The sequence below is a fragment of the Dreissena polymorpha genome, chromosome 1, assembly GCF_020536995.1.
Source record: "Dreissena polymorpha isolate Duluth1 chromosome 1, UMN_Dpol_1.0, whole genome shotgun sequence".
Classification (NCBI taxonomy): domain Eukaryota; kingdom Metazoa; phylum Mollusca; class Bivalvia; order Myida; family Dreissenidae; genus Dreissena; species Dreissena polymorpha.
In genome coordinates, this window is record NC_068355.1 from 159,718,592 (window position 1) to 159,862,770 (window position 144,179).

General features: G+C 36.2%; 4 protein-coding genes, 1 long non-coding RNA gene and 2 other non-coding genes across 9 annotated transcripts; 1 reads left to right on the forward strand and 6 right to left on the reverse strand.

The window, feature by feature from the left end:
* Positions 1-245: 245 nt before the first annotated feature.
* LOC127861838 (uncharacterized) lies at positions 246-2,422 on the reverse strand. The gene is made up of 4 exons (XM_052400564.1): positions 2,119-2,422; positions 1,824-2,027; positions 1,187-1,591; positions 246-1,144 (listed from the first exon to the last, which is right to left on the reverse strand). The coding sequence occupies exons 1-4, from the start codon at positions 2,420-2,422 to the stop codon at positions 246-248; spliced, it is 1,812 nt and encodes a 603-aa protein (XP_052256524.1).
* Positions 2,423-16,863: 14,441 nt separating this feature from the next.
* On the reverse strand, positions 16,864-16,945 carry Trnas-aga (transfer RNA serine (anticodon AGA)). The gene has a single exon. It is a non-coding gene; the product is annotated as a tRNA-Ser (tRNA).
* Positions 16,946-19,199: 2,254 nt separating this feature from the next.
* On the reverse strand, positions 19,200-39,815 carry LOC127858172 (RNA polymerase II-associated protein 3-like). Its single transcript, XM_052395145.1, has 10 exons — positions 39,499-39,815; positions 34,774-34,902; positions 32,598-32,717; positions 32,004-32,131; positions 29,745-29,937; positions 24,565-24,672; positions 23,087-23,638; positions 21,653-21,750; positions 20,503-20,597; positions 19,200-20,091 (listed from the first exon to the last, which is right to left on the reverse strand). Exons 1-10 carry the CDS (start codon positions 39,661-39,663, stop codon positions 20,000-20,002), a joined length of 1,680 nt encoding a protein of 559 aa, XP_052251105.1. The 5' UTR covers positions 39,664-39,815; the 3' UTR covers positions 19,200-19,999.
* A 2,144-nt stretch (positions 39,816-41,959) lies between these two features.
* On the reverse strand, positions 41,960-43,753 carry LOC127858204 (3-beta-hydroxysteroid-Delta(8),Delta(7)-isomerase-like). Its single transcript, XM_052395180.1, has 3 exons — positions 43,382-43,753; positions 43,000-43,036; positions 41,960-42,579 (listed from the first exon to the last, which is right to left on the reverse strand). The coding sequence occupies exons 1-3, from the start codon at positions 43,665-43,667 to the stop codon at positions 42,204-42,206; spliced, it is 699 nt and encodes a 232-aa protein (XP_052251140.1). The 5' UTR covers positions 43,668-43,753; the 3' UTR covers positions 41,960-42,203.
* Positions 43,754-46,144: 2,391 nt separating this feature from the next.
* Positions 46,145-101,696, reverse strand: LOC127858140 (uncharacterized). 3 transcript variants are annotated; one of them, XM_052395107.1, is made up of 8 exons: positions 101,580-101,696; positions 81,143-81,295; positions 73,025-73,202; positions 55,344-55,413; positions 53,036-53,168; positions 52,359-52,441; positions 50,776-50,852; positions 46,145-49,923 (listed from the first exon to the last, which is right to left on the reverse strand). In XM_052395107.1, exons 2-8 carry the CDS (start codon positions 81,250-81,252, stop codon positions 48,451-48,453), a joined length of 2,124 nt encoding a protein of 707 aa, XP_052251067.1. In that variant the 5' UTR covers positions 81,253-81,295; positions 101,580-101,696; the 3' UTR covers positions 46,145-48,450. The 3 variants fall into 3 exon arrangements, with proteins under 3 accessions (XP_052251067.1, XP_052251071.1, XP_052251081.1); XM_052395111.1 differs by lacking the exon at positions 101,580-101,696 and adding an exon at positions 89,012-89,165; XM_052395121.1 differs by lacking the exons at positions 73,025-73,202; positions 81,143-81,295; positions 101,580-101,696 and adding an exon at positions 63,190-63,275.
* A 13,532-nt stretch (positions 101,697-115,228) lies between these two features.
* Positions 115,229-116,784, reverse strand: LOC127858233 (uncharacterized). The gene is made up of 2 exons (XR_008038823.1): positions 116,489-116,784; positions 115,229-115,374 (listed from the first exon to the last, which is right to left on the reverse strand). It is a non-coding gene; the product is annotated as an uncharacterized LOC127858233 (long non-coding RNA).
* Positions 116,785-120,884: 4,100 nt separating this feature from the next.
* Trnaf-aaa (transfer RNA phenylalanine (anticodon AAA)) lies at positions 120,885-120,974 on the forward strand. The gene is given in 2 exon segments: positions 120,885-120,921; positions 120,939-120,974. It is a non-coding gene; the product is annotated as a tRNA-Phe (tRNA).
* The last annotated feature ends 23,205 nt before the right edge of the window (positions 120,975-144,179 follow it).

Below are 144,179 nucleotides of genomic sequence, written 5' to 3' on the forward strand. Positions count from 1 at the left end.
GTGCTTGGTTGTAGGCTGCTCCTCTACCAACATCATTAGCATGGATGCCGCCGTCTTATAATGTTTCGGCCCTTTTAATTCCATGAACATTCTGATAGCGGTGGGCCCACAGTGATGATCAGTCACTGTGTGTTGGTTGATTGCCTCCAGCTCTTCTCCTCTCGCCTCAGCCACAGCCAGCTTGATGCCCGCTCAGCTGCTTGGCTCAGTCTCTGGATAGCCACTTCTCTCTCCCTGCCAGTAGTTCATACTGCTGTCATCAGCCTGTGCACGGACTGGGAACAGAACCCTCTAACGCCAACTTCCACGGGAAATATCCAAGTACGCCAGCCTTGTTGCTTGCACAGATCCATGAGTTCTGTGTACTTTGCCTTCTTCCGCTCGTAGGCCTCTTCACATCTTGCCTCCCATGGTACTGTCAGCTCTATGGTGAAGAGCTTCTTTCCTGTCTCTGACCACAGTACAATATCTGGTCGAAGGGTCGTCTGAACCACGTTTGGGAAAACAAGCCTTCTACCAAGGTCAACTTCCATCTTCCAGTCTCTCGTGCCATCAGGAATTGATGCTTTTGTTGGTTTATTTGTCTTCATGGCCTCACCAGATTTGACGAAAGCGATGTGCCCATGGCGGGGGTAATTACCACGTTCCTTCTTCCGTTCCTTCTCTAGCCAGTCAGCCAACTCTCTGAGGACCAAATCATGCCTACATCTATATCTTCCCTGTGTCAGTGCTGTAGTAAAAGATGACAGAACATGCTCTAGGGTGCCTACTCTGTCACACAGGCTGCATTTTGGATCTTCTGTGAGTCCCCATCGGCACAAGTTCGCTGGGGATGGAAGTAGGTCATAGATAGACCTGAGAAGAAAGGAAAACCGAAAAGGCTCATACTTCCAGATGTCTCCCCAGGTCAACTTCCCGTCTGCGGTTTCCCACGTGGTACATGCTCCCTGCGCTCCCATTTCTACAGCCCTTGCTTGTCTGGCTCTCCTGACCTCAGACTGAATCATTGCACGCCTCTCTTTCTGGTCTGATCGGCTCCACAGTACCACCTTTCTCGCACCAATTCCATCACGTCCAACAGCAGTCACTCCAACAATGTCTTTGTGCTTGAGCTCGTTCTCTGCCTGGCTCACAGACTCTGTCGCTGACCATTTCCTGCTCGTTCAGGTGTGGATCCCTGCCTCACGGATGAGCTCATCCGGAGAGTCCCTCAAGGTCAACACAAGTCTTGCTTTTGCTGTCTTGAACTCTTCTACCAGCGAAGATAGCAGGAGCTGTAACTTGTTGCTCTTCCCGTAGAGTCCAATACTGGTAAAGCTGGGTGGAACTCCTAGCCACTTCCTGAGGTGTCGACTAGTGCTTCTCTCCAGGGCTTCCACTGTTGTGATGGGTACCTCGTAAAGCACCAACGGCCAGATAAGTCTTGGGAGCAGTGCGTGCTGGTATAGCCAAGCTTTGAACTTGCCGTGTAGTCCGCAGCGGTCTATCTTCTTGAGACCCTCCTCTACCTGTTCCTCTAACTTCTTGACATTGTCGCGATCTTGTAGGCTTGCATCAAACAACTTGCCCAGGCATTTTATTGGCCTCGTCACTATGGAAGGAATCTCTTACGTAGAGTTTGAACCTCTATGTTGCCTGTCCTTTCTTTATGACGAGAGATCTGGATTTTGCTGCTTTGAACTTCATTCTTCCCCATGAATCGACATCCGTCAGGGCTGTCAACATCCATCTAGCTTGGACGTGTGTTGTTGTCGTCAATGTGAGGTCATCCATGAAGCCTCTGCTAGATGGGAGATAGATTCCCGACTCTGTATTTGGTCCACGTGTCTCTCGTTGGGCAGCATTTATCAGCAGGTTCATCCCCATGATGAGAAGCACCACGGAAACTGTGCAGCCAGTAACGATTCCTTTCTTCAACCTCTGCCATCTGGTTAGCTGGTCACCAACAGTAAACCGGAGCCTGATCCCATCCAGGTAACTGGTGATGATTTTCTGTATGTGGCCGTCCACATGGTAGTGTCGGAAGGCTGTATAGATGAGCTGGCGTGGAACGGACCCGTATGCGTTGGCCAAGTCAAGTCAAACTCCAGTGAGATCTTTCCTCCATTTATGCGTTGCCTGTCAGGAAAGATGTAAGTCTTCTTGCAAGGATGGCGAAGAATATTTTCCCCTGGACGTTGAGCAACGAGATCGTTCGGAACTGGTTGACCGTCTTGGAATTGCGTTCCTTTGGTGTAAATATCCCCTCTGCCTCCTTCCAAGCCTCTGGTACATACCCTTTCCTCCATACTACTTCAAGAAGCCTCCATAGACGCCTGAGAAGTAGTGGGCACATCTTGTACACTTTGTACGGGATGGCATTGGGTCCTGGCGCTGAAGCAGCTCTGGTCTTTTTCACAGCTTCTTTCACCTCTCCTAGCATTGGTTCCGTCGCATTCAGCTGTTTTTCATGTTCCTTCGCTGGATCTATTCGGTCACAGTCTCCTAGCACGTCCTCTCGATTGGGGTCAGAATGGGTCACACTTTTAGAGTCTTAGGAGCTCTAAAAGGGGTCCTCATCCTCCTCAAGATTTTGGAAGGCATCCTGTGGGGTCTCCTGGACGGAGAGTTCTTCAGTACTGTGGGTTGAATCCAGACTGGAGTACTCCTGCGTCTCACTAGCCAAGATGGCTATGCGCTGTCCTTGTGACCTCACACGTTGACAACCAGATTTCCCTTGGTGGATGCGTAGACCGCGTTGGTTCTTGCACACGTTTCCGCACTTACAAGTGACCGATTCATCTCTATTCGTAGTCGGTTGGGCCGCTTGTATAAGTCTCACGATTGGAATAACTTCACTGTCAGCTACGAAAAAGATATCAAAACGTCTTCTGTTTGAAACAAATCCATTTCATTAACTACTTCTGCGTGCTTCTTGGGTTGCATATATTATTTGGGGTAACCAGGATTCCCATGCATACGTTGTAAAAAGAAACTGACTCTCACTCCTTGTAACATGCGTGATCCCTACAGGAAAGTATACCCGTGTCCATTCGGTTGAGATCCAGAACGCACTATCCCTCTTTATTGTACATGGACTGACAGTCCTTTGTGACTTTCATCGGACAATATCATACTATCATTTTATCTAGATCTACAGAAAGAAAATAAATTAATTTTATATTGTATGTTACTAAAACTATTCGGCAAGTGTTATACTGTTCGTCTTCACAATATCCTATGCCAAGGCATGCACTATCTATGTCTTTTCTAAAGACACTAATTACTGTTTTTACTCAAGAAACGGACTTGTCTATACAGATTACACATTCGTTATGATTCTGCGACCACCGGAACGTGTGTATAAGTTTGAATTTATTTAACAAACATATTTAGTAAGGTAATGTACGCGTCAACTGTGTTTAATTAATCTACATGTACACTCTTTAACGCATTCTTGAACGCTTAAGCTTTTGGTTTATGATATGACTTGAATTGTTTAATAGAAAGAAACCAAGATATGCTGATATTAATTATTAGAACAGAACGCTGTGTCTTTCATTGTATAGACTTTTGAAAGTTACGACTTGTCCGTGTTTCGCCTTCAAGTTACTTTGCCATGTTTGTTATTTTACTACGATCGCTATTGTTTTTTAGCGCTGTGTATACACATAGAAACACAAGTAGTTAACTGTCGTTCATAGTTTATTCGCATTATAGATATAGAGGATAAAAGGTTACTGCCTGATCTTTTTGTAATATATCAGGCAAGGCTTAGAATATTATAGCGTCGAGGCTTGCCGAGCAGTTATTTTATTCGTGCCGAGCCTGATATATTCCAAATATATCAGGCAGTAACCTGTTTTACTGTTTATCATACATCTACGTCCTCGATTTTAAAGAAATAATGAAAAAAATTGCCGCTAAGTATTAGTAAAAAATGTTTTTTGCTGATTGAGGTCATTTTGTGTTCAAAATATATTACATCTTGTAAACAAATTGTTTTGTTGAATCTGATTCGATTTTACTAAAAATGATTACTTTAAAGTTGATTCCGAGTATTATGATCATCCTCCACACATGATATAAGAACTTCCTGTTGACTATGATATAAAAAAATATCAGGCAACGTTATATCAGGCAGACATCAATGTGGTGGTATGATAAATGCATGTACTATTCATTCACAACGCCAGTATTAAGACGTTAGGACGCAGGCGGTCCCTGTTGAGAAGAGCAATAAGACATATACGCAGTTTACTCGGGGTGAAGATGCAGAGGCAGTTTATATTGGCAAACAGTTCCGGTAATTAACGTTGTTGAATCAATCATGTAGCGTCTGATGAACATGGTGTGCCGTTAGTAATTGCATCAAACCAATCAATTGCGAAGGACACACGCATCCTCTTATCACATTGTTTCTACGTTAATAAATGTTTTAATAACGTCTTTCCGCTGGAAATCATGACCAGAAATCATTCATACTTTCTGTATGTGGCGATAGCCAATTAAAATGTATGAGTAGAAGTTTGTATTACCACGCATGGAATGAAGCGTCGTCTGATCGATTCTCAAGATAATGTGTCCCACATGTCCCACATGTCCCACATCTCCGTCATCGGAGATGGCGGCGTAAAGAAGAATGTGCCTAATCAGGTCAATGCTCCGCAAAACAGATTTCGTGTTGAATTAGGACTTCCCAGCGGCAATATTCGTAATATAAGGCTTAGTTATATTTGGTTCCCTGTTTGCAATCAACAGTTATTGTCCGTTAAAGAGCTTGATAGGGGTTACATTAGAGTCAATCTGCAAAAGGTTGACAAATTTCTTTAAATTGTTTGTGGAGCGAACTTTAAGTTATGCACTTGAAACTTCAAGTATGTCATTACAATGAAATGTAGAGGTTCATCACACATCCACAAATTCCTTTTGCGACAAAACTTTTGTTGTTTATAGTTTACTGTGACGTTTCTTTCATGTTTTAAGTACCCTTGCATGTTTATCGATAATAAGGAACGGAACCAATAATTACCAAGAACAAATATGCATTGGCAATAATGTGATCGCTAGTGCTGAGCACGTGCATCTTACAATACAGCCGTATGTGCCCCTCAACACGTGCATCTTACAATACAGCCGTATGTGCCCCTCAACACGTGCATCTTACAATACAGCCGTATGTGCCCCTCAACACGTGCATCTTACAATACAGCCGTATGTGCCCCTCAACACGTGCATCTTAATACAGCCGTATGTGCCCCTCAACACGTGCATCTTACAATACAGCCGTATGTGCCCCTCAACACGCGAGCGATTAACTCTGCAAGTTAAATAAAGTAAGTAATTGACATTTGCAAGCTATGTTGAATGACAAAAATGTAACCGGTAAAACGACGAAATGCTGAAACCAAATGGCAAATAATTCATGTACAGTTAATGACGGGACTGGCTATTCTACATGCTGCCTGATGGTCAATCAGGAATTCTTTCGTTTATCAATGTGGCCACTTTGACACTATTACCTAAAGGCTACGACTGTCATACCTCTCGATGTATTTTTATGTTTCGGCTTAAAAACAACGATTCTGTGTTCTGCTGCGTGGAAATTGAAACATAAGGGCGTGTGTCCGATGTGATTATTTATCATGCTTAAGAACGATGATTTATTAGCTGATAAGAAAACACAATTATTTCGATTGTATTATTTCGATTGTAACGTGATACTAAAAAAAAGATTTCTAAGAATACGCATATGTTATCTGAACGAAAAGTATTTCAATAACGAGAGCGGGTGATCGTAGCGTTAACTCTGTACTCTAACTCTGTAACGATCCGAATTTGATTAAAGTGCATATGCACTTTTTGCATATGCACTTTTCCTTTAGAGTCAGATCTTTCCACTCCGTAGATTTCATCGGGCGTCCATTATCCTAATCTCATAACACTTCATATCATTCAATCATTTTTATTAGAATGTTCCTTATATGATGATATTAGGAAATTGTATATAAATAAATATTATTGGAAAAGACCAAACATGTTAAAATTTATGGAATTAATGCAATCAGATAATAAAAAATTAAGTACCAACATGAACTTAGCTATGTATGTACATAAAGCATTTAATCAAAGAAACCTTTATAAATATTATTATGATTAAGTGTATATAATTCATTACTCAAACTTGCCTTCTCGCTCTCTTGTTGATTCGTCTTTGTTGTTTTTGATGTTATCGTTAAAGCATGTTAGCTTGTTAAGTTGATTCTAAATGCTGTATTCCAACAACATTTATCCTAGACCTTTTCATGTATTGATACTATTTTAACAACCTATGTAATGTAATACTGATCACATGTCATGCTTTTATATATGGTACTAAGTTTTGATCGTGTGTATTCATGGACTATATGTCTATTGTATATATTGAATATATTAAACTAAACCTTCATATGCAGCATCCCTTTCGGGTTGACATATTTATATGCTATGACTATTATTGCAGGTAGTTTTTATCCTTGGATCACATTACATTCCCAATGAATTTTACATTTCTGTATCATATCACAGGAACAAAGGATCCGTATTTGATTAAACTGTATAAGCATACATGATCAACCGTCTCTGTTTCACAACAAGGATAGTAGTACAGCACGAACTATGCCATGTGGTTCTGTACTCTACGTTTACCAGTAAATATACGTGTCGAGGTTTCGACGTGAAAGTGTAGCATCTGTCATATTTTTTTTTTATCAGATACGTCCTTTATATGCAATTAAAAAAAAACATATAATAAAAATAATAAAAATAATCAATTATGATAATGATTTCATTTTCGAAATCAATAGTTGCGCAAACTTTTAATTTCTCTACAGCTGTTGCCATAGAATGGTAAAGATGCATTAAATATACACAATATGCCATCGAGTCTGTGCATAAAATACCAAACAACGCTATGTGCAAATAATATATGTAAGAAGATATTAATGCATTACGCTACCTAGATGATGTAAAACATACATCTGAAATGAAACATATATTAATGGCATTTTATCCTGTACAACATCGAGCCTTTTAACCTCAAGTACTCGAGAACAATAAACAGTTCCGTGCAATCTTATGTTTTCTTCTTTTATCGCATTTTTAGGTTCAACCCACTTACACCTTTCACCTTACGATTTCCTCTGAGGAATAATAAACGTCAGACCTTTGTACCAAAGCAAATTACTTCAACGCTTTATTGCGACGGTGCATCTTATTTCGTGTTCTTGGTTTTCGTTCAATATGACTTCGCATACTTCTGATTGATTAAGGTTATCTTTGTGTTGCACAGGAATAAATTGCTTCTGGAATGTCACTTCACTCCCTGTTTGCAATCAATATTGTTTAGCTAGCTTAACATATTAAAGATGGTGAAACGTAATAACACATTAAGTATATTTCTTGCACAGCATGTTAATTGCAGACAATTGCAAAGTATTTTAGGCATCGGTTAGCTGTGCAACGCTTCTGTGATAGTATTCCAATCATCTATGACAAATAATAATATAATAATGATAATAATAATATAATTGAACATCAAAAACTACAAGGCATCTCCGTTGACTCTTATGAATAATTCAAATATAATATATGGCATCTAAAAGGAAGATAACGTATGCCTTTCATGCTTCGTCTGATCAACATTTATTTTGATCATCTCTCTAGGACAAGCGGGTTCAATGTATTGTCGCGGGTTCAATGTATTGGCGCGGGTTCAATGTATTTGCGCGGGTTCAATGTATTGGCGCAAAGTGTCTTACCAGATAAGCCTGGCTTATTAGGGACAACAATTTCCTTCTTAACTGGATTTTCGCTAAAAACAGACTGACTTTAATCAATACGTCAGCGAAGTAGAAGAGTAACATGTGCATGATATATCTACAATCTGGAACAAGGTGTTGCAAAAGCGTTTTTATAAGTATAATCGATGTCAGTATTTCGCTGTATTTCTAATATATGCACAGAAATGACTCTATGTCGACTTGTAAACAATGATCGGCCGAAAGAACAATCTTGTTTATTTTGCTTTATTGACTCCTCTGGTTCACTGACACATGTACCGTGTATAGCTTCTCAATAACTTATATATAGTGGAAAGGTTGTAAATCAGTTAAAATGATAAACCCTTCGAGAGGTTTTTCCGCGAGGAGCAAACACTTAAACATGTATATTTTTAAGTGTAGTTTGCTGATCATTTTTAATGAAGTTTTAAAACTTTCCGTAGATTGATATAGTGTAAGTTATTCTGCAAACGAAACAGTTCAACATGGTCTTTTAATTGTCATTAAACATTAAGATTCTGCCATTTGCGTTAAATTACGCGCAATGGAAACCAATGATGATTATTTATCATACTTATCTTGCATTCAGTTTATACAACCTCATGTATTATTGTAAATGCGCAGAACAGTACTCAGAGCGCGACGTTCTAGAATGTCACAGAACTGGTCACAGTCGCGTGCGAGATCACGAGGACGTGTTGATGATCATTATACGTGCGGTTTGTAAACTTTTAATTAAAATAAATTATTATTAACGTGGCCATGTAAATTACATTGAGGCAGAGCGCGAATTGCAATTTGTTGAACTTGCGCCGCTTTCAATAGCTAACAGGAAATGATTTTACGTGCAGCCTTAAGATAAGCCGTTTGTAAGTAAAAAAATTGATTAAGATGACGGTCATCAACAATTAATTCATCTTAAAACATTCCCTTTTAACAAATCCGTCATAAAAACTAATTCTGTATGCTTCTTGATGTAGGGTTTAAAGGGGCCTTTTCACAGATTTTGGCATTTTTTTAACTTATTCATTAAATGCTTTATATTGATAAATGTAAACATTGGATCGTAAAAGCTCAAGTAAAAAATCAAGAAAAAAAATTAAAAAAGGAAAAGAACATTGCCCGGAGCAGGTTTCGAACCAGTGACCCCTGGAGTCCTGCCAGAGTCCTGAAGTAAAAACGCTATAGCCTACTGAGCTATTCCGCCGAGTACACATTCTTGACGTATTTTATACCTTATATAAGCAATCTTCGTAGTTTCACAAAATTTAACGACAAAAACAGAACTCTCCAAATTATTCAATCGTTTCGCGTTGCAACGCTTTATAATTTTTAGGTTTTAAAATCGTCAAAAAATGCATATAATGGCTATATTAGAGCATGGTTAATGTTCAGTATTACTGTTTCCTCACAAATATCATAACTAAAACGAAAACTTACGAATCTGAAACAACTTTTTTCAATTTTGTCAATTTACCAAAGCGTGAAAAGATCCCTTTAATGAATTGGGGTAACCGGGAATCGCACACGTTCTTGAAAGAAACATCATTCACACTTTTTGTCAAATAACCATAACCTCTCTTGGTATGTATTGTCCAACCCGTTTTAAACCTGTTTTCAATCTTCTCTTAAGACACTAAATGATTGTGTACACATGAAACGGGGATGAGTGTGTCCTTAAAGCAAAGGTGTGTATACGTTAGTATTTTATTTTACAAACATGTTTAGAAAGATAAGACATGTGTGAACCGTATGCTTTAAGCCTACTCTGTTTAAACGCACTATTTAGCGAGTCGGCCTTTTGTTTATGAATAGGTTTTAATTGTTAACTTGATGGGAACGAAGATGTTATGACGTTAGTTATTGGAACAGATTGTTTTCCGTCATTGTATACATTACAACAGGGCAATGATTTTTTTAAGTTACTTATCCGCGGTTCGCCCCCAAGTAACCCTGCAACGTTTGTTATTTTACTACGAAGGCTATAGTTTGCTAGCGCTGTGTGTACAAATAGAAACACTCATAGCTCATTAAAATGTATGAGTCGAAGTTTGCATTACCACGCATGGAATGAAGCGTCGTCAGATCGATTCTCAAGATGTCCCACATGTCACATGTCCTTGGAGATTGCGGCGTTATAAAGCTTGCGCCTAATCAGATCTATGTACCACAAAACATATATCGTGTTGAACTATGACTTTCCTGTGGCAACTTTCGTAATATTAGGGCCTGTTATATTTGGTTGCCTGTTTTAAATATTTAGTCCGCAAAACAGCTTGACAGGGAGTACATGGGAGTCACTTTGTCGGAAGGTTGACCATTCTGCTTAAAAAGTTTGTTGAGCGAACTATAAGTTATGCACTTGAAACTTCAAATATGTCATTACAATGAAATGTTGTTGATCACAAGATCCGTCCACACATTCCTTTTGCGACAAAGCTGTTGTGGTTTATTGTTTTACTGTGACGTTTTCTTTCATGTTTTTAAGTAGCCTTGCATGTTAATCGATAATAAGGAACATGATGAATAATCGCTGAGAATGACGTGATAGCAAGTTCTCGTTTCGTTTCGTTTATTTCAAAATGCACATTCTGAGCACGTGCATCTTACAATACAGCCGTTTGTGTCCCTCCGATGTCAGTGCATTTCCACGCGCTTGTATTAACTCGCGAGCCTCTTCAATATAAATAATGTAAGGAATTGGCAATGGCAGGCTTTGTTGAAAGTCAAATAATGCAGCCGGTATTACGAGGAAATGCAGAAACGAAATGGCTAATGAGCCAAGTACGGTTTACCGGTATGTAGAGATTAGCTATAATACATGCTGCCTGATGGTGAATCAGGATTGTTATTAGTTCCTTTTGATTATCAATGTGGACACGTTGACACTATACCAAAAAGGCTAAGAATAACATAACTTTCGATTTGTTGTTATGTTTCGGCTTAAAAACAACGATTCTGTGTTCTGATGTGTGCAAATTAAAGCATTAGGGTTTGTGTCCGAGTTGATTAATAATCACGCATAAGAACGACAAGGTTTATTTATTGGCCGATAAGAAAACACAATTATTTTGATTGAAACGTGATAATAAGATTGCGATTTTCTAATAACAAAACGTATGTTCTCTGAATAAAAAGTGTTTCCATAAGGATAGCGGGTAATCGTACCGATCACTCTGTATACATCCCACATTGAAGATCGACGGCAAGGTGCAGAGCATCCACGCGGAGTCCCCTGGGGGGGGGGATCGTTAAAGTGGCGGCGGAAGTGGGTGCCTCCCTTGTCGTCGTCGGCACGCGCGGCATGGGTAAGCTGAGACGCACGTTCATGGGGAGCGTCAGCGACTACGTTTTGCACCACTCGCCGGTTCCGGTGCTCGTCTGCCGAAACAATGAAGACGAGAAAAAGTAACCAGGTTGTATGGTGGATGTGCTAATGGTTAATGTGCGTACACAATACATGAGTCGGATCTTTTAGGGAACTGTATACAAGCGAATTTCACATCAAATACGTGAGTGGGATCTTGAAGGCAATTAGGACACTGTAAACTAGTGACTTTTATACTGCATGGGTGTAATCTTTACGCAAACTATAAAACGGATCAAAAGTGAATGTATTTGGAAATAAAGCAAGAAAATGGGAAAGTTGATATTTAATTAACTTCTAAAAATCTGCAGTTGCAGTTAAGGGGATTGAAAACCCTACACTGTGAACAATCGAATACATCCCATGATCGTGTCTATGTTTATGTAGTAGATTATGGCTTAACATTTACAAAAACATTGTGTTCAAAGCCGCCAAACTATATCTTTCATTAAATTTAACAAATGCTAAAAACAAAAATAAAATAAAAATCCAAGAGTAAAACTGTAATTGGAGGTTTGATCTAGCTTTAAATGTGTACAATTATTTCGAGTGTTGTTGTCTCCAATAGACCACCCGCTGTGATACACGTGAATATGAGTCGCACTCGGGGAAAAAAGTTTATGCAAGTGCATTAAGTGTCGTCCCAGACCAGCAATTGAAATAGCACCTGCTAATAAGGATAAACACTTTCCGCTTTTATGGATTTTTTCATTGAAAGGAACTCTTTCTAAACGAAAACCGGTCTAGGCGGAAAGAGTGTTCCCATATTTTCTAGTGTTGACTGTACATGCTAATTTGAAACAATTCTTGAAATAAAGTTGTGGATATTAAAACTTTAAAGGTAAATGATGTTTTTGAAAGCCACATACGTTTCATTTATCGCTCGAGTCAATCGATTTGGAAAACTTGACGTATACGTAACTTTATCTAATACTAAAACTTGATATTAAATGTTAATGAGACAATTTGTCACCACATCTAATATTGATAACGAAAATAAGACGCACAGTTTATTGATGATAAATCGATCATGTTAGCTTTCATGAAACAAAATGTTTGCACTTGTATAGCTAATACCATAAATTATATTTGTTCAGTGTGCTTTTATTTGAAATATTGCTCTTTGACCGACACTTTGATCGATGCGCAACACAAAAAGCGTATTTACATCAACTTGCTTTCATGTACTCGCGTAAACAATGTACGTGTATATTATCTATACATACACGAACACTTTATAGCGTTGTTTGGAATTCAGTTACAGAACTTGCCTATACTTCGTGATAAAATAATGTCGTAGTCTGGTTACCGGATCCAGAAATTGCAATTATGACTGGCAACCCGACCACGCAGAATGACAACACACACGTTTTCATTCTTGAGTATCTAAAGTTATGTTGACACGTTTTCAACATTTCGGAAAGTGTAAGTTCTATTATTCAACTTAATGCGAACAATAGACTTTAAAAGAAAATATACGCTAGATTACCTTATCCATAGTGTCAAAATAGACATTTACGAATAGATTACATGTAAAGTAAAGCACTACAAGGGTATCTGTATTGAATTGCTACTTGTGTTGTTGTTGTTTTTAAAATTAAAAAACACGTCTCATACAGTGATTGTTCATACACACGAATATAACTCTTAGTCAAACATGTGTATCTGATGTTTACTTTGAAGGGACCGTCAACCAGATTGACGAAAAAAGAAAAGTTTTAAAATACCGTTTTTTTACAATTATTAGTTTATATTGATTAATGTATCACGACTGGTATATTACATTACTTGAAAAAAGTTCATATTTTCAGTGTAATCGGTAATAAAATTTCGCGATGTAAAATCGAAAGTACATCGCGAAAATAGGTGACATAACGATATTCACACTATAAATAACGCAAGTAGATTGATAATTATATATATATATAATATATATAATTCACTACGCATGCACAATTTGCATTCCTGTGTTTACCACGTGACGACGATGATCAATCTACTTGCGTTATTTATAGTTAACTGGTAGTTAACTGGTACACATACCCAGTAAAATTTTATTACCGAATATACTGAAAATATGAACACTTAACAACTTGTTCAATTAACGTAATAAACCAGTCGTGATATGTAAATCAATATAAACTAAAAATTGTAAAAAATACGGTATTTTAGAACTTTTCCTTTTTTCGTCAATCTGGTTGACGGTCCCTTTAAAATACAAACATACATTCTTTCAGCGTTGATGTTTCAAATGTTCAAGTGTTTTGTCAGATTTACCCAAAACTATGAAGCCAGTGTTTTAATTTTAGTGCTATTAAATAATATACAAGTATGCAAATGATGTTTTTATCATAGAACATTGAATAGTGTAAACTTGTTAAAAATGGGAAAACAAAAGCATTTAAATTATATGGCAGTGAAAAACAATGCTAATTTATCAGCGAGGTTTATGAGCGAGGTTGTATTTACACAAGTAGAGGCATTGTCACGTACACCATAATGTAGTCAAATGTTCCACTATTGTCCAATTAACGTGATTGTTTGCAAAAATAATTCATTAAAGCTAAGTCATGCATACAAGTAGTACCGGGTATATTATTTGAAATATAACTAGTTTAAAGGGGCCTTTTTCACAGATTGTGGCATGTTTCGAAGGTTGTCATTAAATGCTTTATATTGATAAATGTAAACATTGGATCTAAAAAGCTCCAGTAAAAATTAAAGAATAAAATTTAAAAAAAAAGAAAAAAAGTAACCCTCAGCAGGGCTCGAACCACTGACCCCTGGAGTCCTGGAGTAAAAACGACTTAGACCTCACGGCCATTCTTCCTGCTACAATATCAAATGTATTTTATACTTTGTATAAGCAATCCTCGTAGTTTCACAAAATATAACGACAACAACAGAACTCTCCAAATTATTAATTCGTTTTGCGTTGCAACGTTTTTATAATTTTCAGGTTTTTAAATCGTCAAAAGATGCATATAATGGCTATTTTAGAGCATGATAAATGTTCAGTATTACTATTTCCTCACAAATATCATAACTAAAACGAAAATTTGCGAATCTGAAACAACTTTTTTCAATTTTGTCAATTTACCCTAACGTGAAAAGGCCCCTTTAAATGATCTAAACGAAAATATTTTGTTAGATTTATATACCCGATTGTAATCCTCTCGGTATTGATTTTGGAAAATGGTCCGTTTCTATGCCAAAAACGAAATCAACGAAATAAAAACAACTCTCTTCATGTTATACAAAATGAATCCATGTACGCACAGAAGCTGTACTCAAACCCCGCTGGTCTTTCCGGCTGTTTACAAACGTAATTAGTTGAAGTCCATGACAATATCTCTGTCGAGATTTATGTCGGCTGTCAACAGTGCCTGAAACGCCGTATTTTAAAGTCATTTCTGCCGCTTATATGGGAGATATTGTTGTACTAATTTTGAGAAAATATGTCCTTTGAGATGCCCTTTAAAACATGATAAATGTTCAGTATTACTATTTCCTCACAAATATCATAACTAAAACGAAAATTTGCGAATCTGAAACAACTTTTTTCAATTTTGTCAATTTACCCTAACGTGAAAAGGCCCCTTTAAATGATCTAAACGAAAATATTTTGTTAGATTTATATACCCGATTGTAATCCTCTCGGTATTGATTTTGGAAAATGGTCCGTTTCTATGCCAAAAACGAAATCAACGAAATAAAAACAACTCTCTTCATGTTATACAAAATGAATCCATGTACGCACAGAAGCTGTACTCAAACCCCGCTGGTCTTTCCGGCTGTTTACAAACGTAATTAGTTGAAGTCCATGACAATATCTCTGTCGAGATTTATGTCGGCTGTCTACAGTGCCTGAAACGCCGTATTTTAAAGTCATTTCTGCCGCTTATATGGGAGATATTGTTGTACTAATTTTGAGAAAATATGTCCTTTGAGATGCCCTTTAAAACGGGAAGATGGGTTTTCAGATCCGACAGTTGCACGTGAAACACATTATGAAAGAAATGCCATGTGCGGAGTGATATATAGATGAGATTGGCAAATACATGTATGCAAGAGTAGTTTTGTTGGTTATAACACTAAACGGACGATGCTGTTTTAGACGTGAGAATGTGGTGGAAGTGAAAGTGTAAACACACATGGAACATTATCCATATTTATATAATTGGCTGCAGTAGTTTATTTTGAAGTTGATTCGATCTTTTTAAGGTGGAAGAGAACTCTGTAAAAAAAACTGCAAATACTAGTTTTTCCGATTACTTTATCTTATTTTACATTATGTAATAACTCTGAACTCGTTGGTGGGTAACTCACAACTTGTAATGTAACGGGTTATAATGGGTATATTATTTTATTATTTTGAGTTTATTTTATGAAAAGATAATAGGTATATTTCAGTAATATGTAACGAACAGAAAAATATAAGAATCGTGACTCGCAAAATGCATATAAACAATTAGTAGGTACATTAAGCAGGAAGAAGCGACGTTCCGATAGGTATATTTCAGTAATATGTAACGAACAGAAAATTATAAGAATCGTGACTCGCAAAATGCATATAAACAATTAGTAGGTACATTAAGCGGGAAGAAGCGACAGTCCGATGCGTTTTCCAGGTGTGAATACAAATTGTAGATGTCATATTGAATGGAGACCCGCGAGTACAGAGGCGTAAAAGTCCGGTATGCACGCGTTTGACGCCCATTACTTGATGACAGGCGTGGGTCACGAATTAGGCGAGTACGTAACGAAATTGGTATAAAAGCGGAGTTATTTTAACGGATAGGAGCTAGTTTGACAATCGAGTAGAGTAGTCACGCTTTCTTGACGTGGCGGCCAATAGGCCGCCGCGCTGTACAATTGTACTTCATGAAAATTAGAAGCGTTGTGTTAGAAATTATTTAACAGAAATAAACCTCGATGAAAACACAAATGAACTTTGGTTGTTACTGTGTATTATCAAGGAACAATGTGTAATTACGCTACAAACTGACTTTATTCATATATTCACACAGATATAAACCTCAATACAAATAACTCATGACTGCATGCTTTAACAAGACAATACGAGTTGTGTCCCTTACATGACAATACATGACACATTATACCAATACAGTGCACGCATCTTCAATAAAATTGCGAACAATTGTCCGTTTTTTCCGGTTTGTTGCACGAATTTCATTTTGTCATTTGCAGTTGTTATGTTATATTTGAAATTAGTCGTCGTTTTATATGTACAAACGTACATTTTACACAACTGTACTTACCGCATGAAAATAAGGAGACGGCTAATATAATTGATATAAATCCGTTACATTTTTAAAATGTCAATCTTAGTTTCAAGCTTTTTATTTATCATGTAATGAAAAAACACATGTTTACAACTGCTTTGGTAAGGGTTTGGAACATGACACTGCTGTGGACTATCTATCCACTCGCTTATAACAAAACACACGAGAGAAAATGTATCTGGGATTGATAGTCCCCGATCAGTGCGATATAAGTAGCCCGCTTGCACTCTGCGTTGAATGAAGCCACGGCGCATTGGCGTATTTCCCATACAGTTTTAATACCCATTTATACTCATTGGCAAGCATTTAATTATTTTTTTTTGCTCATATAAAATGTAATGGACCAACTGATTCCTAGATTCATATCAACCATTATCCCCACAAAACCATGCGTTGTCGGCAGGATTCGAACCTGCGCGGGAAGATCCCAATAGATTTCTAGTCTATCGCCTTAACCACTCGGCCACGACAACTGTGTAAATAGTGTCACTCGACGAGGATATCTTCCAGACATGTAAATTATTTCTTCCGCATCTAATTGTCCTTGTTAACAAACATTAACATATATCATTATGGCTTATGTGGTTTCTTAGTGTACCTCAACGATTAGTTGGCCCCTTTTACACATAACGAAGTTACAGATCGTTCACATATATAATCATTATATGTGGATTTGACCGTAAGTCTGCCATCCAACTCCCAAATCCAATTTGGCAAAATCCGAACGTGTACGTGTGTCTGTTCACAGGCACTCGGAATTAGCTACTACCCCCCCCCCCCCCCCCAGCTGCTACCCACCCCCTCCCAAACGCTCAAAATTGTCCTTTAGTAATACAAAAAATAATATATAAGTAAAAAAAAAATTTTTTCGACGAACTTTGTTTGTTATGTTATTTTTTATTACTAATAGACAATTTTGAGAGTTTGGGGCGGGAAGCAGCTGGGGGGGGGGGGGTTAGTAGCTAATGCTGAGTGCCTGTGTGTCTGTTTGGACTAATGAGGGTCTGATCGAGACGCTTCTGCAACCATCGAAGCCTGATAAGAACGTCGCAGCGGGGTTGGGTTGTGTTCCCCGATTTCGGCAGCATATGGAACGTTCCAGAACCCATTGGAAAGCATTCTGACAAGAGATTACACGTGTATTATCTATCCCGAGCAAATTCTGCAACATGCGCGATGACAGTAGAAGGCTCAAAGGTGTCTAGTGTAAAAGTTGTGTATAAACTTTATTCACTAGATTGTCGATTGTCATCTTCCTACCGAATCCCGCCGAGACATAAGCGAAGTGTTACAGGACTTCTATCCCGCAACCATCAATTTTAAAGCGGTGGTGTAGTGGATGAGGTGTCCGTCCGCCTAGCGAGTTCGGGGTTCACTCCCTACTCGGGGAGCGTTCTCATTATCTCCTCCATAGACACCAAGTACTGGTTCTTCCCAGAAACACTCGATAATGTCCCTCTGCCTATAATGCTCTAAGGGCGCTTGGCAGTATATATAGATAGATTGCATTCGGCGTCCAAATTTTGAACCATAAAAAATGGATTCTCCCGCGTTTGCTTTTTACGTTTTCATATACAATCATATAAGAATTAATCGGAAAATTAAAATGTGTGTGTGGGGGGGGGATCCGAGGAGGGGGTAAGGACAATTATAAGTCTTTAGGCTTTATGTGTGTAAGTATTGTTTAACATTTAATGTAAATTGTTATGGGCGAAAAGTGCTGCAATATTGGATCTATCTCAGCATCAAGTACCGATGAGCAATGCCCCAGATAATTATTTGGGAAATAGGGTTTTCACCCATCGATTTAAAAAAATAGGGTGATTTCATTCTTGAAATAGGGTGAAATCATTTTTAAAAATGCATACCTTATTGCTGCTTTACTTTTGTTGAATCTGCACACTTGTATTGAATCAATAAAACTTTACACTATCATAATAAACTTTAATAAACTGAAGTTTCATAACATCTTTAATTGTTGAAAATGTCCTAAATATAAACTTTAAACTTGAAAAAAAATCGATAACACAAATTATTCTGCACTTTTTGGCTCTTGCTTTCTTGGTTAGAAAAAGTTTGCAATCGACTGATATTTTGGCGCAACACTCGCGGACGTCTTTCAACCTCTCTTAAACATTTTGATTTCGCATCCTTATAGAAACTGAAAGTACAGACGCTTTACATATACATGCACAATGAGCGACGAATTATGTAAGATTGAAAATGCATGTATGTCTTCGTCAATTATTTGGTCATAATTTTGACTGCCCCGTTATCCGTGCGCTTGCTGAATGAAAGCGTCGCCGTGTTATGATAATTATTCCAAAGTTAAGAGAAAATTCCGAAATCGAGCAAAGCATTTTCGATCGAAGCTTTTGCATCGTACGCATCAAATTTGACGAATTTGCGTAAAAGTCAAATTGATTGCGTTTTCAATACGCATGATATTGTTTATCATTGCGTTTTAAAATATTTTAATAGGGTGAAAGACGCAGATAAGCAGCTTATCTGGGGCACTGGATGAGGCCACCATTCTTCATGTACACAAACAGGTTAATAACACAACGAATGCTGGTAGCCCGAGTCTCTGCAAACACCGCATTAGTTTTCCATGTGGCCAAGTCTCTTATTTATGCAGCCTTAGCTTGGGTAAGCTAATACTGAATAGGCCCCAGACTATGTATTACTCAAAATTATGCAGTACCAGCAAAACATTGATAAATATGCTAATGTGAAGAATATTTTATTCCACAAACATTATGACACACAAATACAACCCCAAAAAGCGTGTGAGCACGTTATTCATGTACTGTACATGCCAGAATTCAGACAGACATCATATGTACATGAAAGTAAATGTTCTGCTGATCACAACAGAAGTAGAATATTAGATGTATCACTGTAATGGACTCTTTCCACCAACTGACTCATAATTAACATTTTCTCAATGAATCATGTACATAACACAAGTATTTATAAACCACACGCTCAACAAGTGAATGCCGAGAAATGCATGTCAATCTTATCATCATAAACATTGATATAAATAATCTGTATTTATTACCATTATGATAAAAAGGGACAACAGATATGCAACTTTCAGACTTAATTGTTCATGTTCATGAATGGATTGTTTCACAAATACATGTATATATTTCATGGTCATCAATCGTAACTGTCAGCCTTGTGTTTTCATATGGGCCTCGTTCTGCGAAAGCTGGGCTTAATGCATGTACATAAAGTGTTGTCCAAGATTAGCCTGTGCAGTTCCCACAGGATACTGACATCACTCTCTGCCTTTAGGGCATGTTCTTTTAGCAATATATATATATAAATGAAATATCAAATAAAATCGGCAAGTGTCTTCCCTGATATGGGCAAGTGTCCTCCTTGATATGGGCAAGTGTCCTCCTTGATATGCTTGAGCACATGTTGAAGGCTAATCTGGGACAACACTTTACGCACATGCATTCAGACCATTCACAACCCAGCTCATATACACCATGTAATTCCACATCTGCCAGGCATCATCTGACTTCATATTTCACTGCTAGCGTGTCTATATCTGTCGCACTGTGTTCACCGATTTCCCGCAGATGGATAAAGATGGTCTTCAAAACTGTAAAGAAAAAAATTACGATGTCTGACCATAAGAATTAATTTTCTTCACGTGAGTGTTTGTGAGTGAATTACATGTATTTTATAATATAGTAAAGTTATGCATTCATCATTGGTAAACATTTCTTTGAAGTCTTGTATTGCATAGGTTTTATAAATGGCCAAATGTGTGATGCTACCATGTTGTTCTGGGCTGGATATTAACATGACATAAATAGGCTATGAGTATGGTTTAATAACTTGTCTTTGCTGAACATGAAAATATCATAACTATGCAATGTGTGGGGGTCCATTACTTTTGTTTGTGGACATGAACATGACATAACTAGGATATGTGTGAGGCTACCATGCTTGTCTTCAATCAACACAGACATGATATATCTATGATATCTATGCAATTGTGTGACCCTACCTTGTGTGTCTTTGCCTGACATAAACATGACAATCATGGAGAATCTGTTGACATCAGCGAGGTGTTTCAGGCACAGGTAGCAGTCCACGTGATCCCTGCAATGGTTAAAAACACACAATACTGCAAACATCTAAATAAGATGTCTGCCCAATTAAGCCCTCGTCAAAATTTATAGTTTTGCAAAGAAGACCTCATTGAAAAGGATATTTCTGCCAACCAAACCCCCATACAAATCAATAATTAAGCCAAGCAAGCCCTCATCATAATAAATAGTTTTACAAAGCAGCCTTCATCCAAATTAATAGGATGGCAAATCAATCACTCAGCAAAACTAGCAGTTTGTAGCAAACCCCAATTGTTTAATGATTTCTTTGCAGCAATCACATATGTTTCAAGCCCACATATATACACCGGCAATCTGAGGAAATCTTGTTCCAAATGTACCACTGCTGGGCTATCAGGCTTGTGGTTATTTTGACAACAGGACTAGTTGAAGTATTCAACATACATGACTATGCAAGCTATATTGAAAATAAAGCAATGTTCAAAATAAGTAGAAACATGATGTTGTGTTTTATCAACACAGATGCATCTGATTGGTTTAAGCCAGTCCTTTAAATTGTCAAATTTATGTCACATTCAAAGTAAAATTACATGATATGGGTGGATCAAATGGGCAACAACAGTTACTGTAAGTTCATGTATTCTGGTACTAGACGAAGCAAATAAAGTTCTTGACATCGTATGAGCTGACATTAAGTTCAATCGCTTCATTATTCTGCAATAATTGATACAGGGGAATACAATATTAGTTTAAACCTATTTATTTTAGTTGGATTGCATTGAAAGCCTCAGGCTTATAGAAACACTCTCGAGTCAGTTTCCTGGGCCTATAACCTGTACTTGATGTCTTTGGACAAGATCTAGAGAACGCTCCCCGAGTGGGGATCAAACCCGTGACCTCCCGATCGCTAGACAGACACTTTATCCATTACACCACGGCGACCTCTAAATAAATTATTAAAGAGGCTAAATAAATTTTATGAATAGTTTTGGTTACATTAAGGGATGGTTTTTAGATTTTTAAGATTTGTTGAATTTTTTCACCATGCAGCTATTGTTCTGCATATTACAAATGTTTTCCCAGTACCTGATATAGCACCCTTGCAGTACATTCAGAATGGTGACCAGTACATCTGCATCCAGGAACTGACCAAACAGAGTCCTATAGTCAGCTGGAGGTATTCTCTGAAACATGGACAATAGTGCAGAATTACATTCCAGGCAATAGCTTATTCATGTATAAATAAAGAATTGGAAACAACAAGAAATATTATTTTTACACAGAAAAAAGAACAAGAGCTTGGCCACAACTTTAACTGATACCCGAGCGCAGCTTTACCATCTATGTTCAATGGAACATAACTCAGTTATTACAGTGGAAGAAAAAAGCGTTTAGCACATATACACTTCAATGTGACAAATTTGAAGATTCAGTTTAACTGCTTGTGAAATGTGGTGGTAGGTAGCTTAAAATACAATACTTTCTTTAGAAAAAGCAACCAACCCACAATCAGCCTCAATATACCATCTCTTTGCATGAGTAAAATTTAATGATGTCTTAAGGTTCTAGGGTGTTAATGAGTTAGTATGAGCTTGATTTTTGTTGTAGTAAGGTGATACAGCACAAACTATGTCTGTAACCACTGCTTATGTTTCAAAACTATGTCGTAGACATGCTTCTTGGGTTGTCATTCACCAAAACACCTCATATAACTAATTGTATTTAGAAACAGAAATTTCAGGGTGTGGGCCTAATTAATCCTTATTTATCTTAAAAGTTTAACAGAAATCACACAATTTTGTATTTCAAATAATTTCATTTGTCACAGAAATATGGACAGTAGGTTTGTTTATATATTAAAAAGCAAATACGTTGAATTGATATTCCCCGACAATATGATTCTGGACACTCATACAAAGTTGCAATAAAATCAGTCAAAGCACTTCCAAGATATGGCTCCTGACTCACAATAAAACATTTTTTTGAGATACAAAGGGCCATAACTCTATTATTAACAGATGGTGTACAATGCCATTTTGCGTGCATCATCCTATTATACATATACATACTCAAACCAAGTTTCAATGAAATCCGCCAAAGCACTTCCAAGATATGACAACGGACGGACAGACGGACAGACAACGCCAAAACAATATCCCTCCGCCTATGGCGGGGGATAATAAAAAGGGCCAACATTGCCATTAATTGCTCTTTAAGTAACCACAAGTTATAAAGTGTTTAATTAATTTAAGCAATATGAATATGTTTCTCAATTGTTAATATCTGTAGAATTCTCTCTTAAATATTTCCGTTGGCAAACAATAACATCACTTACCTCGCCAAGGTTGAAATGCTCAATAAAGGCTGATGTGTGCAAAATTATTGAAATGTCAATAGGCCCAACATTTCTACATAAACATAAATAATTAATATTTTCAATAATTAAATTTTATTTTATTTTGTCATACAAAAATACTCACTTACCGGTATACAATATCCATAAAACTATACGCTGCCTACCTTAAAATACTGGTAGAACTGCTCTTTGTCATGTTTCAGATGTCTATAATCTGCCTGGAACTGCACCGAGGTTGTAGGCACAGAAGTTGCAATCTGGCTTTTAGGAACCGAACTTGACTGGGATGAAGATTGCTTAGACACACGTGAAACATCTGGTGTTGAGCTCACATCGTTCAGTGATCTGTTGTCTTTAACTAATCCATCGGTTTTCTCTGCAGCATGTATGTTTGTATTAGCTGCTAAATTGTCTATGTTACTTGTGCAACTGGAAACTGTCTCAGGATATTCAGATACATCCCATTTGTTTTCAACAACAGACTGAGTTTCAGCCTTCACTTGAACACTAGCACCTTTAGAGTCTGACCTGTACGACGCCATATTTGCAATATCTGCAGGTGAGTTAACAGTAAACTTTTGAAAGTCCATTGTCTCCTTTTCCACCAAGTCTCTCATTTTACGACTCTTTCCCTCTAGTGTCTTTGCGCTGGCTGCCTTTCCTTCATGAGCATCCTCAAAGCCAACTTCCTCTATCTCAATCCTTCTGAGTGGTTTCTGAAACCAAAACAACAGACACATGGCGAGAATTTTCTTCACCCCTATTAATATTCTTATCTGACCAGTGTCATGTATTATTGAGTCTTATGCCATATGCTGCCAGCGCTCAGGTACTTCCCTTACTTTTCATGAGACCCTGAAACCTTTCGTTTCTTTTCGCCAATTTGCAGACTGGTCTGAACAGAAGCTATATTTAAATAAGGAACCACAATAGAATGTTAAATACCCATTGAAACCAGTGGTTTCAGAGGAAAGATTTTGTTTTTTTGGTATATTGAATTTGGTATACAAGTATATATATAATTTGACACTCAGGATGTGGTCGTTTTATGACAAATGGTGAAAGCTTCTTGATGAAATTAAGTAGAGGGCCTATATTACATATGAAACAGAACACCTCTGGACGTTGCAAATAAAGTACTGTATATAGTAACAACATAAATATTACAGATATTTGAGGTTTAAAACAGGGCATAATTTTTGTAATTTTTAAACTTTGCCCAATATCATAAGGTAAAATGTCTGCAAGTTTTAATGTTGGACGTTGTTAAGTGTATGAAAATGCCTGGAGACAAGTTTGAGTATACATGTACATATAGGCAGACAAACATTCATGGTGATTCCAGCATAACCCAAGTATGTTTTTTTTAAAGGGGTATAAATATTTTCTGCAAATCAGGCATATTTAAAAGTTTATTTCTGTGTATAATCTACTCGCATTTGTTTGCATTTAAAATAATATTTGTTAATCAACATACAGAATTGTCCAACAGTGTTTTTCTTTTTGGTTTAAATATTGGGCCTGTAGCAGGTATATAAAGTATATAGTTTAACTATTAGTTATAGACTTATAGTATATAGTTAGTTTTATGGACAAGCACTTCTTGAAAACTGTAACAGTGTAGCTGTTCATGTAATATTACCTGAGAGCGCTGGCCTGGTGGTTTGGTGATGGCTTTCACAATACCAGATGGCCTGGCCTGACTGTCGTCTGCTGTGGACTGAGATACCATCTGCTGCTTGGCCAACTCCTGAATAACATACAGTGGAAAAAAGGTTACGCTCGAAATTTATCAAAAAACAATTTGGTGCTCAGTTTTAATAAATTTCTATAAAATATAAGACTTCAGAGAAATAACTAAGAATACAAAAATTTCAAGAGAAAAAATAAATAGAAAATTACATAACAGAAATGTGTTGAACGCTTTAATGCATTTTTGTGGAAATTAAAACCTTTGACCAAAAGTAAAATATGAACATTAAAAAAACATATACAAATCTACTGCACATGTTTTCTTTAGTAATAGTTAAGTGGTAAGAACAAAGTTATAACAAGAGCTGTCAGAAGACAGCGCGCTCGACTCTTGAGCGCTTGACAGTATAATGGGGAAATTGTTCATATTCAATAAGGTCAAGGTAATATAGTCATATTCTAACTGGATAAGGACCATAATTGAAACATATTGATCGCCTATGTTTTAAAGTAGTGGTACATTATAGACGATTCTGAGTTCAAGTATATTTTCAACAATCTATTGAACATTTGTTAAGACATAAAACAAACTAATAAGATTATATTTCAAATATGATAGCAATAACTTGGGTGTGATGGTTGGACGGTCTTTCAAAAGAAAAATCATCAAAAATAAATATTTGTGTTTTTTTAACATGATTAAAAAAAAATTATTATTTTTTTTGTGTTTGTGTGTGGGAGGAGAGGGGGAATAATGTGGATGTGTGGAAGTTTATTAGATGATATTTCAAAAATAAGAAAAAAAAAGGAAAAACAAGAGCTGTAACCATAGGATGACTTATGCCCCCTATAAACACTATAGAAGTTATGAGCTTTTTTCGAAACCTTAACATAGATTTCGAAACGGACTCTAAGTTCGAGGTCAAGGTCACAGGGGTCAAATTTTGTGTGCATATGGAAAGGCCTTGTCCATATACACATGCATACCAAATATGAAGATTATATCACAAGGGACATAGAAGAAATGAGTATTTTTCGAAACCTAAACGCAGATTTTGAAACCTAAACACGGACCCTAAGTTCAACGTCAAGGTCACAGGGGTCAAACTTTTGTGCGTATGGAAAGGCCTTGTCCATATACACATGCATACCAAATATGAAGGTTATATCTAAAGGGACATAGAAGTTATGAGCATTTTTCGAAACTTAACACAGATTTCGAAACCTTAACGCGGACCCTAAGTTCAACATCAAGGTCACAGGGGTCAAAATTTTTGTGCGTATGGAAAGGCTTTGTCCATATAGTATATACACATGCATACCAAATATGAAGGTTACATCTCAAGGGACATAGAAGTTATGAGCATTTTTCGAAACCTAAACGCAAAGTGTGACGGAAAGACGGACAGACAGACGGACAGACAGTCCGATCACTATATGCCCTCCTACCGGGGGCATAAAAAAATAATTTTGGGATGGTTTGGGTGGAGTCCATTGTGGTATGTCAGGTAAGTTTTTTAAGTGTTGTAAGAGCTGTGTTTGACCTTGACCTTGAAGGATGACCTTGACTTAAACCTTTCACCACTCAAAATGTGCAGCTCTATGAGATACACATGCATGCCAAATATCAAGTTGCTATCTTCAATATTGCAAAATTTGACCTTTGACCTCGAAGAATGACCTTGACCTTTCACCACTCAAAATGTGCAGCTCCATGAGATACGCATGCGTGCCAACTATCAAGTTGCTATTTTCAATGTTAAAAGTTTCGGACGGACAAACGCCATATATTTGACCTTTGACCTTGAAGGACAACCTTGACCTTACACCACTCAAAATGTGCAGCTCCATGAGATACACATCCATGCCAAATATCAAGTTGCTATCTTCAAGATTGCAAAAATTATGGCCAATGTTTAAGTTTTTGGACGGACGCACAGACTGACTGACAGTTCAACTGCTACTGGGGGCATAAAACAAGAGCACCGCCTTGCGGGTGCAGACCGCTCATCTATTTTCTTTTTAAAGGTGAAGGGACTCTCATTTTCAATCACAAAGGAGGGAGGAGTGGAGTGAAGAGGGGTGTATAGTGTGGGGTTGTGGACATTTATTACATTATCTTCCAAAAAAGCGAAAAAAAAAAAAATCGGGGGGGGGGGGGGGGGGGGGTTTTGGGTGCGATGGTTGGACGGTATTTCAAAAATAACCGTTTTAAAAAAAAAATGGGGGGGGGGTATAGTGTGAGGGTGTGGTGATAATTTGTGAGATGATCTTAAAAAAAAAAAAAAAAAAAAAAAATCAAAAAAAAAAATTGGGGGGGGGTGGGGTGGGGGGGGTGGGGTGGGGGTATAGTGTGAGGGTGTGGTGGTCATTTGTGAGATGATCTTAAAAAAAAAAAAAAAAAAAAAAAAAAATAGGGGGGGGGGAGGGGGGAGGGGGGGGAGGAGGGCACGGGGGATGGTTTGGGTGAAGTCTATTGTGGTATGTCAGGTAAGAGTAGTTTCATCAAAGTATCAATCAAATCTAATCATAAATAAAGAAGTTATGGCAATTTTAGCAAAATTTAATAATTTGACCTTGAGAGTCAAGGTCATTCAAAGGTCAAAGTAAAATTCAAGTTGCCAGGTACAGTAACCTCATGATAGCATGTAAGTATTTGAAGTTTGAAAGCAATAGCCTTGATACTTAGAGTGGATCGAAACACAAAATTTAACCATATATTAAAAGTTACTAAGTCAAAAAAGGGCCATAATTCCGTAACAATGACAACCAGAGTTATGCAACTTGTCCTTTTACTGTACCCTTATGATAGTTTGTGAGTGTTCCAAGTATGAAAGCAATATCTATGATACTTTAGGGGTAAAGTGGACCAAAACATAAATCTTAACCAAATTTTCAATTTTCTAAGTATAAAGGGCCCATAATTCCGTCCAAATGCCAGTCAGAGTTACATAACTTTGCCTGCACCGTCCCCTTATGATAGTTCATAAATCTTGCAAGTATGAAAGCAATAGCTTTGATACTGTAGGAATAAAGTGGACCTAAACACAAAACTTAATCAAATTTTCAATTTTCTAAGTATAAAAAGGGCACATAATTCTGTCAAAATGCCAGTCAGATTACATTACTTTGCCTGCACAGTCCCCTTATGATAGTTAGTAAGTGTTGCAAGTATGAAAGCAATAGCTTTGATGCTTAAGGAATAAAATGGACCTAAACACAAAACTTAACCAAAATTGTCAATTTTCTAAGTATAAAAAGGGCTCATAATTCTGTCAAAATGCATGCCAGAGTTATCTAACTTTGCCTGCCCAGTCCCCTCATGATAGTAAGTAAGTGTACCAAGTTTGAATGCAATAGCATTGATACTTACTGAGAAAAGTGGAACTAAACGCAAAACTTAACCAAAATTTTCAATTTTTTAAGTATAAAAAGGGCACATAATTCTGTCAAAATGCACGCCAGAGTTATCTAACTTTGCCTGCCCAGTCCCCTCATGATAGTAAGTAAGTGTACCAAGTTTGAATGCAATAGCATTGATACTTTCTGAGAAAAGTGGACCTAAACGCAAAACTTAACCGGACGCCGACGCCAACGCCAACGCCGACGCCGACGCCGACGCCAAGGTGATGACAATAGCTCATAATTTTTTTTCAAAAAATAGATGAGCTAAAAAGGAAAAAATAAAAAAAAAAATTTTGGGGGGGGGGGGGGGTTCTGGGGTGGAGCCTGGGGGATGGTTTGGGTGGAGTCCATTGTGGTATGTCAGGTAAGCGTTTTTTAGTCAAAGTATGAATCAAATCTGATCCTAAACAAGGGCTGTTTGTAAAACATGCATGCCCTCCATATGGGCTGTCAGTTGTAGTGGCAGCCATTGTGTGAATACGTTTTTTGTCACTGTGACCTTGACCTTTGACCTAGTGACCTGAAAATCAATAGGGGTCATCTGCAAATCATGATAAATGTACCTATGAAGTTTCATGATCCTAGGGCTAAGTATTCTTGAGTTATCACCCAGAAACCATTTTACTGTTTCGAGTCACTGTGACCTTGACCTTTGACCTAGTGACCTGAAAATCAATAGGGGTCATCTGCCAGTCATGATCAATGTACCTATGAAGTTTCATGATCCTAGGCCTAAGCGTTCTTGAGTTTTCATCCGGAAACCATCTAGTGGACGGACATACGGACGGACATACGGACCAACATGTGCAAAACAATATACCCCTTTTCTTCGAAGGGGGGCATAATAAAGAAGTTATGGCAATTTAAGCAATACTGATTTATTTGACCTTGAGATTCAAGGTCATTCAAAGGTCAAGGTCAAATTCAACTTGCCAGGTACAGTACCCTCATGATAGTAAGAAAGAATTTGAAGTTTGAAAGCAATAGTCTTGATACTTTAGAAGTAAATAGTCTTGATACTTTAGAAGTACAGTGCATTTTAACACAAAATTTAACAAAATATTCAAAGTAACTAAGTCAAAAAAAGGCCATAATTCCATCAAAATGCAAACCAGAGTTATGCAACTTGTCCTGTTCAGTCCCCTTATGATAGTAAGCGAGTGTTCCAAGTCTGAAAGCAATAGCTTTGATACTTTCGGAGTAAAATGGACCAAAACACAAAACTTAACCAAATTTTCAATTTTCTAAGTATAAAAGGGGCCATAATTCTGTCAAAATTCCAGTCAGAGTTACATAACTTTGCCTGCACAGTCCCCTTATGATAGTTAGTAAGTGTTGCAAGTATTAAAGCAATAGCTTTGATACTTTCGGAATAAAGTGGACCTAAACACAAAACTTAACCAATTTTTCAATTTTCTAAGTATAAAAAGGGGCATAATTCTAAAAATAATGCTGACAGAGTTATGCAACTTGACTTGACATACACAATTGTCTTGTTGCCATAAAGAAGTATTCCAAGTTTGAGTTAATTATCTTTGATAGTGTTAAAGTTATTTGACTTTATAAAAAACTTTAACCAACGGCGACGCAGACGCCGGGTTGAGTAGTATAGCTCTCATTTTTCTTCGAAAAGTCAAGCTAAAAAGCAATTATTTTATGTGTCACAGAATGCAGACTTGAAATGGTCACATTCAGATTATAAAGTGACTGCCCTCAGTACTTAACCTTTTCAATCAACTCGATGTCAGATTTGGCCTGTTTGTTCTGAGGTTCGAGCTGCAGTACCCTCTCATAGTCCCTTCTGGCCTCCTCATATTTGTTTAGGCCCAGCCTGGCTGTCCCACGACGTAGGTAGGCCTTCGTGTACAGAGGGTCAAGAGTCAGCGCTATAGAGCAGTCCAGCTCAGCGGCTGCAAACCTGCAAGTATAAGTGTTTATTCACTCAAGAATATACAACCTTATTCATCACAAACACTGCTTAATTATGAATCTCCACCAAGAAAGTTTTCATCCCCTTTGTCTGTATTGATATAGACATATCCATTGTACCCACAGTTAAGCTTGGAATCATCTGCTTAAGTATTTAAAATTGTGTAAAAGACAGAATCCTCAGACCAGTCTTTAACCCGGTGTTGATTAAAAGCACTGAGGCTTACCTAATGCATCACATAAATATTGGGAATTTATGCTTACATCAAAAGTGTTGTTGGTTCAGCTAAAAATTAGTCTACGTCTATGATAAAGAAATGTATTTTTGCATTTTTTGTTCTAAGCGATCACTATCCATTTTATGCTTGACTTAATATACATGCCAGAATTAAGAATAAATTTTCTGCTTCAAACCAGTACTTGATGTCTGTAAAAATATTTCTATAGAAATGAGTAGAGACTAAATGCGGAAGTCGTCCACTCACAAGTCATCCATTGATCCATGCAGTAACCATACCAGATTATCCAGATATCAATGTACTTCACCACCTAGCCTGAATACTTAAAATAGGCTGCTGCTAGCAATAACATTCGCTCAGCCACTGCAAACTTTAAGTAATAGATTTGAAATTAAGTTTAATATGCTTTCTTTTTCATTAAAAAAATTAAATCCAAGGTGTTTTAATAAGCTTGTCCTGTTTAAACTCATCCTTATTCAACATTATCCTAGCTCTCTATTTATGTTTATGTCGAACTACAAGTAACATATGATATGTGAATATTTTTATTCCATAACCAAGCCTGTGGGATTCAACTGATACGTATATCCTCCCTGTTGAACACAGCAAGCCTGTGGGATTCAACTGATATGTATATCCTCCCTGTTGAACACAGCAAGCCTGTGGGATTCAACTGATACGTATATCCTCCCTGTTGAACACAGCAAGCCTGTGGGATTCAACTGATTAGTATATCCTCCCTGTTGAACACAGAAGCCTGTGGGATTCAACTGATATTTATATCCTCCCTGTTGAACACAGCAAGCCTGTGGGATTCAACTGATACGTATATCCTCCCTGTTGAACACAGCAAGCCTGTGGGATTCAACTGATACGTATATCCTCCCTGTTGAACACAGCAAGCCTGTGGAATTCAACTGATAAGTATATCCTCCCTGTTGAACACAGAAGCCTGTGGGATTCAACTGATACGTATATCCTCCCTGTTGAACACAGCAAGCCTGTGGAATTCAACTGATACATATATCCTCCCTGTTGAACACAGCAAGCCTGTGGAATTCAACTGATACGTATATCCTCCCTGTTGAACACAGCAAGCCTGTGGGATTCAACTGATACGTATATCCTCCCTGTTGAACACAGCAAGCCTGTGGAATTCAACTGATACGTATATCCTCCCTGTTGAACACAGCAAGCCTGTGGAATTCAACTGATACGTATTATCTCCCTGTTGAACACAGCAAACCTGTGGGATTCAACTGATACGTATATCCTCCCTGTTGAACACAGCAAGCCTGTGGAATTCAACTGATACGTATATCCTCCCTGTTGAACACAGCAAGCCTGTGGGATTCAACTGATACGTATATCCTCCCTGTTGAACACAGCAAGCCTGTGGAATTCAACTGATACGTATATCCTCCCTGTTGAACACAGCAAGCCTGTAGGATTCAACTGATACGTATATCCTCCCTGTTGAACACAGCAAGCCTGTGGGATTCAACTGATACGTATATCCTCCCTGTTGAACACAGCAAGCCTGTGGGATTCAACTGATATGTATATCCTCCCTGTTGAACACAGCAAGCCTGTGGGATTCAACTGATATTTATATCCTCCCTGTTGAACACAGCAAGCCTGTGGGATTCAACTGATACGTATATCCTCCCTGTTGAACACAGCAAGCCTGTGGGATTCAACTGATACGTATATCCTCCCTGTTGAACACAGCAAACACAAGGCTAATCTGAGATGACACTTCACACATATATGCATTAAAATCCATTTTCCCAGAGCACAGCCTATATGTACTTACTTGTCCTGTTTGAGCAAGGCCATGGCCCTGTTTGCAGGCAGCAAGGGGTTGGTAGGGTCAAGGTCAGCCCCTCTGGTGTAGCACTCTATCGCCATAGAGTAGTCTCCCTTCTTGAAGTACTCATTGCCCTGTGAATATCAAGGCTTAGCAAAATAAACTACATACTGTTCTTAAAAGATGAGCTCATATTGTGAAATTAGCTTTCCTGAAAAGCAAACAAGATCTTTATCATTATTAACTGAAAACTGTTTGCAGACGTTTTTGCGTGTTATAAAATACTTGTTATGAATGGACACAATAAAGTGCATGTGTCCTAATTAACTCAAAAGTAATATTCAATTACTGTGTTTTTCCTCGATATTAAGCATGCACCGGAAAATTATACCATACCTTATATGATATTCTGAACATTTTCCTCAATTTCAAAGTATTTTTTTGGAAAGAGACAAAATGTCAATCCACAAAAGACCCTTAAAGGATAAAAAATGTGCTTTATTCACCTTTGGTTGCTTACAAGCATCTACCACAATTAAAATCAGTTACTATTGACCACTAGTTACTGATGAATGTGTGAGCCCTGTATGTAGCCCTCACTTTATCTTTCTCCAGGACAGCAGCCTGTTTCTTCCTCTCAGTCTCCCACTCCTCGTCCGTCTCATACTCCTCCTCTGAGGATGATGGTCCATTCTCGTCAAGATTTTCACATGCTTTGTCCTAGTGAATATAACATATCATATTATCAACATATGTTTTCATGAACATTTAAACCGCTCTATCAAGGTTCTTGTTCAATCTTTTTTTATTTGAACCCTCAATCTACCCTTTCCTAAGAGTTGGTATTCTACTCCTCAGAACTCGCAACCTCCTAGGGTCACAGTGACCTGTATCAGCTGAGAACAATACACAACCATGTTATAAATCAGTGCTCTAAAATATTGCTTTTAACAAAAAATTCAGATGAGGACAAGGGTACCGATTTATTAAGCAACTTACGCAAGTCTTAGACTTACGCACATATTTTAAAATTATTGAATTTTATTTATTTCAGATTGACGCAAATCAATTTTTACTTGCAATGTAACATTATTTTATGAATTTCTTTAAAACATACCCTATGTCAATGTAGCAATACTTTGAAGGAACTATACTGAATTTAAAATATGTGCGTAAGTCTACGAATTGCGTAAGTAGCTTAGTAAAACGGTACCCAGGATTTTATGGTAGACAAATACACTGGGTGTTATGGAAAGAACAGACATTCCTTTAACTACGCCTTCAACTAAAGTCTTAAGTTAAGTACAAACAAGAGGGCCAAAAGCCCTGGGGCGCTCACCCCAAATCCGCAAAAACTGAACTGACCTGATCTGCTTTAATAAGGTTTGATGTGACTTCTAAAAACTTATCTAACCCTGAAGACAGATATTTAATTTTGGTCTAGACATTATAGGAACAAATGTTTTGACCAAGTTTGGAAAATAGGCAACAAAGTTGGCCCCTAATTGGCAGTTTTGAAATTATCAAATATAAGTCTCATATACATATTTTTTTATCATGTCATACAATTATTAAACTGCATCCCCTGGCAGCCATTGATTTTACTGGAGAATTTTCAAACTCTTGTAATGAATTATTATCATAAGAATCAGAAAAAATGTATCTTAACAAGGGCTGTTTGTAAAACATGCATGCCCCCCATATGGGCTGTCAGTTGTAGTGGCAGCCATTGTGTGAATATTGTATTTGTGACCTTGACCTTTAACCTAGTGACCTTAAAATCAATAGGGGTCATCTGCCAGTCATGATCAATGTACCTATGAAGTTTTACAATCCTATGCCTTATTATCCTTGAGTTATCATCAGGAAACCATTTTACTGTTTTGAGTCACTGTGACCTTGACCTTTGACCTAGTGACCTGAAAATGAATAGGGGTCATCTGCCAGTCATGATCAATGTACCTATGAAGTTTCATGATCCTAGGCATAAGCATTCTTGAGTTATCATCTGGAAACCATTATACTATATCGAGTCACTGTGACCTTGACCTTTGACCTAGTGACCTGAAAATCAATAGGGGTCATCTGCCAGTCATGATCAATGTACCTATGAAGTTTCATGATCCTAGGCGTAAGCATTCTTGAGTTATCATCCGGAAACCATTTTACTATTTCGAGTCACTGTGACCTTGACCTTTGACCTAGTGACCTGAAAATCAATAAGGGTCATCTGCCAGTCATGATCAATGTACCTATGAAATGAAGTTTCATGATCCTAGGCCTAAGCATTCTTGAGTTATCATCCAGAAACCATTTTACTATTTCGAGTCACTGTGACCTTGACCTTTGACCTAGTGACCTGAAAATCAATAGGGGTCATGATCAATGTACCTATGAAGTTTCATGATCCTAGGCCTAAGCATTCTTGAGTTATCATCCAGAAACCATCTGGTGGACGGACCGACGGATGGACCGACAGACAGACTGACAATATACCCCCTCTTCTTCAAAGGGGGGCATAATATAACTGAATAGAAAAAAAACAACAACTCAGCTTTTAAAATCTGATGCAGGGCAAACTAGACCATGCAGATGCAATATAAAGATAAGACTTTTTTTATCATATCATATGTATAGGAATTGGAGGTGCGGCAAATCTGACAAACACTGATCAATTTGTTGTGGCCTCAGGTGAACATAAAATAAATGAAATCAATACTTCAAATTGTTGGGTATTGAGATCAAGTACAAAATGTCCATTCCACAAGTGACTCACCACATCAAACTTATCCCAGGACCTGTAGTCATAGGCGCTGATACGCTTTGGTTTGGCTTCACCCTTTTTCTTCTTTACTTTCTTCTTTAGTTTCTTCTTCTCTAAGCTGTTTCTTACTGGAGGCAGTATCTAAAAGTAGGGAAGTAAATGGAAAAAAAAAGCAAAACAACATTTATTGTTTGTATGATGATATTGCTTCAATAGGTCCATGTTTATCAATATCTAGTCATCACAAAGTTGTTTGGGGGAAAGGTCACAACAGTGGGCCAGAAATTAGCAATTCGAGCAAGCAATCCCTAATTCTTATCTAAATAACTCAAGGCCAAGAAAATGTTTCAAGCCAGCCTGTGGGCATGTGCTCATTTCCGTCAGTGGATTGTGGAGGGAGGACGGTTTTAGCTGTTTCCCAATGCTCAGAGTGGTGCAAAATTCACATACCTTCTTACCATGCAGAGTAACAAGCATAATGTAGTTTGGGGAGCTTAGGATTTGATTCACTTAAAAAAAATTAATTCTGGACAAGCTTTTTGATAATTTGCCATAATTTTGGTTTTCAAATATCCTTCAGTGACCAAATACCTGTGTATATTAAGAAAACAAGTTTCAGAACATCTCAACTAATGCAACAACAAACTCTAATTGGAAATAAAAGTGTTGTGTTTACACTTGTGCCGTCGTCTGCTTCACAATGCAGAGTATGTGGACATTTCTTGAAAGGGACCAAATGATATTAAAATGAATGGAATATAGATAAATTTGGATAATTTTAATTTAATATAAAGTTATACATGTTTTTTTGCCTCATTTTTGTTGTATTTGTCTTTAAATCATAGTATGGGTTGTTAAACCAAATACTCAGAGCACCTGCGTGTGCCAACACACGGCTGTGGGTGCAGTTTTGAATAAATGAAAGCTTGTCAGAAGAAAAGCACTTTGATTTTAGAGCCTATGTTAAAGTTTTATATTAGAGGTCACAGTGACCTTGACCTTTTACCTAGTGACCCCAAAAAAATGGGTGTGGCGTGTAGAACTGATGAAGGTGCATCTATATATGAAGTTTCAAAGTTGTAGGTGGAAGCACTTTGATTTTTGAGCCTATGTTAAAGTTTTATATTAGAGGTAACAGTGACCTTAACCTTTGACCTAGTGACCTAAAAATGGGTGAGGCATGTAGAACTCATCAAAGTGCATCTACATATGAACTTTCAAAGTTGTAGGTTGTAGGTGGAAGCATTTTGATTTTAGAGCATAATATTATGTAAAAGTTTTATATTAAAGGTCACAGTGACCTTGACCTTTGACCTAGTGACCCAAAAATGGGTGTGGCGTGTAGAACTCATCAAAGTGCAGGTTCATATGAAGTTTCAAAGATGTAGGTGGAAGCACTTTGATTTTAGAGCCAATACTAAGGTTTAAGCACGGCGGACGGCAGACGGCGGATGACAAGCTGGCTATGACAATATCTTGGATTTTCTCCGAAAACAGCCGAGCTAATAAAATGTCCAAAAGCTAAATAAATTAAGGTTTCTTAAAGATATTGGTAAAGGACAGTGTGCTTGAGCTTTTATTGCAACATGGTTTAAATTGAATAACCCTATACATCAAAGAGCTGCACATGTTATCAGGGTCGTTCAAACAAGTAAAAAGCATATGATAGGCACCTAACATTAACATGCAAAGATTGTGACTTTTTCGGCGTATGTTTATCCCTGCTTTTCAGCTTACATGTCCTTTACATAACGCCACGAGACCCAAATAAAAACACTGCATTAACTCCATCGACTGATTCGAGCATAATCCCCGGAATATTAGCAACATCACCGCGTCTTTGTAACACTGGTGTAGGGACATGCAGACTAATCTCTGCATGTTCACAACACAGAATTACTTTCAAGATATTAAATAAAACAAAGTTTTGGGAAATAAATTAATGAAAACCTCAGTAAATGGCATTTGTCTTATATTGTGAGACAAAACCACCATAATAGTAGTGTCAATGATAGAAGGGGATCTTTAATTATATATCAACACGTGTATCAGTCTGTCTGAACATACATTATTTTTTTGCAAGCCAGAATATGGTACTGACATTAGCCAGATTGCTATAAATAACACAGTGTGACTTAAATTTAAATTGGAAAGTATTGTGGTTAAATGTTTCATTTACTAGATGGAATGAGATTTTTAAAGACCTGCGTCATGCAATAATAGGTCTAAATCTCTAATGCAATATGCTGCCAGCGTAGCTCCAGTCCAGCCTCAGAATCCGCACAGTCTTGTCAGGATGCGCCTTCTGAGGAGCACAGTCAGGAGTTACCATGAAACTTGGGATGCTTTTTATAGGAGGCATGTAGCCCATGACCAGATTGGGCATGTGCACAAGCTCAACTTGAGCTAGGCTGGCGGCATATGCTATAATACCAATTTTTGCATGACACAGAATGATGAAACAGTGTCATTTGAATGTAAGGAAAGTAACAGCGTCTTTATCAACTATCAACATACCATATGTTTTGATGACTAAGAAATAAATTCATGATAAGTAATGCGAGTACACATATGATGTGATCTCCCAAAGTAAAATGTATATCTACAAACACTATCATGTAGTTTAATATATGTGTATTTCATACCAAACATTACATGCAGTGGATATGTGACTGTTACGTGAAAAAAAACCCACAACAAGTATTAACCCTTTGTTGTTTTATGTAATAACTGAAAACAACTTAACATGGGACAAAATTGTCACAAAACCAGGTTTTCAATTTGAAAAAAAAGTCTGATAAAGGGAGACAATTCAAAATGTGCATTTTTACCCCCCTTGTGTAAGATTCAATCTATTTTTACTCGTGGCAACCTTGATTTCAATTTTTAAAAAAAGTCTGACAAAGGGAGAAAACTAAAAATGTGCATTGTTAGATGTTCATAGTTACCCCCCTTGTTTCAAAATCCATCTATTTTTAGTGGTGGCAACCTTGACCTTGGAGATATCGACGTAATTCTTTCGCGTCCAATGAAGGTTAACAAATGTGCCAAATGATTTTAAAATCTAAATATGAACGACATAGTTATGACCCAGACAAGCTCATTTATGGCCATTTTTTACCTTTAAACTCAAATTGTTACTTTGACCTTGGATATATCGACGTAATTCTTTCGCGCGACACACCGTCCAATGATGGTGAACAAATGTGCCAATTGATTTTAAAATCTCACAAAGAACGACAAAGTTATGGCCCGGACAAGCTTCAGACATTCTCAAAAGTGCCGGACCGTCGGACCTGACCGACGTTTTTAAGAAAGGTCCCATTGAAAATGCTATGTTGCCGGTCCGAATGTCCGGTAAATGATAAAAGATCAGAAGGTTATTTATTTCATAGAATTAAAATCTGAAAATAAAAGAAATATGAACATTAAAAATTGCGTCGTATTTCTGTTTACATGCATGAAATGTTTCTGCGCATGCGCAACGGACACTTCTGAGTAAACATTGTCAATAGTTGTCACGGTTAAACGACACACGTTCTGCAACACAGATCGTTGTATTTGGGGGCATTAACAGTTTGTTCTCGATTAAATTTAAGCTTAGTAGTGCGTTTTTATTGGTTTATATATCTATGTGGCCAGTTTATTGAAATGTGTAGTATAATTCTGAGTTATCATGTCATTTCGCGACCGGGAAATAGTTTTTAATGAAATTTTTGTAATACCGATAATTGCTTAGTGATGTTAAAACTTAGTCTGTTCATTATGTTATTGATATCCAGCATGTGGTCTGTTGATTTAGGTATATAATTGATTGCTTACAAGTAATCAATGTGATTCTTGTGTAAAAATAATTTATTCACAATCTTTAGTCATTGTCATAGTCCCTTAAAACTAGTTCTTCTTGAATTCTCTGAGCTTTTATAAGTACATACGTACATCCCAGCGACCCGGAGGGTCAATAGCTGGGAGTTGTATTATTGCAACTACCTTAAAACTATTAGCAGTGCTTTTTTTCTTAATGTGGGGAAAAGTAAAGGCCTGGCTTCAATTGAAAGAGGAAATATCAACAAAACTGAGAATGGGGGAAATTATTTCCAAGGTAAACTTAACATTTTGGAAATTTGCATGATTTTAATGAAAAAAAGTTGGGGGAACGGTCTTTTCTCTTAGGGAAAGCGGCCTATATAAGGCCCCTGCTAAATAAGGAAAAGCCCTGATTAGTATCTAAAAACTTTTGTTTCAACAGCAATTTGCACACCAGTATACAATAATTGAATTTTCAATCGAGAAATTGCTTTATTTTAAACTATTTTTTTTTTTTTTGAATATTTTTTCTTTACAATATTGCAAGTGTTTGTGATTTGTTAGTGTTAAGTGTTGTGTTGCTTTTTTACATTTCATTTTTCCAATAATCATAATGTCAATATATTTGAGTTGGTGATATGATGTTTCGGTCCTATGAAGCTCAGTCTGGTCCTGCAAGTTTTTTAAGTCCACCGGACCGAATGTCCTGTGGACCAAAAATACTTTTGGGAGTGTCTGAAGCTTGTTCCGCCCGCCCGCCGACTTTCACCAATCTAATAACCAGTTTTTTCCTTCAGAAAATCTTGTTAAAAAATCTATCTTAATTAAAGTCAGAATATATAAAGATATTTCTTGTTATTTTTTTTATCTCCAAGTCATATCACTTATTGGATCAAGTTTATGTTCAACCTTATAAGTACATCATTTAACCTCATCTTGCGATTTTCCTTTCTCCTTGAGCGACTTCTCCTTGTCTTTTATTTCTGATTCCCAGCTTTCCAAGTCCTTCAGAAAACTCTGTAACTCTTGGTTGTTTTGTTTCATCTGGTATTGGAGGTTCAACATTTTCTCCTCGTGTGGCGAGATTTTCGACATTTTGGTTATTATATTGGTTTACAATTTGCAATAGTTTTTTAGTTTACTTTGTCAAATACTCAATAATTATTTGTTTTGGACTAAATCACCATGAGAAACTTCTAGTCGGTCAGGTTGATGGGCGCAGACATGTTGGAAACAAGAAAGTATCACACCGCATAAGAATTAAGGCTACATCACACCATGATAATTTACAGAGATAAAGAGTGGAAAGCACGGTGCACTCGCTCATCATAATGGTTGTCCTTGTTCTTTTCACACACCGATCATGCAAATTAGTTTCGTGGTTCTCTTACTCAATAAAGTAAAACAGCATACTTTGCATTAATTAGAACTACTCTAGAATATAGCTCCATTGTCTGGGATCCACTCCTCCAAAAAGACATTGATAAAATTGAAAAGATCCAAAAACAATCGGCGAGGTTCATAACTGGCGACTACTACACCAAAACACCAGGCTGTGTGACAGACATGCTGAAGAGTATGAAGATCCCACCTCTCCAGGAAAGAAGGAAGGCAAACAGACTGATCTTCTTCTTCAAGGTGGTTGAGGGGCTGGTGCCAGCAATGCCTAGCCAAGATTTCCTAACCCCAGTCCGGCAATCCAAGCGTAGAATTACCCCTAAACATTTCAAAGACTTCAAAGCAAACAATATCGTTGAACAATATTATGTTAAAAACTCTAAGTGTTTCACACCAATCCTGTGCAAAACGCAACTTTTTAGAAACTCATTTTTCCCTAAGACACTAATTGAATGGAACAATCTTGATGAGTGTTGTTCGCCCAGACACAGTTGACACGTTCAGATCAACTGTCCTACAGTGGGACTAACCACCCTCTCCCCCGTTGCGCCTACACCGAAAGGTCCTGCAACGTACCTATCCAGATCCAGAAAGTGTACAGAAGTGGTTTCCTTAAAGTATTCCAATCCTCGGACTCCACTGCATTAGGCAACACAATTAGCTGCCATAAAAAAGAGTACTAGAAGGGTTAAGCGCTCGTGTTTGTTACTGTTCAATTTCCTTGCCTTAATTCTTAATAAAACTACTTGCACAGTAAACTTATGATGTACTAGAAAATACTTGAGCCACACTTACCGTGATCCACCGATCTTCCTGTTACATTGACTGAGGACATGTGACGTTTCATTAGTATACCTAAATTCTTAGCCTAGATTATATAAAAACTTTAACGTACTGGGTTACATTTCGACGCCACTCTTAAGTAAAATTAAGAAATTCTGAGACACATTATGGATTTTTTTCCACGAGGGACATTTTAATCATCAAAAAATACAACTATACTGCAGTTATGATATGTTGAAGTTGATACACATTTCTAGAGGACATTCATTAGTATACCTAAATTCTTAGCCTAGATTATATAAAAACTTTAACGTACTGGGTTACATTTCGACGCCACTCTTATTAAGTAAAATTAAGAAATTCTGAGACACATTATGGATTTTTTTCCACGAGGGACATTTTAATCATAAAAAAATACAACTATACTGCAGTTATGATATGTTGAAGTTGATACACATTTCTAGAGGACATTCATTAGTGTCGACTTTATTATCGGCAGTGTAACACCAGGAATTCATAACTTTCGTCGTTTGTATGAATATTATGTAAATTAAGAAAATTATTTTTGCATGGAAATATGGAAACTTGATCTAGTACACGTGTTAATGCCAAGCCGCGAAGTGCGTGGGGTTACATGGACACCCTGTGTCGGTCCGTAAGTATCCCGTAATATGTCCGTGACTCGAATGCCTGCTCAAAGTTAAGGAGAAATTTTGAGGTTAAACACCAGCATTCAAGACTCCGTTTCACCGTTGTCCGCTCCATATCTCATTTAAAGTATCTTCACGAAACTTGCCTTTAATCTATAGGTTATTGTGATGATGTGTAAGAACATAAATCAGTCACGCTTGTAAATGGTCAAGGCCACATTTGAATTTCAAAAACATGTATATAGGATCCATGTAGTGGATACTAAATACATCCTAAATCATATACATGCACCATTTTCATTAAACTTGGCTCAAATTGTTGATAGGGGGTGCAGATTGCGTTAGTTAGTGATGATGCATATGCTGTTCATGTCTTTAAAACGTTCACCATAACAAGATTGTAATGAACATATGAAGTAATGACGTCGTGATATTTCATGTCACTACCATTTGAGTCAACAAAATCAATAAACATACAAATTCAAAATAACGCTTCGAAATTACCTAATCAGCGGATCTCAACGCACCGGTTATTTGTTGTCTACGACTCGAATGTCCAGGAGTTTCATTATTTTTATTGTGTAAATGTTTCACATGTATTTAAACAAAAACACGAAAATTACACAATTACATATCATTAACTGACGATTCGATAAAATGAAAAGTACACACACGCATACACATTAAACTTACACAAAAAAATATGCACACAAAATAAATGCAACACTCATGCTTAGAGTTTTGGTATATGAAACAAATGGCACAAGTACATGTATTCTTTTGCATAGCATAATGCGCATAATATCAACGTCGTTTCTTGCTAACAATCTTCCGACTTTTGACCTCTAAGCCATCGTCGGCTTTATATTGCGCACGCCAGAGGTTTCGTGCGGCGTCCAATATATTAATCGATGGTACGATTATCCAAATGATGTTAAGGAAGAAGAAGTAGAACCAGAAATGGAGTGGGTGCCACATTTCGCTATGTTTGAAGCCTTCAAGCCACTCGGTGGAGAAGTAGAGGGTGTCCCCGTAGAGCTGGCAAATCGACACCGCCAGTTGAAACACGTGCCGGAAGCCGTACATGGCGGGAAAGTAAAACGAGGCTGCCGTTAACAGACACAAAGGACCGTCCACCCACGCCGTTATGGATTCCATGGCGACCATGCACGTGTCATCACTGAAAATAACGTACCGGTAAAGCAGTTCTTATCGCGATGTAATTTCCGTGTAATAATTTAAAATCATTTTACGTATAAATCGCGGCATTTTGGAATGGTTTATCTTGAAGTGTACATAAAATGTATTTATGCTCCGAGGAACTTGCTAAAGCCTGATACAGTTTTTATATAAAAATGGTGTTAATGACCATTCTTTTGTAAATCGTTTGCAATTAAGAAATAACAAAACTTTCGCTTTGATGCATTTTTTAACTGCTTCAAATTTTTCAAATCATTTGTTAACAGATAAATATGTCGGGACACCCCGATTCTTAAATCGTGTTCAACCAACATTATTAAGTATTTGATTTTGTAAGTTGACGGTAAAATACTAGTATAAGATAATATTCCTCGGGTTGATCATGACGATCACGACTTACTGTACATATCGGCTGTCACCGTTTCCATACTCTTTCCCTGAAAATAGAGTCAAAAACTCACAGTATGTCAGGAGAGTGATATGAGGACATGGTCGGAGTCGGCGCTGGAACCTAGTGTCGATCACGCACGAAAAACGTGTATAGTAGGATGACTAGAACTTAGAAGGCTAGCTATGCTAGTGTTCGATGCAGAATTTGCCATTAACAGAACAGGAAATAACGTTTTAACTGAATGGTCTGGTCATTTGGTTACTGTATGTATTTCGTAAAAGTAATACAATAAATACGCATTGAAGTTATTTAGCGCATTTATGGCATACATGTATATACACATATAATATTGACAGTTAACATCTGCACAATACATGTGTATTTCACTTACACATCTGAGCTAAGTATGTGTCCTCGCCCGCCAGTGTCGAGTTGTAAAGGCTGTAATACCCCTCCAGAATCAGGTGGATAAGACCGGACGTAACGAACCAGCATATTTTAACTCTAACACCGATTGATTTTCCTCGCGTTATTATCCAAAGAACTACTTGTAGAACCGCCACAAAACCGAAGAAAACGCCCAATATATGTCCTAAGCTATTAATGTTCGGTTTGTAATGCGGAAGTTTAAGATCTCTAGGTAGGTAGGGATGCTTTGTAACATTTACACCCTCCATTTCAGATGAGTAGGTCGCTCACTACTACAGTATGACAACAATGTACATGACCCTGCATGATCCGATTTTCTACATGTGTGCAACACGCTTCACTAACTTGTCAGGGTGGTAAACTATCCAACGCGAGCTGCAAGTTACATGGATATCACGCTATTTAGGGATTTGAAAGATTTGCGAAAAACGTTAACTGTTTTGCATTTTGTTCGTGTATTCCTTTTTATTGCAAAAAATAGTAACCGCATAACAAATAACATTTACTCTCAACCACAAACTGTCGCTACATTTATCAATCCGTTTAAGTTCCAGCATGTAATTAGATAAAGATTATTTGAAACGTGTCTAAACAATAATATCTTTACACCATAACTTATTTTTAGTGGATTTTTAGCACAGGGGATCGGGCTTCTTTAAGATCATGTAATTACCATGCAAGACAATCATGTATGCATTATAATTATGCTGTTCGTTGTAAGGTACATGTCCGTGCGTTGAGAACGAGTTTAAATGGCCAGTATCAACAAACAACAAGTCGCGGTAATGTTTGGTCAATAAAGTGTTCAAACATGATTTTATAATACATTTTGAGTTTGAGCGCATGAGTCAAAATAGCTGTTCTTGGTTTTAATCAGTGCAAATTATCTGAAAGCTTTGTGCATTCAGTGCACGTGTATCCGAGTCCCGGTGTAATTTGCAACATGGACATTTCTTAAGTTGCGTTACTTATGAAAATAAAAACATTAAACATTCTTTCAGATATCAATCTTTCCCGAAGTTGCTGTTCAAATAGCTTTTACATCGTATAAATTCTATATTTGATACTTTATGGTGAAACCCATACCGAAAGTTAAAGATGCTTTCCGCTGACGATCGGCACTCTTAATTTTATGCCAACCGTTAAGTCCGTCAAGCGTTCGGGTCTCATAATTTCTTTGACATGTCTTCACAAACTTTTGTGTCGACTTTAATTGATCCTACATACGCATGTATATACACGTATTAAACATGTTTTTCCAAGTTATAAATCAATTTTCCGACCGTGCTTTACTTGGCATTGGGTAATGGCGGGTTTGTGTTCGGCCATTAGAAACATAAATTAAAATCACAATTCTAACGCAACGCGTGTTTAAGTATATTTCTTTATAAAAGGTTCGAGTTTTCGACTAAAGACTCCATACGATGACGTTTAACATTTCGTACACGGTTGCATTTATGAGGACCCGAAACTTCTCGAATAGACATACATTTTTTCATGGTGTGGTACGTGATGAAAATATTAGAACAGTATTTATTTGCTTTTACGTATAATTAATCTTGTTTGAAAAATTGACCAACAAATATTTGTTTAAAGATGGGTTCGAATTGATTTTCATACCGGGGTAGGAAAAGGGAAAAGACACGACAATCAACACCGCTTAACATATGGGAACTATGAAAAAGTCCATGTTTGGGAATGGATGAACATTCCAACGGCATAGTCATATTATGGGTTCTCGATGCAACGAAAATTTAAGCCTGCCAGCAATTAAAAACAGATACATTCGGTATTTTTTCTTCTAGATTAACTGTAGAGGAATCACAAGTTTACACGCAAACAAAAACTATTTAATCAAGTTTTAAAATAATTAGTATTGTACTGCGCTTTGATGACATTGCGGTCTTCATATTTATACAATATCATGTGCGTACCTATTCATTTTCTATTTATTTAAAATACCCACGTTTTACGTTATCTGTGACTTGAGATTTATACGGGAAATGGCCCAGGAATGTTTTTCAATGTAGAACTAACAAAACATTTAACAGAGAACATGATAACGTTAGATAAAAATATGATAATGTTTGTGGCATGTAACTGTGTTGTATATGATTCATAAGTTGAAATATTTGATGTCTTAATTTCAAGTACATCACTAAAGAAGAACACACAACTAAATCCATTTAACAACAACTGACATTGGCTTTTGGGATCAAAGTTTTGTATGGTCACCTGACTTTTTTGTTCAACTTAAGTGAACATGTAAATCGATATACATGTATTTAATATGATCCGCATAATGCGAAAATGGGTCTTATGGCAGTGGCGCAGTCTAGTCAGGATCAACCCACCCAAGGTTCAATGGTGACTGGTCTCATCAGTGGACATGGTAGCTATGCTGGCTGCATATTGCACAATACCCATTTTCGATTGTCGCGGCTTATAAGTAACCATATTTGTCACTCGTTTCATTGAGTCATGTATATCATCAACTTAAAAATCAAATTAAGTTAAAAATACTGGGAGCTGTTTCATCTTTGGTTGCATCCCTGTATTTATTACATGGAAATTCAAATTTAAGACCCTTATGTTTCATAAAACTAACAGATGCAAACTTTATAATTGCCCATGAGTTGTTGCAATTTGTAGAACGTGCAAATAAATGAAACGGCTCCCAGCTCGTCATGTGAAACATGTAGTCAACTGGACACTGATACCAATATGACTATAAAGAAGAATATTTATTTTTGTAGTAAAAATGACTCAATTACAAAATGATACTACTATAGTACATAATATTTCATTTACAGACAGATTCACATCAGTGTAACATGTCAGTGTAAAATATGTGAACACAAAGAATATCTTGGCATTATTTGCGAGACATCTCATTTGCAAATATGTGCAATCACAACAGCAAATATGGGGGAAAGATCTATTATACATCAGTAATGCTCTAGTACAGAAATAATTTAGAATCAACATTGTAGAAATGCCATTAAAATGAAGATTGTACAAATCAAATGAATCTGTGGAATTGCACATGACTATTTTAAATGAACACACCTGTCTATTGCTAGACCACTTAGATACGTATTTTCACCTATTTGTAGTCCCTTAGAAATTTACATTTAATTAAAGACCTTTCTTACTAGATTCAAGTTTTAAAGGCTTCATTTCCAACCATTAGATACTGATGAGAAGCAAACAGAATAAAACCTAAACAGGCAGCGAGGTACCCGCAGGCTGTTCTGGTTTTATGCTGGTTGCAAAAGCCATTTTCACTTTGCTTCTAATGGGGGATATGGTTAAATAAAAGCAAAGTCTACTGACAGGCCATGCACATTCCATGAACACATTTTGTATGAACATTCACATTGAACATGTCATAATACATAAAAACATCTAAATACATTGTATAATGTTGTGTTAAAAACTAAAACTATATAGAAATAGTAGAAAAAAACATTGTAACAAATAAAAATATTTGTCGATAATATTAATATAAAAATTATATGCCAGCTGAAAAAATATTCAGATGTTGTTTTGTAAACTTCAGGTTCATTAAAAGCTAATTATTAAAAGACAAAAAGGAAACACATAACAAACAGTAATGTTTAGCATTTCAACAACATCTTGCGAAAGGCCAAGCATTATGCAATAAAAAACATTTTCAGGCAAATGAACTTATGGTACCATACAACTGTTGGTAAATAACGTTAGTTTATGAGGTCATGAGACTGCATTATGTGAGGACCTGAAGAGTGTACCAGCATTCATACATAATTTCCATTCCTAGACCCATGAAAGTTGGGACAAATTTTGAAAAATAGTGCCATTTCCAGCTCTTGAGATTTTAAGTACTGAAAGTACCCCCTTTCCTCTACAGTGACCACCATACCAGGCTCACCAGCCCCAGTTTGATGATTACACTGTCTAATATCAGGCTTATATTTACCATGATTTTGGTGTCATTATAAACTGAAGTCTGATTTAAAAAAAACACTAAAAGACAAAGACAGATGCTACAACTTGTTTGTTTTGATCACTTGGCCTTGTTTGTTTGGATCAGTTTAGCCATTTTAATCATAAACAGTAATACTGCAACTTCAGCATGTTTCATAGTGATAAAAGGGCAAGCATAATATTTTACTATTTTTAGCCTATTCTTAAATCTAAAGCTCATCTTTCTAATGTTTATAATTTATAATTTGCAGCACCTTATGAATAATCTGAAAAAATACAATGTTATCAGGTTTTATATGGAAGCTTAAGGCATGAACGAAAATGTAATCTAAAACCTATGGCATATAGCATGAAATGCATTACAACTAACTACAAAATAATAAAAGTTTACAACAGAAAGCAAGCGAAAGCAAAAACAGTATCACTAACAAAAGATTATGAGATATGTAATTAGCCAAACAATATTTCTAACAAAATATATGGTTTGCCAAAAATGCAAACATATCCAATAATTGGATATACATAAATCAGAAAACGAATAATTTAAGTACAACTATGAATACAAATGTGTAAATATTTTTTTCAAATATTGTAAATACTCTAACAAAATGTCTTTAAAATTACGGTACTTGTTACCTAAAACATCTCTAATAGTAATATCAAAACCTTTAAAGGCTAGAGAAACCATAACACACAATTGTCTTCATATTCATAGACCAAATAACATCGTTGGACAGTCTTTGTCATTAACATCAAGAAAAATCCCTGATAACTGCGGAATGTGTGGTTCAAGATCAATTTATTTGAAGTAATTCATTTTCAGGATTGCAAGACAGGCAATTCCAAAACCACCAAATAAAACTTAAGATTTTTTTGTCATAAGCACATCTAATTTACTAGTTTAATGCCTGCATCATTATTATTAGTTAATTCATTTAATCAATATACTGGTAAATAATAGATATGTTGATGTACGTGATTTTACAAAGATTTAAAATAATATTTGTTATTCAGTGTAGTTCTTCGCTATAAAATAATAAGATCTCATTAAGCCGTCCAGCTTCAATAATCTGGCTTTTCTTGTTTTATTGCAGGCACTGATGGAATTCCTGTCCCATCTTGACCATGATTTCCCCCATATCCTCCCCCATTGTTTCCAAAACTGGAATATCCTGCCATTCCCATAAATGGTTGATAGCCATTGGTAAACATCTGGGGATACCCCTGGGTGTTACTATTAATAGAACTTTGAAAACCAGAGTGAGGCATGTACATGCTTTGCATTGCAGACATTTGTGACATATAAGAAGCGTTTGCATATGCCATCATGGGATTGGTCATGTACGGTATTTGACTCGAGTAAGGTAGGAATGATGGCAGAGTATGAGCTGAGGTCATCTGGTGCAATGAAGGCGAGGTAGAAGACTGTGACAAAGGAGGTGGCAAGACATTCTGCTGGACAGGTGGAGAATTAACCGCCTCCTCATCATCAAAACTTTCATTTGACTTTGATTTTCTTTTCCTCGGTTTAGAGGTCTTGGAAGCTTTACCCTTGGAAGACTTGGTTTCTTTCACACCCTGAGGACTTCCTTCAGCAGAATTTTTACCAAAGTTGTTTGATGATGATGATGAGGACAAACCTGGTCCAAGATCAAAGTCATCTTCTGTGCTGCCTTCACGAACAATGTCCCTCAGAGCATCATTAAACTGGACTGGTCCACCCTGAGTGATACTGGAATGTGTTACAAGTCCGTACTTTGACTGGCTGCTCTGACTGCCAGCCACCTGATTCACCATTCCATACAGACCATTGAGAAAGTTGTTCATATGAGAATCTGAATGTGTTGCATTTGCTTGGCTGTACACCTCTATTTGACCCAACGAAATTGTCTCAGAATGAGTATGATTATTGCTACATGATTGCATATCTGCATCTCTCTCAACTGCTTCTTGTTTTACACGAATCTGTCCGCCATCATGACTCGGCAGATTTCCATTTCTCATTTCCTGTTCAGAGGAATAGACTGGTTCCCTGAAAGACTGACTAGATATGGCTGGGCTGTAACTGGTCTGCTTCTGCGATTGCTGCTGATGCTGCTGAAGGTAATGATGATTTTGATGCTGATGATTATGAGAAAAGTCATTCTGCTGTGGGTAGGTGGACTGACTAGACCCCATACCGGGCATACCCGAAGTGTGAGGAATGACCTGATACGATCCTGAACTGAACTGAGACAACTGCTGTTCAAAGCCGGACAAGAACTGATCTGCAGAGTCCATAGACCCTTGATGTGAGAACTGAGACATAGAATCAAGTTCCCCGGGATAATCCTCGAGATTCTCAACCTTTGGTTCCTTTTTCACGGCAGTTTTCAGAGCAAGATCCGGAAAGGTTATCTCCGACTCCTGGAGATTGGGAAGTTTGCCAGTCAGGTGATCACGGAACTTTTTGAGTGCCTCATAGAACGGCACCTTGTCGACCGCCCTTGGCAACTGGCTGCATCGAGCGCTGGAGGAGGGCATTACGTACACAGCCTGGCAACACAGAATCATTCATATTTATAACTGGACTAATTCATTATTGACAAGTTAACATACTTTGTATACTTTTGTCAATTATTGTAGAAATACTCATTTAAAATTGTTTCAGAAAACTTTTCTAATAATATACTTATTATTAAAGAGTCATTGTTGTATTTTTTTGTCGCCTTATTTTTTTATAAGGGATGTCACATAAACATTAACTTGTTATCCAATTATTGTAACCAGTTTATTGACATACCTCACAGATATAAAATTTAAATAAGTTAACAAAACATCAAATAGCAAACTAAATGCTCAGTAAATAGCCTCTAATCGTGAGTTAAAGAAACACGCTGATTTTGTCTCTAATAATAGCCTCTAGTCCCTACCAGTGCCAAGTAAAATTTTTGCAAGTTACAAATCAAAACCTGATCCCTGTGTGTAACAGCAAAGGTCCTAGTTGATTGCTTTATTACTTTATTTATTCCCTTGTTAGTGAAATAAACAGTACAACTTCTTGCTATAATGGGCAGTATATTTAGAAATGAAATTTTTATGATTTATGAAAAAAATATATTTTAAAAAAGCTTCAGGTTAAGGTTGACCTAGAAAATGTACCGGCAAATCGGATAATCAGTGGGGTTAACCTGTTGAATTCCTTTTTTTCATAGTTATTTTGGGTAATGTGTTAGCTACATACTAGTAGTTCAATAAATCTGTAATCAGCATGGCACAACTTGGCAGGCACAAAAATTCAAATACATTCTAAAATGGAGCATAATCACAAGGCCCTATGACCTGAGCAATCATGAGATATGCACACAACAGCCATTCCAGTGTTAATCCTGCATGGTTCACTCTTACCGTTTCAGTGCCAGGCAGAGGCTCCGGCTGTTTGCCAAAGTGAAAGTTCTTGTGACCGACAAATATCTCGTAGATACCTGAAACATGCAATAATGAGGGCGAGTGAAGACAACAAATGAACAAAGCAAGCAATATTTTTTAACACAGGATGATAGGAAATGACAAAACCATTATCTTTACGGCTTTAACCCACGGTCTAAAGATTGGATGAGTAGTGTTGAAATCTTGTGTACGAAGGTGTTGAAATCTTGTGTACGAAGCCCTAGTGATTTCATACCGCACATATTAACTTCTTGCGGTGCATTATCTGACAAAAAACTATGACCTACAAGTATCGCTGCGATTCAATAACAGCTTCATACTGAATATTTATCAAAATATGTCTCTTAAAAGCAAGATTTTATTAGTTTTCTTATGAAGCTTTGCTCATAATTGTCACATACTGCTGTTGCATGGATAAACTTACTCTTTTTCAATATACACGTACAGTTCCATAAATCCAACTGTCAAACATTGCACATACAAAAACAGGCAAACAGAGAAATAAACATAATGGACCAACTATTCTTTGTGAGCTTTTACCGAAACAACAACAACCATCATTGTAACAAGATGTGTTTGTGAAACACAATGTCCCCCTATATGACGTTTGACCTTGTAGGATGACCTTGACCTTGTGAAGAATGACCTTGACCTTTCACCACTCAAAATGTGCAGCTCCATGAGATACACATGCATGCCAAATATCAAGTTGCTATCTTCAATATTGCATAAGTATTCATAAAATAAGCGATTTCGGTCACATATATTTGACCTCTGACCTTGAAGGATGACCTTGACCTTTCACCACTCAAAATGTGCAGCTCCATGAGATACACATGCATGCCAAATATCAAGTTGCTATCTTCAATATTGCAAAAGTATTCATAAAATGAGCGATTTTGGCCACATATATTTGACCTCTGACCTTGAAGGATGACCTTGACCTTTCACCACTCAAAATGTGCAGCTTCATGAGATACACATGCATGCCAAATATCAAGTTGCTATCTTCAATATAGCAAAAGTTATTGCAAAATGTTAAAGTTGGCGCAAACAGACCAACAGACAGGGCAAAAACAATATGTCCCCCACTACTATAGTGGGGGACATAAAAAGAGCCAAGTGATTTATAAATCCACAGGTAACATCATAGATATACACAAACTTGAACCATTTAAAGCTTGTACTAGATAAGATAGATCATTTTAAGCTCTGCAGACAGAAATGAATCACAACAAGCCTGAGTGTTCATATTATGGAAATATTGAATTATTGTGCAGGAATTTATCAGACTGTAGTTTTTTTCATAATATTTCGGATCATGAAGTTCATGGACACAACATGCCATTTTCACACTGAGGGAAAATAGACAATGTAAAGCTAAACTGTTTTTGTTCATGTATGCTATGTATGCGTTGGCTCTGACCATAATTTATTGAAAAATAACCTATGATTTTGTCTTTGTTTATATGTAAGTTTACCCATGCAGTGTAAGAGGACACTTTAGAGCCTCTCAAGGTTAAACTCCTACATGTAAATACCTTTTCCATTGAACACAGCAATCTTGGGTTTATATTGGAGAAGTTTCTCAGTCAGCAGTTGAGCACCTTCTTTGATTTCCTTCCTGAAATATTTAAGTGAGAAACAATTTCTGAAAAGACTGCAAACAACAAGACAAACTGACAGATAGACAGATAATGCAAACAAATATACCCTCATATGGTGGTATAATCAACCACTTTTACATTGTGATATACAGCACAATTTCTTGTTGCACAAAACAACTAAATGATACCATTTAAACAAAGCATAAATGCTAAGCATCAAAATCTTGTATGTTCATTTCAGTTAAGAAATTGATTTTATTTGAAGCATTTATTATATTTTGATTCAATTCATTTTCTTGGGTATGTTTCACATATCCTTTATTTCAATAGGAACATAGGACTATAATACCTCTATTTGAGCCACGTTCTGAGAAAGCGGGGCTTAACACATAGTAATATCAGAGGACACTTTCCGCAAAGTTACATCCCTGATAAGCCTGCGATAACTGCACAGGCTAATCTGGGACGACACTTTGCAACCATGTGTAAAGCACTGTTTTCCCAGAGTGAGGCTCATTTCTTTTTTTTACTCAACATTCAAAAGGTTACTTATATGTGTCACCGGGCCACGGTACATACATGTATCCACCACACAAAGTGCCCCTACATACTTGGTGAGATCAGCACTGCCCCTGGTCGTCCTAGCAACTATGTTGGTGAAGCCGATACCGTACTCAAGCAACTTGAAGTCCTGCATGGCGTTCATGGGCTCTGGGATCAGCCCAGACAGGTACATACACTTCCCTGGAACATGGGGTGAGAACAGATATGAGCCTTGCTCTGGGTAACACGACTAAATGCATGTGCGTAAAGTGTCGTCCCTCATAAGTTTTTTGCACTGGATTTTGGCAAAAAGCAGTCTTTCTTTCAACAAAAAAATACCATTTAAGAGGAAGGAGTCACCCTGATTAGCCTATGTGGACTGCACAGGCTAATCTGAGATGACTTTTTATGCACATGCATTGAGCCCTGTTTTCCCAGAGTGCAACTCTTTTCATCACAAGAACAAGTGCCTTACAGGAAAAAATGTCATGGAGATGGGCACTTTTCCTGAAAGAAGGGTAAGAACATTATAGAATTGACTAAACAAAGTACAACAGTGTCCATTTAATAATAAAAACACTGATTTTTTACTTATTTCTTAATGCTTAGACAGTTTTATTCAGGTTTTCTGACCAGATGATTGCATAAACTTGCACCTTCTCTACATGGTAAACCTCATTTACAGATATTACAATTTACTTAATATGAGCAGCATTCTGGGGAAACTGTGCTTAATGTATGTGTGTTGAGTGTGTGTGCTTAATGTATGTGTGTTGAGTGTGTGTGCTTAATGTATGTGTGTTGAGTGTGTGTGCTTAATGTATGTGTGTTGAGTGTGTGTGCTTAATGTATGTGTGTTGAGTGTGTGTGCTTAATGTATGTGTGTTGAGTGTGTGTGCTTAATGTATGTGTGTTGAGTGTGTGTGCTTAATGTATGTGTGTTGAGTGTGTGTGCTTAATGTATGTGTGTTGAGTGTGTGCGCTTAATGTATGTGTGTTGAGTGTGTGTGCTTAATGTATGTGTGTTGAGTGTGTGTGCTTAATGTATGTGTGTTGAGTGTGTGTGCTTAATGTATGTGTGTTGAGTGTGTGTGCTTAATGTATGTGTGTTGAGTGTGTGCACTTAATGTATGTGTGTTGAGTGTGTGTGCTTAATGTTTGAGTGTTGAGTGTAATCCCAGTTTTTCCTGTGCAGTGTGCAGACGCTAATCAGTGTAATCCCAGTTTTTCCTGTGCAGTGTGCAGACGCTAATCAGTGTAATCCCAGTTTTGCCTGTGCAGTGTGCAGACGCTAATCAGTGTAATCCCAGTTTTGCCTGTGCAGTGTGCAGACGCTAATCAGTGTAATCCCAGTTTTTCCTGTGCAGTGTGCAGACGCTAATCAGTGTAATCCCAGTTTTGCCTGTGCAGTGTGCAGACGCTAATCAGTGTAATCCCAGTTTTACCTGTGCAGTGTGCAGACGCTAATCAGTGTAATCCCAGTTTTGCCTGTGCAGTGTGCAGACGCTAATCAGTGTAATCCCAGTTTTGCCTGTGCAGTGTGCAGACGCTAATCAGTGTAATCCCAGTTTTACCTGTGCAGTGTGCAGACGCTAATCAGTGTAATCCCAGTTTTGCCTGTGCAGTGTGCAGACGCTAATCAGTGTAATCCCAGTTTTGCCTGTGCAGTGTGCAGACGCTAATCAGTGTAATCCCAGTTTTGCCTGTGCAGTGTGCAGACGCTAATCAGTGTAATCCCAGTTTTTCCTGTGCAGTGTGCACATGCTAATCAGGGAGGACACTATCTGCATCCTCTGGATTTCCATTTAGAAGAGACAAATTTTAGAGATGTGTTTGTCAGAAACACAATGCCCCCTTCTGCGCCGCTTTGAAGACATATCTTTGACCTTGAAGGATGACCTTGACCTTTCACCACTCAAAATATGCAGCTCCATGAGATACACATGCATGCCAAATATCAAGTTGCTATCTTCAATATTGCAAAAGTTATGACCAATGTTAAAGTTTTCGGACGGACGGACAGACTTACAGACATTGACCTTTGACCTTGACCTTTCACCACTAACAATGTGCAGCTCCATCAGATACACATGCATGCCAAATATCAAGTTGCTATCTTCAATACTGCAAAAGTTATGACCAATGTTAAAGTTTTCGGACGGACGGACAGACTGACAGACGGATAGTACAAAAACTATATGCCACCCTTCGGAGGCAAAAAAGGTCATAACAGCGAAAATTGTCTTTCCTTATTAGCCTGTGCTTACTGAACAGTCTAATTTGGGATGAACCTTTACGCAACATGCATTCAGACCAATTTTCCCCTAAAAGAGGCGAATATTTACATCTCATAAGTATATAGCATACATCACTCACAGAAATGGTTGCCTGGTCCAGCATAATGGTGGCCCACGAAGGCTGCGTACAGGCCTGGATTGATACCAACCTGCAAAAACATGCCAACAATTTAATGGAGTTAGGCATAACAATTGTTTATTATTTGTTTCTCTTCACACTATTTGCGACGCATTTTGCAACAAGAGATGTGTTCGTCAGAAAAACAATGCCCCCTACTGCACCGCTTTGAAATAAAATTTCTATTTATCATTTGGCTGGTATAGAAATCATCTCCCTTTAAAGCTTATTAATTCCCTTGGATTTTGTCAAATCCAACCGGAGGGGGGGGGGGGGGGTGTCTGTAGACAGTAATGATAATTATATCATAAAAAAAAACCTTTGACAAATCAATCATATCAGTTATAAATAATCAAAATAAAAAAATCTGTACAGTAACTGTGAAAAGAACTTAAATTCTTGGTAAGGAAATATATAATATGAGATTTATAGTTATATAAATTACTTCCCTTGAAAATAATTGCCTCTAACAAATCTCTATTTTTAGTAGAAAATAATTAAAAGCCACTACCGTGACTGTAGATTCACCACTCAAAATGTTGCTATGTTCAATATTGAATAATTATCTCCCTTTAAAGCTTATTACTTCCATTGGATTTGTATTTTTGACCTCAGACCTTGAAGGATAACATTGACCTTTTACCCCGATGTGTTTTTTCAGAAACACAATGCCGCCTACTGCGCCGCTTTGATTTATTTAACAACAAGGGACAAAATTGTCACAAAACCAGGTTTTCAATATAAACAAGCGTTCTTGAGTTATCGTCTGACAACCACCTGGTGGACGGACGGACGGACCGACCTACTGACCGACCGACCGACATGAGCAAAGCAATATACCCCCTCTTCTTCGAAGGGGGGCATAAAAAAGTCTGATAAAGGGAGACAACTGCAACTCAAAATGTGCATTGCTACTGATTGTTCATCACTATGACCCCCCTTGTTTCAAAATCAATCTGTTTTTTGACCCCGTGACCTAGTTTCTGACCCGGCATGACCCATACTCGAACTTGACCTAGACATTTTCTAGATACAACTTCTGACCAAGTTTCGTCAAAATGAGATGAAAACTATTTGAATAAGAGAGCAGACAACATGCTCAATGTTTAGAATGCACTAAGTGACGCTGTGACCTTGTTTTTAACCAGGCATGACCCATATTCGAACTTGACCTAGATATTGTCTAGATACAACTTCTGGCCAAGTTTTGTAAAGATCTGATGAAAACTATTTGAATTAGAGAGCAGACAAGCTTGTTCTGTCTGCCCGCCAGTCAGCCCGCCGGCATTCACAAATCTAATAACCAGTTTTTTCTTTCGGACAATCTGGTTAAAAATATATACCGGTAAGTTGGCAGGTCAGATAATTATGTCCATTTAAAGCTTATTACTTCCCTTGGATTTGTTTTTTCGACCCTAGACCATGAAAGGATGATGTTCACCTTGAAATTTTACCACTCAAAATGTGCAGCTCCATGAGATACACATGCATGCAAAATATGAAGTTGCTATCTTCAATATTTGAAAAGTTATGGCCAATGTAAAAGTTTTTTTTCAGACCGAGGGACAGACTGACATACTGACGGACAGTTCAACTGCTATATGCAACCCTACCGGGGGCATAAACATGGCCTTCTGAAAACTGTTGCACCAGATATGCCTCTGTATCTGTATATTTTGATATCAAAATGTACAGCTTCATGATAATGCCGCTTTGAAATTAAAAAAAATAAATTGACCTTTGACCTTGAAGGATGACCTTGACCTTGAAGGATGACCTTGACCTTGAACTTTCACCACTCAAAATGTGCAGCTTCATGAGAACGCCGCTTTGATTTTTTTTTTTTTTGATTTTTTTACCTTTGACCTTGAAGCTGACCTTGACTCTGAAGGATGACCTTGACCTTGAACTTCCACCACTCAAAATGTGCAGCTACATGATAATGCTGCGTTGAATTTTTGTTTACCTTTGACCTTGAAGGATGACCTTGACCTTGAAGGATGACCATGAACTTCCACCACTCAACATGTGCAGCTTCATGAGAATGCTGCTTTGATTTAATTTTTTGACCTTTGACCTTGAAGGATGACCTTGACCTTGGACTTCCACCACTCAAAATGTGCAGCTTCATGAGATACACATGCATTTCGAATATCAAGTTGCTATCTCAATATTGAAAAAGTTATGGCCAATGTTAAAGTTTTTGTACAGACAGACGCCATATATTTGACATTTGACCTTGAAGGATGACCTTGACCTTCACCTATCACCACTCAAAATGTTCAGCTCCATAAGATACACATGCATGCCAAATATCAAGTTGCTATCTTCAATAGTGAAAAAGTTATGGAAAATGTTAAAGTTTTTTTCGAACGGACAGACTGACTGACATACTGACGGACAGTTCAATTGCTATATGCCACCCTACTGGGGGCATAAAAACTTTGCTTGACTTTACAGCCAAAAGGTAGCTCCTGATCATGCAGACTCCAGGCTACGCTGGCCTCCTTTATTTAGTGTTAACCTCACCCAAAAATATTTCTTTACCTACAATTAAGTCACAAAAATTATTTGAGACCACTTTTAATAAACTGCTCCACTTAGCATTTAATTTGGATCCTGGTAGTTAATCTGACTGTGTACCTTGAAATTGTTGGAAACTGTCAATGATATGGAATTATAATGGGAAAATAAGTGTTTTTTTCATTTGTGACAGGCACTTTATTATGAAGTATTCATTATACACGTACATAAGTCACTGTATTTTTAATCTGTTTTACATGTATATACAATGGAGCAATGCAACTTGTAAGTTTTAGACGTTCAATAATTTTGTCAACCCAGTCACCAAAGCAATAAATACAAGAGCTCCGCAGTCGACGACAAATGCCCACCTACATGTATAAAACAGGGCCTTGACACAGTAATTTTTTGCAACAAACCTGAAGTTAATCTTATCATTACAGTGTTAATTATATGAATGTCAATAGTCATTCTAAAAATAAAATACAGCACTCTTCTAAAATTAAAAAGATTTGTTGTATTAAAAACAAGAGATGTGTTTGTCAGAAACACAATGCCCCCTGTTGCGCCGCTTAAAATAAAATTTCAATATATCATTTGGCAGGTTTAGAAATTATCTCCCTTTTATAGCTTATTACTTCCCTTGGATTGTATTTTTTGACTTTTGACTGTGAAGGATGACATTGACCATTAAATTTGTTTCAGATTACATGTATATCCTTTTGAACAAGAGGGCCATGATGGCCCTGTATCGCTCCACTGTTTTTTTATGCGAAAAAAGCATGCAATGCGCATGGGTTGAAATGTCCTCAAGAATGTGACTTTCTCTTTCTATCCCTCGTCCCACTGGGCGCTTAAAAGTTGGAAGGGTGAGCATTTTTATACATGGAAAAAGTTACTACCTTGTTAACTAAACAAGACTAAAAAGCCAGGGAATTGTTACACAGGTCCTTTGCTTATAACGTAGGTACATTTATCTCTCCAAAAGATATTGTCGTTCTTTCTATTTCACATATTTTTAAATGCTGAAGATCAAATCTACGCATTTGATTTGAAACAGATTCACAAGGCACATAGGAATCAAAATGCCTTAACCCTTTACCGAACGACACATTTTGGACTTTCCCAATTTGAAAGAGGTTGCAGACGACAATTGAATTGTAATGGAATATGAAGGAAATGATCAGGTAGGATATTCTGAAATAATTGTGATACAAGAGTTCCGCGGTCGGAGATGACCGCATTGAAGCCGGATTTTTGATTTAAATGACAGGAAAGTCCAAGCATACCAAAGTTATAACAATTTTAACATTTTAACATTGAAGGTCACAGTGACCTTGACCTTCAAATGAATGACATTGAAATGAGCAGTGGTGATCTTCTAGTACTGGCCAACCTTTATGTCAAGTTTGAAGACTCTAGGTACAAGCATACCAGTTATAACATGGAATAAGAACTTTAACATTTTTACCTACCAAAGTTATAAGAACTTTAACATTTTTACATTCAAGGTCACAGTGACCTTGACCTTAGAATGAATGACCTTGAAATGACCAGTGGTCATCTAAGTGTGCTTGCAAACCTTCATGTCAAGTTTGAAGACTCTATGTCCAAGCATACCAAAGTTATAACAATTTTAACATTTTAACATTTAAGGTCACAGTGACCTTGACCTTCAAATGAATGACATTGAAATGACCAGTGGTCATCTTCTAGTACTGGCCAATCTTTATTTCAAGTTTGAAGACTCTAGGTACAAGCATACCAAAGTTATAACATGAAATAAGAACTTTAACATTTTTACATTCAAGGTCACAGTGACCTTGACCTTCAAATGAATGACCTTGAAATGTCCAGTGGTTACTTACTAGTTCTGGCCAACCTTCATGTCAAGTTTCAAGACTCTAGGTCCAAGCATACCAAAGTTATAACAACTTTAACATTTTTACATTCAAGGTCACAGTGACCTTGACCTTCAAATGAATGACCTTGAAATGTCCAGTGGTTACTTACTAGTTCTGGCCAACCTTCATGTCAAGTTTCAAGACTCTAGGTCCAAGCATACCAAAGTTATAACAACTTTAACATTTTTATATTGAAGGTCACAGTGACCTTCACCTTCAAATGAATGACCTTGAAATGACCAGTGGTCATCTGTTAATCCTGGCCAACCTTCATGTCAAGTTTGAAGACTCTAGGTCCAAGCATACCAAAGTTATACCATGAAATAAGAACTTTAACATTTTTACATTCAAGGTCACAGTGACCTTGACCTTCAAATGAATGACCTTGAAATGACCAGTGGTTACTAACTAGTTATGGCCAACCTTCATGTCAAGTTTCAAGACTCTAGGTCCAAGCATACCAAAGTTATAAGAACTTTAACATTTTTTATATTGAAGGTCACAGTGACCTTGACCTTCAAATGAATGACCTTGAAATGACCAGTGGTCATCTGTTAATCCTGGCCAACCTTCATGTCAAGTTTGAAGACTCTAGGTCCAAGCATACCAAAGTTATACCATGAAATAAGAACTTTAACATTTTCGAGCACGCCGCCACCCCGCCCGCCCCCCCCGCCCGCCCGACAACATCAATCTATAAGCCGAGATTTTTTCGAAAAAAATCCGGCTAAAAAGGAGAAATTGCTCATCTTGAGCAATTTCACCTTTTATCACAATTATTTATAAAGTTGTCAGCTACAAACCCGTAAAATCCTGTTAGTGTATGGTAAAGGGTTAATAATCTCTGGTTCCTTCTTAGAGCCTTTCACACATTTATAACAAATACAATATTAGCATCTTTCTTTGTAAAGAATCATCTCAAAATATATTTTACAACCCACACATTCCTAAGACCAACAGGCCTGAGATTATTTAGCTAAAGAAACTTCAGCATACAGTTCATATAGTATTGACAGACCTGTACGCTGAAGCCAACCCCGTATCCAAAGTCAACCAAAGTTGTAACATATTTATGTCACGCTATAAATAAAAGAAAGCTCATTTTCTTGGATACATTTCTACACATATTGGTGAATAAATATAAATTACTGCAATGGGGAATATTTTAAGGTTCAAATGTTAAAATGCATCTTACAACAGATGAAAATAACTCTCATCAGTCTGAAATTCACAAATTTGACACTATTGTCGCTTTGTCACATGACGAGTTTTCATTTGGATACTTTCGGATCGACCTTGACATTTTATGCTGAAATTGTAAACAATACTTTCGTTTTCTGAAATCTATTATTTGTGATTAACAACTTACGTCTGGTGGATTATACGACTGATTTCAGTGTGAATCAGGTAGTTTTAAATACACTACAATTTGTTTACAAAACAAGCCAGAATAATCTAAAATACCGAGAAATGTCATTCTGAATTTGAAAACACTTGAGCACATGGTATGTTACTAAAAATAGAAATAACTTTATATGACCATGAAATCACAGGAGATTCGCATTTCAAGAAAGTCTGTCACATCGCTGTTTTTCTCGATATGTAAGAGCAGAAAAGTTTAATTTTAAATGTTTAAGATAGTAGTTTGTGAAAGAATATATCAGTTAAATGTGAAAAATGTCAATCTTTCCGATCAAGTGGTTGATTTGGGCCAATAACTGCATTTAAAAGCTGTTTTGGACAGGTCTTTGTTAACTGTCATCTTTTCGGGAATTTCTGGCTGACTTTCCTAATGGGGTTGGTTCATAACTATAAAGTCGCGCCAGTCAAAAATCATAAAAAGCCACATTTCAAGTTATGGTAGTCAGAACTAGAGAATATTATGATAATCTAAAGATTATTTCTTATATTTATAAATGTATTTAATTAAGTAATACATTTGACTCATAAGATCAATTCATAACTTGTATTAAGCAAATTATAAAATGGTCCGAAATATATATGGATCGTTGAGCAATCGACAATCATATCCACAATTCATGAGCCGCGATTCACAAATGGAATAATGAATCATTAATTGTTAAAAAGCAGCATACATACAGTTAAGTCCGGTAATCTTGCGCGTCCGGTAATCTTGCGCACTTCCCATTTACGAATCTCGCACACGACAACTGGCTTTCTTTAGTGATGAAAAATGGAATTTCACATTTTTAATAATTAACAAATTTAAAAAGTATGTAATCCATGCAAAATAAAATTCGATCATTACATTTAAACACCGGTTGCGTCATCCGTATACATCATAAACACTGGCCCTCTTACGAAAAATTCAAAATGGATCACAAATTCCCTGCTGTCTTTAGCTTTTTCATACTTTAAATTAAGAATTCATAAATCCAACGTGTAATTTAGCATTCCATTGCACAATTTCCGAACAGTTATGGTATTTTTGGCCATGAAAAAATAGCGCATCAGACCGACATAGTCAATTTTTTCCCGTAGTCATTATTTCCCGCCATTCTGTCAAACCAATTTGTTATGATCTCGCATGCGCAATGGCCTAGTTTTGATATTTTCTGTAAACTATGGATGCATGTTCGTGGTTAAATCAAACCCATTATGCATAAACATTTTTTTTCACGCATACAGGTACTTTTTTATTTATTGTACACTTTTACTAGTGACTATATTTATGTGTTGATTTGTAGTGAACAAAAAACTGCACTAGAAATCAACATTTAATTTCAATGGTTTTACAAACCGATTTTAAAAATATTTTTCTGGAATGTTTTTTTGTCAATAATTGGACACCATATGTCTACAATTTTCCTTAACGAGGTCATTACAAAAAGTGCGCAAAATTACCAGACACTGAGATAGTTTGAAAATGAGGTGAGTCATGTTTGTTTTGAAATCAAATCGGACAGTTCTTCACTGAATTAATCAGATATTTTTGTGTTAATAAGCACATGAATTTATTATTTCCATAATAAATTTAGATATTATGTTGTGAATTTATAAAAGAACATGTTTTTAAACCAATTGACCCTTAACTGCGCAAGATAACCTGGACAGCATCGTATACCATAGTTAAGAACTATGCACTCCATTAATTCCAACACCTTCTCTTGGATACAAAGTTTGAGTTTACCATGCAGTATCATATATTGACTTTTCTTGAAATAATTATGTTCATGGAAGTTGTGTTTTTAAAATCAATAAGATATTATTAAACTGGTTAAAACACTACAAAAAAGACATGAAATTAACATGTCATCCGAATTTTTTTTATTCGGATATATGTTCACTTTCGACATATTTGAATAAAATCCGACTTTTTTTCAGTTTATAAGAAAAACACTCATAACAATTTTTCTCACTTTAATTTCTTTGTAAGCAGTCACCATCTGATCTAAAATGGCACTAAATGACAGGGTTTTATCTCATGTTTACAAGATGTTGTTGTTGTTGTTGGTCACAGCCACACGGCCGCAGTAATCTCCCCTGGTAAACTTCATATGTTCAGTTTTGTGACTCCTGGTGCAGGGTCAAATTTGAGTCCCTGGGAATAATTTGAACACATTTGGTAGAGGACTTTAGATATCACTTCACACCAAATTTAGTAGCCCTAGGCTCTATAATTATGAACAAGAAGATTTTTAAAGTTTGCACAAAATAGGCCTTACTTAAGCATATGGTTATTTTTGTGACCCCCGTGCAGGGTCAAATTTGTCCCCAGGGGCATAATTTGAACAAAATAAGTAGAGAACTATTAGATGTCACTACATACCGAATTTGGTAGAAATAGGCCTAATGGTTATGGACAAGAAGTTTTTAAAGTTTGCACAAAATGAGCCCAATATAAGCATATGTTCAATTTAGTAATGGTCAAATTTGATCCCAGGGGCTCAATTTGAACAAACTTGGTAGAGGACTATTAGATGTTATTACATACTAAATTTGGAAGCCTTATGCCATACGGTTAAGGACAAGAAGATTTTTAAAGTTTTCACAAAATAGGTCGTATCTAAGCACATATTCAATTTTTTGACCTCCCGGGCTGAGTCAAATTTGACCCCAGGGGCATAATTTGAAGAAACTTGGTAGAGGACTATAAGATGTCACTACATACCACATTTGGTAGCCCTAGGCCCAATGGTTATGGACGAAAAGATTTTTAAAGTTTTCACAAAATAGTCCTTATATAAGCAAATTTTCAATTTTTTGACCCCCCGGGGCAGGGTCAAATTTGACCCCAGGGGCATAATTTGAAGACACTTGGTAAAGGACTATAAGATGTCAATACATACCAAATTTTGTAGCCCTAGGCCCAATGGTTATGGACGAGTAGATTTTAAAAGTTTTTACAAAATAGGCCTTATATAAGCAAATTTTCAATTTTCTGACCTCCCAGGGCTGGGTCAAATTTGACCCCAGGGGCATAATTTGAAGAAACTTGGTATAGGACTATAAGATGTCACTACATACTAAATTTGGTAGCCTTAGGCCCAATGGTTATGGACGAGAAGATTTTTAAAGTTTTCACAAAATAGGCCTTATATAAGCAAATTTTCAATTTTTTGACCCCCTGGGGCAGGGTCAAATTTGATCCCAGGGGCATAATTTGAACAAATTTGAAAAAGGTTCACCCCAGGAACATTCCTGAGAAATTTCATCAGAATGGGACCAGTAGTTCAGGAGAAGAAGATGTTTAAAGACGAATATCATTGAGACCAATCTTTTGACCAAATTTCATGGAGATTGGACAATAAATGTGGCCTCTAGAGTGTTCAGAAGGTTTTCTATAGCCATATTAGGAAAAATGCCCCGCCCCTTGGCAGCCATGTTTTTCAAGCAAACATAACAATTTCGAACTCATCCAAGATATCATACAGATCAATCTTCTGACCAAATTTCATGAAGATTGGACAATAAATGTGGCCTCTAGAGTGTTAACAAGGTTTTACTATAGCCATATGAGGAAAACTGCCCGCCCCCTGGCGCCCATGTTTTTTCACCGATCTGGACCATTTTCAAACTCTTCTGAGATATCACTGAAACCAATGTTTTGACCAAGTTTCAAGATGATTGGGCAAATATTGTGACTTCTAGAGTGTTCACAAGGTTTCTCGATAGCCATACAAGGAATACTGCCCCGCCCCCTGGCGGCCATGTTTTTCAACTGACCGGAACCATTTTTGAACTCAACCAACATATCATTTAGACAAACATTTTGACAAAGTTACATGAAGATTGGGCATCAAAGTGACTTCTACAGTGTTCACAAGGTTTTTCTTTTCTTGACCTAGTGACCTAGTTTTTGACCCAGCATGACCCAGTTTCAAACTCAGTCGAGGTATCAATGGGACAATATTCTGACCAAATTTCATGAAGTACAGACAATAAATGTGGCCTTTAGAGCGTTCACAAGGCAAAATGTTGACGACGCACGACAAACAAAAGGCAATCACAAAAGCTCACCATGAGCACGTTGTGCTCAGATGAGCTAAAAAATTTAAAGCACGGACGCACACACGCATGCACGCACGCATGACAGACACTGGACCATGACATAAGCCCTGCTGGCCTCTGGCCAGTGGAGCTAAAAATATTACTTCCCTTGTGAAAATGATCTGTACCTGCCAAATGATATAAAATAGAAATTATCTCCCTTTAAAGTTGTTACTTCCCTTGGATTTTGTTTTTTTACTTTTGACCTTGAAGGATGACCTTGACCTATCAACACTCAAATTGCGCAGCTTTATGAGATACACATGCATGCCAAATATCAAGTTGCTATCTTCAATATTGCAAAAGTTATGGCCAATGTTCAAGTTTTCCGACGGACGGACTGACTGGCACACTGACGGACAGTTCAACTGCTATATGCCACCCTACCGGGGGCAAAAAAACTAACAGACTAATTTATTCAACTACAAAATGGCTACTCAACTTTAAGGTATCATAGCTACAGGATAAACAAGAGGGCCTGAAAGGCCCAAGGTATCCCCCGCAACATATGCTTTGTTTGAGGATGGGTGCAAATTGGACGGATGAACATAATGATAGATGGATGGACGGAGGACAATAACACAAAACTAAGACAAAGGAAGGTTCTTAAGCCTTCACAATTTATTTAGGTGAATTAATAAGTCATGCGTTTTCCACAAAAACATTCAACGTTTACATATACCAAGTTTCAAAGAAATCCGCCAAAGCGCTTACAAGATATGGCTCCGGACACAAAAATGCCTATAGTAAAAAGCATTTTTTCAAGATACAAAGGGCCATAAGTCTGTTTTTAACAGATGGTGTACAATGCCATTTGGCGTGCATCATCCTCTTATGCATATATATACTCATACCAAGTTTAAATGAAATCCGCCAAAGCACTTCCAAGATATGGCTCCGGACACAAAAGTGCCTATAGTAAAAAGCATTTTTTCAAGATACAAAGGGCCTCAAGTCTGTTTTTAACAGATGGTGTACAATGCCATTTGGCGAGCATCATCCTCTTATGCATATATATACTCATACCAAGTTTAAATGAAATCCGCCAAAGAACTTCCAAGATATGGCTCTGGACACTTAAAAGCATTTTTTCAAGATACAAAGGGCCATAAGTCTGTTTTTAACAGATGTTGTACAATGCCATTTGGCGTGCATCATCCTCTTATGCATATATATACCAAGTTTAAATGAAATCCACCAAAGAACTTCCAAGATATGGCTCCGGACACAAAAGTGCCGGACGGACGGACAGCCGGACGGACAACGCCAAAACAATATCCCTCCGCCTCTGGCAGGGGATAACAAGCAAATTTGTTGAATTTATACATGTATCCCCTGCCAAATACATTTGTCTATGGGTGGGTGCAAATTCCTTGATATACAATATAAACTTGAAACAAATAATTAAATGTAGGGAAAATGTTTTATGCTTTGTTATGTTTTGCAATTCTCCTTATTGATATTTAAGAAAGTGTAGGGTTATGGTTCTTGTGGAAGGCAATTTTCCTCATTGATTTCTATACAGCCATGTTGAAATCATGTATCTTATCTGAGATACAGCCCTGATAAGTAATATCATACGAAAATAACAAACAGCAATAACTCTTATTTACAAAAGTGTTGAGTTATGGTTCTTGTGCATGACGGTTCTTCCAATTGATTTCTACAAACCCATGAAGTTTCATGTTGAAATATTGTATCACATCTGAGCTATAGCCCTGAAAAGCTATATTATACATAAAAAACAAGGGTAATAACTCAGGCCTTTTCCGCTCCATTTTGGGAAAACCCCACACTGGAATTTTGGGAATTTCACAATGTGAAAAAACCCATTTTGTGAAAAAAATTAAACGCAAAACTGACTCAATTGGGAAAAACAATCGCATGTTAAAATAACGACTATTTTGATAACATATGATTAAAATTTAACAAAATATTATGAACATGTGTGATAAGTGCAGGTTTATTAATCTTATTTTGGGGAAAGGGCATGGCCTTTTTTGAGGTGAAAAAATCGTGCGAAACGCCGGATTTTGAGGAAATAAGGAAAGTCTTAAATAACCAATTTAACATATTTTACTGTTTTTAAAACAAATTCAAGGCAACGGATAGTTTAATTCTGCAATCTATTTTCTACACTGGATCAGGTTTACTTATATATATAAGGCCACTCCAAAGTTATATGTTGGTCGTCGGATTTGCCGCACCTATTTTTTCAAAATGGAAAAAAAATAAATATTTTTTTTACCCCTCGCTCTCATTTTTTGTGTTCTTCTGTAACCATAGCGCATGTTTTTTTTCAATTTGTGAAAGAAAAAAACAAGAGGGTCATGGTGGCCCTGTATCGCTCCACTGTTTTTTATGCGAAAAAAGCATCACAATGCGCATTGGTTGAAATGTACTCAAGAATGTGACTTTCTCTTTCTATCCCTCGTCCCACTGGGCGCTTAAGTTGGAAGAGTGAGCATTTTTTATATATTGAAAACGTTACTACAGTGTTAACTAAACAGACTAAAAAGTTCGGGAATTGTCGCACAGGTCCTTTGCTTATAACGTAGGTACATTTATCTCTCCAAAAATATTGTCGTTCTTTCTATTTCACATATTTTTAGATGCTGAAGATCAAATCTACGCATGTTCTACAAGATTAATGAAAGTTCCTTCATTCAATCATGAATCTTTTTCCAAAATTCTAAAAAGTGTTTGTAAGTTTCAAAGTTTCTGTTACTTATATAGTTCATGACATATGCAAAATACCTAATGATGTAGATCACCTGAACTTTAATTCATTCTTGAGGCATTAGTGAGTGTAGCAGGATTGTTAAGATGGTGAAGAAATTGTTTATTGTACAAAGAAGATATTTGCCTGAGGAAACATAACGTTACACATTTTTCAGGTTCATGAGGTGCCGAAAGGCAGTAGGAATGATAACTTTGTAGAGGTTGTTTGTTAAACAAAGTAAATGTTTATGAGACAAAAAATTTAATTATAATTCATCAAGATATTGCGATAATGGCAACACTACTTGCATATGGCGTGAGGTTTAAAGAGATATCATGACAAACAATTAGCTTGACCTAACTTTCCTTTACTTTTTCCATCTGACATTGGTTACCTGTAATGTTTGTTTTTGAAAAATACTAGGATTGCCATATATTGAAATAAGGTATCTAACCTATTCTCTGATAGGTTGCTAGTAATAGACTTAGCGGCAGTCATGTTATAAACAATGGGATTGTTCACACCATTGGTAGAATATACTTTTAATAGAAACATCTTTTTTAAGTTGGATTCTCCTTACTTTTTTGCTACTGAATATTAAAATCACTTAATTTCAATGTAACAATTTGTTTTTACCGTATACTTGCGCTTATAAGACGCTTATAAGACGCACACAGACTTCGGACTTTATAATGTCCGATTTGAGACTTACCCGCGTGTAAGACGCGGTCAAATTTTGCCGTTTTCATCGGCCGAAAAAATGGCAAAATGTTAAAGAAAATCATCAATTAGTAACACATTGAGAATTTTTCAAACTCGCGCTGCATACAATGAGTAATTCACACAAGCCTGAAAAATAAAACAATCAAACAACAAAGTAAATAATATTTGTTTATTTCATGATATATTAGTGGCTTTTAATTTATTTTCAAGTATTATTCATGCAATAAAAATAACTATCGAATTAACTAACAATTGCGTATTTAATCATTTGCCCCAACAATTGCAAACATATTACGTTCGCAATATCAATGCACAAGCAAAATTGATCGTATCAGTCATCTTAATTGTATTGTTTGCCAGGTATTGAAAACTAATAGGCAGATATTTTGAAAGCGTTAAGTTTTATTAGCTAGATTATGCAAATTTTACGCCCATTGTCTATCAACAATAGGTATAACGCCTACTTTCATAAAATTAGCCAATCGTGTCATAGTGTGATAGACTCCGAAGCGCAGATCGAAATCACGTGTCAAGAAGAAAGCCATATGCGGATAATTGCATGCGGTTGCTCTTTGCTCCCGTCGGTTGCTCTTTGCTCCCCTTGTTGATGGCCCCTAATAAATAAGGTGTCATCGGCATTAGGGGGTCGTCTGAATAAATGTGTTTATTTAACAATTGACAGTTGCAAACTGGTAACTTATTTCAGAGGATACCCTAATTGCCAATTATGTCTTAATTGACAATTAACGACGTGGAACAAAGACGATCAGGTGATACAAACTTGTCAAGTAGCATTTCTAATTGGCAGCGTGTTTATTTAACAATTGACAGTTTCAAACTGAGAATTGATTATGCTGTTGTTTTAAGCATGTTGGCATCGTGTTGCCGCTTACACACATATACTATAATGGCCAATTTATATGACATTTAACGACATCGCGCGCAGACAATCAGGTGATACAAACTTTTCAAGAATAATCACGGACAATATAACGTCTAACGCCAAAAAAAATAACAAAATTCAAATAAAAAATTATAGACAACAAAATCAGTACCAATACATTTTATTACAAATAAATCGGTAACTGAACATAGCGTTCCAATACACGGTACAGGCCAATACAGACTTTAGAGAAAATGCAAATGGCTGCCGCGATGATTCAAAACAACTTGGCTAGCATAAGCCTAGTAAACTCGATATTTTGAATTTTTTTGTTTATTTTCACCAGTATCTCGCTTATAAGACGGGACCCCAACTGTAACTTATTAATTTGAGTCTTAAAAATGCGTCTTACAAGCGAAAGTATACGGTAAGTTTATCTTGAACAAATATTTTTTGCAATTTGTTTATAAATCATAAAATGATGTCATTCAATTTTTTTTTGATAAATAGGGTCTATAATAAAACACGAATTTTGAGAATGTTAACGTAAAAGAATAATACTAACCATTTGGTGAAAACAAACAAAACAATACAATTTTTTTAAATAAAATGTTATATACAAACAAGGTTAATGAACTAAATATTAACAAATACACTTGAGTGTTCTTCTTGTGTTAATGATGTATTAAACTGAGTTAAATTAATATATATAATTTGTTTACCTTTCAATATCTTGCATTTCACATCTTTAGTTCAATGCTATTTCAATTAACTGAACAGTGTGACAAACATAATAAAGCAGAATATGCATATGAATCTAATTATACACAGATCCACTTTCATAAAAATCAAATCATGTTGTCTATTTCCATGTTCAAAAGACCCTCTTCTAAATTGTTTTACATCGCGAGTAGACTGAACTCCCAATTTGCAAACAGAAACACTGGTTTCCGTGACACAAAATCACTGTGCACATTTCTAAACAAAATATGTGTTTCTTGTATCTAAAACGTAGTCTTTTTCGGTGACAAACACATTTCATTATTCCAATCAAACTAAATGATGTCAGTCGTTAATTCTATTGATATTTGTCATTTCAATAATATTAATTTTCGCATCACAACGGCGCCATTTGCATACGAAATACCAAACACATTTTATGAAACCGATTTTAATTGGAAGATTGGCAAACGACAACCAATTATTTCGCTCGTTTTATAAATGCTTAGGCAGAATCTACCAGTGTAAAATGCGGAGAGACTTCGTGGAACGCGGATATATTTAGCATATGTTCATTTTTGTGACCCCCAGGGCAGGGTCAAATTTGACCCAAGGGGCATAATTTGAACAAACTAAGTAGAGAACTATTGCATGTCACTACATACCGAATTTGGTAGCCCTAGGCCTTACGGTTATGGACAGGATTTTTTTTTAAGTTTGCACAAAATAGGCTTTACATAAGCATTTGTTCAATTTTTCTGACCCCCGGGGCAGGGTCAAATTTGACCCCAGGGGCATAATTTGAAGAAATTTGGTAGAGAACTATTAGATGACTCTACATACCCAATTTGATAACCCTAGGCCCAATGGTTATGGACGAGAAGATTTTGAAAGTTTTCACAAAATAGGCCTTATATAAGCAAATTTTCAATTTTGTGACCCCCAGGGCGGGGTCAAATTTGACCCCAGGAGCATAGTTTATACAAATTTGAAAGCGCGAGCAGTACATGTTTCGCTGTCGTGTCCATTTTAACAAATGCGGTGAAAAGTTCCTGCAGCCAACCCTTAAAAATATAAACACATCTTTTACGCTCTGTGACTTAGTTGAATGTGTTTGTTTACGTTCTAACATGCATCTATCAGCAAATACCGTTGAAACATGTTCAATTTCAAACAACATCGGGAAACATGACGTAAGTTTTGTTTTAATACTTTTTTTCATTAAATGGGCATATGGACGGTATTGTTTATATGTTTGAAAATTTTTCATATACACAATTTTAAGTGAACAAAAAATAAACATAAAATCATTAAATGCTTGTTCTAAAAGTTTCACAGGGGCAATGTTTTATCATTTTTAAAATACATGGTTGACGGAACATGTTTTACAGCTAGGTCTGTGTATTACAGAAATATTAAATAAGTTTTTTATAATGTATACATTTATTTCAGGAAAATACAATACCGTACTAGCCATCGATAGGCCCCTTTTAAAATAAGGTAGCAACAATTTATTATATGCATGGCCTTTGGCCGACTGTCTGTCATTATCATTTTGATGATTGTCCCTCTTCAAGTGCTATTGCAACATGGTATACCTTTTCACAGCTTGCAACATGGTATACCTTTTCACAGCTTTCACTGTTTAAAACTTCAAACAAATAGAAGCAGCACTAGGTAAACATGGTCCCTCACTTCAATCATATGGTTTACATGTATATTTTGTGGTCAAATGTCATATGCTACTTACTCCTATGAATATGAGGTCGATATATATTCTTTGTATAAGAATTGATTTGAATGTAAAATATAGCTGTTTAAACCTGTATCTGTTGATAATGCAATATTTTCTATCGCAATGTTTTTTTTTTTTTTTGTTCTTCGCTCTTCGCTCGCTCTATAATTTTCCTGTTTTCAAAAAAAATAATTTTTTCGCTCGCCTCTTCAACGTTTTTTTTAATCCGTACCCAGCAAATAAATTTGGAGTGGCCTAAAGGTTTAAAAAAAAAAAATTTTGTTTTTGGTGGGAATTGGGAATTTTTTTTCAATTGGGAAAAACAACCAGATTTGCATTGGGAATGGGGCGGAATTTTGGACCCGTGGCATAGGGCGGAAAAGGCCTGTAACTCTTATTAAAGAATGTATAGGGTTTTGGTTCTTGTGCATGGCACTTCTCCTCATTGATATTAATACATAAATGAAGTTTCATGTTGAAATCTTGAATGGTATCTGAGATATAGACCTGAAAAGTTACATCACACAAAAAAACAAAGGAAAATAACTCTTATTTAAAAAAGAGTTGGGTTATGGTCCTTGTGCATGGCACTTTTCCTCATTGATATCTAGTATACATCCATGAAGTTTGAAGTTATACGGTTTCTGAGATATAGCCTTGAAAAGTTTGTGACAGAGTGACAACACCTATTCTATATCCCTCCATCTTTGGCTGGGGATAATAAAATTACTGACATGTCATGTGATAGATAAAAAGACTAATTTAAAACAAGGTCATATTTTGATTGAAATTTTTGCTGCATCTCATGGCAAAATTGGCAAGGATTTTGTGCCTCAATGGCAAAACTATTTCAAAAAAAGAAACCTTTACTGAGTAAACGAAAACATTTGCTACATATCATATTGACAAAGGTTATCTTACAATGACAATGTCAAGATTCGGGGCCAGGTGGTCAGGCAGCAGTCTCTTGGCAACCTCCTCCTCAGGCATCCCCTTAAAGCGGTCCACCTTGCGTTTTTTCACCGTCACGTGGTCAGTTATCTTCTCCTGCTTCAACTTCTTAGGTTGACCCTTTATTTTTGGCGCACGTCCCATAATGCTAAATATAAATAACAATAAAATGCATGAAATTTTTCGACACAAATACGGTAGTGCTGATTATAAATAGGTAATTTATTTGCCCCTTTGTATGGTGATGCTGATAATTAATCTGTTAAATGTTTTTGGCACATGTTGAGTAGTGATGATGGTTAATTTCGGAAATGTTATGGAATATGTTAGTTAAGAACGATAATATATGTTTGCAATGTGTTTTTCATATGTCGTGTAGTGATGATAAAAAACGAGTGAAATGTTTTTGGCATATGTTTGGTATAATGTTCTGCATGTTAGCTTTTCCTTCTTGAGGTCCCAGGTTCGAATCAAAGGGCAGTTACTCTTTGTATACCTTTTCTTTGTAATTATAATTATTTAAAACTATTCCAGATTTTAAGATTTTGTTAAAAAGTAATTAAACACCATTTAAAACAAGAGCACCGCCTTGTGGGTGCAGACCGCTCATCTATTTTCTTTTTAAAGGTGAAGGGACTCTCATTTTCAATCACAAAGGAGGGAGGGGTGGAGTGAAGAGGGGTGTATAGTGTGGGCCGGTGTGGACATTTATTACATTATTTTCCAAAAATGCGGAAAAAAAATGCAAAAAAACTAGTGATGCAAGAGGTTACACAAATGATTAACCGGTTAACCTTTTTCCGTAACCAGTTATTAACCGGTTAATCGAAACGCCTAAAGTAGTTAAAATCATTTAGAGTACGTAAAATATGTCATACCGCTCTGTAGAAACAAAAGTAATTTCAAATTTGTAATCGCTTGCGTTGATAACAATCCAGTTTCGCATAGAAAATGAATTATAAAAGATATTTTCATAATTTTGTAAACATATGCTATATATTTTGTTTAGTTTTCCTGCGTAAATGCATAAGAGTAAAAAAATAAAGACCTACACAATGTTCATTTTAACGTATTATTAACTTATTTTTGGGTTGGCCGCTTATATTACCTTCGCGCCGTATCGCTCACAAAAATGGTGTGTTTCTTTGTTCATTCTGTTATAATTTTTGAAACTCAAATTGGCTCAATAAAGAAATGTTTTTCCCTTTTGATTTGATGTAAAGTGGGTCATGTGCGTTCAACGAATCCGCATCTATTCTTATTCGCTAATTGCATATTTTGTTGCTTGCATTTTAGCGTTTGTAGCCGAAGTAGTATCGTTTGATTTTCATTATACAATAAAAAATGTGCGTAAAATAAAGGACACACATAAAATTAATTTTGAACGAAATGTAAGTTTTATATTTAATCTAATCAGTACATTTATGTAATAGCAAGTAACTAAGTATTTTGATTTAAAAACTGATAGTTACGCATGTTTGTCGACGTACCATAGCGCGCACATTTTACGCAATTACACAAATACTAAATTTAACTGGTTAATTAATTTTTAATATTTTTTATTGATGTTTAATTATTTAAATAGTTAATGATTTGCTTTCTTAAATAGAACTTGCATCGGACGGTAATGGTGGAATCATTGGACGTAAATTATCATTATGATATTAATTTTTGATATAGAAAAACAACATTAACTCGTCAAGATTTTAACTACGAATTTAATTCGTGATAAATTGTTACTTATAAACACGGTATTTTCGCGAGCAATCAGTGTTGGATATTGGTTAACAAAACATCAAAATAAGCTGTCCAATGTCTCAACTGTTTTTTTATTGCGAGTTCAATGAACGTGTCAATTACGTCTTCGCTATAAGCTCTCACTCACCGCAGTTCGCTAGTTAAATTTTAGCGAGTCAAAAGACCAGTAGTGTCAGTTATCAAAACGTACCCCTTATTTGTTATCACAAAGGTATTGATTAATTGCTTGATTACTTTGACTGTTGACACGTTATTTATTACAGTCGATGGTGGGGCATATTATTTTAACTAGTCGCCCGCGCAAGTTGGCAGTATGTCACGCGAAAAATGTAAAATCGTACGAAATATTCACTGAAAAAACATAATAACATATCTTTTCCAGGTTAACCTTTTCCTGAAAATGTAACCGGTTAACTGGTCGTTTCGGTAGATTAACCGGTTAACCTCTTGCATCCCTAAAAAAAACAAATTTTTTTTTCGGGGGGGGGGGGGGGGGTGGTGGGGTGGGTGTATGGGGAATTCTTGGGTGCGATGGTTGGACGGTATTTCAAACATAAAATAATAAAAATAAATCTTTGTGTTTTTTAACCGTTTCAAAAAAAACAAAAATCTGGGGGGGGGGGGGTGGGGTATGGGGGGGGGGGGGGATATAGTGTGAGGGTGTGGTGGTCATTTGTGAGATGATCTTAAAAAAAAAAAAAATAAAATAAAAAAAAATTAGGGGGGGGGATTCTGAGGGGGAGGGGTGGGAGGGGGGGGGTGGGGGGATTCTTGGGTGCGATGGTTGGACGGTATTTCAAACATAAAATAATAAAAATAAATATTTGTGTTTTTTAACCGTTTCAAAAAAAAAAAAATGGGGGTGGGTGGGGGGGTATAGTGTGAGGGCGTGGTGGTCATTTGTGAGATGATCTTAAAAAAAAAAAAAAAAAAAAATTAGGGGGGGAGGGGGGATTCGGGGGGGTTGGGGGGGGGAGGAGGGGGGATTTGGGGGATGGTTTGGGTGGAGTCTATTGTGGTATGTCAGGTAAGAGTAGTTTTGTCAAAGTATCAATCAAATCTAATCATTAATAAAGAAGTTATGGCAATTTTAGCAAAATTTAATAATTTGACCTTGAGAGTCAAGGTCATTCAAAGGTCAAGGTAAAATTCAACTTGCCAGGTACAGTAACCTCATGATAGCATGAAAGTATTTGAAGTTTGAAAGCAATAGCCTTGATACTTTAGAAGTAAAGTGGATCGAAACACAAAATTAACCATATATTCAAAGTTTGAAAGTCAAAAAAGGGCCATAATTCCGTAAAAATGACATCCAGAGTTATGCAACTTGTCCTTTAACTGTACCCTTATGATAGTTTGCGAGTGTTCCAAGTATGAAAGCAATATCTATGATACTTTAGGGGTAAAGTGGACCAAAACACAAAACTTAACCAAATTTTCAATTTTCTAAGTATATAAAGGGCCCATCATTCTGTCCAAATGCCAGTCAGAGTTACATAACTTTGCCTGCACAGTCCCCTTATGATAGTTAATAAGTGTTGCAAGTATGAAAGCAATAGCTTTGATACTGTAGGAATAAAGTGGACCTAAACACAAAACTTAACCAAATTTTCAATTTTCTAAGTTTAAAAAGGGCACATAATTCTGTCAAAATGCCAGTCAGAGTTACATTACTTTGCCTGCACAGTCACCTTATGATAGTTAGTAAGTGTTGCAAGTATGAAAGCAATAGCTTTGATACTTAAGGAATACAAGAGGGCCATGATGGCCCTGAATCGCTCACCTGACTAACCTTGCTTCATGAACTTAAATTTTATTAGACCCATATACAATCCCAAGCCAAATTTCATTAATTAATACATTCTGACAAAATTTCATTAAGACGTGATGAAAACTGTGACCTCTTTCATCTACACAAGGTTTTACTAGAATTTGCCCGGTGACCTAATTTTTGACCCCAGATGACCCATATACGATCCAAAATCAGATATTATCAAGATAAACATTCTGACCATATTTCATTAAGATCTTATGAAAACTATGACCTCTATTGTCTTCACAAAGTTTTTCTATGATTTGACCTAGTTTTTGACCCCAGATGACCCTAATACGATCCCAACCCAGATTTCATCAAGATTAATATTCTGGCCAAATTTCATAAAGATTTAATGAAAACTGTGACCTCTACTGTCTACAAAAGTTTGTTTTTTTAATCTGACCTAGTTTTTGACCCTAGATGACCCAAAGTCAATCCCAATCCAGATTTTAACAAGACAAACATTCTGACTATATTTCAATAAAATCTGATGAAAACTGTGACCTCAATAGTCTACACAAGGTTTTTCTATTATTTGACCTAGTGCCTAGTTGCTGACCCCAGATGACCCAAATACAATCCAAACAGGGCTCCTCTTGCCCAAAAATTTCTGTGGCCAACATTTTAGCCAAATGGAATTTTGTGTAGCCAAATTTTAGAAACTGTAGCCAAAGTTTTAGCAAAGCATTTGCAGGGGTCAAAGTTGGATATTTTGAAAATCCTGAACTTAAAGCTGGGGGCCAGGGGGCCGCAGGGCCCTCGGTGGGTCGAGGGGACAAGGGGGCCAGAGGCCCCCAGAAGCTCCTGGATTCGACACATTTAAAGGGTGCCTGTACCTGTTCTGGTGATTCTATTTTCTTAAAAAAACAACATACACATAAATTTAAAAATCTTCATGTATTTGATAAAGAACACAAAGTTAGTCAAAAGGCAATTCATTCACATGCACCCTCTGTCTGGCGTGAACTCGACTGCAGGTGTTGCTTTTGAAGAACCAGATAAAACCTGTAACAGTGGTTACAAATTATATTTTTCACACATACTTTAAAAAAGTCAATAATACATGTTTAATTAATGCAGAATCAAAATAATGTTACCATTTATATTCACAGAATCATGCTGCCAGAAGCCTCCACATACACCTAAGAAAATTGGGTATGGTGGCTTCTGCTAAACAGTTAAAATTGAAAATTTCAGCATGGGTTCCCCTAGTTTTTATCCCAATCGTTGTTTGAATGCTAAATAATTGTATCCTGGTGTGACCCAAATTTGACGATGTAACGGTTACATGAAGCAATATTTAGCAAATAATTTAAGAAATAATGAATGTTTAATAGCACAAAATAATAATTTTAAACTCGGCTGTATTACTTTGAAATGATTCCAAGACAATAATCATCCATTTAATCGATAAAAATAGAACATCGTCGAATTAAGGTGTCGGCGAATTTGGATTACGGTAGGTTGCCCATATTTGTTTTACAAAAAGTAAAAAAAACAACATTTCTTGCTGCTGGGCTCATATGTTGGGGACAATAAAACATTTTATTTAATTAAACAAGACCTGTCCCAGTCAGCAAAAATGGCGTATTTGATCGTATTTTCAATTACTGTTAAAATTCTTTTCCTGATTTATGCTTTATTCAAAGGTCAAAATGTTTTAAAAGCTCACAATCAATGAATCATACGTTATTAATAAAAAAAAATTGGCAAATTTGCTAGATCTATCTTGCCGATTTTTGATGCAAAACAACCTAAACAGTAAACTTTAGCAACAGAAAATACGACCAAATTCGGGGTGTTAGTTAAAAAAATAACAAGGGACAAAATTGTCACAAAACCAGGTTTTCATCGTGAAAAAAAAATCTGATAAAGGGAGAAAACTCAAACTGAACTTTTGAAATGACCAAAAAAAATTAACCCCCTTTGTAAGTTTTTTTTTTTTTTAAATATATTTTTAGTCGTGGCGACCTTGACATTGGAGATATTGACGTGATTCTTTCGTGGGACACACCGTCCCATGATGGTGAACAAATGTGCCAAATGATTTTAAAATCTCACAATGAATGACATAGTTATGGCCAGGACAAGCTCATTTATGGCCATTTTTGACCTTTGAACTCAAAGTGTGACCTTGACCTTGGAGATATCGACGTAATTATTTCGCGCGACACACCGTCCAATTATGGTGAACAAATGTGCCAAATGATTTTAAAATCTGACGATGAACGACATAGTTATGGCTCGGACAAGCTCATTTATGGCCATTTTTGACCTTTGAACTCAAAGTGTGACCTTGACCTTGGAGATATCGACGTAATTATTTCGCGCGACACACCGTCCAATGATGGTGAACAAATGTGCCAAATGATTTTAAAATCTGACAATGAACGACATAGTTATGGCCCGGACAAGCTTATTCCGCCAGCCCGCCAGCCAGCCAGCCAGCCAGCCCGCCCGCATTCGCCAATCTAATAACCAGTTTTTTCCTTCGGAAAACCTGGTTAAAAACCCTACCTGGTTGGTCTTGATGGTTCTTATATTCTTTATGTGATAAGGGCCCTCTGCGTGGAGACGCAATGCCTTCTTCCCACAAGACTGATAATTCAGGGTTTTCTTACAAACTTCTCAAACCGCTTTTCCACAAAGCTTCCACTTTTCTCAACCAGTTCACTACCCGCCCGTAGACTACAGCGGGGAATGGCCACCCATTATAAACTGTACGCTGAAGTTTCTTTAGCTACCAACAGGCAAGTATCTTGTTGCCATTTTTCTCAACTTAAGACTAAACACAGCTTCCCATTTGGCATCAAATATACGCAAAAAGTACTCAAATTGATTTAAATCGGCAGCAATCTTTAATCAGATGTCATTGTTTATTTAATCCTCTACGATGTACGATTTGTTTACGATTTGTTTTCACATCAGTAATTTGTCTCGATGACCGGTGTTAATGCCGACTGCGTATGAATTTTTCAGGTCAATAACACAGCGATGTATTGATGCACAGTCTACAGCTGAAAGCGGTTAATATCTGGGACGGCATGTCAGGAAAAAAATCAATACAGATAATTCGCATTGTTCATTAATTAAGCAACGATTAATAACACTTATCCTTTATGGATTTTCATGAAAGAAAAACCATAATAAAGAAAATTTTATTCTCTTTAATCTGATATATAAACAAGTTTGGAAAGAATTGGATGAAAAATTTGGACTTTATTGCATAAACACCATTTTCTCAATTCAAGGGGAGGTAATTCTGTACTTCATGGACCAATAATGCTCATTTTTTGTAGGGTTCATGTCCTCATTGATATAAAGACACTGTGCAAATTTGGAAAGGATCGGACAAAAAATGTGGAAGATTTTTGAAAGTTTTCACAAAATAGGCAAAAACGAATAAACATGCAAAGTTCAACGAGCGTCTGCGGCCATGTTTTTTGACGAATCAAATTTCTTTGAACACCTTTTTCAGGGGAGCCTGCAAAGGTCATCCCTGTGAAATATTTTGAAAATCTGATGAGCGGTTTCTGACAAGAAGATTTTTTAAGGTTTTTACCATATATGGTCATGGCGGCCATCTTGGTTATGTGATCAAATTTTTTTTAACAATTCTTTTGTCCCATGACCTAGGGATGCTCCACATGAAATTTAGTTGAAATTTGCTCAATGGTTTAGTAGAAGAAGATGTTTACAAATTGTTTACAGACAGACAGACAGACGGACGGCCGGCCGGACGCTGAGTGATCACAATAGCTCACCCCGAGCTATCGCTCAGGTGAGCTAAAAATGGACGTAAACACAAAACTTAACCAAAATTTTCAATTTTCTAAGTATAAAAAGGGCACATAATTCTGTCAAAATGCACGCCAGAGTTATCTAACTTTGCCTGCCCAGTCCCCTCATTATAGTAAGTAAGTGTACCAAGTTTGAATGCAATAGCATTGATACTTTCTGAGAAAAGTGGACCTAAACACAAAACTTAACCGGACGCCGACGCCAAGGTGTTGACAATAGCTCTTTTTTTTTTTTTTAAATAGATGAGCTAAAAATGGACCTAAACACAAAACTTAACCAAAATTTTCAATTTTCTAAGTATAAAAAGGGCACATAATTCTGTCGAAATGCACGCCAGAGTTATCTAACTTTGCCTGCCCAGTCCCCTCATGATAGTAAGTAAGTGTACCAAGTTTGAATGCAATAGCATTGATACTTTCTGAGAAAAGTGGACCTAAACGCAAAACTTAACCGGACGCCGACGCCAAGGTGATGACAATAGCTCATAATTTTTTTTCAAAAAATAGATGAGCTAAAAATGGAAATTAGTTAACAAGTCCCCTTAATGTGTTTTAACTTGCACATATATTTGAATTATCATAATATTCATATACCATTATATAGTTCAAAACATGCATTATCAGTGTTATAAAAAAGTTTGGTGGCTACTATAAAAATATCCTTTATTTAATTAAATATTATTGCATTATATGAGATATGAGTTAGTTAAACACCTGTCTGGATCCATTTCCTGTTTGATATCGACTGGTTCCACTTTGATATCGATTGGTTCCATTTTTATATCTGCTGGTCCCAACATTATGTACCCTGAATCCCGGTCCATACTTGCCCTCTTCAATACTTTACCTGGCAGTGGCTCTTCGCCCCTGAAACAATTAGATCAATAAGTCCCTCAAGTTCAGTTATATTGGTATTACCAGACGACAAGGCTTACTTAACTAATTGTTTTATTAGTCAATGCTTCAATCTCATAATTAAATGTTGCAAGCCAAATTTTCATAGGGCTTCAATTTATTGTTCGTACACAACAACCCATTGAATCAATTGTAATGAAATATTTTATAATTGGATAAGCGCTAATAGTTTACACTCTTCATGCCCAGTGTGTCTAGTGGTTTTTTTTAGATATGTTGTATAGTAACGCTTTTCCACTTAGATACCTATTTTTACGCATTTGTAGTCCCTTAGAAAGTTTAATTTAATTCAAGACCTTTCTTACTATATTCAAGTTTTAAAGGCTTCATATCCAACCCATAGATACTGATGAGAAGCAAACAGCATAAAACCTGAACAGACTGCTCAAAGACAGTCAATGCAATTGAAAGATAATGACCTGTGATCAACACCTGATTGAAACAGTTTCTGTGCTTTAATTTCAGAGAAATAATACATACATGTATGTATTTGGTTGTTTGCGTTCCATTTTTTTCAAGGGCCATAATTCAGAAGAGACTCAGGCAATCTGAGATTACCCAAGAATATGCCCACAATTTCAAGCACCAAGTTTCATGATGATCCAATTCAAACTGTCAAAATTATAGCACATATATTTTTCTACCCCCACCCCCCAAAGTGTTCCCATAATACAACCCATATTATAAACAGGAATATTGTACTTGTTTACAAATAGAGAATTCCTCATATTCAACGTTAATTTTCTGATTGACATGCATGTATAAATATCTTGTGTGTGAATCATTGTAACCCAGTGCCCCAGATAAGCTGCGTATCTGCGTCTTTCACCCTATTAAAATGTTTAAAAACGCAAAGAAATACAATATCATGCGTATTGAAAACACACCTGATTTGCCTTTTACGCACATTCGTCTTATTTGATGCGTACGATACAATAGCTTTGATCGAAAAAACTTTGCTCATTTTCGGTATTTTTTGTGATTATTTTCGTTACGCGGCGACGCTTTTATTCAGCAAGCGCCTGGATGACGGGGCAATAAAACAGTCAAAGCTATTTAAACACTCTGCGGACTAGATTTTTTGTTTTTCCATAGTTAAATAAAGCGGCTGACAAAATTATTTACGACGACATACATGCGTTTTCAATCTGACTTAATCCGTCGTTCATTGTGCAAATATTTGTTAAGTGTCTGTACTTTCAGTTTCTAATACGATGCGTAATAAAAATGTCTAAGAGAAAGACGTCCGCAATTGTTGCGCCAAAATATGTGTCGATCGCTAACTTTATCGAACCAAGAAAGCAAGAGTCAATAAGTGCCTAATCATTCGTGTTATCGATTTTTTTTAAGTTTAAAGTTTATATTATTGACAGTTTCAAGGATTAAAGATGTTATGAAACATCAGTTTATTAAAGTTAATTATATTAGTTTACAGTTTTATTGAATCAATACAATTGTGTGCAGCTTCAACAGAAGTAAAGCAGCAATGGTTTTACTGTATGCATCTTATAACTCATTTCACCCTATTCCAAGAATGAAATCACCCTATTTTTCAAAATCAGTGGGTGAAAACCCTATTACCGAAATAATTATCTGGGGCACTGTAACCCAAATTTAATGTTAATATTCATGGTTTATTGATACAAAGATAAAACTGTTTCTATTCAGACAAATAGCCAGTTTAAAAGACTCGTGTTTTTCCCAACAAGCTGTTGCTACCAGTGGGCTTGTGGACTTGAGATAATTGTAAACATTAAAAAGGAAAATTTGATTGCAAACAAAATAAGAATATGGTAAAAACACTTATTATAATGTAAGGCATACATTTTTTTCCACATAATTTTCACTCACATTTTTTGTAAGCAGCAGGAAAAAATACTCAAGTTTTAATTGCATTTTACATTTTACTAGTTGTATAAAGGAGCAAAGATAGGTACATAATTGATGCAGGGCTTATACAATATGTTTCCTGGTAATGTATTTATAAAACAGCCACTTAAATTTGTCATGGTTTAGCTGCTTAATTCATTATTCAAAATGAAAATAAATGCACTATAACAATAAATAAGAAAAGAAAGAAATATTACTACACTGTGTCTCAAACAGTTGTCATTAATCAGAATTTTTTCCCTTGATATATAATAAACAAGACATTTGAATCAGTCATGCAATTCATCAAAAGTGTAGGTAAGCGTGGTAAATCAAATGAAATGTCCAAAAATGAAACTAAAGCTAAGTCTTACGCCACAATGTTTGTTATGTCCCGCATTTTGTTATACTCAGTGACTACATGTACATGTACACAAGAAATGACAAAAAATGTAACTTTTATAGCTGTATTCAGCCAAGATGTCAACCGTTTTGTCTTATCAAAACAATCAGTCAAAATCCAGCCTCAGGGAAAAATGATAAAACTCATGACACAATATACCAGCACTTAAATTTTAAATTTATATGTTTATATTTAATGTCATAGATTTTCCACCAAAGATAAAAATCATTGGAGAAACTGTGGACTACATCTGGTTCTGTTTAAACTCAAGGTTATCACCTCCAGCAGGTTTAAGTAATTTAAAAATCGTACTTTAATTGTTAGGCCTACTTGTAGCATGAACCAAAGATTTTTTCAAACATAAATAATTGATGTAAAATGCTTGCAGGAATAGTATTTAAGATTTAAGAAGACATTTTCTTTTTGTTTTAATGGATTTCTTTGAAAATTGTATTTTTTATCAATTTTTTGGCAACAGGGGGTTACGCATTTTAAAATAATGTAATAAATTTTCTGTCAAAAAACTGGTACCATCAGTAGCATGAAACAATATTTTTTTTAATACATAAGTAATTGATGACAACTAAGTGCAGAGATAATATCTAGGGTCTAATAAAACATTTTATGGTTGTTTTAATAGGCTACTCTATAAATTCTATTTTTCATGATTTTTTTTAGCAACAAGGGGTATGAACTTTAAACAATGTTATTGTTTTTTCAGACCAAATCTGGTGCTATGATAATACTGGATGACATGCACTTCACCAAAACATTTATAATTATATTGTTTATTCTTGAAACTCCCTTATTCACTAAAAATACCACTTATGATCAGAAAATTCAAATATAATGATGTTTACATTTTTTTCAACAAGCATATAGCCCTTTTTCTCTTTATTCAGCCACAAGTTCTTCTCAGCCAAAAATTACTAAATGAAAAAATCTACACTTTGAGACATTTCATTAAATATTTCATGTCTTTACAACACCCAAAGGCTAATAAATTGAGATGTCAAGGACTTCCATACTAACATGACCATTTTAGGCGGGCAACCTAGCAACCTTGATTTTTTCATATCTTCCTATCAATCTGTTATATGTGTCGTGAATCATTTGATTGGAAAACATTTAAATTTTTGTTATAACTTTTAAAGAATTCAATGAAGTAATATTGTTATTTTCAGATAAAGCAACATACTGATTCAAAGGGAATATTTTATAAATTATTTGCATTTTATATTAAACAGAGCTACAGATAAGGTGCGTATTTGCGTAAACACACAATGTAAAATTGCAGATTACACATAGAACAAGAGCTGTCAGAGGACAGCGCGCTTGACTATTCGAGATCTTTCAAAAATAAAAAAAAGGAAAAAAAATATTTTGCTTGGGGGGAGGGGGAGGGGGCGGGGGGTTGAGAGGAGGTATAATGTGCGGTTTTGTTAATTTATTAGACGATCTTTCAAAAATAAAAAAAGGAAAAAAAAAATTTCAGGGGTGGGGGGGTTGAGAGGGGGGTATAATGTGGGGTGTGGTAATTGATAAAATGATGTTTAAAAAAAAAATTGGAGGGGGGGGTGAGGTTTGGGGGGGGAAGGGATTCTGGTAGGGGGGTGGGGTATTGTTTGGGTGGAATCCATTGTGGCATTCAGGTAAGTGTTGTTTTGTCAAAGTAATAATAAAATGTGATAATAAATAAAGAAGTTATGGCAATTTAAGCAAAATGTTCAATTATCTAAGTGTAAAAGGGGCCATAATTATGTAAAAATGCTTGACACAGTGGTCTGCTCTTGTTTATAGGTTGGGGTCATGTTGGTAAACAAGTATGCAACATATAAAAGCATATGTCAAAGGATATATGAAATATTTGGGGTAGTACGCAAACTTTAACATAGATTTATCGATAATCTGCATATTCTAAGTATAAAAGGGGCAATAATTATGACAAAATGCTTGATAGAGTTGTCTGGTCTTGTTTATAGGTTGGGGTGATGTTGGTAAACAAGTATGCAAAATATAAAAGCAATATGTCAAGGGACAATGAAAATAAATGGGATAGTACGAAAACTTTAACATTTGCTGCATATTCTACGTGGAAAAGGGGCCATAATTATGACAAAATGCTTGATAGAATTGTCTGCTCTTGTTTATAGGTTGGGGTCATGTTGGTAAACAAGTATGCAAAATATGAAAGCAATATGTGAAGGGACAATGAAAATAAATGGGATAGTACGAAAAATTTAACATTTGCTGCATATTCTACGTGGAAAAGGGGCCATAATTATGACAAAATGCTTGATAGAATTGTCTGCTCTTGTTTATAGGTTGGGGTCATGTTGGTAAACAAGTATGCAAAATATGAAAGCAATATGTGAAGGGACAAAGAAAATATTTGGGGTAGTACGAAAACTTTAACATTTGCACGCAGACGCTAACGCCGACGCCGGGGTGAGTAGGATAGCTCCACTATATATATTTCATATAAATAATTTCAGCAAAATAAAAAATGCGATTGGTCAATAAACTAAAACTAAGCCAATGAAAATGCTTTAAAATGTTGTATTACACATGTGTAATAAAAAAAAAAAAATATGTAATGATTGTATTACATTGGAGACAGGGTATAGCATGTGATAAAACAAGAAACCGTTGGAGACGGGTGATGCTCCTGAAAGTTTTTTTTTGTCACAATATTGCACTATATATAACGATTAAAGGAAACGTCTTGAGGGGCATAACTTTGGACAAAATAATACAATGGATGGTTTAGCAACTTAAACATTTCAAAGGGCCATAACTCATCTAACAAGAACCCACTAATAACATGTGCATCTCTTCAAGGTTGTTAAGCTTCCCATAAAGCTTCATTTAAGTCCAGTCAGTAGTTGGGGAGAAATAGCCCACAAGAATTGCACTATATGTAAAGTTTATAGAAAATTTCAAAGGGCCATAACTCTGTGAAAAATCATCCAACCATAATCAGCTGATAATATGCACATCTCCTGTTGGTAGTGAAGCTTCCCATAAAGTTTCATTGAATTCCCGTAAAAAGTTGCTGAGAAATAGCCCGGACAAGAATTGCACTATATGTACAATGGAGATTTCAAAGGGCCATAACTCTGTGAAAAATCATCCGACCAGAAATGGCTCATTATATGCACATCTCCTCTTGGTAGTGAAGCTTCCCATAAAGTTTCATTGAATTCCAGTCATTAGTTGCTCAGAAATAGCCTGGACAAGTATTGCACAATAAGCAGGGCTCGGCCGTGAGGGCGACGTGAGAGACATCTTCGCCCGGGACATAATAATGTCGCCCTTAAATTACATGAAGGAGAAGTTGACTTCGCCTTCTTTTTTACAACATCGACGTTTTTTTTCTCTCAACTTTTTCATCTAAAAATTCTCTATTTTCACATGTCATAAAGTCACCGATGACGCTTGTTATGTTATCAGTTTATTATCACAGCAAAAGATCGACTGCTGTGAAAGCTTATCTAGGCAACTAGCATACATGGGCATTCACTCCAAACAATAACGGTTTAGATCAAAAGATCATAGCGAGTGTCATTTCGCCGACAGTTTGGATAGTTCTCTGTTCTGCAAGCCCAATTAGTACACGCCTTGCAGGCGGAGTTAAGCGGTACATTAACATCGATAGTTACCAATGAGAACGCGCGGATTGTATATACATATGCAATAGTTTACCTGAGCGCTGAAATGACGTCGTTATAGACATGTATTTACGCTCAAAAAAGTTTACACGCGCAACACATTCCCAACAGTAAATAGGAATACGATTTATTCTAGTATGTTCTACTGTTAAGTTGTTTCGTGTTTCAAAACTCTTAAACACTAATTATCCAGTCGATGTGCAATTTATTTGGTCAGACATTAATTCATAACCATATAAACGAAAACTAACAACCCACCCGTGCAAACTGTAGTGCTAATTTCCATAATTTTATCTACCGTATCCATACGTAAACGACTTTATTTTATATCCCGCAACCTCTTTGCGCGTGCTGTAAGTTGTCTAATGACTACGTGATAATTGATTGACCATTCGATAATTACATGTTTTTGGCAGACCGTGCCGGTTAAAGAAAGTCGGAAAAATTATTAAAGAAAAACAAAAATGATCAAAGGTCTATTAATTACGTAGATCCACTACTGTAAAAGTCCAGCGAGTTTTGTCAGTTTGTTAATCCACCGATAATTACGAGTAACACCCATCTTATATAAACTGGAATCACAGTTCATTTTTATACTGACAAGTCCTAATACTACACAATAGACATTGAGAAAACACATTTCCTTGATTAGATATAAATTTTCCGAGTAGAATAAAATTGCTACGTCATGACTTATGACCTTTGACATTGCACATGGCAGATGTATTGTAACATTAAACCGCGTTCAATTCAAAGCTGGCGATTCAAATTACAAGTAGACTAATGGTGATTCAATAATGGAGAAAGATTTAACTGGATTTAACAAACATGTACGTGTAATAAGGTTTGTTAAACCAGATAACAACAAGGAAAATTTGGATTATTAAATGAACAGGTAAGGCATTCTCAAGTGTACATATTTCGGATATGTATACAATTCGGATAAACAGTAATAGATATACTATATGTAATCTATAGGTCTTTGGTCCCATGCATTAAGATTGTGTTTTGTTAAGACTCGTTTTTACCACAATTTGGTGATTTCATGACGCGAAGAATTCCCAATGGCATTGGTACCGGACCTGTTCCCAATTGGGTGAAAAAAATCACTGACTAATTATCATGTATTGATACATTATGATGTAAATAGGGTTTGGATTGTCATTGCATTATTAAAGTACTGTTTATTTTTATGATGCTCATGGAAATCACAAGTTTTATTTGTATGAATTGATTTATGTGACTTAATATGTAAGGATTTATTGAATTTGAAAATAGTATTTGTTTGTCATTGATGATGATACTAAGGCTTGGTGTAATGAGGGGTATTAAACAAGCGAAGATTTTATTAAACGCCGAACAGAAATCACTTCTCCTTCTAGTGGCCTCACTTCTCCCTAATTTCAGCTCAGAGAGAAGTCACTTCTCCATCAAGTTTGAACCTAGGCTGAGCCCTGAATATGTACAGTTAATGGAAAAATTCAAAGGGCCATAACTCTGTGAAAAATCATCCGACCAGAATCCCCTGATAATATCAGGGCTTTTTTTCCTTCTTTGCGATTGGCCGTGGACGGACATTTCACAATTTTGACACGGCCAATTCACAAACCTGACATGGCCGTGAATATTTACAAAAACGGCCGTTTTAAATCGTGAAAAACGGACTTTTTGTGCTCAAAACTGTCAAAAACGGCCATTTCGGAACAGAAATATAAGTTTCATAACCTCGTTTTTAATTCCGAATTCGCGAAAAACTGTCGACTCGCGTTACCGATGTTTGTTTGTTTTAATCGATTTTAAAGTGTTGTGTAACCGGTGAAACCGGCGTAAATAGTAAAAGCTCTGCCCAGCAACGTCACTATAAAAAATGGCGACGCCGAACGCTCTCTACTACACGAAGAAAATTAAAAACAAGAGCACCGCCTTGCGGGTGCAGACCGCTCATCTATTTTCTTTTTAAAGGTGAAGGGACTCTCATTTTCAATCACAAAGGAGGGAGGAGTGGAGTGAAGAGGGGTGTATAGTGTGGGGTTGTGGACATTTATTACATTATCTTCCAAAAAAGCGAAAAAAAAAAAAAAAAAAAAAAAAAAATCGGGGGGGGGGGGGGGGGGGGGGGGGGTATAGTGTGAGGGTGTGGTGATAATTTGTGAGATGATCTTAAAAAAAAAAAAAAAAAAAAAAAAAAAAAAAATCAAAAAAAAAATTTGGGGGGGGGGGTGGGGGGGGGGGGGTGGGGTGGGGGTATAGTGTGAGGGTGTGGTGGTCATTTGTGAGATGATCTTATAAAAAAAAAAAAAAAAAAAAAAAAATTAGGGGGGGGGGGGGGGAGGGGGGGGAGGGGGGGGAGGGCACGGGGGATGGTTTGGGTGAAGTCTATTGTGGTATGTCAGGTAAGAGTAGTTTCATCAAAGTATCAATCAAATCTAATCATAAATAAAGAAGTTATGGCAATTTTAGCAAAATTTAATAATTTGACCTTGAGAGTCAAGGTCATTCAAAGGTCAAAGTAAAATTCAAGTTGCCAGGTACAGTAACCTCATGATAGCATGTAAGTATTTGAAGTTTGAAAGCAATAGCCTTGATACTTCGAGTGGATCGAAACACAAAATTTAACCATATATTAAAAGTTACTAAGTCAAAAAAGGGCCATAATTCCGTAACAATGACAACCAGAGTTATGCAACTTGTCCTTTTACTGTACCCTTATGATAGTTTGTGAGTGTTCCAAGTATGAAAGCAATATCTATGATACTTTAGGGGTAAAGTGACCAAAACATAAATCTTAACCAAATTTTCAATTTTCTAAGTATAAAGGGCCCATAATTCCGTCCAAATGCCAGTCAGAGTTACATAACTTTGCCTGCACCGTCCCCTTATGATAGTTCATAAATCTTGCAAGTATGAAAGCAATAGCTTTGATACTGTAGGAATAAAGTGGACCTAAACACAAAACTTAATCAAATTTTCAATTTTCTAAGTATAAAAAGGGCACATAATTCTGTCAAAATGCCAGTCAGAGTTACATTACTTTGCCTGCACAGTCCCCTTATGATAGTTAGTAAGTGTTGCAAGTATGAAAGCAATAGCTTTGATGCTTAAGGAATAAAATGGACCTAAACACAAAACTTAACCAAAATTGTCAATTTTCTAAGTATAAAAAGGGCACATAATTCTGTCAAAATGCATGCCAGAGTTATCTAACTTTGCCTGCCCAGTCCCCTCATGATAGTAAGTAAGTGTACCAAGTTTGAATGCAATAGCATTGATACTTACTGAGAAAAGTGGAACTAAACGCAAAACTTAACCAAAATTTGCAATTTTTTAAGTACAAAAAGGGCACATAATTCTGTCAAAATGCACGCCAGAGTTATCTAACTTTGCCTGCCTAGTCCCCTCATGATAGTAAGTAAGTGTACCAAGTTTGAATGCAATAGCATTGATACTTTCTGAGAAAAGTGGACCTAAACGCAAAACTTAACCGGACGCCGACGCCAACGCCAACGCCAACGCCAACGCCAACGCCGACGCCAAGGTGATGACAATAGCTCATAATTTTTTTTCAAAAAATAGATGAGCTAAAAAACGCAAAATAATCCCGATTTATTTAAATTTGGGATAACAGTAAAGAAACAAAAGCTTTCTACAGAAGGGTAAGATTTGAAACATGCACATTGATAACATTATAAGGAAAGTCATTTGATAAAAGTGAAAGTATCTGCCGCGGCTTATGTATTGATGGAAGCTAGTCAAAACGGCCCCTAGTCAAAACGTCCCCTAGTATTGATGACCGAGACTTGTTATTCGTATCTGTTTACGATTGGAAAACTTGGTTAAAGTTAGTACATGTAATAATGTGGTTTTTTCATATATATTTTTTTCATTTAAATGCATATTCATGACACATATTCATGATTCAAACTTTGTATGTAGTCTATTTATGCTTTGTGAAAAAATGTGAAAAATAAAATAACTTGTTTACATTTCTTACAAAAGTACTTTTTTTCAATGTATACCTAATGTTTCAGATCAAATGACAACCTCCCAGGGAGATCATCATACACTGGCAAGGGTCAGGCTCACAGAACATGAAAATTATCATGAAGAAGGAATTTTCCTCTTCAGATTTTGAGAGAATTATTGACATTTTCAAGAGTAAAAAGAACAGAGTTCTAAAGCTGTAAAGTCCAGAACATGTCTGAGTTATGTGCCCTTGAAATGTTCTATGTTTATAAATGTTATTCCTGTGGTAAAGAATTGTTGGGACCAGGTATTTTAGTTGCATTTGGTACATGAATAATTTTTTGCAAATCAGATATATGTATATGTGTTGTTATTGTATCAAATACAGTATTCATAGAAGGAAAATATGCCTTTATTGCATTATTTAAGGAAATTTTGATAATATTCAAGTGTTTAACATGCTTTAGCTATGCTAATGCATTGAACTTTGAATTTCACAATTTAAAGAAGTTCGCGACTCGTTTTTTCACAATTTTAAGAAGTTCGCGACTCAATTTTTCACAATTTTGAAAAGTTCGCGACTCAATTTTTCACAATTTTGACAAGTTCGCGACTCATTTTTTCACAAAGTGAGGGGCCAGGGCCGCTTCACAAAGTCAGGAAAAAAAGCCCTGAATATGCACATCTCCTCTTGGTAGTGAAGCTTCCCATAAAGTTTAATTGAATTCCGGTCATTAGTTGCTGAGAAATAGCCCGAAAAAAAATTGTGCACGGACGGACACACGGACGGACACACGGAAAGGCGCAGCGGCGACTATATGCTCCCCCCCAAATTTTTTTGGGGGGGAGCATAATAAAGTACCACTTTTTGTACACTGCCAATTTGTGACTTTAAGAGTTGCCTCCCCTGTTGGTTCATGCTATCATAAGGATAAATACAATTTCCTAACAGCTTTAACAAGAATATCAGTGAAACTGATGGATGCTCCCTGATGATGCGCTTTGTCAATCTATGCGTTAATAACAACCTAAAAAAATCTATTATTGGCCTGGGTGACCTTGACTCCAGTGACCTCAAACCTAATCAAAAGGGAGAGGTCCATGCAAGGTACCTACGTGGCAAATATGAAAGAGATCAGTAAAGAATTGAAGGTGCTATGAGAAACTGTTAAAAAAGTGTGAATCTATTATTAGCCTCGGTGACCTTGACCCCAGTGACCTCAAACCTCATCAAAAGGTAGAGGTCCATGCAAGGTACATACATGCCAAATATGAAAGAGATCGGTAAAGTATTGAAGGTGCAATGAGAAACTGTAACAAAAGTGTGACGGAAAAATCTATTATTAGCCTCTGTGACCTTGACCCCATTGACCTCAAACCTCATCAAAAGGTAGAGGTCCCATGCAAGGTACCAACATGCCAAATATGAAAGAGATCGATAGAGTATTGAAGGTGCAATGAGAAACTGTAAAAAAAGTGTGATGGAAAAATCTATTATTAGCCTCGTGACCTTGACCCCGGTGACCTCAAACCTCATCAAAAGGTAGAGGTCCATGCAAGGTACCTTCATACCAAATATGAAAGAGATCGGTAAAGTATTGAATATGCTATGATAAACTGTAACAAAAGTGTGACGGAAAAAGTATATTATTAGCCTTGGTGACCTTGACCCCAGTGACCTCAAATCTCATTAAACGGTAGAGGTCCATGCAAGGTACCTACATACCAAATATGAAAGAGATCGGTAAAGTATTGAAGCAGCTATGAGAAACGGTAAAAAAAGTGTGACGGAAAAAGTATATTATTAGCCTAGGTGACCTTGACCTTGACCCCAGTGATCTCAAACCTCATCAAAAGGTAGAGGTCCATGCAAGGTACCTACATGCCAAATATGAAAGAGATCAGTATAGTATTGAAGGTGCTATGAGAAACGATAACAAAAGTGTGACTGAAGGAAGTAAGGATATAAGGAAGTAAGGAACTAAAAACTGGCAATTATATGCTCCCCGAAATATTTCGGGGAGCATAACAACTATATGCTCCCCGAAATATTTCGGGGAGCATAAAAAGAGTCTCCCTTTTTTCTTATATACATGTATTTCTTGTTTATTGAATAACAATAAAAGTGTAACATTATATTATCTAAAACCGTGTAAAGGTTATTAGTTGTATAAAAATAATAATCATTTAAAATATGAATTTTAAGTAAAGAAGATAATGAAAGAGAAAGCATAACCTATGTTAAATGAAGGCATGATAAAAAAATTAAATTGACAAAAGATATCATGTAAACATGAATAAGTACATGTTGCAAAACAGGACATTTGATCAATAACATAAATACTAAAAAAATTCTTGTAGGAATTGCTTTTTTAAATAAAAGAATATTAAATACCATTAACCAAAGGGGTTATACAGCATTGGGTCAATAAAATGTTAGAAAATATTTTAAAATTGTGCATGTAAGTTTCCTCTATTCGACTTAGATCAAGAGTGCAACATTATGGAATAATATGGAATAACAACTGTCTAACCATAATAACTATATGTTTTCTGACTTTTGTTCATGTCCGTGTCTGTGTCAGTGTTCCTTAGTTGCAATAATTCAACTCTCAGCTTTATAGCCCAAAGGGTTACTGAGAGTTGCCATGCACTGTCTATTGCCCTAAGGTGCACAATTTGATAACCACTGCAAGGGCTAAGGAACACAGATACTGCAAAAACTTATCAACGTTTACCTGTCTAAAGCACAAACTCATGCATATGGTACCATTAAAGGAAGAAATTTTTTTTTTTACTTTGTTATTCTTTCATACGCTCTATCCACCATATTGGAACACCAATCTTTTGCACATCATGATGTAACCCAAGTTGATAACCAGTCGAACAGATATGGAATATTTACACTGACACTGTTCCAAATTTATAATGAAAATGTCAGCAAGAATAGTGTGTTGAAACATTGTCGCGATTTTTAGTTTGCATGCAAAGGGTAACGTTAGTAGGCTGCCATTCAGGTAAATTTAATATGTTTTTGAAGTTTATTCATCGCTTTCCTTAACTGGTAACGAAAGACGCCAGAACTGCAATTGCGTTTATGAATGGGTGCATAATTATGCACTCTCTGAGCCACCATAGCAAAAATTATCAGCGCAAAGGCTCTGGGAGTCCGTTTATATGGATTACAGTGTTCCTTAGCCTTTGCAGTGGTGATCACAGTTTGCACCTTTGGACAATAGATGGCGCATTTCAACTCTCAGAAATCTCTGGGCTATACAAAGACCTAGAATAAACAGATTGGAATCTTCTTCTCTGCTATAGCTTTATTCAATAAAATATCGCGACGGGCGTGACTCAGCCAGAGTCACGAGACATTGATTTTGGACATGCCGGTGTACCTGAACATTCTTCCCTGTTCCAGCTACTGTCAGCCAGTTTGTTACAAAGCAATCAATTATTCTTCGTAATTAATGGTAACAAGGGCTGTTTGTAAAAGATGCATGCTCCCCATATTTGCTGTCAGTTGTAGTGGCAGCCATTGTGTGAATACATTTTGTGTCAGTGTGACCTTGACCTTTGACATAGTGACCTGAAAATCAATAGGGGTCATCTGCCAGTCATGATCAATGTACCTTTGGCATGCATCATCCTCTTATCCATATATACCAAGTTTTAATGAATTCCGCCAAAGCATTTCCAAGATATGGCTCCAGACAAAAAAAGCATTTTTTCAAGATACAAAGGGCCATAACTCCGTTATTAACAGATATTGTACAATGCCATTTGGCGTGCATCATCTTCTTATCCATATATATACTCATACCAAGTTTCAATGAAATCTGCCAAAGCACTTCCAAGTTATCATTCGGAAACCATTTTACTGTTTCGAGTCACTGTGACCTTGACCTTTGACCTAGTGACCTGAAAATCAATAGGGGTCATCTGCCAGTCATTATCAATGTACCTATGAAGTTTTATGATCCTAGGCGTAAGCGTTCTTGAGTTATCATCCGGAAACCATTTTACTGTTTCGAGTCACTGTGACCTTCACCTTTGACCTAGTGACTTGAAAATCAATAGGGGTCATCTGCCAGTCATGATCAATGTACCTATGAAGTTTCATGATCCTAGGCGTAAGCGTTCTTCAGTTATCATCTGGAAACCATTTTACTATTTCGAGTCACTGTGACCTTGACCTTTGAACTAGTGACCTGAAAACCAATAGGGGTCATCTGCCAGTCATTTTCAATGTACCTATGAAGTTCCATGATCCTAGGCTTAAGCGTTCTTGAGTTATCATCTGGAAACCGTACAGTTTTGCTGTTTTGAGTCACTGTGACCTTGACCTTTGACCTAGTGACCTGAAAATCAATAGGGGTCATCTGCCAGTCATGATCAATGTACCCATGAAGTTTCATGATCCTAGCCCTAAGCATTCAGTGAGTTATCATCCGGAAACCATCTGGTGGACGGACGGACCAACCGACACTGGCGACAGACATGTGCAAAACAATATACCCCCTCTTCTTCGAAGGGGGCATAAATATTTGTTGTCGTAGGGTATTCTGGGCATGATCTGGTAAGTTTGTATTATTCTAATATTGTTATTCACAATCTTAATGTGTTATTTAGTGTTTTTAGCGCTTGATTGGCAGTTTGCAGAGCAATATATGGCTGATAGCGCAACGTTACGAACTTTACGTAGGGGGTGAAAGAGGGTCTCCGCAAAAAGACATATTGAATATTTTTAGTGTAAATAAAAATAAGTTTTTATTTTCTTTGTTGATAATGCTTCAGGTTTTGGTAGTTAATTATTATTATTAATTATTAATTTATCGGAAATTGAAAGAGAAAACTGGATTTGGCCATTTTCGGTAATTTTTGAAAAATTGAAATGCCCAAACGATTTTTTTTTTAATTTCTTCATTTCTCATCCCAGATTGATTAAGTATGATTGTTATGCTAGGTGAGATGTTAATCTAGGTACGAGTAAAAAAAAAAAAAATGAAAATAAGGCATTTAAAAGGATTTTGCTTTTGTACAATTGGTACAATTTTATACTGTTATTTCATTCAATCATTTTTCACACCTGTCGCCAAAGTGGCTTGTTTCTTTTTGAATAAATTTCCTATTTCTCATCCCAAATTGTTGAAGCAAGATTTTTATGCTAGGTGAGATGTTAATCTAGGTATAAATAAAAAAAACCTAGATGAAGACATTTAATTTAAAGGATTTGGCCATATACAATGTTGGTATAACTTTAAGCTCTTTTCCCCTGTGATGCACGATTGCTGGCAAACATGTTTTGGTTCTTTTTTGCAGTTTTCTCAGAACAAGGCTCATATCTATCTCGTACAAATTTATTACTGCACATGCTCATTATAATATAAACAAGAGCATCGCATAACGGGTGCCACGCTCGGCTTCGGGTGCAGTTCTTAATAAATGAAAGCTTGTCAGAATTTTGTTCTTTCTTTTGTTTAGAGGTCACAGTGACATTGACCTTTGACCTAGTGACCCAAAAATGGGTGTGGCATGTAGAACTCATCAAGGTGCAGCTACATGTGAAGTTTCAAAGTTGTAGGTTGAAGCACTTTGATTTAAGAGCCAATCTTCAAAACCTTAACAAAATGTAAAGGTTTTAGCACGACGCGGACGGCGGATGTCGAGCTGGCTATGACAATACCTCGGGTTTTCTCCGAAAACAGCAGAGCTAAATATTAAATTAATTGTTCTCCTGACTACTAAGTTGTTCACTTTCAAGTATTATACTGAAGACAGCACTAATAGCTGAATGGACCTTTTGAAACTAACAAGGTTTTCTTATTACTAGGAACCCTGCCGCAGTCTTGCATTCCTGAAAACACTCTGGACAAACATAAATGTCAGAACATTTCTCAACACTTGAACTACACTTAGAAACACTAGATATAATGTATTCACATTCTTTTCATTTTCTGTATAATCACCTAAAAGATCGTCAAGATCAATATCACTCACCCATGATATAAAGTTCGGATCTTCTTTACGTGACATAATTCCAGCTCACAAAATTTAATTGATATCCAAACAACATTTTTTTTATCTCTGATTTCAGTTAGAACATGAAAAATAATGGAAGGCGTATCAAAAATATCATAATATGCTATGCTTTTTGAAAATAGTTGAAGGGTTCGACATTAACTTTTTTTACAGCCAGACCATCGGACCAGCTCCTCTTAAAATGTACTAGCCCGAATCTGATGTCTACCAGACCATAAATGACATAGCAAATAAACAGAATTGTGTCGTGTAACTGTTTAATCAGGTTTTATCAGAAAATAAATAGTGAACACAAGAAAGTTCTTTGATGCACAGAGTAAAAAATAATATAAAACTATTTAACAACATAAATTGTTTGTTGTAATTTCACTGTTTATCACCAGTTAAACAAATGATGTCTGTACAGCAGGTGACATTTATTAAACGTTATCAAATTCTAGCCTCCTTGACCGCTGTGCTCCATGCTACCACAGCTCCAAGGCCCTTTTCCATCATAATCTGTGTCAGTTTTACCGTCGGATTCTTCTTTATTAACTTATTTGTCGGACGAAAATCCAACCTTGAACAAAGCCATTCTTTAAATTACATTCTCTCGTCTGCTACGCGGTCGCCAAAATGTTTACATCGACGATACCGATTTTTGATAGAAGTCGTAAAAACATAATGTAAAGTTCTATGACACTGTAGAAAATCATTAACTCTTTCAGTGCTGGAACCGAATTTTGAAGGTCTTTGCAAACAGTTTGGATCCAGATGAGACGCCACAGAACGTGGCGTCTCATCTGGATCCCCTGTTTGCTATTCTGATAGTATTCTTTGAAAAAAACTGAAGAAAATGCTAATTTTAAAAATTCAGCAGACAACATTTTAGCAGACTACAAATTTCCCATCATGCAAAGGGTTAATATTCATGACAACCAATGGAAACAAGCTATTTCTGTGGGAAGCTCTCCTTCGCGTCTAAATAGCGATGAATCATGTGAATGCTCCGCGTTTATTTATATACGCTAGTTTTGTTCTGATGTAAATAATGGATACAATATTTATTTTACACATCAAGAGAAAAAGGTTTTCGGTTAGTTATAGTTATATGAATCAGTATAGATTTTGTATGTACGACCAGTCAGACAAGCTAGCCCACAGTTTTTCTAGCCCGACCACCGATCTTACTAGACAATGTCTGTCGGACGTGCCTTAGTGTCGAACCCTGAGTTGTACCAATTCAGTCGTCCAATTGAGACCAATTACAAACAATTAGCGGCAAATAATTTCGCGAGAATCTTTAATATGTATAAATTAAAATACAATCTGCTTGATGTTGTGGCTATAAAAAAAAAAACACAACAAAACATGCGTGAATTGTTTGTAAAAAGTTGAAAGTAATAAGTCTCTTCAAAGACATAATATAAGCGGCTGAATCGGCAAATTTTTCGCCGATAATTAGCACTTGTTTACACACACACAAAATAAATACACGAAAGCATATTAAACATTATATTTATAACAATTCAATAAATCTCAACTTGAAACAATCATTTTAACAACAAAACATGTGAAAATCGCCTGAAAATAATTCATGAAAGTAATTTATTTAACCGACATCGGCAAACGGTGTATTTTAGGTCTTTGTCATATATCTATCTGTTTTGAAATAATATTATTTTATAAGGTTTTATAGGTTTGAAATAAAAATTTATACAAGAATATTTTATCAGCAAAAGCCTTTCAAATAAACTATTCAACGGCATTCTCGCTGCAATTTGGAAATTCTTATAGCGCTATTTCTTTAACAATCACAGCATTATGAATTCTTATTGTAGATAAATAAAATTGAGATTTTATAAAAGCATAATTACTCATTTTTCTATGAAACTTTCTTTTATAAAAATCTGATCATTATTGACCAAGTTATAGCCTTTTTTATAGCGCCATTTTTGCATAACTTTGCTCGATAATCGTTGCCATTGCTTCTGACGCAGTGCTTTTTTTCACCCAATTGGGAACGGGTCCGATACCCATGCCATTGGGAATTTTTCGCGTCGTGAAATCACCTAGTTGGGAAAAAACGAGTCGTGAATTCCTCCAATTGGGAAAAATTAAGTTGTGAATTGTACCAATTTAAGAATGGTATTTTAATGACTTTGTTTAACTTTTGTCAGTTTTAAATGACACAGAAACGCAACATAAACTTTTATTCAAAGTCTTTCACAAACAACAACATGCTATCAGAAAACAGATGGTGTTGTAATTAGTTGCACTATTATACCCTTTAAAATTGCTAAATACAAGATGTGCATTATGAATCCTACTGATTCAATTCTCTTTATTGTAAATTAAATCAACAATCAAGTATAAAGAAAAAACACAATAAACTACCCTCTTACGGCATTCAAGTGCACATGAAAGTGCTTACAATGTTTTTTTTTGTTAAAAATCAGGGCCGGTATCCGGCCCCATCCCCAATGTAAAAAAGTATATATTTTTCCAAAATGGGACTAAAAAATTCCCAATTGAGGTTAAAAAAAAATAAAAAATATCCGGAAATTGGGACGGGTCCGGTTCATTTTGGGAACAGGTCCGTGTGTCATTGGGAACGGGTCCGTTTACCGGACCCATCAAAAGAAGGAAAAAAACACTGTGACGCGTCGCTATCTTATCGCAATTGTAATATATCAGTTATCTCCGGACTCCTCCATATTGTTAAAATACTGAGCTCAGGCCGGGGATTGAACCCACGACCTCCAGAGTGGTAGTCAGACACGTTAACCATGTCGCTAAAGAGCTAGCCCCACAGCAAGGCTGTTGGAAGTGACCTTACTTTTACTACACTCCTCCCCCTTTTAATGTTTCAAGGCCCAGACATGCCCGCTATAGCATGTCTTGCATCCGCATGGCCCTACCAGAAACCATTAAACAGCTCAGACCGATTCCCGCATTGTCAGTATTTTTTTGCCTCGTCGCCATTATTGTGAAAATACTGAGCTCAGGACGGGATTGAACCCACGACCTCCAGAGTGGTAGTCAGACACTTTAACCACGGCGCTAAAGAGCTAGCCCCACAGCAAGGCTGTTGGAAGTGACCTTAGTTTTACTTCATCTGAATGATTTGTGGAATTAATCCTCTGCTCATCCTAAGTGGTCTTATCAGTTACTTGACCATGTGATCCCGCTGCGAGATACAGTGCCCCAGATAATTATTTGGGAAATAGGGTTTTCACTAATTGATTTTAAAAAATAGGGTGATTTTGGTCTTGAAATAGGGTGAAATGAGTTATAAAACTTCATACCTTAAAATCATTGCTGCTTTCCCCATTGAATAAAAGCCAATCTTGGCCACTTCAATGTATCCATTCAGATTCAGATAACTTCGGTTGAAGCTGCACACTTGTATTAATTTAATAAAACTGCAAACTATTATAATTAACTTTAATAAACTGATGTTTCATAACATCTTTAATTCTTGAAACTGTCCATAATATAAACTTTAAACTTAAAAAATCAATAATACGAATGATTTGTCACTTAATGGCTCTTGCTTTCTTGGTTCAAAAATTTTGCGATCAATTGATATTTTGGCGCAACAAGCGCAGATGTTTTTCGACCTCTCTTAGACATTTTTATTCCGCATCGTTATAGAAACTGAAAGAACAGACGCTGTACAAATACATGCACAATGAGGGGCGGATTAAATCAGATTGAAAATGCATGTATGTCGTTAATAATTTGGTCAGATGCTGTAATTAGCTATGAAATCTAGTCCGCAGAGCAATTGAATTACTTTGACTGTTTTCCTGCTCCTTCATCCAGAAGCTTGCTGAATAAAAGCGACGTCGCATTACGATAATAATTGCAAAGAGGATATGCCGAAAAATGAGCAAAGAATGTTTGATTGAAGCTATTGTATTGTACGCATTTAATTTTAGGAATTTGTGTAAAAGTCAAATTGTTTGCGTTTTCAATACGCATGATATTGTATTTCATTGCGTTTTTAAACATTTTAATAGGGTGAAAGACGCAGATACGCAGCTTATCTAGGGCACTGGAGATAGTCCGATTAGGCGCGAAGTTTCCAATCTGTTTATTCTATGTCTTTGGGTTATAAAACTGAGAGTTGAATTCTTGCAACTAGTTATGGTACGAACGGTTACCATTCTAAACTCCCATATGGATCGAAAAGCAGGGGTGCGTAAGTATTCTGTAAACAGTTCCAGTTAAAGCAAAATAAGGATGAAAGGGGAATCAAATGCTACAAATCTGTTGGATTCGATGATATAGTGACTTGAAATACCTCACACTTTGGACTTCGTGTGTACTTTTTCACACTACGATTTTCACTTTAATTGGCCCTTGTTTACGCTTTGTTTCAACTCGTAAAACACCTTTTCATTGGTAGCTGTAATTATTATTGTCCAATCATTGAACTTTATACATCAATCGTAGGCTCACTTAATCGATTTAACGTTTATGGGTTACAATGAACTATACAACATCTTGCATTTTTATATATACAGCAATTTTTCATTTATATTTGTAGTTAAATATTCGTTTAATGATGTAACTCACTATTTCATTCAAATATTTGTAGATTCGCGTCGAACGACACTTTAATATGTTGGACAGTACCTTTAACTCTTCAATTACATTTGATCGGGGGAGCAAATTAAGGCTCAAACGCGAGCGCGATTTTATTCTGTATACGATTAGAATAGCAACAAAAACTTGTTAATAATTCTAACACGGCACGCGACTTGTTTTCTATAGACAAAGAAGGAAATCAAGTGTGGGTTATTTAAGAAATAATCGACGGGTAACCGTAAGTTATTGCGGTAATAACCAACGGTATGGAGTTCCGATGCGTAGGAATTAAACCACGAGGGCGTAATTCCTATGCATCGGAACTCCATACCGTTGGTTAATACCGCAATAACCAACGGTTACCCGTCGATTATTTCTTATACAGACCATGATAGAAAAATATTATTTCTTAAACAATCTCCACGCAGAGTTGTCGTACCCTGCTCTCACAAACAATCTCTGCCATCACAAGAAAATCCTTCCAGATTTGGTAGGATGAACATGTTTTAGTTTAAAGGGACTGTCCGATAGATTAAAGCGTCATTCGACGCGAATCGATATTTTGGGAAACTACGAGGATTGCTAAAAAAAACGCGCATGTGACATAAGCGTGGATGGTCGAGTGGTAAAGTCGGGAGACATTTTACCCCAAGCTTCCATGACTCTAGGAGCCGTGGTTCGAGCCCTGTGGAGATTAACGTTTTTTTCTTCTTGTTTTAAATTGTATTCTTATTTTTTCCTGGAGATTTTAATTTCAAATGTTTAATTTTATCAATATAAAGCATTTAAAGCAGTTAATGACAAGCTTTAATACATGCCAAAATCTGTTGGACGGCCCCTTTAAGTATTATATTAGGAAAAGCAGTATCATTTTCTTTTATTTCTCGAAAACAGTGCATAAGTTTAAGTTCATAATACAAAATAAATCACCTAAATTATAAAAAAGTGAAAATAACAACGGTAGAATTATTGTGCCACATGGCTAGGCTATCATCACGTACGTGGTTGGTAATGAAGGTAAGGATCCAGCTATATGCTGGTTCCAGTCAAATCTCTGCGCGGAGGTCGGTCATTAAATTGTTTGTAACAAATCGGCACATCCTAATTGGTTTACACTTAAACGCAGTCTCTTAATGGCGACTTGTACAAAAATGATTAAAAAGAAAACAGGAAAAAGAATAAAATGATTGAATTTTATGCAAAATTTCAAACAAATGTAAAATATATGAACTAAATTTAATCTATATTAGAACATGGCACAAAGTGGATAACGAACACGTGTATATGACATATGTTTCACAAAGTGGATAACGAACACGTGTATATGACATATGTTTCACAAAGTGGATAACGAACACGTGTATATGACATATGTTTCACAAAGTGGATAACGAACACGTGTATATGACATATGTTTCACAAAGTGGATAACGAACACGTGTATATGACATATGTTTCACAAAGTGGATAACGAACACGTGTATATGACATATGTTTCACAAAGTGGATAACGAACACGTGTATATGACATATGTTTCACAAAGTGGATAACGAACACGTGTATATGACATATGTTTCACAAAGTGGATAACGAACACGTGTATATGACATATGTTTCACAAAGTGGATAACGAACACGTGTATATGACATATGTTTCACAAAGTGGATAACGAACACGTGTATATGACATATGTTTCACAAAGTGGATAACGAACACGTGTATATGACATATGTTTCACAAAGTGGATAACGAACACGTGTATATGACATATGTTTCACAAAGTGGATAACGAACACGTGTATATGACATATGTTCACAAAGTGGATAACGAACACGTGTATATGACATATGTTTCACAAAGTGGATAACGAACACGTGTATATGACATATGTTTCACAAAGTGGATAACGAACACGTGTATATGACATATGTTTCACAAAGTGGATAACGAACACGTGTATATGACATATGGTTCACAAAGTGGATAACGAACACGTGTATATGACATATGTTTCACAAAGTGGATAACGAACACGTGTATATGACATATGGTTCACAAAGTGGATAACGAACACGTGTATATGACATATGTTTCACAAAGTGGATAACGAACACGTGTATATGACATATGGTTCACAATTTTCTTACGAAAAGATTAGCGCTCAATCTTCAAAATTGATGCTTTGTAGTTGTTGCATATAAAACTGCATGTCTTACACACTTAAAACATGTATATTTTATGTTATGAATATAACTCAAATGTAAATTCAAGTATACCGTTATTCAATTATATACAGCAATTAAAGAACACTGGAGATCTGCTGGCCCTTTAAAACACAGGTGGTTAGCGTGTGGCTATGATATTAATTAGTGAAAACATCATTTTGAATGATAAATAATCATATTATAACGAAAAATTAACTTTTCTGAAAAAAAATATTTCACTATCAAATATATATTTGATAGTGAAATATTTTTTTTCACTGATGAAAAATTGTTTTTATCCATGTTTTGTAGTGAAAAACTAAAATATATACATACAATTTTATTGGGATTCCGAGAATGAATCCATAGTGTATGTTTTCACAAGCACGATCAGGTACAGAAATCCCCGCTGTAAATATTGTTAAGTTTTTGTCTGTTCCTCTTCTTTCTAATATCAAACAGCCACCCAGATGATTTTTTGACACTTGACGAGCTTTACAGCGGGGATTTCCATGACAGCCTCGACTGAATTGTACATAACGCGTATTGTTTCACGAACCGGGTGTTAACATTTTCGGTTTTGTAAAATATATCTCCGTAGTCGAATTAATCTCGTTATAGTACATTTTGCCTCAGTATTATATGTTTTGGGTCTGGTAATAGTTTACTGTATACATATTTTGTGAGCACAAATAACCTTCCAGACACATTACGTGTGATTGTCGAGCTGTGGTTTGGACGGCAAATCATGCTGCCGGCTTAAAGTAGAATTCTAAGTCCAAATTGTATGTCTGTAATATAAGGTTTCGTCTAATGTCGATAGCGAAAAAGGTAAATTGCCTTCTTAATAATTTTCGTATCTTTACCTCTTGAAAATACCAAACGTTGCTTCAAACTAATTAGGCAAAATACTACCCCCGTGATACTCTCTTTACTTTACAGTTTCGCGTAAGGTGCAATTCTTGCTCAGTTTTGGGTTCCATGAGTTTAAATATCTTTAACAGAACGCATATTTTCTCTTACGTTTGTTGTAAAGACACATCCTCGTGTGTTCGCACAAGTTGACGATCGTTGGGCAGGCATTTGAAAAACCTTGCATTCAATGTAAGCATTAAATAGTCGGGGACCTTAACGGGGCGATCATCTGTTAATTTGCTTACAATTAATCCAACGCAAATAGATACGATGGAAACCAACAGTGAAATATACAGATACGAAATCGTGTACAACCAGTTAAGTCCATGGATGGTTTCATGAATACCCTGCGTGGTGTTTTTGCTTAGAGTGACTGTCGTATCATATAATGAATTGTGTCCCAAACGCTCGGAAACATACGGCGTTGTCGTGAAGTTGGCAAGGGCCAACGACGTATTGTGATGGGAGAAACACTTGTCAGTATGACCCAGCGGTAATATTGCAGGTTGCAGGCGACCGGGTGAGAAGTTGCTCCCCAGAGACAGCCACATGGCAAAACACGCTCCGACTATGACGCTGCTATAGAGACCCCTCCGAGTGGTGCACCTTACGAATATTGACAAGAAGAACACGACAGCCATTGGCGCGTTTACTGCCCCAAGTATGCTGCCGCTTATCTGCCCCATCGGGCCTTTCACCTGGCTGATAAGTATGGCGATACCAATGGAGACCACTCCGGCCATGACAACAATTAATTTTGAAAGTTGCGTTAGCTTCTTTTCGGAGGTTTTCTTTAACCGCGGTCTGATGAAGTCCTCGGAAGTGACTGCTGAAATAGAGCTGAGTAGCGAAGAGATGGTACTCAGTGACGCACTGCATAGCGCGGACAGGTACAGGCCAGTTATACCGGGAACGCTTGCAAATAAATCTCTCACAAGATAGGGTATAATTTGGTTAGGGTTTGATATCTGTTTCTACGCAATAGGATCGCAACCTTTCAGTGAAAAGTATGCATATGCCACTAGACCTACGCACATGATAAGAATTTGTAATATCACAAATGCTGGGATCGACATGGCTGCTACCTTTCTTGCATCCCCTATAGAGCGGACAGAGTTCAGACGCTGTTCCAATGGAGGACTAAATATGATGCCGGCGCACATCCATCCGTTGCCTATTGCAATAGTCCAGAATGTGTGCCGCTTGTACGGGTTAGGATCGAAGTCAAATATCTGTAATCTACCCGTAGGTCGGTTGATCTCAATCACTGTAGAAACGCCTCCAACGCGAATACAGCCGTATATGAGCATTGCAAATATCATACCTATCATAATTACGCCTTGAACTACGTCAGTTACCACGACCGCCTTAATTCCGCCTAGTGACGTGTAAACCACCGCTATCGACGTCAACACTACGATGTATATCCACGCGGATACGCCAGTAATCCCTTCCATGCCCGTTGCGGCGCCGAAAGTGACGATTCCCGCATATAGAAAACTTCCGACGTTACCCAACCACATGGACATCTGTCGGACTCTTTTGGACTCGTGGCGCATCTGTAGGTACTCGTAGACGCTCGTGATTTGTAGTGGATAAAATAATGGGATAGTTATGAAGAACATCATCAGGTATCCGGCAATCAGCCCTGTGATAAGCATCGCTTGGTAATCTCAAATAGGATATTGAGGATTCAAATGTTACCACTAACGAAACCGCGACAGGAACTGGGTGCAACTTGCCGCCTCCTCGGTGGTACCGGAAGGACGATGACTCATGACGACTCTCTTTCACTGCGTACACAATACCAACAACCAGGGACGCCAGTATGCCGCCACACAGAACAGCGACATCCGCGGGACGCAAATAGTTATCCATACTCATTCGAAGACCTTTTTTGGCGGTTAGTCGTCACGTTATGGATTGATATTCATAAGTACAATACTTAAACGTATGCCCAGACACTGAAAACGCATGCGGTAAGGCCATGCAAAGTAATTGTATGTTAAATTGATATTATGCGCATCTAACATTATATGGTATGTTTATAGATGTATGTCGCAACCGTATTTATTTTGGTGTTTTCACTTCATATACACTTATATTTGTTAATGCAGCATCAACATACTGAAACAATATCCCGGAAAGAGAAAAATAATGCATTTGAATATCAACCATACTTTCGTTTGCCAACTGATCATGCATGTACGATGTGAATCTAAATGTAATTTTAGTACAGATTCGTTCTTATCTATTCATACTACACACGAACACTAACTCCGATCCTAATTAAAAAACAGTTCCGCTCGTGTTAGAGGAAAGTACAGTCATGTAAAATATTGAATATAATATATATCTATTATAAACAACTGGTAGCTAGATGAGTTGCAGATAATTGGTCAGTTACCACATTTTAACTAACTCTTTTGACCTGTTAATTCTTTTCAGCTCAATTCTATATTGAAAAATACGCACAATATCACTTTAAGAGTCCACTCGGATTATTGAAGTCCACCGGCCGAGCAGGAATAACGAACAACTTATCGAAACGAAAAACTATTTCACAACTTTGTCGTGGCAAAGAAACAATGTATTAATGTATAACTACCAATATATATCATCATCAGACTATATATTACTTAAATAAATTACTGTAATATGACTGTTGACACTATTATTGTGTAAAAAACAACACCAGCAGTATCTGGGATCAATCGTAACAAATTATCATACTTGTGGGTAATTAAAAACCATAGTATCGCAGAATATTTCAGAAATTAAATGCCAACAAACGTATTTGAAAGTTAATCCTTAAAGTGCGATGCAACAAATGCTATTAACGACAAAATAAGATATTAGAAATAGGTTCACATTTATGAAGTGCTTAACACTTACAAGAACACGATTCTAAAATCCATTTTGGATTTTTTATTCGTATAACCGCATTCATTAATAAAAGCAGTGAATAATAAATACAAATCTCCTAAAATTGATTGACAACAAATATTCCTAGGTACCACTTTCAGATGACATTATGATCTATATAAGCCGTCAGGGTTTGAAAAACGATAATGAATTTGCGTTTTATCGAAACGCATGGCAGTTTTGGCATGTGGGTTCTTTTAGACATTGTTAATACGCTTTTTTACTTGATACTTTACTACATGGTCAAAACATAGTTTTTTGTGTTCGGTAAAACATCCGATAACATTCCATTGTGTTTGAGTTGCCGGTGTGCCAGACGCATGCTACGTCATGTGTGTAAGCATGCTTGTTGAGCAATTACAATGTACAGGCACGTTCGCAAGTTTTGGGTTCATAGTTAGGTTTAATGTGCAGTCATGTCTGCCAGTTGGGTGTACCTATTTGTTTAAAGTAATATCATGGACGACATAAAAGGCCAGACTTTTATTATGTAAAAATAATATGTTAGTACCTTCAACCACCACTCTCTGAAAAAACTTCAAGCTGTTTGAAATCTACATTTTATCTGATCGGAGCCTCAATTTTTTCGTGATCATTATTTGTAGCGACAACGTGTTTCCCAGTATGCTATTAAACGGTCAATTTGATCAACTCACTATGGACAAAAGAATGCAATGTGCAGATGATTTTACTTTACATTAGTTCTTATCGTTATGATATATTAGTTCGTTGAATATATATGATGATAGCTTGACATAATTTGTGGACAAATGCACATCATAATGATATGTTGACTTAATTAAAGGTCACATAGGCATGATATATTAGTTTTTTTTTAAATCCATATAAGGATAGGGTTAAATAACATATTGACAATTGTGCATGACATAATGACATATTGACTCACACCGGCATATATTAATGCATGCTTGAAACAGATGAGAATATTAAGACATAATATATTGGCAACTGCACATAATATAATGACAAATGACTCAATATAATAAAACATACGCATAATATACAATAGTATCCTTTTCAACCAGTATAAGGATGATTTAACTTAATATATATTAAAACATGCACATACTATTATTACCGATATCCTTTATGGACGGTTATATAGGTATGATATAATGTCTTGTTGAATCTATATTATGACGTACTCGCTTAATATATATATTGATGCACCATATTCAATTACAGATGTACTTTATACTTTGACAAGGAGACTAAATATATTGCTATTCGGAATAAAAAATCAGCATGGTGTACGTCTAAGACAGTCAATGATTTTCATACATATTCCTCGACTGAATTGTACATACCGGGTATTAAGCCACCAACCGTGTTTTCACCTTTTTGGTTTTGTAAAATATATCTGCCTAGTCCAATTAATCTAGGTATAGAACAGTTTTCCTAAATATAACATGTTTTGGGGTGTTTTATTTTACATCAAGCATATTTTCTTAGAACAAATAATAGAATTTCAAATCCCTCTTTTATGCCTGGCATATACGGTTTTGTCTGCAGTCGATAGCGATAAAGGTAAATTGCTTTTATAATTACTGCGTGTCGTTACTTCTTGAAAATACGAATCGTTTTTTCAAACTAATTAGGCAAAATTCTATATCCGTGATACTCTATTGACTTGACAGATTCGCGTCAAGTGCAATTCTTGTTTCGTTTTGGCTTGCACGAGTTTAAAGGTCTGTAACAGGACCCGCAATTTCTCCTACTTTTGTTGTAAAGACACATCCTCATTTGTTCGCACAGGTTGAACATAGTTGGGCAGGCACTTGAAACACCTTGCATTCAATTTAAGCATTAAATAGTCTGGGACTTGTACGGGGCGATCATTTGTTACTTTGCTTACTATCAGTCCAACGCACATAGATAACATTGAAATTAACAGTGAAAAGTACAGATACGAAATTGAGTACAACCAGTCAAGCCCATGGATGGTTTGATGAAAAGCCGGCGTGGTGTTTTTGCTGGGTGTCACTGTCGTATCAAATAGTGTTCCATTAGCAGATGTCAAGTCGTCAAAAAGCAAATGGTCATCAAATGAATTGTTTCCCAAACGTACGGAAACAAACGGCGTTGTCGTTAAGGTGGCACTGGCCAACGACGTATTGTGATACGAGAAGCACTTGTCAGTAGGACCCAGCCTTAATATTGGAGTTTGTAGGCGACCGGGGGAAAAGTTGTACCCCAGTGACAACCACATGCCAAAACACGTTCCAACTACGATGCTCGTGTAGAGACCCCTCCTAGTGGTGCACGTGAAGAATATTGACAACAGGAACACGGAAGTCATTGGCCCTTTTACCGCCCCAAGTATGCTGAAGGTAATCTGCCCCATCGGACCTTTCACCTGGCTGATAAGTATGGCTATACCAATACAGACCACTCCGGCCAAAACGACAATTAATTTTGAAAGTTGCGTAAGCTTCTTTTCGGATGCGTCCTTTAACCGCTGTCGGATGAAGTCCTCGGAAGTGACTGCCGAAATAGAGCTGAGTAGCGAAGAGATGGTACTCAGGGACGCACTGCATAGCGCGGACAGGTACAGTCCAGTTATACCGGGAACGCCCGCAAACAAATCAGCCACAAGATATGGTATAATTTGGTTCGGGTTTGATATCTGTTTCGACGCAATAGGATCGCAGCCTTTCTGTGAAAAGTATGCATATGCCACTAGACCTTCGAACATTATAAGAATATGCAATATCAAAAAAGCTGGAATCGAAATGGCCGCTACATTTTTTTGCATCCCCTATAGAACGGGTGGCGTTCAGACGCTGCACCAAGGGAGCACTCAAGGAGTTACCAGCGCACATAAAGCCGTAGCCTATAGCAAGCGTCCAAAATGTGTGTCGCTTGTACGGGTTAGGATCGAAGTCAAATATTTGTAATCTACCAGTTGGTCTGTTGATCCCAATCACTGTAGACACGCCTCCAACGCGAATACAGCCATAAATAAGTACGGCAAATATCATACCTATCATGATTACGCCTTGGACTACGTCTGTTACGACGACCGCTTTAATTCCGCCTAGTGACGTGTACACCACCGCTATCGACGTCAACACTACGACGTATATCCACGCGGATACGCCAGTAACCCCCTCCATACCGGTCGCGGCGCCGAAAGTGACAATTCCCGCGTACAAAAGATTTCCTACGTTACCCAACCACATTGACATATGTCGGACTCTCTGGGACTCGTGGCGCATCTGTAGGTACTCGTAGACGCTCGTGATTTGTAGTGGATAAAACAATGGGATCGTTATAAAGAACATCATCAGGTATCCGACAATCAGTCCTAGAATTTGCATCATGTAATATGATCCGTACATGTAGATTTCGCTCGGGTACCCCAAATAGAATATGGAGGATTCAAATGTTACCACTAACGAAACCGCGACCGAAAACGGATGCAACTTGCCGCCTCCTCGGTGGTACCGGAAGGACGAGGACTCATGACGGCTCTCTTTCACTGCGTACACAACACCAACAACCAGGGACGCTAGTATGCCGCCACACAGAACAGCGACATCCGCGGGACGCAAATAGATATCCATACTCATTTGAAGACTTTGTTTGTCGAGTAGTCGTTACGTTGTGGTTTGATATTCTCAAATGCAATACTTAAACATACGCCACGCCACTGAAAACGCATGCGCTGAGGCAATAAACTATAATTGTATGTTAAGAGTCCACTAGGATTATTGAAGTCCACCAGTTTGGCAGGAGTAACAAACAACTTATCAAACGAAAACATATTTTACAACCTTTTCATTGCAATGAAACAAATGTGTTTATGTTTAACTACCGTTATGTATCATCATCAGATTATAAATTACTTAAATAAACTATTTTGTTACTGTAACATGACTGATGACACTATTTTTGTGTACAAAACAACACCAGCAATATCTTTGATCAATCTTAACAAATCATCGTAAGTGTGAGTATTTAAACACCATAATATCGTAGAATATTTTAGAAATACAATGACTTAACACATAATGCTTGACACTTTTGACACTTACCATAACACGATTCTAACCTCAATTTTGGGACTGTTCATTTCTAAAACAGCATTCAAAAGTTAAAGCAGTGAATAACACACATCAATCTGCTATAGTTGATTGACAAAGAATATGCAGAGGTACCACTTTCAGCTGCAAGCAGTCAGAGTACACAAACTATCACGAATATGTGTTTTATCGAAACACGTGAACGCTGTTGGCATGTAGGTACTTTTATGCATTGTTTACACGTTTAACAACTTGTTATTCCACATCATAAAAATATTTTTTTGTTATCGAATCGAAAATATAAGATTCTGAAAGCAATTTAAACAAAGTTCCAGAATTACAGATAATGTTTTTAGCACAAACATAGGTCATTTATATATCATGTAAGTCTGAAAGGTGATTAAACGTCAGAATATGGTCAGGTTTTTATCCATTCCAAGAAGGCACTGCGTTCGGTTATTACCAAGCAATAATCACGAATGTATCCATTGTATCAGCCGTTTGGTTAAGTCGTCCTTTGCCTACCCATAATATGCAAAAAAATGTAAATGGACCTTTTAAGTAGTATATGTTACGTAACAAAGAGCGATATTATATGAATATTTAACACTGCTTGTATTTAATATTTAAACAACTATTTTAACTAAACGTGTGGCCTTATTACGCGGTATTGAACAGAAACATCTGTCGCTCGATGTGAAATAATTACATGTGCAACAAATTAAAATATAATCAATGGAACATGCATGTCAAGCACACGTGGTTAATATAGAATTTCACAATTAAAACAACTTTGAAAATGTGTGATGTTTTTTTTTTCTCCAGAAAAAATTAGAAAAATAGTTTATCTACCAAGTGTAATGTATGAAGGATTGTACTACCTATCGAACCAAACCTGATTAAATGAGTATATGGTAGTTTCGACGTGTGAACGCGTGTGCTAGGACAAGCATGGCTCAGTCTTAGGGTACCCGGTATGACTTAAAGCAGAATCCACCAAATAGCTTCTCGCTCTCTGACGTGGTCACGAGACATTCCGCGCCGCACTCGCCTCGGGACCAATATATGATCGACTAACTGGCAGCTTGCCGCTTCGTTTGTTCCCTCGCTGGTTTGCGGGGCTTTTGAACTGTCGCCCGTGATGCTGTGACTGCGACTGACATGGCGAGGCATGGTCAGGGGTGATAACCCCAAAAAAGGGTTAGGGTAAGGATAAGGATTAGGGGTCGGGTTAGGGTTAGGGTTGGGTTTAGGCTAACCCAAACCCTAACCCGACCCCTAACACTAACCCAAACCCTAACCCTAACCCTCTACCCCCCCCCCCCCCCCCTTGCGCAATACCATACCATGCCTCGCCCGTTGTAGTTTTCCGCCTCCCGTTTGAAACATTTCAGAATAATTGACCTTGGCTTATTTGTGAAATCGGCAGCCGGCCAGTAAATAAACTTATTGTGTTTCAGTTATGTAGGAAATGTTCCATCTTGTTTGAGTTGGTAGTGTGACATAACATGTTACGTTATTGTACTCAGCAGTTGTGTTGAAAAATTACAAGAATAATTGAAACAACCGAATCCAAGAGTTTCATGATGTTCATAAATATACATCATTTATTATTCACTGATTGTAATTGTCTGTTGAGTAGATGTGGCAGTATCTCAGCAATATATATGAAATATATTAATGCCATTAGTTTAAGTGTTACTTAATGTCGTGCTGACGCCATGCTTGATACTCAATTGTTGCCCAATCTGTTGATGTACATCGAAGTCATTGTATTGATACATTTTGCCACTTGTCTAAGCACACTTCTTTTACGATCTTACCATTTACAGTTTTTAGTCAAATAAACTACATGGTGTATTCTGGGACCCGATATATATGGTCTCACATAACCGAAATCTCATAAGGAAACAAGGGCATTTTAAAGAATTAAAATCATGTGATATTTTTAACTGGTTTAAAATATCAGATATTGTAAATATGATGTTAATTCTAATACTTGTGTTTGTGGTTTATTGTGTAGCATACATGTAGTTCAAATGAACACTTACGATAACTGATTTGTATTTCGAAAAATCAGATCGAATTGCAGAAATTGGGGTTTTATACAGGTAGAACAGTATTTAATTTCATTTGCAATACATCTATAGCATGAGGATGTTATAATAACGTTTCAATCAATAAAAACCGAGCTGCCGCCATGTTGCAAACTGTCCTTATGATGTTAATCGGTCAAGGATTGGTTGACGTCAGACTTATGTATATTCAATTGCTAACTTAACGTACTCGTCCTAGGGGTATAATTTTTACTTAATTGCTTACTTGCTCACTTAATTAGTTATTTGAATACCTGCTATATTTAAGCGCACTAAAATCGAAAGTCTTAGTTTCATAGTTCTTATGTCCGTTTTCTTGGAAAAGCCAATGGTTTTAAAAATTAAGTGAGTTCTTAAGTATTTGGGACAAACTTGCAAACGCCTCTCTGAATCGGGATCGAACCCACGAACTCCCGGTCGCTTTGGGTTCGCACCATACGATTGCACTGATGCGACCAAATCTTCTTACAGCAAGCATCAAGCGTATACCTCGTGATATAATTGGTTTGCCCCGCACAACAGGCGTCAAACATCTCGCTCTGTGACGCCAAATGCACTAGTACGTATCGCCCATGAGCTTATGATATATACGGTACATGTTAGCACGCTATTTAAAATAGAAATCCAGCGCTTTTTAAAACCCGTAAAAACTATATTTATCGAATTGGGTTGCATCGGTTGCGGAGAATCAGCCGCTCTCTCGCATAGCGCAGATTCCATATCCAAACGATAGTGCTGAAATGTTTCCCTACTTAAGTTGATATGAAATGTTTCCCTAATTAAGTTGATAATCTACTTTACCTTTCAAAATTATTACCATCTAATTATGTCTAAAGGGGCGCAACTTCTGTCATACCATAACATTTCCTATATTCGCCGTTAATTTCCGTAGTCGTCCGTAGCATCTCGGAACGACTGCCAATTGACATCATTGAGACATGCATGATTGTATTCATGCTTTGTGCTTGGATGAAACTCAAATATTTCCATTGCGTTAAACAAACATTCACATACGCAGCATGCAATTTATGAACAAGAATGTTGCATCTGAACGAATTAAGCCGAATGTGATAAGACATTCGTCATCAGGCATGCAAAGGTGTCAACATACAATTGAAGCTACCATCAAAAATGATGACACAGTCATAAAGAAGAATGTAATTTTTAACTAAATATTGTTTCATAGTATTTATTGAATTTCAAATACAACTTCCATTATAATGATCGGATGAGATAAAAACAAGACTATGGTGTAGGTAATAGGGCCAGGGTTGGTCCTTTGCGTGACAGGGTGCTGCATCCCTGTGTAAGGCCCTAGTCTGAAATCGATTAACGTGTATGATACAAAGTTGATTTAATAAATGGAGGTCTAATATCTTATCTGATACCACATTATGTCTGACATAATCAACTTGAGATAAATCCGCTGATAGGACACATTTCAACACTCAAATAACAATATGACACCATCTGTATAAAATAATACACATTGGTGGTAACGTGTACCAATTTTAGATCTTCCTTAGCTGTCTGCCATGGATATTTGAGAAAGATAAGAAGATAAGAAACCAATCCTTCTCTTGGTGACCTAAAAATCCAGATTATTATTTCTACTGAGAAATGCAAAGCTGTTAATTGTTTGTGAAATCGATACTAATGATTATTACCCATGCATAAAACCCTCAGCATATTATAGAATAATCCAATATAACATACTGAATGTTGTTATAAAAAAATATAAATTGTATTAATATTATTCATATTGCCTTTATATTTAATTGTCTGTTACTAATATGTTTAGTAAACAGTAAAATACGAGGGTTTACTATCAGTTTAAGTCAGTTAACATACTTATTTTGTATTTTCTCATTAGTTGTTATAAGTTTAGAAAATATAATTGACAAGCACACATGATGTTTTTGACTCTGTCAATATTTTTGTCACTCAGACCAAAGCCTGATTTATTTATACGTTGAACTATCTTATGCTTTTAAAAGCTGTTTCATTTATTAGTGTTTTTTATAAACGAGGTAATCAGTTATATGTTACCAAAAAAGTTATGCGTACATTCTTATAAAAAGTAGCATTTTGAAATAATCCGTATCTGTATTCTACATAAAGGCATACCAATAATGCGTTTTCCGTGTTTCTACATGTAGTAATACTAAAACGGGTAAAAGTTTACTACGTATCACTTTTTGACATAACAATATACATAATTTATGCAACTCAAATTTTTCGTCACGCGTCATATATGTTCGCGATGCTATCAATGATTTTTTAACCGTCATAAACACTTCGGCAAATGCTATATCACATGTATAAACATACATCAAGAAAAAATGTGCAAATGGCATCGATATTGTTGCGGCTATTGTTCTTAATATTCTCGCATTATATGTTTTCTCCGCTAAAAAAACAAGTTTTGCCTACCATTGCTTATAATTTCTGTTTTCCTTTTCCCTGCCTTAAAGACGAATGAGCCCTAGACTGGTTCACTTTATATCGCGATAACTTTTTCTAAACATGATTTTCGTAAACATAACACTTCTAAATGTATTTCCTGAAGTCCGATTTCTTACAAATTTATTTGCCTCGATCTATTCGATATCTTGTTGCTATTATCATCCTTATTAATTTAATAAACGCTTGTTTCAATTGTTTTGTTCAAAATATTATAGTCGGCATCAGAATTCACGCGCTTTCGCTATTCCAGTCGTATTTCAATCGCGCCATCAACGTGCAGTTTACATGTGAGAGTTCGTGACCCGATTTCCACGCAGTACCTTGAAGACTATCTTGTAATCATTCAGTGTCTAAACAGTAGCAACTAGCTTGCTTAGTAAAAACATTACCTGTAATATGTATTTTTTGTTAATTGTTTATTATAAAAATAAAATGGCTGTTACTTGTTGTTCCATTAAAACTGGTACAATAAGTATCAAACCAGGATGCTTTATTATGTAAAATATAATAAGTTATGTTACTTGTAAAATTTGTTTCGAACAAACGGCATACTATGCTGTATTATACTTGTTTTCATTCACGCATTGAATTGTTTATGATGAAGTCCTTGTTTCCACAATTGTTTAAAGGGGCCGTCCAACAGATTTTGGAATGTATTGAAGCTTGTCATTAAATGCTTTAAATGCTTTATATTGATAAATTTAAACTAAAAATCTCCAGTAAAACATCAAGAATACAATTTAAAAAAAGGAAAAAAAAGTAACCCTCAACAGGGCCCGAACCACTGACCCCCTGGATTCCTGGAGTAAAAATCCTCCCGCCTGAATCACTCGACCATCCAAGTTCATGTTAAAAGCGGATGTATTTTTAGCTATATAAGCAATCCTCGAAGTTTCCCAAAATATCGTTTCGCGTCGATATGACGCTTTATCTATTAGACGGCCCCTTTAAAAGATACCATCACTTTATGAATTCATTTGTACCTTAATATTCTTGAAATTTAATCGCAGTGTTTTAGTATTACTAATTGTGTTACTATTCGTTTATGTGCAAATAAATAATATGAAGTGTTTTGTATCGACATACATTACCCTATACCTTTCCATATATGTACTGAATAAACATGTACTAACATCATTTACAAATGGTGCAAAAGGCTACACTTAGAAAGTTGATGACTGACATATAAATAAAAAGCTCATATGATTACCGATATATCTATGTTTGTTGTAAGTGTTATTGGCATGTATAAATAAAAAATATTAATAATATAACATTATGTTTGTTAGCATTCAAATCGGTACTTTACAGCTACAAACTTAGTGTATGCCGTTTCGACTGTGACTTATGAACTGCTATAAAAACGGCTTGTTTTAGTGGTGCCAGACTTTGGTACTAGTTTTTTTTACCGAAAACAAATACCGTAATAACCTGCAAAATACCTGTATTTATGAAATATTTCAATTGCAAAACAAGTCTGTTGTCCTTCTATGTAATTCGAAACTGATAATCCTGTCAATAAAAATTTACAAATCACTTTGTTTTGATAATGCTTAATCAGTTTATAATATAATCAACAGCTCCTGTCAGCTTTACTTGATTGAGACTTTTGATGAGACAACCTGTTTTCTGTGTAAGACCAGTACTATGTGTCTTTAGGATGATCTAAAGAATGCTCCAACTTAAGGGATCAATACTCAGACCTCCCAGTCGCTAAGCGGACACCATATCCACTAAGCCGCAGTCACCGAACCAGCTTTGAATTCCTGATGCCAAAAAAAAAACCCACAAAAGCACACATTTTATGATAGTAGATCTTAAAGCTTTGAATACTAGTATGTTAAGCACTTATTTCGTCAAGCAATTTTTCATGTTGGGACTGTATTTTTTTTTTTTTTTTTTTTTTTGTAAACAATAATTTTTACATATGTATTACAGTGCATGGTTATCAAATAAGCTTTTGCCCGTACCTTAGGTACCACCTAATATCTTATTAAATTTAGATCATTGAAGCAGTCTAATGAGAAAAAAGCATTTAAAGTTATGGAAGCCGGTGCCGGACGCTCTTTGCACTCGAAAGCAACACAAACTGAACCATATCGAATAACGTATGTCGTGCAAAAATAACAAGTTGCAACACGCGCTTTAAAAAAACTAAACGAAAGACTAACAAAACAGCACTTTATTGATTGTCAAAGTTGACATTAAAGGGGCCTTTCCACAGATTTTGGCATGTATTGAAGTGTGTCATTAAATGCTTTATATTGATAAAAATAAACAGCTCCAGATCTAAAAAGCTCCAGTAAAAAATCAATAATAAAATTTACAAAAGTAACCCTCAACAGGGCTCGAACCACTGACCCCTGGAGTCCTGGAGTAAATGTCTACCACTTAGACCACTCGGCCATCCGTGCTCATACAATAATTGATGTATTTTATACTTTAAATGAGCAATCTTCGTAGTTTTACAAAATATAACGACAACAACAGAACTCTTCAAATAATTTAATCGTTTCGCGTTGCAACGCTTTATAATTTTCATGTATTTAACTCGTCAAAAGATGCATATAATGGCTATTTTAGAGCATGGTAAATGTTCAGTGTTACTGTTTCCTCACAAATATCATAACTAAAACGAAAATTTGCGAATCTGAAAAACGTTTTTTTTATTTTGCCAATTTACCAAAACGTGAAAAGGTCCCTTTAAGTGCGAAATGTTCAAGCTTTAATGAGTAATAACAATGGATGGACTTCCGTGTCATGCGCGTTGGGACGAGTTAACGTAATAACCAAAACACGTGGTGGAAATATCCGAGCGGATTTAGGATAATGCCGATCAGCAAAATCTTCGGTTTTTAGAAACAAGATATGTTTTCCGTGATTTCGATCGTATTAGCATATTTATCTATAAAACAGCATGTTTCTTTATAAATATGACAGTTATATTTAAGTAGAGAAACTAAAAGTTGGCAATTTCAGATACATTTCAAAATTCGTCCTTACTTTCTTTAGTAAAATAGTTTACTAGGTATAGGTGTTGGGACATCTCCGAGAAGATTTCAGTCTTGGATCGGGTCAGATCGTCGTCGAGTAGGTCATGCGAGTTGTGTATCGTGTTATTTCTTAAAATTTTGACCCAGTAATTGTAAACATATTCACATTTCCAGAAAGGAAATTCGTTTTTTTGCGTTGAATAAGACCGGTTTCATGGATATCGCTGCACAATTGATGATGTAAATGGCTGCACAATTGATTGTTAATGGCTGTTCAAAGCGATGCACCCTATTTTCTAATCATTTTGAGTTTAATACCTTGTTATGTATAATATATATTTGATTGTGATTTTTTTCAGAGAAGTTGATTTTTCGTTATAATTTGATTATTTTTCATTTAAAATTATGTATTTACAATGATTATAATATTCACATGCTAACCACATGTGAATACCATTAGCGTATAATTATAAACTTATTTCATTTTTATAAAACTAGGAGTATCCCATTAACAACTGAGTATAGGTGATCTGAAGACTAAACATATACTATCACAAAACAAAGATATACATAAGCCGTATAATTCATTACAAAATATTAAATAACTATAATTTTCAAAGTTATGGTGTGTAAAAAGTGTGTTGAATTAACCATAAGACAAAGCAATATATAAGGCGAAGTACACGACACTAGTTATGTTAATTTTCTTTTAAATTGAATCAATGTTCTTTTACTGTCAATGACAATAATGAAGAATTATTATAAACAAGAGGAAAACACGGACTTGGTGCATAATGAACTGTCTATGCATGCATATTGATATATCTGTATTGGCGTCGCACTGGAGTGCGGCGACTAGTATGTAATGCATTTTATTTTCGCTTATGGGAGGAGAAGTTATTTTACGGATCAATGTATATATTTTTGTTTTAAGAATATCCTGCATAGTGGTGATTTTTTGTGTAAATTAGTGTAAATAAGTACTGCATTTGCGCCTATTACATTTATTACAACATTTATTGCCAATAACGCAAAACTTATTTTTTTAATTAATAACAGATCCACAACTGATCACAGGGGAAAGATCATAGGGACTGGGAAAATACGCGAAACTTTCTGGTTTTGCATAAAAAAATAGATGTTTTGTATAAAAAACAAAACATAATCAAAATATATTTATTTTGTGGTTTTTCTAATTTGCTTATTTAGTGGAAAATCAATGTAGTACGATATTTGACGACCTATCGCGCAAGCAAGTTTTTTGGAAGGCGTGGTGGTACGAAACGTACAATGTTTTAGTTAATTAATATACATATAATAACGATAGCTATACACAACTTCACCAAATAGCAGTACATACGTAAATGTCAGTCGGAATAGCTCAGTTGGGAGAGCGTTAGACGAAAGTTGTTTACGCAACAGTCATCTAAAGGCCCACGGTTCAATCCCGGGTTCCGGCCCGAACGGAACAGTTCGGCGGCTGACATTTTTTTCAGTCAGGTTAATATTGCTATGACCTATGTCAATGCCTATTATTACTTTTAAATAGTCAGTTACGATGTACACATAGTACGATTGTCAATGTCATGAGTAAATCATTGTTTATTCTATAATTATTAAATGTTATACTAGTATAATCAATATAATGATATATAGATAAGTTCTTTGCCTATTATTTATTAATTCATCATATTATAATGATTACCTTTGTCATAAATTACATTTAACTCGCAAGTATTTCACGGTATTTTCTCTTTTCCGCCATCTTGAATGTTTACTATTATATGACGTCATTCATTAGAATTGTGCTAAATCATATGTCATTCATTGAAGATTTGCCTAGTCATGTGACGTCATTCATGGAAACATGCGTATGACGTCACTTTACTACAGAGTATAAATAGGGCCAAACTGTCGTTTGGTTACAGTTGCGTTTTGGCACTCATTGGAAAGGGTCATGGATAACGAGGTTAGATGACTTGATTTTTCTTTTAGGCTTAAAAACGAATAACATCAGAAAACAGAAATAATATGAAACTTGAGAAATGACTTTTGTGTTTATAAAAAGCGATATTTTAATTCATGCAGTCTTTATTTTCTTTATTCAGTAGGAAATTTGTGATGTTGGCACCGTCTGACGGCCACCAGACGGACCGGCATTACATTGGTGTCAGAGTATTGGGATTAAGTTTATAGATAACTGACCCATGAAAACTAAGTTGTAAACTTGATAAAATGTTGAAATTGTGACAATGTTTATTTTTTTAAACAAGCTGTTGTGCTACAGAATACTGAACAGTATAGAATCTCCAAATAGAAATGAACACAAAGCATTTTGTTGTTTATTTATTATGAAAAATGAAAATCAGAAACTTCTGCTATTGTGTCCGGTCATGCTTGGTTGGATCGTTCCCGTCACGCATCATTGAATCGCTCTGAAATTAGATACAGAACATATAGATATATTGCATACATATATCACGTTTTGCTCTTAAGATTAAACAAATTAGTTAATTGTTTTTTTCCCTTTTAAATTTTTTTATTATAAGATGGAAACGAGATCACATAGAGTAATTCATAGTCCTGAATTGCGTGAGATTAGTGTCGATAGAAGTGTTGATAGTAATGTAAACACGTATCAGGCAGATGGTAGTACAACTCTTCATGAAATTGCTACAGCAGGAGTTAGTCGGAATGATAGACAAATTTTGGATAGTCCGATAAATGAGCAAATTTTATCGAAATTGACAATGTAAGATACTTTGTGTAGTCGCATTGAAAATATGGATTCAAAACTTCTAAATTTGCAATCAAGAATTCAAGAAATTGAACAACCTGACAGAGAGATCTCATTCGTGTTTGTGTTGCTATTTTACATTACTTGAATTGTTTGCTTAAACAATACTGTACATGTTTAAATTCATTGCTTTAATGAATTATACAATTGGGAACATATTGATAAGCTTATGTATTTAATTGGACACGTTACAGACTACTTTAAAATCCATTGGTTTCACCTTTAAATATTGCATCTCAGTAATGATTTTCGTCTTGTCTATATATTTGATACCGCATGGTTAGCTAATTTAACAAATATAAATATGTGTATATTTAAGTTTTGTGCAAAATGCGTGTCGTTTTGATCGTCTGCAGTAATTGTACCCTCGAAGCCCAATGGCTCGAACTCGCGGGGACCGACAACAACAGTTCGAGCCATCTGGAATTCGAGCTAACTGATTTATAACTTTTGTTTACTAACATGAATTTGCATAATAAGCATCTTCAGTTGAAGTTTTTTTTTGTAATTAATAAGAACAAAATATTTTCTTAATATTTCTACAAATCAATACTTGTACACAATTACACGTACAATCAAACAAATATCATATATTAAATTGTATCAGCTCGTTTAACGAAGCACACTTACAGAATTTGCACGATGATGATCTGAAATATTAAGTATATGATGCTATATTCTTAAATCTTTTTTTCTGAAAAGAAGGGATGCAGTTGACACTGTTTCGTAATTTCATTTTATCGTTCCTAAAAAGTTGTAAATCTGTTGCTCTGGTCTCCTTCCTACCATTGAGTAATTAAATGGTAATTAAATTGAATTTGTTTAATTCTCTTTTATTATTGTTTAATTTGAGTTGCAATGCTATAAGACTAAATTTTATTATGTCCCCCACTATAGTTGTGGGGGACATATTGTTTTTTCCCTGTCTGTTGGTCTGTTTGTTTGTTTGCGCCAACTTTAACATTTTGCAATAACTTTTGCTATATTGAAGATAGCAACTTTATATTTGGCATGCATGTATATGTCATGAAGCTGCACATTTTGAGTAGTGAAAGGTCAAGGTCATCCTTCAAGGTCAGAGGTCAAATATATGTGGCCAAAATCGCTCATTTTATGAATACTTTTGCAATATTGAAGATAGCAACTTGATATTTGGCATGCATGTGTATCTCATGGAGCTGCACATTTTGAGTGGTGAAAGGTCAAGATCAAGGTCATCATTCAAGGTCAGAGGTCAAATATATGTGGCCAAAATCGCTCATTTGGTAAATACTTTTGCAATATTGAAGATAGCAACTTGATATTTAGCATGCATGTGCATCTCATGGAGCTGCACATTTTGAGTGGTGAAAGGTCAAGGTCAAGGTCATCCTTCAAGGTCAGAGGTCAAACATATGTGGCCCAAATCGCTTATTTTATGAAAACTTTTGCAATACTGAAGATAGCAACTTGATATTTTGCATGCATGTGTATCTCATGGAGCTGCACATTTTGAGTGGTGAAAGGTCAAGGTCAAGGTCATCCTTCACAAGGTCAAGGTCATCCTTCAAGGTCAAACGTCATATAGAGGGCCTTGTGTTTCACAAACACATCTTGTTTACACTTATATTGCCTGCCTCTCACATTGCGAGTGTCTTGTCATTCATCTGGATAATGTAGGAATTTGTGGGGAAGGGAGGTAACCCTCAATTAGCAAATTTCATTTGGATTTTAGGGTTATCTCTCTTCCATCATCTGTTCTGCTCTGCCAATATGGTAATGTTCGTCTTATGTACTCAGAATGTGTTAACATGAATATTGAGTATCTCATATTTCTTTTAGAAAGGTTTTCATGATTGTTTTATTGAATGTATATGTAAATATTATGTATCATGAAGAGTGAGACTAAAATAAACTATTTAACTTATATGTATTATGTTTATTGCTGGGCCAAGTGTGAGGTTGAGCGCTCAAAAACCGGTTTTAACCGCCAATGCTTTGCATTGATCGTTCCAAGGCGGTGACCCCAGCTTTATTCTTCTATGTGTGTATGTTGTTTCGTATTGTGCTTTTTCGTATTGATTTGGCAATTGCTCACTTGCCTTAAATAAAGGACAAAGGTATTGTATATAATTATAATGCAATAATGCTTCAGCAGCTGGAGTTTCACTTCTTTATATTGTACTACTTAGCCTGTTTTGCATGAATAATCGTTTAAGAATGCTAGACGACATTCACGTGATTCGCTTTAATAAAATAACTGTTATTATATCTACATGTAAGAGTTTCTATCTATATTGTTATATTAGGGTTACTTCTGTTGGTATTCGAGTATCATTGTCAGTTTTATAAGAACAGGTGTAAACAAAGCATCATATGCTGATGCACTTAAGAAATATATTTTTAAGACAACATTTTATTATAACATCTTAACGCTTAACATTAAAAAACACCAATCTCTATGGAAGTGCGATATTTGTATTCCTTTATTAGATTGAAACAATCAGTTTTCTTTCTATTTAATTTCAGTCTTTGCAATGCATTTTAACAATCCATCTTTCCCGTATACAGTTCACCATAAAGCTTTCTATATATAAGCGCATGTAATGATTGCAGATATCAAGTATTCAGATCGTACAATAGAGCTAAATGTATTTTAAAGAGAGGAACCCAACTATAATCACATTAAGAGCCCGGGTATAAATGTTTCGTGTCATATATTTCTGAAGCCATATAACAAGTTCGTATCCACAAACTAAATTTCAAATCGCAATTGATCAACTACATGTTAAACATGCAACCACGTTTCCTGTAACGCAATAACTCAATCTGATCATGATGTGTTTAATGTAGTTTTTTTTAGAGCGAAATCCGATTAGGTTTTAAACAAAGTCATCTAATCATCGTGTTTTTATACCCACGTCATAAACAGAGGTTTCTTGTTTTTTATATAATACATACCTTGTCGATTCAAAGAAGACAATTTGTATTTGTAAAGCTACGTTGCTGATAATGACGCCTACTCACATAATTTGAACGCAAGTTGTCAAAAGATCATTTTACAATGTTAGAAACAAAACAATAAATTTCATAGCCATGAAGTTTCAGAGAAGCTACTTGAAATTTTGTTCATATATTTTTGCGAGCTCAGACGCTTTAAGCAAATTTGGAACAGAGTAACCCAAGGATCGGTTCTTTAAAGTCCGGAATGCCGTAAGTGCCATCGTGGTTACACATTAAAATCCAGAGGGCGACAATGCGATAGATAGTACGATAGTACGATGGCAACAATGCGATAGTACGATGGCGACAATGCGATAGTACGATGGCGACAGTGCGATAGTACGATGGCGACAATGCGATAGTCATATTGTACTGTCGCCATCGTATCATCGCATTGTCGCCATCTTACTATAGCGTTATCGTACTGTCGTCATCGTATTATCGCATTGTCACCATCGTACTATCGCACTGTCGCCATCGTATTGTCGCACTGTAGTCATCGTATCATCGCATTGTCGCAATCGTACTATCGCACTATCGCATTGTCGCCATCGTACTTTCGCACTGTCGCCATCGTACTTTCGCCATCGTATTGTCGCAAGGTCGTCATCGTATTATCGCACTATCGCATTGTCGCATTGTCGCCATATTACTATCGCATTGGCTCCATCGTATTGTCGCACTGTCGTCATCGTATTATCACATTCCTGCCATCGTAGTATCGCGTTATCGTACTGTCGTCATAGTATTTTCGCATTGTCGCCATCTTATTATCGCGTTATCGTACTGTCGTCATCGTTTTACATCGTGTGACAATGTTTATTTTTTTAAACAAGCTGTTGTGCTACAGAATACTGAACAGTATAGAATCTCCAAATAGAAATGAACACAAAGCATTTTGTTGTTTATTTATTATGAAAAATGAAAATCAGAAACTTCTGCTATTGTGTCCGGTCATGCTTGGTTGGATCGTTCCCGTCACGCATCATTGAATCGCTCTGAAATTAGATACAGAACATATAGATATATTGCATACATATATCACGTTTTGCTCTTAAGATTAAACAAATTAGTTAATTGTTTTTTTCCCTTTTAAATTTTTTTATTATAAGATGGAAACGAGATCACATAGAGTAATTCATAGTCCTGAATTGCGTGAGATTAGTGTCGATAGAAGTGTTGATAGTAATGTAAACACGTATCAGGCAGATGGTAGTACAACTCTTCATGAAATTGCTACAGCAGGAGTTAGTCGGAATGATAGACAAATTTTGGATAGTCCGATAAATGAGCAAATTTTATCGAAATTGACAATGTAAGATACTTTGTGTAGTCGCATTGAAAATATGGATTCAAAACTTCTAAATTTGCAATCAAGAATTCAAGAAATTGAACAACCTGACAGAGAGATCTCATTCGTGTTTGTGTTGCTATTTTACATTACTTGAATTGTTTGCTTAAACAATACTGTACATGTTTAAATTCATTGCTTTAATGAATTATACAATTGGGAACATATTGATAAGCTTATGTATTTAATTGGACACGTTACAGACTACTTTAAAATCCATTGGTTTCACCTTTAAATATTGCATCTCAGTAATGATTTTCGTCTTGTCTATATATTTGATACCGCATGGTTAGCTAATTTAACAAATATAAATATGTGTATATTTAAGTTTTGTGCAAAATGCGTGTCGTTTTGATCGTCTGCAGTAATTGTACCCTCGAAGCCCAATGGCTCGAACTCGCGGGGACCGACAACAACAGTTCGAGCCATCTGGAATTCGAGCTAACTGATTTATAACTTTTGTTTACTAACATGAATTTGCATAATAAGCATCTTCAGTTGAAGTTTTTTTTTGTAATTAATAAGAACAAAATATTTTCTTAATATTTCTACAAATCAATACTTGTACACAATTACACGTACAATCAAACAAATATCATATATTAAATTGTATCAGCTCGTTTAACGAAGCACACTTACAGAATTTGCACGATGATGATCTGAAATATTAAGTATATGATGCTATATTCTTAAATCTTTTTTTCTGAAAAGAAGGGATGCAGTTGACACTGTTTCGTAATTTCATTTTATCGTTCCTAAAAAGTTGTAAATCTGTTGCTCTGGTCTCCTTCCTACCATTGAGTAATTAAATGGTAATTAAATTGAATTTGTTTAATTCTCTTTTATTATTGTTTAATTTGAGTTGCAATGCTATAAGACTAAATTTTATTATGTCCCCCACTATAGTTGTGGGGGACATATTGTTTTTTCCCTGTCTGTTGGTCTGTTTGTTTGTTTGCGCCAACTTTAACATTTTGCAATAACTTTTGCTATATTGAAGATAGCAACTTTATATTTGGCATGCATGTATATGTCATGAAGCTGCACATTTTGAGTAGTGAAAGGTCAAGGTCATCCTTCAAGGTCAGAGGTCAAATATATGTGGCCAAAATCGCTCATTTTATGAATACTTTTGCAATATTGAAGATAGCAACTTGATATTTGGCATGCATGTGTATCTCATGGAGCTGCACATTTTGAGTGGTGAAAGGTCAAGATCAAGGTCATCATTCAAGGTCAGAGGTCAAATATATGTGGCCAAAATCGCTCATTTGGTAAATACTTTTGCAATATTGAAGATAGCAACTTGATATTTAGCATGCATGTGCATCTCATGGAGCTGCACATTTTGAGTAGTGAAAGGTCAAGGTCAAGGTCATCCTTCAAGGTCAGAGGTCAAACATATGTGGCCCAAATCGCTTATTTTATGAAAACTTTTGCAATACTGAAGATAGCAACTTGATATTTTGCATGCATGTGTATCTCATGGAGCTGCACATTTTGAGTGGTGAAAGGTCAAGGTCAAGGTCATCCTTCACAAGGTCAAGGTCATCCTTCAAGGTCAAACGTCATATAGAGGGCCTTGTGTTTCACAAACACATCTTGTTTACACTTATATTGCCTGCCTCTCACATTGCGAGTGTCTTGTCATTCATCTGGATAATGTAGGAATTTGTGGGGAAGGGAGGTAACCCTCAATTAGCAAATTTCATTTGGATTTTAGGGTTATCTCTCTTCCATCATCTGTTCTGCTCTGCCAATATGGTAATGTTCGTCTTATGTACTCAGAATGTGTTAACATGAATATTGAGTATCTCATATTTCTTTTAGAAAGGTTTTCATGATTGTTTTATTGAATGTATATGTAAATATTATGTATCATGAAGAGTGAGACTAAAATAAACTATTTAACTTATATGTATTATGTTTATTGCTGGGCCAAGTGTGAGGTTGAGCGCTCAAAAACCGGTTTTAACCGCCAATGCTTTGCATTGATCGTTCCAAGGCGGTGACCCCAGCTTTATTCTTCTATGTGTGTATGTTGTTTCGTATTGTGCTTTTTCGTATTGATTTGGCAATTGCTCACTTGCCTTAAATAAAGGACAAAGGTATTGTATATAATTATAATGCAATAATGCTTCAGCAGCTGGAGTTTCACTTCTTTATATTGTACTACTTAGCCTGTTTTGCATGAATAATCGTTTAAGAATGCTAGACGACATTTACGTGATTCGCTTTAATAAAATAACTGTTATTATATCTACATGTAAGAGTTTCTATCTATATTGTTATATTAGGGTTACTTCTGTTGGTATTCGAGTATCATTGTCAGTTTTATAAGAACAGGTGTAAACAAAGCATCATATGCTGATGCACTTAAGAAATATATTTTTAAGACAACATTTTATTATAACATCTTAACGCTTAACATTAAAAAACACCAATCTCTATGGAAGTGCGATATTTGTATTCCTTTATTAGATTGAAACAATCAGTTTTCTTTCTATTTAATTTCAGTCTTTGCAATGCATTTTAACAATCCATCTTTCCCGTATACAGTTCACCATAAAGCTTTCTATATATAAGCGCATGTAATGATTGCAGATATCAAGTATTCAGATCGTACAATAGAGCTAAATGTATTTTAAAGAGAGGAACCCAACTATAATCACATTAAGAGCCCGGGTATAAATGTTTCGTGTCATATATTTCTGAAGCCATATAACAAGTTCGTATCCACAAACTAAATTTCAAATCGCAATTGATCAACTACATGTTAAACATGCAACCACGTTTCCTGTAACGCAATAACTCAATCTGATCATGATGTGTTTAATGTAGTTTTTTTTAGAGCGAAATCCGATTAGGTTTTAAACAAAGTCATCTAATCATCGTGTTTTTATACCCACGTCATAAACAGAGGTTTCTTGTTTTTTATATAATACATACCTTGTCGATTCAAAGAAGACAATTTGTATTTGTAAAGCTACGTTGCTGATAATGACGCCTACTCACATAATTTGAACGCAAGTTGTCAAAAGATCATTTTACAATGTTAGAAACAAAACAATAAATTTCATAGCCATGAAGTTTCAGAGAAGCTACTTGAAATTTTGTTCATATATTTTTGCGAGCTCAGACGCTTTAAGCAAATTTGGAACAGAGTAACCCAAGGATCGGTTCTTTAAAGTCCGGAATGCCGTAAGTGCCATCGTGGTTACACATTAAAATCCAGAGGGCGACAATGCGATAGATAGTACGATAGTACGATGGCAACAATGCGATAGTACGATGGCGACAATGCGATAGTACGATGGCGACAGTGCGATAGTACGATGGCGACAATGCGATAGTCATATTGTACTGTCGCCATCGTATCATCGCATTGTCGCCATCTTACTATAGCGTTATCGTACTGTCGTCATCGTATTATCGCATTGTCACCATCGTACTATCGCACTGTCGCCATCGTATTGTCGCACTGTAGTCATCGTATCATCGCATTGTCGCAATCGTACTATCGCACTATCGCATTGTCGCCATCGTACTTTCGCACTGTCGCCATCGTACTTTCGCCATCGTATTGTCGCAAGGTCGTCATCGTATTATCGCACTATCGCATTGTCGCATTGTCGCCATATTACTATCGCATTGGCTCCATCGTATTGTCGCACTGTCGTCATCGTATTATCACATTCCTGCCATCGTAGTATCGCGTTATCGTACTGTCGTCATAGTATTTTCGCATTGTCGCCATCTTATTATCGCGTTATCGTACTGTCGTCATCGTTTTATCGCATTGTCGTCATCGTACTATCGCACTGTCGCCATCGCATTGTCGCACAATCGCATTGTCGCCCTCTGGATTTTAATGTGTAACCACGAATGCTCTAACGGTATTCCGTAGTAAAGTGTCTTCAAATATACGTTGATCTACTTGTTTATGAGAACATGTAATATACATAAAACCGGTTTATTGTTTATGTAGTTTTTTTGTATGCAAAAAGAACCCCCATATATTTTATCAACGAATGTAAATACCTTGGTTTGTAATATAATCAGGTAACTGCTGTCGAAATAACCATTATGGCTTTAATCATTTGCGGGCGAAACGAAATGGGAGCGACCGGACGCTGAACCGTCTTGAATGCAAACTTGCACATCACCAGATTCAAAATCACTTTAACAATGAAACCTGCATGATTATGCATTTAAATTTTAACAAAGATACGACAACGCACATTAAAGACATAGCAGATGTAAATGGCCTGCACCCGAATAATCCTTACGCCGTTTATATTTCGATAACACAAATATTCGTGATTGTGTTCATACTCAAACGGCTTACACATATCCAAAATGTCAGCTGAATGTGGTACATATGAATATTCGATGTAAATATCATATGGTAGATTTGTTATTCATCGCTTTTATTATTGAATGCGACCGAATTTAGGATTTATCGCTTCCAAGAATGATGAGCATCGTCTTTTTGTAAGGGCCAAACATTTCAACGACTTAAACATTGTTAAAAAGTTAATTTGGCTTTAACAGTAAAATGTCGCGATGTCGTTTTAGGTGTAACTCTCAAAATGCGTATATTTCCAAAAAAGAATGTATAACCAACCATTTTCACAGCACTACCGCACATATACAAAAATTAAAACACTCGAGGTAGGTTCTAATCAAGACCAAATTATTGATATTTTGAAATATATTACATTTCATGGATAATAACAAATCGACCTGTATTTTTAGAGCGTAGATGCTGATTATATATTCAATTGCAAAACATAATTTTATTACAAATTGTTTATGTATCTAGTTGTACTTTCTATTTCATTTTTTGTGTTGTAAACGAGTATACGGTTTAGCTTACGCGTTTTAGCCACTAGAGTAAGTTTTGGAAACAAAGTTTGGATGAATTACTTCAATACATGTCCACTTAAAGGTGTGACATGTTTTCTAGACCGGAATATAGCGATATTCTTGATCTAGTTATAGTAAGTTTATCTCAGTGTTACATTTTTTGTGGGCTGTGGTATTTTACATAAAATCTCCAGTCTTATTCCGTGTAAAATCAGAATTCCGACTCCTTCTGGTATGTCTAGCCTAATGTCGTTGATGGAAATTATCTAATAAATGCCTCGTGCCTCTGGAAATGCTAAATGTCTTTGCTTCTTGAAAATGCCAATCGTAATTGAAGAACAGCAACAACAGGGAAATGCTACTACCCGTATATTCTCTAGACAGATTCAAGTAAGATCAAATTCCTGTTTCACTTTGGCTATCACGAGTTTAATGGGACGCGCAATTTCTTAGAGAAACGTCCTCATGCGTGCGCACAAGTTGGCCGTAGTTGGGCAAACATTTGAAAAATCTTGCGTTCGATTTAAGCATTAAATAGTCGGGGACCTGTTTGGGACGATCATCTGTTATTGTACTTACAATCAATCCAGCACATATAGATACGATGGAAACAATCAGTGAAATGTACAGATAGGAAATCGAGTACAACCAATCTAGTCCGTGGATGGTGATAGAAAAATCCGATGAGCTGTTGTTACTGGATCGGATCGTCTAATCATGTAGTGTCCTGTTAGTATATGTCCATTCATCAAAAAGCGTATGGTCATACATTGAATCGTTTTCAGAAAGTACGGCATGTGGCGATGCTGTGCAGTTGTCAAGAGGCAGCAATGTATTGTGATATAAGAAACACTTTTCAGTGGAGCCAAGGGGTAATGTTGGCGATTGCAGACGGCCTGGGGAGAAGTTGTACTCCAGAAACAGCCAAATGCCAAAACACGCTCCGAATGCGACGCTGCTGTAGAGGCCCTTCCGGGTGGTGCACCTGACAAATATTAACAAGAGGAACACGGCAGCAACTGGTGCGCTTACCGCCCCAAGTATGCTGTCGGCAATCTGACCCATTGTACCTGGCTGATCATTATGGCGATGCCAATGCAGACCACACCGGCCAAGACGACACTCACTTTTGAAAATTGCGTAAGCGACTGTTCAGATGCTTTCTTAAACCGCGGTCTGATAAAGTCCTCGGAAGTGACAGCTGAAATAGAGCTGAGCAACGATGAGATGGTACTAAGCGATGCACTGCACAACGCGGCGAGGAACAGTCCAGTTATACCGGGAACGCCAGCAAACAAATCAGTCACAAGATAGGGTATTATTTGGTTAGGGTTTGATATATGTTGCAACGCAATAGGATCGCAGCCTTTCTGTGAAAAGTATGCATACGCCACTAGACCTTCGCACATGACGAGAATCTGCAATATCACAAAACATTGAATCGACATGGCCGCGACCTTTTTTGCATCCCCTATAGAACGGGTGGAGTTTAGGCGCTGTACTATTGGAGGACTTAAAGAGATGCCTGCGCATATCCAGCCGCAACCTATTGCAAGCGTCCAGAATGTGTGCCGCTTGTACGGGTTAGGGTCGAAGTCGAATATCTGTAATCTACCAGTTTGTCTGTTGATCTCAATCACTTCAGACACGCCTCCAACGCGAATGCAGCCGCATATGAGTATGGCAAATATCATACCTATCATGATCACGCCTTGGACTACGTCTGTTACCACGACCGCTTTAATTCCGCCTAGTGACGTGTACACGACCGCTATCGACGTCAACACTACGACGTATATCCATGCGGAAACGCCAGTCACCCCCTCCATACCCGTCCCGGCGCCGCATGTGAAAATACCCGCGTAGAGAAGACTTCCGACTTTACCTCACCACATGGCCATCTGTCGGACTCGCTGGGACTAGTGGCGCATCTGAAGGTACTCGTAGACGCTTGTGATTTGTAGATGATAAAACAATGGAATCGTTATGAAGAACATCATCAGGTATCCGACAATCAGCCCGAGGTTTTGCATCCAGTAATACGAGCCGTACATGTAGATTTCGCTCGGGTACCACAGGTAGAATATGGAAGACTCAAATGTCACCACTAACGAAACCGCGACCGGGAATGGATGCAACTTGCCGCCACCTCGGTGGTACCGGAAAGACGTGGACTCATGCCGGCTCTCCTTTACAGCGTACACAATACCAACAACCAGGGACGAAAGTATGCCGCCACGCAGAACAGCGATATCTGCGGGACTCAAATAATTATCCATACTCCTTTGCAAACCTTGTTTGGCATTTAATCGAGACGTTGTGAAGTGATGTTCATAAGAGCAATATTTATACATATGCTCAGGCACTTACAACGCATGTAGTTAGGCCATACAAATTTAATGCATTTTTTCGCGTCCACTACAATTTTTGAAATCTTGCAGACAGCCAGAAAAACTTATACAAATATTTCTTTTTAACAACTTGTTCTTGGCAGTGGTACAAGGTATAAATGTAAAACTACCAATAGCCATTCGTCATCGGTTGATAAATTATTTAAATAAGGTATAAACTTTTCTGTTAAAACTAACAACAACGATTATATTCAAAATCATGTTATTTGTTATTTGTTCATTCCTAAAATGCATTAATGACAATGGTAAAAGGAGTGAATTACACATCTGCTATAGGAGATTAACAAAGAATATTCCACGGTATCACTTTCAGCTTCAATTTGGATCTACGTGAGGCGTCGCAGTTTTAAAACTATCACAAACATGGTTTTTATAGAAACACGCGGCCGTTGTAGGCAAATGGGTAGTTTTAGGTTTTTACGCTTTATTACTTAATTTTCCACCTTGTCAAAGCTGTTCTGTAAAGCATCCGATTCTGAAAGCAAAATACGCATACCGGTAATTCTATGATTGCAAACAATTGTCTTTTAGCACAAAATATAGTTTATTTATATATCATATTAGCCCTTAAAGTGTGTATACATCCGATTTTAGTCAGGTTTTTATCCCTGTCAAAAAGGCATTGAGTCCGGTAATACCAATAATTACGTATTTATCCGTTGTATCACAGTCTTTTGGTTAAGACGTCCTTTTTCTACTCGTGCAATGGCAAAAAACAACAACTGTAAACGGACCTTTCAATTAGTATCTGCCACCTTATAAACAGCGATATTAGATGAATATTAAATCACTGTTAATGATTTTAAGATTTTAAAGACAAGTATTTTTACTGAATGTTTGCCCTTGTTCCTCATTATTTCTTGAATCTATAGAGCTGTTGCTCGATGTAACATCATATTAATTGCAACAAATAATTATACCACCAATTGCGACATATATTACAACACAAGTGCCTATATATAAAGACTATAATACAAAAAAACAAAGTCATGTAGTCTTTCCCGCTGCAATGTTCGAACCGCGTTTGGGTGTACAAACTGCTTTAGGATTATCCGGCTACAGGCCGAGTACATCTGATACATTTGTATAAGCATTGTCACGCCTTTGTTAATATTAAATGCATAACCATGTAGCTTTTCATGTACATAAGTACTTTTTGAGTCAAAACAAAAATTTGCATATAGTGACTTTGAATATGGTTTTGTGTATGTTTGCTTATTGTCGGCTCAGCATCCGATCGGTCTCATTTAACCCGCAGAAACCAACGTAGTTAAATAAGTTAATTTAAAGCCCATAAACCCTAAAAATCTACGAATATTTCGTACAATATTTCGAAAAATAAATTTAACACATACAAAATCAATGTTTCTTAAAGGCAATAGCCAAAATGTTATCACTAGATGTGGTCTTGTAACATAGATTTAATCAGATACAAATGGCTCTTTTTGTTTTTTGCGGGACAATATATTCGACACATGTTCATGTACTAAGTACTTAGTGTACGTGTGTCGTATTAATAGATATCGTTGCGGTATATTAAATGGAATATATTGTGCCACAAAAAATACTAACGAGCATTTTGTATCTCGTTAAATTTATGTTACCATAGCGTTGACATTTTGACTATTGTTCTGCAGAGTGTGTTCACTTCATGCTTCTGTGGGATTATTTTACTCGCCTTGTGGAAGACTCGTTTTGTGTATATGTATTTAGTGTAAACTTTAACCAAAATTTTTGTGTAATCTGAAAACGCCACATTTAGAGGTTTAGTATTAGTTATGTTACGTCGTATGGTGATTCTATACCAAAAGTGTTCAAGTAATTTGAAAATAAAGCTTTCCTGAAGTTGTGAAAAGGAAGGTTAAAGAAACTTAAGAAAAACACTGTTTTAAACCACGAAACAAACAGCTTTGCAATGTGGAACCTTGATACCACTTGAATGGGCGGTGTACAAACTTCACGCACGTTCAATAGTAGAATTTTTTTAGTTAAGTTTAGGTAAAATTCGCGCAGTCGATTTTGAAAACAAAACTTTAACAAAATTTCCGTCCATTGATGCATATTATGTTTGACCTTGCGAAAAGCCGTTGCCTTTATATCATCACTCGGTACAAACTGAAATAACTCGACAAATTGAAAATGAAGCACCCGAAGTTGTTTTGTATCTTGTGTTCTTTTATTTTGATTAAAATGACAAACTATTTTATAAATTTAAAACTAAATAATACTTCGTAAAGGGTCATTAATGCTCGTCCGGATGTCCGTTAGCTTGTACGCAACATTCCCTGCCAGCTCCATATCTTATGAAACTTGCCTCTCTAATATATTAAGGCCATACAAGAGTCGATTACTAAAAGGCATGAGCTAATCTCGACGGCCTAAGGTCACACACATACTTGAAGGTCAACAGTTTAAGCCTATTGTTTTTGTGTCCGCTCAATATCTCGTTAATTCTTTTACATCATTTTACTGATTATCATAAAATAGTATGGTCATTGAGACGGGGTGACGGCATGAGTCAGCAAATCGACTCAAGATCAAGTCCAAACTTGAAGATAAACAGCGGTAATTTTGGCTTTTATCTCAACTCTATACCTTCTATTTATATACTCTTCGAATGATTTCCATGAAACTTCGTTATTATATTTAGGTCATTGAGACAATTAATAGAAGACACGAATCAGCCCTTGAAAGTACACACGTTTAGGTTTTAAGTTTGAGCTTCGATTTTCGCATCCGGATCATTTCTTCTATGCCAATTGAAGGAGTTTAGTGAAAAATGAATGTCATTTAGAAAATGAGCTGAAGGCATAAGTCAGTCACCCTAGCTCAAAGTCGATGTTATCTCTTGAAATTTATAAGAAAATCACAGCGGGGGGTATGGCTGTCTCTTGTTGCACAGGTTGTCGCGAATCACTCGCATTCTCTTAAATTTAATCTAAATCGTATCTTAAAGCTATGCAAGAGTAGGACGTAAGGCGGATCAGACGAAGTTTGGTGAATTTCCCGCTAAATCCACCGTCCGAGGCGATTGAAGCGACAAACTGTTGTGTGCATAAGTGTTTTCTTGAATTAATTCTTTATACTTATGCAATTTCTTGATTATTTGGAGCATTTTTATTATAAGACCCCGGTCAGTAAATGTGCTCAATTTATTGACAATTAAACCAAAGTTAAAGCTACGAGTAACAATGAAAAAATGTGTTCGCTAAAGTGGTTACGAATACACATGCAATGAGAGTTTCTGATGTTAATGTGACTATTTGGCATAAAGTTAAAATGCATTTTGCTGGACATTTCACCGAACTTTCCGAGCTATTTTATCTGCCCAAAACGAGGTTGGCGTCAACGTTATGCTCTTTATATCAATGTTTCTACATCAATTACCACTGACCAAGATCCATAAATCTTACCTGCAATCGAATAGAATTAGCTTCACTTTGTGTACTTAAAAATTGGGTATTTTGAATTTTAATTTTAATATGATCAAGGTAAACGTGAAACTCCCCATATCACAGTCTCCACTACAGGTATTCAATAGAAACATCAGAGATGTTTGCAGTGTCATTGTGTGAGGTTACTATCCAATTTCCATAACTCTGAACTCCAATTAAGCAGAATAATGCTATTTTTGAACTTCGAAAGTTGCTATAGGTGAATGTAAAAATTCTCCATGTCATGGTTTCTACTACATGCATTCAAATGTAACTTCAAACATGTGTGCGGCATTATTGTTTGAGGTCACGATTCTATAACTTTGACATGTAACTAAGCAGATTTATGCCCTTTTGTACTTGGCAGATTCTTATTTTCTTTTGCTTACAACTACTCCATATTTCTGTACTACAGGTATACAAATAAAACCTTTGCATTTGTGTTCAGGAGCTAAATGAACCCACACTGACCAAGACCTTTAACTTTGACAAGTTTTCATATTGAGGTATTATTTCTTAGTGTTTTGCATTTATTGAAAAATCAACTGTTTTATTTCGTTGATACACTATAAACCACTTATTAACAAACATGGAAGTCCAGTGTTGTTGCGTTGTGGTCTTTGGATTCTTTCGAGACTTAAATGAAAGAAAATGTCGACTCAAATGACTTTGTTATAATAAACGAGGCATATAATGCTTTTGAAATACAATGTTGTTAGTTTGTATAAGGAACATTTATTAGGAACTGCCTGTTTGCAATGCAATGAAGCCTCACGAAATACAACGCTCCTCTGAACTATTTTATTGACACTGGAATTTATTTTTTAATAACCATCAATAACTTTAAGAACTATATAATAAATAAAAACCTAACAAGTTTAGTATGCTTATCTTAGTAACGCACTACAGAGGTAATTATTTTAATTATTTTGTTGCAGTTATTCCATTTTGTCAATCTCGAAGTAAATATATATATATATATATTCACACATATGGCCAGTTACGGGGTCTCTGATTTAGAAATAGGATATAGGGTTCCCACTTTAAATACATGCATCTCCATAGCCTTTTTTTATCCGATATAAACACGGATTAAGATATATTGGGGTACATTATATATATATATATATATATATATATATATATATATATTCACACATTTGGCCAGTTACGGGGTCTCTGATTTAGAAATAGGTTATGGGGTTCCCACTTTAAATACATGTATCTCCATACCCTTTTTTATCCGATATAAACACGAATTAAGGTATATAGGGGTACCTACTATAATTATTGTATATAAATACGTCATTTATTTAACGTCTTATACAAGGAAATATATAGCGAACTTATTTGCGAGGTATATACAATTTCAATTTCAGACCTGATTGTGGTTTTCGATTTAAGACCTTATTGTGAGATTTGATTGCATTACCTCCCCTACACCCCCCTCATAGTAATTAAAGGAGCCTAGATTGCGGGGTTGTATATAGACCCCGTTTTTTATATTGACCTCGTAAGTACAGTCTGAAAACTACAGAGACCGCGTAACTGGCACTATGTATTGGTATATATATATATATATATATATATATATAAAATTTCAATTTCAGACGTGATTGTGGTTTTCGATTTAAGACCTTATTGTGACATTTGATTAATAGAAATAGAAGTAAGTAACATATTTTATTATTATTATCAATTTAGCAAAATTGGTTTGATCTAAACATTTAATAGAATATAGCGAACTAGACGTGTTTACAAATTAACCACCATGTAAAACGTTTTTAAGATATTCAGTGAATGAAAATTTTATATTTACAGTAGAGCTTATCAGACTAAAAGTTTGTTATTTTTATTTGTACATGAATTGTTGTAAGAGTTTATCCCAACCTTTAATTGCAGCCATGAGGTTACACATAACAAGGCGTACACAACGTTTTTTTTTGTCCAATAACCCGACCGATTCTTATTTGTTGTGCCGATCATAAAGGCTAAACAATTGTTATAATTCAAAGCAAAATAGTATTTGTTAGTATTTGTTATCGATTTTTATTATAAACTCGACCATATTCTCTAAATTATTATTTATCCAACTTTTATATAAATTTAAATAGATTTATACGTAGGAAAGGAGGAAATAGCTGGTATATCGCACATATAGATCTACATTGTCTCCTATTTTTCAATGACTGAGTGCAAAAACAAATCTCTGTAAATTCGCGTATAGAAACACGTATCGATTATTTTATGTTTGAATAATTGGCATATTTACGTTTCCAGGAACTGGAGAATTTATTATCCGACCACTTTGGACGAACTCCATCGGTAAGGTATTTACTAACGTAGGCCCATGATAATTGGTTGAAAATGTTCACACTACTGAGTACAAGTGATTGTTTTTTCAGTATAACGGTTTTAAAATGCTGTTTAAAGAAACGTGTAAAGTTCATAAAGTGCAATACAAAGCAAAAGTAAAACAAAATTCCGACATAACCATGCACATTGTCTTCAATTATAGTTACCAATGCAAATGAATATTATTCGCAAATGCATCATAATTGTTTGTCCTATCATCAGGTATTAAAATTTTAGCCAAAATAGTATTTATTTTTATTTTCAGACACAATCAGTACTACTACATACGCATGAAGACGGAAGAGCCAGGTGTGGTCACAATGCGCACGGGAGTCGGATGTCCAGAGGTTAAGGTTACTGTGGCTATGAATTGCGACCATATTCCATACCAACGACAGCAGATTGTATAGGGCAAAGGACTCAGCCGAAACAGACAAGAGTACTTGTATAATTTCACTTGCCAGGCCATATCTCAGCGATGCTAACAAGAATGTTACTTGCCCTTGCCCAGAAGCAAAACTATAGTTATGTTGTCGCATCTATGGCATCAATGGCATCGACGGCGAAATATTACACACATTATAATGTCAATATTTACAGGGGCATGACAAATTACTTATTCTTCATTAATGTTTGAATATCCTTAAATGTCTGTTTTAATACATGGATTTATTTATAACACATTTAAATAACACTTTTTTTAATATAAAATGACATATTTGAATTCACTTCTTCTTGTTTCTTTAGAATTCATGTCATACGAAGAATTCTACATACAATATAAGCTGCATAATAAATAAATTGTGAACATGCTAATAATAATTATAAAAAATAGATAAGTGTGAAAAGTAGATATTATTAAAGATTACTCAACTCGTAATGTTTAGGAAAAACACTTTTGAGAAATTGAAATCTAACATTATAACACAATGAAATTTTATTATTATTATTATTGGATATTGTTGGTTTATTTATTGATGGTGTTATTGATAGTGTTTGTTTTGAACATGATGTGTGTATTCCTATAAAAAACTAAATGATATGTTGTGAAAATATGTGAGATTGGTTTAGAAGAAAATGATTTAAACTGTTTGGTTTGCTGGTCGATGTAAATATAAGTGGACTATGTTGCTAAGCAACGCATGTTAGATTACAGCTTAATGTTAATCACAACTACTTTTAGAACAAATAGATACCTGATAATATATCTTTAACAAAATAATTGTGTTCTTCAATTTTATTTCATGTCGTTATAATAAGTGTGGATTTTGATGAAACATACATCTGAATGCGGTTTACTTAAAAACGTTGTTAACGTTGTTAACGTCTAAACACCTCTGCAGTTATGTTACTAAAATATAGAGAATAATAGGTTAGTGTTGATTATAGATCAGGTTTATAATGCGAGGCTTAGAAAACAAAAAGCACGAGCCTTGGCGAGTGCTTTTTCGTTTTCGTGCCGAGCATGATAAACCTGAACTATAATCAACACTAACCTATTATTCTATTTATTCCACTTTTTATTCAGTAAACTTTTTTTATTTAAACAAAATAAGTTTTCATGAGTGTTTGTCGTACTTTGATAATGACTGTAGTGTAACCAAGGTCAGTGTATTACTCCGCGTTCCAAAAATAACCGCTGATCAAATAATCATTTTTTTAAATCAGAATATCGTTCTGTAAAAAAGTGTCGAGCGTTATTAATTACAATTTTAATCATATTGAATTGCAAATCTTTAAGTTTTATGATATCAATATGACATTAAGTTGTTATATACAAGGAACTACATTTGTTTACAACGTAGCCTAACACCACACATAATTCACTTTCGATAAAAAAACTATCGAGTCGATCACGAGGTGCACAATATTTGCTTCTTTGTTATAATATGTGGTTATTTCGTGACGAAATAACAAAGATTACTTGGATTTAAGCTAATTATATACATTAACATTTTGAATGTTGAAAGTGGCACCAAAGAATTGTGAGGCAAAGTTGTTCGAACTAGAGAAAGACATTTGCTGGTGAAGTGACTGGGTGGGGCGAACATCAAGATCAACTTGTTCGACGGTAGACAGTGGTTGTCTAGGCTGCATTTCGGCCATAGTTTCGGTGCATGAAGGTGAACAAGAGGAATCTGTTGGATTGTAACATTTACTGGACTGAGCAAGAATGATCACTTTTGCTGCTGTTAACAGATATGTTGGAATAATTGGTTATGGACTGGACATTTTTGTGCCCTGTTATGGCCATGGTTTCAGTGGGTGGAATGTTTGCATTTCGAGGTTTTTGGACCAGTAATTTGCGAACTGAGTGGTTCGTTATTCTCTTGTGCTTGAGAAAGCCGGCGTCTTTTGCCATGGCCTTCAGCATCTGACCTAACTTGTTGACACCCAATTGTTGACGCAAGAATCATCGGGATGCAGTGTCATTTGTGCGTATTGCCAGGTAGAAAAGATGCTTTGAAGAAAAATCAGATGGACGCATATCCGAGTACAGCTTGTAAATGAGCACAGGATTTCTTGTAATGACAATAAATGACAAAAAACTCGTTTTTGCTACTTTCCTTTGTTTTAAGGTCATTAAGATTGACAAACATTTGAGATTGTTTTTATTATTGATGCACTTGGCAAATACAGGTGACGAGGTGCGTGGGAAAAAGTAGTCCCGGTTCGGCAGTTGATGACGTCATTTCGTGCCATTGATTATAGCCTTGCCGTTGATTATAGATGAAATTTAATCAACGGGGCTTTAATCAACCGATTTCGCTGTAAAAGTGGGATAAAAAAGATTCTCAGTAAGTAATGGAGCTATATCTTTAAATTTGGTATCATAATAACAAGCACATAACAGTCTTTATCAATCTATAGAAAACAAAAATGTGAAATTTTGTCACAAATACAGGTTTTTTCACGACATGGCTCATATATATATATATTTATATATATATATATATATATATATATATATATATATATATATATATATATATATATATATATATATATATATATATAAATACATAGATATATATAAATACATAGATAGTTCCCAAGCATGACCCTTGGTTATCGCAAGGGTGTACTTTATTTCTCAGTTGAACGCGTCATCTTGATACCCTAATCAGCGTCCTGTGCACTTCACTAACAAAACATATAGCCAAATTTGGAAGTGCCAGGATGTACTGGACAGCGGTGATTATCATAGACTAGTGGACAGTCGGGATCTATCCTCTTAGAGGCAGCCAATACGTTCCTGGGCTTATTAGGTCCTGACCATCACAAAATCACATTGGGCGCCATTTGTAGCCGGCTTGTGTATTCATAACACAAGTGGGTTGGTTGTTCATATTATTTATATATATATGTCGATAATGATGAAAATGATGGCCTGAAATTAACAAAACAATTATGAATAACAAATTGAAATTACAATATTAAATTACATATTGCATTGAAATACACAATAATCAGGCAAATACATTTGTATTACAATAAACAATACAATACCATGTATTTATACGAACAATAAAAGTACACTCACCAGCGACCAGAAGACTAAGTCTTAGAATAAATAGGTACTGGCAAATGGAAAATGCCAATGAGGAATCACATCTATCTCTTACGAGACTTTATGAACGAATGACACTATACTAGTGTATAAAACCAGTGAAACTCTACAGCTAAAGACATCTCACATAAAACATGCAGTGTTAGTAACTTTATTCACTCACCAATTAGCACCCACACTGATACTCTTTCACAGTCTTGGGTTAGTATTATTAAAGGATTAGTGAGTGAATATCCTATTACAATAACAACTATTGGCGCTCTACCCTCTTATAAACTTTAATCAACCTAGCCCACGTACCTTTTTATCTATTGCAAGATCCAGATTTAAGTTTTGAATTAGCTCTATTGCCATAACATCTGCAACCATAGCAACTGCATTCGAAAAAATAAAAAGACAACGCGCACATTACCCACTTTGCCCTTTCTCGGCTTATGAAGTTTTATCAGCCTCAAGCTTGATTACTTATGGAGGTATCAGAAGATCCAGAGAGCAGTTACCAAAGATTTCTGTAAGAATAGAGACTACACGTTTTGTCTCTGGAAAAATAGTGGAATAACGTGCATATTCCGCATATGGACCTCTTCCCAAACAAAGAGTTTCATTTCTCAAGCTAACGTATGTTTGTGTTTTCGCAGGATCCATATTTTATAATTATCCTGTAACCATCGCAACTGTGTATAAACTGTTATAGATTGTATATTCCCATTTAGGCGATCTTCATACCACGTTTAATAAAACTAGCACGAGTTTTGTCTGAGGTTATCACAAGATACATATTTTATTTCTTCATATTTCCCGTTACGATGGCAAAAACATTTTTTCCGCCGAAAACATAACCCTAAAATAATGTACATATGCCTCATAAGGCCCTCTATCCACATACGAAGATTCA

Bases quoted from the DNA above. Each gene is read 5' to 3' on its own strand.
- LOC127861838 (XM_052400564.1), bottom strand. From the start codon at position 2,422: ATGCTAGGAGAGGTGAAAGAAGCTGTGAAAAAGACCAGAGCTGCTTCA. The intron at 1,592-1,823 runs GTGGACCAAATA...TTCCTTCCATAG, and splicing joins TGCTGCCCAACGAGAGACAC to TGACGAGGCCAATAAAATGC. The intron at 1,145-1,186 runs GTGAGGCAGGGA...GGAAATGGTCAG, and splicing joins CTCTCCGGATGAGCTCATCC to CGACAGAGTCTGTGAGCCAG.
- LOC127858172 (XM_052395145.1), bottom strand. From the start codon at position 39,663: ATGTCGAAAATCTCGCCACACGAGGAGAAAATGTTGAACCTCCAATAC. The intron at 32,132-32,597 runs GTGAGGGCTACA...TGATATTCACAG, and splicing joins CTGTCCTGGAGAAAGATAAA to GGCAATGAGTACTTCAAGAA. The intron at 20,092-20,502 runs GTAGGGTCACAC...TTTTCTTTACAG, and splicing joins GTCAGGCAAAGACACACAAG to TTTTGAAGACCATCTTTATC.
- LOC127858204 (XM_052395180.1), bottom strand. From the start codon at position 43,667: ATGGAGGGTGTAAATGTTACAAAGCATCCCTACCTACCTAGAGATCTT. The intron at 43,037-43,381 runs GTAAGTGAAATA...CTCTATTTTCAG, and splicing joins CACATACTTAGCTCAGATGT to GGAAAGAGTATGGAAACGGT. The intron at 42,580-42,999 runs GTAAGTCGTGAT...CGTTATTTTCAG, and splicing joins GGTGACAGCCGATATGTACA to TGATGACACGTGCATGGTCG.
- LOC127858140 (XM_052395107.1), bottom strand. From the start codon at position 81,252: ATGGACCGGGATTCAGGGTACATAATGTTGGGACCAGCAGATATAAAA. The intron at 55,414-73,024 runs GTAAGATAACCT...ATGTTTTTGCAG, and splicing joins CGAATCTTGACATTGTCATT to GTTGGTATCAATCCAGGCCT. The intron at 52,442-53,035 runs GTATGTAGGGGC...TAAATATTTCAG, and splicing joins GGCAGTGCTGATCTCACCAA to GAAGGAAATCAAAGAAGGTG.